Genomic DNA, 139,907 nt, shown 5'->3' on the forward strand with positions numbered 1-139,907 from the left:
TGCTGGCCCTTGGACACCAGGCCCTCAGTGTGGGACACACATGTGCCAAGGTCAGGGGGCCGCATGGGGTCAGGGGGTGGGCACCGACCCGGCCCTTCTTTATGTCATCATTTCCCCCATGGCCTCTCCCCTGGCGCTGGTGAAATACGTGGACAGAGCCACAGAGCAGCAGCCAACGAGCGGCGGCCACATCACCGGCAGGGCAGAGGCTCCTCGCTCACGTCACACCCGAGGGCTCTGGTCCCCTTGGCTGCACATTCCAGGGCCCCAGCTGAGGACACAGCCCCACCTTGATCCTGTGGCGGCAGGACAGCGGCGCCCAGGCAGGGTCCTGGCTGAGGACAGGGCCACCAGCCCCCAGGGACCAGCGCTACAGCCGTCCTCGTGTGGCCAGTGGAAGTAGCTGTGTTTGCATCATGCAGAAGACCCATCCCTTCCTCTGCAGGGTGCGAACCCCCGAGGGGAAGCTCTGGAGGGCCGGGCTGCCCCACACGGCAGGTCCTCCCTTCGCGTTCGAGCCACCCAGCGTCTCGGCCCCAGGAACCACTCGCAGAGGCTGGGTTCAGTCCTTTACTGAAACTCTTACGTGGAAAACAGAGCCCAACAGTGCTGCTCGTCTAGGAACCGACGTGTCTCCCTCCAGGGGCGTCCCCAGGGACGTCAGCCAGAAACTCTTCCCAGGGCACCCCTGCAGCTGAAGGCTCGTGGGAGGGGGGCACCCCTCATCCTGGCCTCCGGGATAGGCACACCCCCATGAGGGTTCAGGGTCCAGGCAGCGTGGGTTGGCCCCCACCCCGCGCACCTGCCAAGCCCCTCCCGATGCCCTCCTCCTGTGCCACGAGGGTCCCGCGCACAGAGGTGCCGACAGCAGGCAGGCCCCCCGGGAGGAACCTGGATGGTGGTGGAGGAGGCAGGTGGCACCCTGGGGGGGGGGATGCAGCCCAGCAGGAGGCCACTGGAGGAGGAGGGTCCAGGCTGGGTGTGTCCGGGACGAGAGGATCACGCGATGACCTGGTTCGGCAGCCCATACAGGACCAGGTTGAGGCTGAAGGAGAGCTGCTCAGGGCCCCGAAGCTGTGGCCGGAGCATCAGCCTGTTCTTGGAGGTCCCTGGAGACTCGTCTGAGGGGAGAGGGGCAGGAGCTTCACCAGGGCAGGAGTCCGGGGCCCCGGCCAAGGGCCACATGCCTGGCGAACGGGGAGGAAGGTGCTCCTTGCTCTGCCCCCAGACACAGCCCCGGGCGTGGACGCTGCTGTGTGTCCTTCACAGACAGGACACCGCGGGGACACCGAGGCCGAAGGCTTCTGTGGCTCAGGGCCTCCTCGCCCCGCCTGGCAGCTGCCCCTCTCAGCCCCGGCAGAGCCGCGGCTTCTGTTTCTGTCCTGTCCGCCGTCCCTCTCCTGTGGCCCTGGGACCTCCGCCGCTGGGACACACGCGTCGCGCATCCATCACCTGCTCAGTCACTCATTTCTCCTTTCACTCATTCACGCGTTCTTCCCTCACTCGCTCAGCCCCGGGCCCCCCTGCAGGACACACACGCGGTGCCTTCAGAACGTGTGCGACCTGAACAGCCTTAAAGACAAACCAGCAGGTCTGACGACCAGTGTGTCCGCCGAGGGGCTCAGACGCCAGGCCCCTGCGAGCCCCGTTTACAGGAGGCTGACGGTCTGGCCGGCAGAGGCTGTGTAGGAGCAGAGGTGGGGACGCTGCAGGGCTGTAGGACAGGGGTGCAAGGGCAGCCACGTGGCCTGAGGGGGTGGACAGTGAGGTGAACGGTCTCTACTTACCGTGGCTGACCATGTCATCGACATCCATCTTCTGAAGGAGACGAACCACTCTCCCGGTTGACTTGCCAACTGTCAGCAGGTCTAGGGAAGAAACCCCGCCTCAGATGGGCACGGACCCCGGGGGCGCAGGGAGGGGTGGGGCCGGCTGGGGCACTCACTCTCCCACAGGAGGCTGGCCCGCAGCGCGTTGTCCTGCAGGGGTGTCAGCCACTGGTTTGCCAGGATGCTCCTGACTCCCACCAGGCTCAGCAGGATGGCCGTTTCAACGGGCTCCTCCAAGGACAGCTGGGGTGCACTGCAGGGGACCGAGCTCCCGTGGGACGGAGCCCACCCCACTCTCAACCCGAACAGCACCAAGGGCTGGAACTCAGTTTGGACCGACAGCTCTTACAGCTCCCCACCCCAAACTTAGATGCCACTCAGATCCCTCTGCACTGCACCCACTGTGAGAGGGAGGAGCCCTGCTCAGCCAAGCGGGCGGTCCGGAGGCCCTGGGGTGCCGCCTGTGGGGCACCCTTCCAGCTCCGGCCATCTGTCTCCTGGCTTAGCGGGCCTGTGGTCAGCGGCTGGAGCCTTCAGAGACTTTGCGGAGGGTTTGGGAGTCGATCAGAGAGGTCTCTGCTCACAGTGTGCAGGGACACTCCATCCCCCACTCTCCCTAGAGACATGTCCATGCCCCCAGGCACCCCCATCAGCCATCTACAAGCCGGCTGCCAGCCAAGTGGTGCAGGGGGACACCAGGCACCTCTTGTGCTCCAAGGACTCCATCATCCGCCGCATGCTCTCGTAGGACCGGCTCAGGCCCAGCAGGACCATCAGCTGGCAGTCTGCAGTGCAGGGTTGGGGTGCAGGCTGGCATCTCCGGGGTACAGAGCAGGGGTGGGGGTGCAGGGCAGGGGTGGGGTGCAGGCTGGCATCTCCGGGGTACAGGGCAGGGGTGGGGGTGCAGGGCAGGGTTGGGGTGCAGGCTGGCATCTCCGGGGTGCAGGGCAGGGGTGGAGGTGCAGGCTGGTATCTCTGGGGTGCAGGGCAAGGGTGGGGGATGCAGGCTGGCATCTCCGGGGTACAGGGCAGGGGTGGGGGGTGCAGGCTGGCATCTCCGGGGTGCAGGGCAGGGGTGGGGGGTGCAGGCTGGCATCTCCGGGTTGCAGGGCAGGGGTGGGGGTGCAGGGCAGGGGTGGGGTACAGGCTGGCATCTCCGGGGTGCAGGCAGGGGTGGGGTGCAGGCAGGGGTGGGGTGCAGGCTGGCATCTCCAGGGTGCAGGGCAGGGGGTGGAGGGTGCAGGCTGGCATCTCCAGGGTGCAGGGCAAGGGGTGGGGGGTTCAGGGCAGGGGTGGGGTACAGGCTGGCATCTCCGAGGTGCAGGGCAGGGGTGGGGTACAGGCTGGCATCTCCGGGGTGCAGGGCAAGGGGTGGGGTGCAGGCTGGCATCTCCGGGGTGCAGGGCAGGGGTGGGGTGCAGGCTGGCATCTCCGGGGTGCAGGGCAGGGTGTGGGGTGCAGGCTGGCATCTCCAGGGTGCAGGGGACCCCAGACACACAGCCCAGTCTGCCTGAGGCCCTTCTCGGGACGCCACTGGCTGCGCGGGCGTGGGGGACGCTGTTTGCTTCCGGAGCTCCACAGCCTCGCAGCCTCCCTGTGCGCCGGGCCCAGCGCTCCCTGCCCTGTGGGGCTCCCAGCTCCCAGCATGCCTCCCGGACCAGGCACCTGGCTTGCCTGGGGCACCCTGGCCCCTGGCGCCCACTGAAAGGGAGGCCAGTGTCCAGGACGCACCCAGGCGTGGGCGTGGGCAGTCCCACTAAACAGACCCCAGCCCCGCTCCCCTCCCCCACTCCTCACAGTGGCCTAGCTGGGCTGGGTTGTGGGCGCCCCAGGGGCAGGCTGCACACAGGCCTTGGCAGGAGCAGTGGGGCCTGGGATGCTGGCACCGCAGGTGCCTTTGGCCTTCACATCCTTGGGCCTCGCTGGCCCTCCCATCCGAGAAGGCCTGGATCCGTGTCCAAGAGGCCTTGTTTCGACCCCCCAGTTGACTGGCTTACAGGGTGGGTGGGGTCCTGTCCTGCTTGGCCCCACCATGGGGGTGGGGGGCTGGAAAGGAGACTGGGCAGCAGGCGATGGTGGGTTCAGGTGCCCTGACCACAGGATACGCATCCACGTGCTGCCATCAGGGGGGACATGCATTTCGAAGAGGAGGGGCGTCCTTGAGGGAACCCTGAAAGTGCTGCCCGCCGCCATGGTGTCCCGGGCAGAGGCCCTGGCGGCCTCCCCTAGGGCAGGGACTCAGACAGAGGGCCTGGGGCAGGGCGGTGACCGGCACGCTGCGGCAATGCCCCCAGCCTCCCTGGCCTCTGTAGGGCAACCCGACTCCACCCCCCGGCTGGTCTGGCAGGCCTGGAAGTCTACATTAGGGCATCTGAGAGATTGGGGGGCCAGGGGCTGCCGAGGCCCCGGGCACCCTGTCAGAGTCCCCTGAGGAAGACAGTCCTGCTCTGTCCTGTGCAGACTCACCTGGCGCCCACGGCCCTGTTGGAGAGCTGGGGTCAGGGAAGGGGGTGCACTCAGAAGACCTGCTCACCTTCCAAGTTCATGGCCGCCAACCTCTCCACTGACACATGCAGCAGGAAGCTCTCCATCCCGTAGAAGAAGCAGCCTTCACAGCTGCCCAGGAGCTGCTCCCAAGCGGCCTGGCTGGGGACAGAGGCTGGGTGGGCGGCGGCCGGCCAGGGACAGGCAGGTGTCTGCCCACAGGAGGACTGCGCCTGCCCCGGGGCCCCCAGGGGGACACCCGCCTGCCTCGCCTTGTCCAGGCAAAGGCGTCCTACTCTGTCTCCCCTGCACCCCGCCCTCCCCAGACCACGAGGCCTCTCCTGTGCCTGACTTCGGGGTCCCTGGACACCTGGAGCAAGCAGCTCTCCTGGAAGGGACCCCCTCTCACTGGGCGTGGCTCTGGAAGGTGCTTGAGGGACACTTCCCTGACCCCAAGCACACCTGGTCCCCGAGGGCACCCACAGGGCACACCCCACTGGACTGGCCACAGGACCCTGTGCAGGGCCCTCCTGGGTGCCGGCCTCATCTGTAAAACGGGCCTGAGGACAGTGGTGCCCTGCCCCCAGGAGCCCAGTGTGTGATGGAGAAAAACGAGAGGTCCCCAGCAGAATGGGGGTTCGGGCGGGGAAGAGGCCTGGTGGAGACCGAGGGCGGCGGCCCTCCTGTCAAGAGCACCCGCCCTGGAGCACGTCGCTCCCTGTGGGACGATGCCCTGGGAACCCGGACCAAACCTTGGGAAGGGCTTCTTCCCCAGATGCCCCACCCAGCGCGCGGTGAAGGTTTCTTTGAATTTATCCAGAATCTCCTGGGTCACGGCGATAGGAGTCAGCATTTCTGCAACGAGAACGGGACGGTGGGAGACCCAGCAGCTTCGCCACCCGAGTGGCGCGTGCAGGGCCGCGGCGGGGGCTGGGCGCGGCCGAGGCCTCCAGGGCAAGGAAGAACCCCCGAATTGAACACTGAGCGCCTGGGGCACACTCCTGGCATCTGGGGGCCCCAAGAGGAGTCACTGTCACATCACTGTGGTCTGACCTGGCTGCAGGTGGGGAGGGAGGGCCCAGGCCCCCCTCCAACACCCCACAGTAGGCAGCGGCCACACCCTCCGCACATGCTGTCCCGTGGGGGACCCAGGCCACACCCGGTGTCGTGGGTGGGGTGTGGAAGCGCTCACCTGGGCCCTGGGCCTCCTCATAGGGGTCCACAATGACTGGGCTTCGGTTAAGGAGAACCAGGACCGGGGGCTCTGTCCCAGGGCAGGGGCCAGCAAAGGATACACTTGAAGTTATCCGAGTCGATGATGATGCAGTCGGGGGGGATGACCCGGGGTGCGCTGCGCTGTGACACAGACAGGAGTCAGGGGGCCTCGCTCCAGCAGCCCCAGGCCCTCCGCCAGCGGGCCGCGCCCACCTACCTTCCGGCCCCTCCTCCCTGGGCCCTTCTTCTTGGACTCCTTGCCTTTGGTGTCCCTTTTTGTGGCCCCATCTGCTGGAGACAGACAGGAAGGGGTGATGCCGCGGAAGGAGACGGGCGGCGTGCAGCCCGTGACACACTGAGGCCACTCTGCGCCCTCGGGAGGGTTAGTCTGACGTTATGTGAATGTCACAGCAACAAAGCAAGAAGTAGGGAGAACCGTTCATTGTAAGTTTTCTGAAGCCGAGTGGCAGCAATCGCTCAAACGCCACGTCTCACAGGGGCGGGAAAGGCCTGGGCCAGGCCCACCGCTGACCACTCACAGCCACGCGGGCGCCCACCCGTGTGCCGGCGGCGGCCCTCCTGGTCCTCGGCCCCCGCCCAGGACTCACAGCTGCCACAGAGTCGCTGGGCTCAGGTCAGGGTCAGGTCCCTCCTCCCTGCTCCACGTCTGCGCCGTCTGCCCCCCGCCCCCGTACCTGCCGTAGCCCATCCTCTGCTCTAACTTCTTAAATTAGATGCTAATGTGAAGTTCATACCCATCTCCTTTTCTGACATGAGCATTTAAAGTCGAAAGGTCTTCTAGAGAGACGAGGGGCCCCCTTCACTGGGGACTTGCGCACGGAGGCGGGCTTTTCCCTTAATAGTTTGAAGACCTTGGTCGCTGTTTTCGTCGTTCTGCCGACAAGTCTTGTCCCTCCAGCCTGTGTTCGCACTGCACAATCTCCTTTTCCTTTCGACCCACCTGCTGCCCGCCGGTGACCCGTGACCGCGGACGGGTGCTCATCCCTCCGACCGTGCCGTCCTGGCTCAGCCTTCTTTGTCGTTGTGTTTGGGGTCAGCGAGCCTCTTAGGTTAGGTGGGGTTGGTGTCATCAAATGTGGAAAACGGACCATTATTGCCCCAGATCCCCGCCCAGGACGGTCCTGGGGGAGCTGGCACCTGGTCGCCGCTGCTCTGCTTCTGCTGACTGCCTTTCCCCCGTGGGGTCAGCCTCCACGTCTCTGCATGCCGGGCCACTTGTCACTGCGTGTCTAACACGGTCTCCCCTTGCTGGGGGCTGAGACTGCTGTCCCACCTGCCCCTCGAGCTGTCTCTGGGATGCAGTTCGGTCGTCTGGGAACAGGTGGTCTCTCCAGCACAGGGCAATGCCCTCCAGTCGCCACCGGAAACCTCTGTCTCCCCTCGGGCTGGTGGACCTCTGAGCCACCTGCCAGTCCTGAGCCCCAGGACGGTGCCCACTGCTGTGGCAGCTCTGTCCCTGGCCATGGTGGTTTCTTCACACCCTGTACTGACCAGCCGTCAACTGAAGACGCGGGGACCCTCTGCAGACCCCAGGACCTGCCGTGCAGGCTCCTGTCACTGTGGGTCCCCTGACCCCCGGCCTGGGGAATGTGAGGCTCTGCCTGGCCCCTCCTTGGGGGATCACAGTCCCCACGGGCTGGTCTCCAATGTCTGAAAACTACTGTTTCATGCGTCTCGTCTGAATTTTTCCTTGGTTCAGTTGGAAGGGCAAATTTGCTCCTTGTGTTTTCATCTTAGATGGCAGCAAAAGTCCGACGCATTTCTTTGTAGTTTGATTTGATATTTATGGATGTGCAGCGCTCGTGCAGAAATCTGCACGGTGCCCAGTGTGGAGAACCCCCACCTGCCACCCTCCACACACCAGCCCCGCAGCGGAGCCTCTCCGCCCCGTCCCCACCCCCACGACACAAGTTTGCGAGGCAAGAACCGTCCTGACAGAACACGGGGCACAGACAGGTGCTCTGTGTCTTTCTGATAACTTTTCTTGACAGGAGTTAACGGTCTCATGTACTAAACGTCAACAGTTCCACTTCAAAGTGAACTATCGGTCGGCCGAGGGCGGCTCTCACCTGCCTCCTCCTGGTGCAGACGATTGAACAGCATCTGGAGGGAGAAATCCCGAGACACCGAGGAGACGGTCCCTCCCGTGAACACTGACAGGCCTTCCAGGGGCAGCTCCAGGAGTTGCCTGTCCACGATGAGGACCACGCTGTCGGCAGCCTCGGGCTCCACTGTGGCGGGAGAAGGCCAGCAGCTGGACGCGGGAGCAAGGCCTGGCTCGGCCGCCTGCATCCCCCCGCCTGAGGCCACCGTCTGGCCGCAGAGGCCCCTCTCGCACTGGTTTTGATGGTGCGGCCAGGCCGGGTCACAGCTCGGAGGACCTGCCCGAGCGTGGGAGCCCATCCCGGAGGCAGGCCCGGGATGACGTGGCTCCTTCCAACCAGGGAGCCCCTTTCAAAGACTGCCATTTGCACAACCCCTCCTGCCTCCGGAGACCAGAGAGGGGTCACGGCCTCTAGACCGCCCCCCAGAGGACCCTTTGGGGGCAGGGCTTTTCCAGGGGACCCGGGGCCCCCAGAGGAGCCGCTGGTCCTGTCTGCTGCTAGAAAAAACCGGCCTTTCCAACGGGCACGGCCGGTGAAGGACAAGGCCACCGTCAGCCTCCAACTTAGAGTGAGGACGCGCCCTCACCCGAGCTCGGCTGAGCTCGTCTGGATCCAGGGGCCCTGGGGCAGAATCTCGTGCACAAAAGTGGCCTTGGGAGGTCGAGCCCTGGCTTCGGCGCTGGCGTGTGAAAACGTAACTTAGCTTCCGGAACCCTCCACGTCAGTCTGGCGGATGGGCACCCTGCCGGCACGCAGCACCCTCAGCTCTGAGCGGCCACCTCGGTGCTGTGGCAGCTCAGCACCCAGACAGGGCACCACCCAGCGCCTTTGGAAGCCAAACACTTGACAAAGTAACTGCCCATTCTCTCTGCTCAACAGGTCTTTGTGGGGGGAGAAAAACAGATGATGAGATGCTTTTAAAAAGAGCAAGTTATAGCCCTGGCCAGTTTGGCTCAGGGTGCAGGTTTGATTGCAGGCCTGGTCGGGTCGTATGGAAGGCATCCCGTCGATGTATCTCTCTCATACCAATGTTTCTCTCTCTTCCCTCCTCTCCCCTCCACTCTACCTAAAAATCAGTGGGAAAGTGTCCTCGGGTGAGGATTAACAACAACAAAAAAGGAGCAATTTATAAAATCAGGCACCAGGTGAGGGATCAGCCCCTCGCGCACCCCTAACCCCAGCAGTGACAGCGAGGCCCCGCTGCCGCACAGTGCTCCCGGCCACGAGGCCCGGCACCCGCTGCCCTGGAGCTGACCCTGCAGTCAGGTTAGGAAACAGGCGGTGGGCACACGACCTGAGCCCTTCCCAGCCGCCTGTGCTGCTGGGCGCCCTGGGAGACCCTGGGGGGGGGGGGGGCAGCAGGCCCGTCTGGCGGTTGCCATCCCCTTCGGCTCTCATGGGGGGGGGGGGACTCAACGCAGGTTCTTCTTCACCAACGGCCGTGGGAGGCTCCTGAGGTCCAATGGCTGGGGCAGGCGCCCCCCTGCCTCTGCACTCGCACTCACCGGGGGCCAGGGACAGCTTCCTTTCCTTGTCTTTCCCCTTCGGTTTCCCCACATCTGCCAGCACCGAGGACATCTGGGTTCTGAAAGTGAAAGGCGCGTGTTTGGGTGTGAAGATACATGAAAACCACACACACTGAGAACGGCAGGCGTGTGACTGGACCGTCGCTCGTTGACCGTGAGCCGCAGACACCGTCCCCAGCTGGCTCTCGGAGAGGGTCCCCCGAACGGGGCACAGGCCAGCCGCACGCAGGCGCCAGCAAGCGGGCTCAAGACACTTGCTGACCTACTGGCCAGTCCAGGACGTCCCAGGCCCCACCCCTCCGCCTGCTTTCCCACCAGAAATACGTCCAAGGGCCAGCCCCTGGCTCTGCTGTCCCTGCCCCACACCTTCCCGCACAGGACGTGAGAGGTGGGTTTAGGGAGATTGTAGGCAGAACCAGGGCATCTCCCGACGGCTGACAGAACAGAGCAGGGCGTTCTGGCGACAAAGGGGCCTCTTCAAGGGCAGAGACGCCATGAAACACAGGGTCCTGATGGGAGCAGCGCGTCCCCGTGTGAACAGGACGCCAGTCGCTCGGCTGCACTGTGCAGAGCTCAGGCCCCGGAACCCAGGGAGGAGCCGCACGAGGACCTGGGCTCAGAGCGGTGAAGCAGCGTGAGCATCGGGCGCAGGTACTCCTCCGCGGCCTTCAGGACGTCACTGAGTCTCGGGAGAGGGTGCCCCTGCTTTTCAGGGCGCCCGCCTTCTGATTCCTGTCCAAGCCAGACAGCCCACGATCAGACGGTGTCAGGGCACCTCATGGGATGCACCTGGTTAGGGCAGAGGGGCACAACCCCGCTGTGTGGGACCCCCCGGGGAAAAGCCACTCCCAGAAACAGCCTGGTGGCCAGGGCCCCGCCCAGCAGACAGGAAGCTCCTTGCTCCCACCTGCCTGCCTTGGGCGTCAGGGTCCTTAGGCCCCTGCAGACCATGCTCCCTGCTGGCCAATGTCACCCTCCACCCCTCTGAGAGCCCCCTGGCACCCCCAGCTTCACGGGGATCCTCTGCTCACATCATAGAGGCGTCTGCATCAGACTCACTCAGAGATTCCAAGACAAGTTGGCTCCTGTCCAGCAGGGAGGCCGACCTAGGTGTCCCACAGTGCCTGGGGTCCTGATGGCTAGTGCCCCTTACCCGCTGGGGGGGACCCAGCCCAGCTCTGCCCACCCCCCTTACTGCAGCTGGGCTGGGGTCCTGGTCCCCTGACAGCTGGGCTTGGGGCCGGGCCTCACCAGGCCTGGGCTCAGGGCCGGGCCCTCGCCGCACACCTCTGCCTGGGTCTGCTCCCGGAACTGCTGGGTGCTGATCAACAGGCCGGAGAAGGCAGCCGGGTTCACGGCCACCCGCGCCACCCTGCAGGAGTCTGTGGAGACCAACACCACCCCGTCCCACACAGGGCCTCGCAGACCCGCCCTCGTGTGTGGACACCGGGAGGCTGGCCCCGCAGACAGCCCTGGAGCCCAGCCAGCACGGGGTCAGGGGACCAGCCCCATCGGGTGGAGCACAGGCCAGGAGGGCCAGGGTCCTGGAAGGTCGAGGAAAGACAGGGAGGCAGACACCAGGCATCTGAAACGGGCCGAGGCTGCAGACCCTGCCAGGGGCGAGCTCAGCGATTAGGACCCGGGGAGGCTGCCCAAGGGTCTGGTCCTGGCCGTGGCAGAGCTCGTGGTCACTCGGGATGAATTTCAGAGATGGCATGCATGCTCAGGGCGGAGCAAACAGCCGGAAGTGCTGCGGAAACAGCAGTTCTAACGTTCTGGGGCCTTCCGCACCGCCAGTGAAACGCAAGCAGAACCAGGGGCCTACACACGAGGGAGAGGCAGGGAGCAGAGAGGCTGGAGGGCAGGTGATTCCTCCTCTGGTGTGACAGGCTCCCAAGTAGCGGGGGCGGGGGGGCGTGTGAGGGCATGACTGTGGCTAGAGCTGGTGTCACCGCACTGGTGGCTGCGATGCCCCTGGTCAGACTTTGTGGAACCTGCCCAACCCCGGTGAGGGGGGAGCGCATGCGTGGGGGGAGGGCTGGGGTCACGGAGCCCAGGAAGAGACTTGTGTCTGGAGGCCACAGGTGCGCCTAGCACCAAGGATGGGCTGGAGAAACACCTGCTCCCGGAACTCACCCCCCACTTGGACGGGCTTCCCTTTGGCTGTGGGGATGAACTTGGGTCTCTCGTAGACAGCACCATACAGATGGGTCCTATGGGCAGGAGGGCACGATGCAGGATGGCGTCAAAGACCAGCCCATGGGGTCCCAGAGCAGCCCCAAAGACACCGATTCTGTGAGCCACGCACACCCCCACAGGGGCACCCTCCCCACCGGCGCCTCGGCCAAGTCAAGACACAGAATTCAAACAGGCCCACGGAGGCACAGCTGTGAACAGTGAACAGTCTTGGGCCCTGCCGGAGGCTGAGCAGCAAACAGGTTCTGCCCACGTCAGGTAAGACACTCAGAGGTGACACCGCGGCTCCCCCCCCCCCCCCCCCCCGCTGTGGACGGGAAGCAGGCACAAGAACAGGAACAGGCCTCACCTGTCAGGTGAGTGGTGCAGAAGGAGGATCCGGAAACTGGGCGGAATCTCATTCAAGAGGTTAAAATGTTGTTCAGTGACCCAGAGATTCTGCCAAGCCTGTGTGACCGACAGAGAGCAGCGAGCCCGTGTGGGGTGTGGGGCGGGTTGCTGGCTGTGTCCTCATCTCTATTCAGGAGATGTCCCAGCAGGTGTCTGAGCAGGGTGGTGGGCCCACCCGCCTGGCTGGGGCTGAGGCAGGAGCCCTGCAGAGCATGTGGCCACCACAAGGGGCAGCAGATGCATGAGGAAGTCCAGGCTCTTCACTAATATCAGAAACCTGATTTGCATACCCAAAGCTCACATGCACCCAAACCAGAATAGCACAGTCTCGTCCCTCAGCCCTCCTCCTGTCTCCAACCACACATGCAAGCCTCTACACGCACGTGCCCACACAAGGGTACCCATGCACACAGCCTCATGTGCACACACCACCCTGTCCCCTCTCCCTGTGGCCTCCCAGTGGCTGTGGTCAGTCCTGAGTCCCTTCTCCCCAAGGCCCCTGCAATGGCCCCTGTGAATGCCAGAGGGTTCCAGCTGCCCAGTCTCCTGCACGCCTCTCCCCTCCCCAGTGAGCTGACCGCGCAGAAGCATGGCTCCTGCTTTCTGATGAAATGAGCTTTAAACTTGCAAAAGCTGGCCAGAGTTAGAGACTGTCCCCAGCTCGATCACCTTGGAGATGGCAGCCAGCCTCTGCTCCACGGTGGCAAACAGGCTGGTGGGGTTCCGCTCCGAGTGCCTCAGCCTGTTCTGGAGCTGCAGCAGGGCCGCCAGCTGGGAGCTGCTGGTGTTGGCCGTGGCTGCAAGGAGGACGCCCCGCATCGTCTCTGAGACTGCACAGCTCTGCAACAGACCACGGGCGGCTGAGGGCCACGCCCAGCGAGGCTTATGGGCCCACAGGACATGGGTGAGAGGGGCCTGGGCTCAGGAAAACCTCAGGAGGATGGCCCCCCACTTTCTTCCAGGGACCTGCCGCCTCTCCTCGAAGGAGTGCCATCCTCCACACGGGCCCCAGGTGCAGTCCGGCTGGCGGGGCCACCAGCAGGAGGGAGCAGCAGGTGCTGGGGCCCTCCCTCCCTCGCCGAGGCGGCCCAGAGGGTGCACGGAGCAGAGCTCACCTGAGACAGCGCCAGGAACTGGCAGGTGGCCACGGGGTCCAGGATGCCAATGCACTCGACCATCTCCAGGCTGGCAGCCTCCGCAACCTTCAGGAGGCTGTTGCCCAGGGCGACCTGCAGGCACTGCAGCAGCACCTCGGATGCCTGGGCCAGGTACTGCTGGGCCAGCGCCTTCCTCCTCTGTGGGCACAAGCCCAGGCTCAGTCTGGCTCCACGGGAGGGGCAGGCATGGGTGGGCAGATGGCAGCAGCTGTACCTTCAGGTCTAAGCCTTTCCTTCTGCGCTCCTCGGAGGCTGCCTTGGAGGCCAGCTGGCTGCTGCTGTGGCCCTCACTGTCCTCGTCCTCGGGGATCACCTCCAGACACTTGAGGCTGCTCAGCTCTGCTCCCACCTGGGGGACATGCCACCCGTCATCCGGCATTTGTCAGACCACACCCAGCCCCAGGAGTGCCTGTGGGACAGGTGTCTGCAGGAACCCCAGGCGGGGGCACGACGGCAGGTGCAGCCGGGTGGGGAGCAGCTCTGGAGAAGCGAGCCCGGGTGGCACAGGCCTCGGTCAGTCACACGCCGTGCTCTCTCCTCCAGGCCTGGGGATGCAGGCTCCTCGGGCCTCTGCACCCAGCAGCTCTGTGCAGCTGGAACCGAGTCGGGTGCCCGCCTGCCCTGGGGACTAGGGCACCACGGGGCCTGTGCCAGCCCGTCTGCAGGATGAGCCACCCTGGTGGGATCCTTTGGGATGCAGTGGGCCCAGGGTTGAGGGGGAACCCTGAGGGGTGGGGTCATGGCAGGAAGGGGTAGGAGGAGGAAACCGGACAGGAAACTAGCTGGGTCTGGGTGGGCGCATTTCTTGAAAGGCCCTGCCAGGGGGGTACTGTTAGTGCCACTTTATGGACAAGGCCCTGACGGGACAGGAGGGACATGCGTCTACCTCTACCTGACTCAGGCCACCTGTGCAGGTGCTCATCGAATACTGGTTGAACAAGGGGCCAAACTTCACCAATTCACCCGAACATGAGTCCTGCCCTGGGTCCTGGGGACCCAGGACAGAACCCATTGGGGCTGCCCTCAGGGCCTGCACACTGGGCTGGACGGGGAGGCGGGGCCAACGGCTCCAAATCACACTGGGGTGCGGAGCCGCCTGCTCGGGTCAGGGTTCTCCCTAAAGAAACGGGCTTGGGGCCCAGTCTGGTAGCTCTGTGGGGCAGGCGCCTTCCAGGGAAAGAAGGGCATCTTCGGGGGCGTTTACGATGGTGACCAATAGCAGCAGCTGTCACCAGTTTCTGCTTAGGAGCAGGTGTCCCCAAGGGGGCGTCCAGGGCTGTTGGGCAGTCTCACTGGGAGCTTGGGAGAGGGTGGGGGCCTGCGTGCACCATATGGCCAGTGGGTGGGTGTTCAGCACTCACTTTGGCTTCACTGGACTATGTGGGGTGCAGGGCCCTCTGCTGCACATTAGCATCTGTGCTGAGGCACCCCCAGACTCCTGCGCAAAGAGCTGCTGACGCGGGGGAGACACGAGGAGCTGAGACCACGTTTGGGGCTGGGACCCCCACGTGCACCCCTGTCTCAAAGGGACAGAGAGCCCTCTGTCCAGTCTGTCCTCAGAGACCTGCCTCTCTCCTGCCCCAGGGGCCCCACTGGCAACACTGCTCCCTGCCTTCTCCCCTTGTCCAGCCTTACCACCCGTCTTAACTGAGGACAACCTGGGGCCTATTTCCTAGTCTAGTTCTGAGATCAGATGAGTTTGAGATGCTCTGTTTCCACTGTTCGAGCATAGGTGACGGGCTTGTGCCCAGCTACAAGCAGGAGCACCCACCAGGAGGCTCTCCTCCCAGTAGAAAGCAGGGCGCACAGGGTCCACCCGCACAGCCAGCAGGTGCAAGGCCTTCCCCACCAGGCCCAGGAGCTGAGCACGGATCTCCACGCAGCTGGTGCTCAGCGGCTGCAGGCTCTCCAGCTGTGCCAGCGCAACGTGGGCCAGGGTCCGCTTCAGGGTGAACCGTTTCTTCAACACAAAGCACATTAGTTACGGCCCCTCCCACCCAGACAATGCAATAGGCCCATCCTTTAGTGCCTCCAGGCCCGCCCTAATGCCCCTAGGCCCGCCCCAATGCCCCCAGGCCCGCCCCTAATGCCCCCAGGCCCGCCCTAAATGCTCCCAAGCCCACCCCTAATGCCCCCAGGTCCACCCCTAATGCCCCCAGGCCCGCCCTAATGCCCCTGGGAATGGGGACATCAGAGCAGTCTGAGAAACACCCCTTCATGTTGGGGAGCGTCCCCAGGGCTCAGGTTATAGGAGTGTCACTAAAGTTTGCTTATATAACCTCAATTTAGGGCTCAAGGACATCCATGAGTTTGTGTAAAGTTCAATTTTAAGGCAATCTTTGATTCATTTATAGTTATGTCAAATTAATTTGATTCATAAATCATGAAATCTAAGAAAATGTCTAGAATGGCAAAATGTTTCCTTTGAAACAAATACGTTAAAATTTTAACGTTTTTTTAAACAAAATGTAATTCATCTTACAGACTTTTTTGACACGATTGTCAGAGTAAACTCAGAACGTGGGAGGAAGTTCATGTGTTTGGGAAACATCCCCCATGTGACCTGGTTTCATTAGCCAATTAAGTCCCCTCAGATGATCAGGTGAGGCCCTTCCTCAGCAAGGCTGGAGACCCCGCAGGCTGTGGGGACACCGGGGGGCAGTGGGGCACCGGGGACAGAGGTCTCAGGAGGTGTGCACTGTGAACTCCGCCCTCACCCCTCTGGTCAGTCCTGTGCCCACAGTGGCAGAGCCCCCGTCCCAGCATGACGACCCACGTGGATCCGAGCGCCTCTGGCGCGGTTACCAAGCCGACGGCGGTGAAGTCGCTGGTGCTTTGCAGGTATCTGGCCAGCAGCTTGTCCGTGGAGCTGTGCCTGAGCTCCTGCTCCAGGTCCTCCTCCCAGATGAGCTGCATCATGTCCAGGGACACCTCCACCAGGTTCAGTTTGAGGCGCGCCAGCTTCCTCATTAGAGGCGTGTTGACGTTCTGTAGCTGACACGTTTGGGGGCGAGGTCAGAGCACCAGAAGCTGCTCCGGGGCTCGGCGTCCGTTTGAATCGCTCTGATGAGGCGTCGCTGACATATTGCTGTGCTTGGATGTATGAATGCACCCACAAAGCCTCCACCACCATGAAAAACATGGAGGTACCCCTCACACCCCACATTCCCTGAGGGCCCTTTATTATCCCTCCCTCCCTCAGGCAGCCGCCAGCCTCACCTGGGTGCCTTCCCCCCAGGAGCAACAAGGAGCCGGACAGGGCAGGGCCACCCGTTCCGGGGTGACAAGGTGCCTTTGCTGACCGCGCTGTGTGCCAGGTCCAGGACACGTACTTACATCCTGCAGGGAAAGGAGGCTCTGGACCTGGCGGAACAGCTCCTCCTCCTCAGCCACGGCTCGCTGGGCCAGGCCGTGGGCCTCCAGGTAGTAGGCGGTCCTTTGCTCCTCGTCTGGCTCACTCTGGGCACACAACCTTCCCAGGATGAAGGGCGGACGCACAGCCGATGTCAGAGCCGCGCCGTCGGCAGTGACAACGCGCCGTGTGTGATCTCTGCGTAACTGCACTGTGTATTTTATTAGTACTTAAAATGTGACGACTCCCTGTTTTGCATGTATAGACATTTTCAACATATCTGAACACGACCCTGAGTGCGCTCAACATCCTGTCTCATGAGACTGGCACCGTGTCCTGCCAAGACCCAGACAGAGCCACAGTGTTAGCAGCCTCAATCCCCTCCTTGTCCTGGGGCTGCTGTCTGCAGCTCTGAATTCCTACAGTGACCCTCCTCGTCTGTCATCATGAGATGACTAAATGACGTTTCATATGTGTCCAGGTCACTTCCCTCATAAAAGGTGTTTTAACACCTTACATGTGATCAGCATGTCACCAAGCATGTGGGTAGCTCAGGGCGGGAAGGGGAGGTGTCCTGAGGCCGTGCTCCTCTCTGTGCGGAGTCTCGTGCGTGTGGCTGTGTGAACACGTGTCCGTGGGCGAGGGTAGTGTGCATACATGCGACACGTGTCTGTACGTGAGAGATGTGGCTGGATGACGCGTGCATGTGTGTGTGCCCGCGTGTGGGCACTGCGAGGGATGGCGATGCCCGTGGAGTGGGGGTGCTGGGAAGTGCTGTGCCTGGGGTGGGCTGATGGGCTGCGAGGCGTGTCTGTGTTTGCAGAGGCTGAGCAGGTGGGCACCGAGGTGGCAGGACAGGAGTGAGGACACCTGTGACGAGCTTCACTTGAGGAATACCCCAAGTGGCTGCAGACCCCAGTGTGGGGTCCCCAGGGGAGATGGAGGTGGCACAGGGCTGGGGCCAGGAGGAGGCCCTGAGGGACTGACGACAGGGTGACAGAGAGAAAAACTGACCACATGGGGGGCAGGGCAGAGGGCGGGGGGCGGAGGGCCGAGGGCGGAGGGCGGGGGACGGGAGCAGGGACCCCGCGGGCCTCGTGGGGCGGCGGGGCGGCACCCCGTCCCCGCGCAGCCTGCGTGATGCGCTCACCTCTTTATCTTCGCCCGCTGGAGTTTCACGTCCACGCACTTCTCTCTGTAGCCACAGCCGGTAAACTTCCCCTCGACCTCCTGCAAGCAGCCATCCAGCTCGCTCAGCAAAGACGGGAACTGAGAAGGTTCACTGCCAACTGTCTCCTGGGCCACTTGTGTCCGGAGGTTCAAGCACCTGCCGGGGAGGGAGGGACAGCCGCGTTCGGGTCTGATGACAGGTGCCCACATCACAGGGCCCGAGGCGACACGGCCCGCAGCTCTGGGACATGACCGTCCACGTGGAACCACGAGGCCGGAGGAGCCTCCCGAGTTCTCGCCAAACCTGGAAATCGAACGGCCACACTCTTCAGTCCCCACAGAGCAGCGAGAGGGACCACCCGCCCCAGGCGTCCGTTTGGAAGTTCAAAACCACTGTCCCAGACGACTTCAGGGCAGAGAAGGGCCGGGAATGTCCTGGTCCCGCTGGGGCCTCGGGCTGCCCTGGACGTCGACGTGTGTTTGCTGGGACAGGGGCAGGCAGCCTGTGCATGAGTGACGGACTCGGGCGGGGGGACTGCAGAGCCACACCCCTCACCGACACAGACAGGGAACCCGACAAAGCAGCCGCAGAACACGGAGAAAGCCAAAATGAGATGAAACCCTGTTGCTCTGGCCAATAATGCAAAAGCGGCTCTTTAACCCAGATGAATGGATCCTGCAATTCTGACCTCACGGAGGGGCAGACCCCACACGCGGCCTCCGCAGAGGCTGCAAGGAAGAGGCCGCGAGGGTCTACGCAGCCCACACCCAGAGGGAGCGGTTTTCTAGAAGACAGATCGCCAGAAAAATGGCTCAAAGATAAGCTGAGACTCCGAAGACTCACAGCCATGGAAGTAATAGCGCTGCTGGTCTAAGTTCCGTCCCCAGAACATTGGCCGCAGCCCAGACGGGAGAAACCCCGGCACTGTCTCCCGGGGGACACGTGGCTCTGAAAACCAGCCAGAGCAGAGGGGAGACGGCTGGGCGCCTGGCCCCTCAGCCCTGCAGGACGGAGGGGGCACCCCACCCCAGCGGCCAGCGCCCCGCCTGGCCGTGCCTGTCTCACCCCACAGGAGGCCCACAGGAAGCCCGTGCTGTGCTTGGTGGGAACTGAGGGCCGTTTCCTGAGGACTCAGGAACATGACAAGGCCACCTGCATCTTTGGAAGAAAAGACATGCTGCCCCCGGGGGCCCACAGCCCGAGGGGGGTCCTCTGACCACCCGAAGCCACCGTCCTGAGTGGCCACTGTCCTGAGGGGCCACCATCCTGAGTGGCCACCATCCTGAGTGGCCGTGACAGACAGACTGTTTCTCAGAGAAGGTCCGAGGGACGCACGGGCCCCTGGGAAGGGTGTGCCTGCACCGCCCCCTTGTGTGGTTCTGAACTTCCCACGCAATCCGCAGTGCTTCAAAGTACCTGGCTTCCAGGTCTGTGGTCATGAACTCCAGCAAGGGCGCTCGGTTCGGTCTTTCTCTCCTGAGCACCTTGAAGACCTCGATGAGCTTCTGAAACAGCTGGCAGACCTGGGGAGCGCACCACGCCGGGTTGGCAGGGCCCCAGCCCGCAGCCCTCCCGGCGGGGCACAGCACCTGGCTGCTCCTCACCAGCATCTCTCTCCCTTCCTTCTCCATGGACAGGAGCGTGTCCGCCAGGGTCAGCGTGGACCGGTACCAGAACTCCTCCCCGCCGCCCAGGCTCTGCGCGCGCTCCACCATCTTCTTGGCCTGGCTGAAGTTTTTCTCCTTATTAGCCAACTGTGCCAGGAGGTGCAGGCAGTTGGATTCTGCACAAGGATCACCAAGTTCCTAATGAAAAAGACAGACATATATGGGGACAGGATGGGGGAGGGAACAAGAGGGACAGAGACGGTGAGAGAGGGACAGACAGACAGACAGACAAACGGGGACAGACAAGAGCGCAGCAGGTCTTTCCCCACCTGCGTCCGAGGAGTGAGAACGAGCGCAGGGTGGGGACGGGGGACGGGTGCACCGTCGGCCTCTGGAGGAAGGAGCCCCGGGGTCTCCCGGGTCCTCACCCCCCCACCCCACACACACCAAGAGGCCTGCAAAGAAACAGAACAGGATCCTGCAATGCAAAAAACGAGCCCACAGCAGCCGTGGGAACAGGCGCTGTAGCAGACTCTGGGCAATGAGCTCAGGGCCACGGAGGGAAAGCAGGCAGAGGACGCGAACAGCATTTTGCACAGAGAACCAGTTGCTAAAGGAGAATCGGACAGGGGTTCTAGACCTGGGGGATTCCAAACTCGCTTCCGGACCGCCAGGCCCGTCGGGCTGCGCGCGGGGCGGTGCAGGAGTGGCCCGGGCAGGCCCCTACCTGGAAGGCCTGGCAGGCCTCCGACAGCAGCAGCCTCGCGGGCTGGTACAGGTCCATCTCCAGCAGCACTTCTGCCTTGAGGGCCCACAGCTGGGGGAAGGACGTGCCGTCCAGGCCTCTGCCGGTCTCTGCATCCATCTTCAGGATCTGTAACACCCGAGCCAGCTCCACCTCTGATGCTCGTGTGCGCCCAGGCCCACAGCCCGCTTTCCTCCTGGGCACATGTCTTCTCACCCAGCCAGGCCTCCATCGCTGCGCCAGAGCTGGTTCCTGCACCGCCCCTCCCCCTCCCATGCTCCATGCTCTGCACCCCGTCCCGGACCAGGCAGCACCCCGAGTGGTGTGGGGCGTCGCTGGGCTCAATTCAGCAAGAGCACGAGGGACCCTCCGCTCTCCTGGTGCAGATCACGACAAAGCCTGTCCCAAGCAGGAGCCGCACACCCCGGGGCCTGGCTGGCATCTTCCCACCAAGTCTCCAGAGCACTGACTGTGGGGCTCACCGCGGAGCCTCAAGTGGCTCTCCCATGGGGACACACACGCTCTGACTGCAGAGCAGAGGCTGGGCGGGTGCTTTCCTGAGAAGCCAGCCCACGGCGGGGAGCCAGGGAGTGGAGGGGAGCGCATGTCCTCAGGCTGCGAGGGCCTCGCCCTGCCCAGCAGCGTGGTCTGCACCCTTCTGTCCTCTCTGAATCGCTGCTCGGGCCCTGGGGAGCCCTGTCTAGGGTGGTCTGTAGTCTCGTCTCCCCGGGGAACTTCAGGGCCCATGCAGGGGACACACGTGATCCGTCCCTGGCGCTCCCAGGACACCGCACAGGGCTTCAGGCGCAGCACGGGGGAGACACGTCCTGAGTCAGGTGGCAGCTGCCGCTGTCACCACCCCGCCATGCGGGGAAGCGGCAGCTCTGGCTGAGCCAGGTTACCTGGTCCTTCGCCACGAGGGGCCTCGTCTCTGCCGGCGTCACAGCAGCCTGGGGCTCACTCGGTGTCTGCAGACTTTCTTTCAACAGTGGTTCCCTGTTTTTCTCCTTTCTCAAGGCAATTTCTTTTCTGCAGCTAACATACATAAAATAGGCAGTATGCTGAAGAGACACAAAGGCCAAGAAATACCTGGAAATAGTCTGTTTCACCAGCAACCCAAGAACTACAAAGTAACATGTCGACAAGAGGCCACTCTTCACTCCGTTTACAAAGATTTTAAAAATCCCACGATTTAGCAGCACACAGGACTCCCAGATTCACGCTGGTTGCCCATTCTCTGCCGGGGTCCAGACTCATGCAGCCAGTTGTGGATTTGCCCCCCTGCCCGGGACGCCCAGACGGGGCTCCATCCCACCGCCGGACAAGCGGAGGTTTCCGGTCCCATCCGCCTCCCCCAGGGTCCTCCACTTCCCTCACCTTTGCCGCTCTGCCCAGACGCCTGAAAGTTCTCTGTCCCGTCTCCCCTCCCCTCCCCTGGCATGGTCCCAGCCCAGGAGATGCCCGCCCACAGGAGGTCAGTAAGTAATACGCTGCGCCCCCTGCACAGCCCCCTAGACCCTGACTCCCTGAGCACTGTAGCCCTGGGTCCTCCCGACACCCACTGGCCGGCCATGCTGAGCAGCGGGTGCCTGGGGCTGGGACGGGAGGCAGCCGAGAGGAAGACATCAGCCCCTTCGTCCCTGGGAGCCCTAAGCTCCGCGCAGAGTCCCACTGACGCAGCAGCAGGACACCGCCCGCAGCGGGGGATGGACGCACCTGGCCTGCTCCATGTCCCCGATGTAGACCTGCCCCACCGCGTCCTCGTGGGCAGCCGCTGCTCCCCTCAACTTCAGGTCGGAGCAGACCAGGACAAGTCTGGGAGGCGACAGGGGCGCGAGGCGGTTACACGGGACCCAGCAGGCCTAGCAGGCCGCCCTGCGCTCCGTGCACTTGACAAAGATTAGTGAACAAAGAAAGAAATGGATGAGTGGATGATATCTTCGATAATTTTTCAAGCTAAGCAAAATTGCTGAGACAAAATAGGAGGTGGCTCTATCAAATTTCAGGTAGAAAAATGCGTTCGTCCATGTATATGACTCAACACACGTTCACAGTCTCAGGATCACCTCCCAAAGTCTGAGCAAGGCCCACGGGGCGGCGCCCTGGCCACCCACGCTGCAGTGCTCTGCTTCCATTCCGGCAAAAAACAATTGAAACATGTTTTTTATTGAAGTGCAGCTGACATGCAATATTGTGTTAGTTTCAGGTGTGCGACGTGGTGACTGGACACTGACGCACCTTACGATGTGATCGCCTCACTCGGTCACATAACAGCCGTCTAGCACTGTGCAGAGATGCTATTTATTCAGAAAGGATTTGAAGCCTACAGAAAAGTCACACAATCCCTCAGAAATCTCCTGAAAACACAGCAGGCATACTGACCGAAGGTGGTAGAGGTCTTTGAGGCTCTTGCTGTCCACCACGCAAGCCGAGATCAGGGCGCCCAACTGCAGGACCGGTATCGTGAGCTCATGAAGGGACATCTTCTGCAGGGCCTTGACCAACTGGTCCAGATAATATAAAGTGTACATCTGCACAAATACACAACAACATGCAAGGGAAGGAGAGGAAAGTGAGCCGCTAGTTCACAAGGTCCTTCTTCAGAGAACCCTGTCCTTCCCCGTGCCGAGCACAGTGCTGGCTCAGAGCAGGTGTTCAGGAAGTGAGCACTGAATGAATGAATGAGTGAATCCATGAATGACGTACTCTCTTTCTTCCTTCATGAGTGGCTTTTATTTTGTCATGTGCAATTACTTATAATCTCCAGCACTCACGTATAGTTAGAGGTTCTCACAAGAAACAATCCATTTACAAATGTAGTCAAAGTAATGTTTTTGTTTAATTTTTCCACTAAAACCTACCAATCCATTAGAAGCAGAATTTCTTTATGTGCACACACAACCTAATACTTCCTGTAATGTTGCACTAGGTTTAATAAAAATAATCCTCAGTGAAAAATTAGGAAAGTTGGATGAACTATTTAAAAAATCTACTTAAAAGCACTGAAGAGTGAAGCATGCTAAGAAAACTTACTGGCCAAGACCTACAAGAAGACAGGTATTGGGGGACCCCGGCGTATCGGGTGAGTCTGTCATGGTCTGTCTGCCGATGGAAGAGGCAGCCAAGAGGCTGAATGGTACTTCCAACTTCGTGGGCTTGAGGGTCCCCAAGAGCTCAATGTCCAGGTGGGGTCCCTGCAGGGCTGAACCTCAGGGTGAGGGCTGTGAGGACCCTCTCGGGGACGCCACCCCAGCCTGTGGCATTTGAGTGGCCCGGAGAGACTAATGGTGGCCGACTCCTGGTGGCTGATCAACAAAGAGACTGGGAGACACGGCCGACTCTGCAGACCCCACACTGAGAGATCATAGAAGGGCATTAAGAACAACACTCTGCCAACACTGTAAAAGTTTGTATTAAATGGAAACATCCAAGAAAAACACAACCCACCACAATCATCCCAAGAATAGACCTCTGAAGACTTCCTCTGTAACTATTGAATTCGTTGGCTCCATGATTTTAAATCTTCCCAAATAGAAGACCCAGGTCCGGGCCTGTCGGGCAGTCCATCCGACACTTAAGGAAGAAGCAACCGATCTTGTGCCGATTCCCCCCAAGAGAGTGGAAAAGGGAAGAGTTCCCGGCGGCCACTGCCTTACCCAGCTGTGCCTGCAGGATGGAACTTACATAAAGACCCTAAACAAAGAGCGTCCAGGCTGCTGATCACATCTGCCTGCCAGGAGGGCGGTGCACCCCAGCCCCACGGGGACAGAAGCTCCTGTGCTGGGGACCCTGCCAGACCTCACCCCACAGACCTCTTCACGGGCTGTTCATCTTCTATCATATCCTTTATCAGCTCCTTTGTAATAAGCCAGTAATCTAGTTGTAAAGTGTTTCCCTGAGTTCTGTGAGCCGCTCCAGCAAATTACTGAACCTGAGGAGGGGTCATGGGAATCCCCGATTTGTAGTCAACTTGGTAGCCTGGGGACCCCATATGCGTGGCTGACATCTGAGGTGGGACAGTCTTGAGGGACTGAGCCCTTAACCTGTGGGGCCTGTGCTGCGTCCGGGCAGTGTCAGGACTGAGTTAGATTGTAGGACACCCAGCTGGTGCCCACAGACAACTGGAACCGGGGTGTCGGTGCAGAAACTCACGCACTCCTGGTGTCAGAAGCGTTGGGAGCAGAAAACAGTTCAGAGTCGCTACGACTCTTTACCAAATCCTGCCCAGTGCACCGTGTGCAGAAGAGGGAGCCCCACCTGCTCATGGCCACAGAGGCAAATACCCAAAACAAAACATGACCGGGGAACCCCGTGACATATAACGTGAATATCCACCTCAACCGAAGTTGACTTCATTCTGATAACCGTTAGAAAAAAATCAATGTAACTAATTAAAAGAATGGAAGAGAAAAAAAAAATTGAATAGACGGAGAGATTACTTGATTAAAATCTACACCATTTGTGATTTAAACCGCTAGCAAATAGAAATAAAGGGCCTTCCTTAACCAGTGACGAATGTGCGTAAGAAGCCACGGCCAACAGCAGCTGCTCGGCAGCCACATGCTGACATCCGTCGGGGGCGGGCGAGGTGAGACCCTCGCCATCACCTCCCCTGCAGTTGGGCTGAGGTCCACGCCAGCAGGGTTAAGCGAGGTGCGACCGTAACACGTGCGACTGTTAGAAATTAGAAAATCAGAAGTGTTTGCAGATGAAACGGGGGTAAACCCACGGAATCCTGAAGAACCTATCAGTAAATTACCAAAATTATTGAGGTTAACAAAACTACAGATGCAAAGTCAGGGTGAAGACGATCGGATTTCTACACTTCCTCTGGAGTTCTAATGGAACAAAAAAGGTAACGTATAAGAGGACCACAAATATTAACTACCTAGAAATACATCTCCCTGTGCCTACCGACGCTCCATGCGGGAAGCTCCCATCTGTCACCCGGAGAAGCCAGAGGAGGCGGAACTGGTGGGAAGGCATCTCGTGGGAGACAACAAGGCAAAGATGCCAGCTCTGCCCTAAATCTGAGACTCCACGAGATCACGCCAGAACGCGGGGTTTCAGCGGAATCTGAGCAGCCGACCGGAGACGCACAGCGAAGGGGACACGCCCTCCACCGGCAAGTGGGGTCTGAGCTCATCACCCAAACCCCGAGACTGCGGCACGTCGGTCGGCCGGTCACTCGCCCCGTGACCACCGTGGCGTGTTCCTCCGTAGACACATACACACCAGCCTCAGGTGGGCTGCAGGTCTACATCTGACATGAGAACTACAAAGCTTTTGGGAAAATACTGTAAGAGAACATCTTCATGACTTTTGGAGAGGAAAGCGTTTTTTTTACACAGAGCACTAAAAAGCACTAGTCACAAAGGAACAAGATTAAGAATTTTTATTACATGAAAACTAGGAACCCCTGGACAGGGAAGACACAGTGGATGGCAGTCTACTATCCATAAATTGTCGGTGCTTTTTCCAGAACAGGTAAAGAGCCCTTCACATCAACAAGGAAAAGGCAGGAAGCGCAGTAAACTGTGGGCAGTGGACTGGACCGGCAGTCACGCAGGACCCCCGGCGACCACAGGCATTGAGAGACGTCTGACCTCGCTGGAGCCACCTCAGCAGCCACCACATGTCCACAAAGGGCCACCGTAGGGAAGGGGAGCCACGGGAGTCTGGCGAGGGTGCGACAGCGGGGGCTCTGCCCACTGCGGGGTGTCACTGAGCCGCTGTGGAAGGAACCTGGCCCCGCGCACCGTAGCTGACGGACACGTCCTCTGCGACCCACGAGCCCTGCTGGGTGTCTCCAGACATGGGCACACACTCCACACTGCCCTCATCAGTGGAGGCCACCCCCCGGCAGCCTCCCAGATGCCCAGCAGTGGAAAGGACACACAGACTGATCCGGATGTGCCCCAGGATGCCCACGGCGGTGACGGCGGACACACCGCAGAGCCCGAGGCAGCCCCGAGGACTGCCACCACCTGACCCGAAGGTCACACGCTGAGTGACTCCACCTTGCTGCTAATCCTCACCCCGGGGTATGTTTCCACTGATATTTAGGGAGAGTGGAAGGGAGGGAGGGAGAGGGAGAGAAAGAAACGTCAGTGTGAAACAAACACATCGAATGGTTGCCTCCCGCACAGCCGCCAACCAGGGCCAGGGACCTAACCTGCAACCCAGGTACGTGCCCTTGACCGGAAATCAAACCCACGACCCTTCAGTCCGAGGGCCAACACTCTGACCACTGAGCCGCAGCGGCCGGGGCATGACTCCACTATTGAAAGCACCAGAGACAGGCAGAATCATGTGGGCTAATGAGGCCCCCAACGTCCCCAGGTGCTGCCCTGGGGACCTGCACATGTCCCGTGGCCAAAGGCCTGTGCGCGCTGACTGGACACGGATGGCGATGTGGGGTGTCCGAGGCAGTCACCCGGGCCCTCAGCAGCAGGAGGCTGGGACGCGACACCTCCCCGAGACAACCGTTCGCGCTTCTCTCCCCGGACACATTTCACAGCAGAAACCGCCGCTGGGCTACGAGTCAGGACCATGACCGCGGCGGCAGCGGGCGGCGTCCCCCGCTGAGGCCCTTCCTTTCGTCAACTCACCGGCCTCTGGATGCTGCACACGTTCACGGTGAAGTCACTCTTGTCCTGTCTGAACATGGATGTCACCTCCTCCGGGCAGAAATAGGAGGCCCAGGCCTCCACACTTGATGGGACATCTTCCGGCTCTTTGCTGGACACGGAGGCCTGACCCTGCGGAGCAGAAACACAGGGTCTGCTCTAAAAAGTGGGGCTGAAACAAAGGAGTGTCTGAGTGGCTGAAAGGCGGTGAGTCTGAGCAGGCAGTTCAGAGCCCGGGAGGCAGCCTTTCTGTGCCCGGGGTGGGCGCACAGACCCCCCCTCCCTGGGGCCAGGCCCAGAGCCGCATCTGACTTCACACCCAAAGCTCGCTCAGACGTCACTCCTGGGACAGCGTGACGACCTTCAGCCCTGTGCGCCACGGAGTCCTCCGGAGTCCCCAGGCACGGCCCCACCCGCACGTCGCACTCAGCAGATGCTGGGCACCCGGGCGCAGGCGCAGGCCCAGCTCCGCGCGGCTCTGCAGCCGGACGGCGGGCAGATAGGCCGCAGGAGCACACCGTGTGGACGTGCCGGTGCTCAGGTGAGAGGTCGGGTGTGCAGGGCAGGACCCGTGTGATGGGGAAATTCACTGCCGCAGAGGTGCCCCCTGCCCCCACACCCAGGGCCGCAGGAGCACACCGTGTGGACGTGCCGGTGCTCAGGTGAGAGGTCGGGTGTGCAGGGCAGGACCCGTGTGATGGGGAAATTCACTGCCGCAGAGGTGCCCCCTGCCCCCACACCCAGGGCCGCAGGAGCACACCGTGTGGACGTGCCGGTGCTCAGGTGAGAGGTCGGGTGTGCAGGGCAGGACCCACGTGATGGGGAAATTCACTGCTGCAGAGGTGCCCCCTGCCCCCACACCCATGTGCCGGGGGGGTCACCGTGCAGGGCTTTGATCCGTGACTTACTCTGGTGTGGGATAAACTCCAGAGAGAAGCCAGACATCCCCCCATCTCCCATTACTGTCCGAGCACCCCTGGGTGTGTGAGAGGGAGGGAGGGAGAAATCACTGCCTCATTTCACAGAGGGGGAAACTGAGGCATGGACCGGGTCCTCGGGCCCCAGCCCGGGGTGCCCTCCGCCGCCCGCCTGCACCTCCAGGAGGGGCGCGCTACCTGCTTCGGGTCTTTGCTCTTCTCTCTGTCCTTGTCCCTGACCTTCTCCTTGTCCTTTTTCAACAATAAATGCGAACTGGCTGATGCTAGGATTTTACTTTCCGAAATGTATTTTCCTGCTGTTAATAAAGAAACCTGGGAACATGAAATAAAATTGGCAGCATTGAGGACGCACGTCACCACCTTTCTCCCAGACACTCAGACCCGAGGGCGGGGGGGGGGTGTCCTGAGGCTGAGCGGCAGCCTCGTGCCCATTGTCTGCGTGGCCAGACCCGTGGTTGGGGCACCTGGCGGCCCTCCCTGCACGAGGGGCTTCCCCTTCCGGACTCTGCACTGATGGGGACACAGGGGGGGTGGCCCTCAGGAGGGCAGTGCAGGGAGTGAGTCTCCTGTCCTGAATCAGAGAGGCAGCTGAGCCCCACCCAGCAGACCTCCTGAGGGGTCTCACAGATCCTGGCAGGAATGGGGTGACCTCTCTGTCCTAGAGCAGGACAGGGTCTGGAGGCACGCTGCCCTCAGAAACAAGGCCTGTCCTGAAAGCTGTCCAGCTGGGGGCGCTCCCGAGGAGGTCCCCAAGAACAACAGGCCACCAAGAGCTGCTGGGAAGGGGGGCTATAAAGGGGTGCTGGAAGGGGGCAGCGAGGAAGCCATGCGGGGTTGGGGGTGACAGAAGATTCTAGAAGCCCAGCAGGGCTGCTGATGGTCAGGAAGACACAGGGTTTGGCCAACTATCCAGTGGACACGCAGCAGCACGGGCGACCCCGGTGGGTGGGTTTCAGAGAGGAGGACCGACTGGAGGAAGGGTGCTGATGGGGGTCGAGTGGACAGGGACACAGGGCCATTGAGTGCACAGGGACACAAGGCCATCGAGTGCACAGGGACACAGGGCCATCGAGTGCACAGGGACACAGGGTCATCGAGTGGACAGGGACACAGGGAATTGAATGGACAGGACACAGGGCCATCGAGTGGACAGGGACACGTGGCTGCCCTGAGAGACTCTGCACACATCTCAGAGTCATCAGAGAATCTTTGGAAGCGACGGGACTGAGCCAGTCTGGCCCGGGAAGAGCGGAGCCCCTGCCCCGGTGGCCACACGGCCCCACCTGCCAGATCCGCCGGAGGAAGGCGAAGGCCATGAGGCAGTGGTCCTGGTAGCTGGCGGCACTTGGGGACGCCATCAGGGCCAGCAGGATGTGGGCACGGGCCAGCGCCTCCAACTGCCTCACGTTCCACAGCTTCTCCAAGGAGACGGTCTCCGTGTCCTCCGAGCCCGGACTCTCTGGGGCTGCCTGCGTGGGCGCCTGCTCTCCTGAAAGACGGGGGCCACAGTGGTGGGCGCCTCGGACTCCGCCATCTCCTCTGCCCGTCTCCCAGGCCCTTGGGGTCAGGGGGCAGCCACCAGTGCGGTGCCCCTGCCTGTCACAGGGGCTGCAGGCGCCAGGCCTAACTCCTGGGGTGCTGTGGCCGCGGCCAGGCTGTGAGGAGATGCCTGTCCCAGGCTCAGGGTGGCACCTGCAGCTCTGGGGTCGCTTTTGGGGTTGGGGGCAATGGAACCTCCCCTCGGCATGTCACCCTGGTTGGTCTGAGCTCGCCCATGTAGGGCTGGACATTGACTGGACGAGTCCACGTGCCTCTAGGACATGCAGGCGGGGCTTGCCTGCTCCGGCCCTGAATCTGCAGGCCGGGACGGAGGCCGCCTCGGTGCTGGGCTTGGGGGTCGGCCCGCTCTCGGTGTGAGCGTGCTCCCTTGCTGGAGGCAGGCCCCGTGCGGGAGCCCGGCGGCCACACCCCCTCCTCGGCCTGCTCCCCGTGGCGTGGCATCCGTGTGTCCCGACCGCCGGCTCCCACACCACCTTCCCTTCTGCAGGGTGCTTGTGGGGGCCCTGGATATCCACTCTCCCCTACCCGAGGGCCTGGGTCCTAAGAAGGCCCTCAGCAGGGTCTCAGGACCAGCCCCCATGGGGAGAGGAGGCCCTGACCTGGCCAGCATCCCATGAGGTCAGGCAACGAGGGGTCTGTAGGCAGCCTGCTGAGTCCCCCAAAGCCTCATCTCCTCTCTCCTCGTGCCTGGTGGGCTCCTGGCACACTTCTGTCCTGCACACAGCAGGCTCGTGTGCTTGGGTCACCTCTCAGCCCCCCACGAAGCCCCGGAGAGGTCCATCTCCCCACTGAGGGCGACTGGTTTCCTCTGAAATGCTGCTCCCTCCGGGCTGGGCCCTTGGTCTGCTGCCCGTCAGCATCTCCGGGGAGTTCTGCCGTCCCTGGCCTCCCCCTGACCCGACACGCAAAGCACCCACAGTTTGTCAACTCCCCCAAGATTGTGGCCACAGTGAGGCTGCCCAGGCTCCCCCACTCACCAGCACCTGCTCAGCAAACCCCTCTTCTGAGCCCAAAGCGGACACCTCTGCGGCCTCCACACACAGCTGTGGCCGAGCACCCTGGGGTGCCTGGGCTGGCTGCAGGCCGATCTGTGAGCACGCCTCCCTCTTACCGCCGAAATGCCTGCGGTCGGAGCCAGAGCAGACCGCTGAAGAGACGCTGTGCCCGGCAGCCCAGCCCTGGCCCGTCCTCACCTGCGGGCTCAGGGGCGTCCCGGGCAGGTTTCATCCCCAGAAGGATGTCGATCGCCCAGCTCAGGTGGAAGGCCACGTCGTCGATGGGGAACTGCTTGTAGTACAGCCACTCGCCGAACTCCATGATGTAGTCCACTTTGTGCCACTCGCTCTCTGGTTTCTGTGGGGCCAGAAAGAAAGGGGGGCGGGGTAAAGAGGGTGCACGCCTCCCTCGGCCCCTGGGGCCAGCCCGGGACTCGGTCCAGATCACCGACAGTTTCACTACTTCCCTGTCTAGAAGCAAATGGTCCATCCCCACTCTGTGTTCCCCGAGGCGACACCCCTTCCCTGGGGCGCATCTGGCCCTGGAGGCTCGTCGTGACCTCCCAGTGGATGGAGGGTTTGTGTTCGCCCGCGACGTGTGGTGAGACCAAAGCTTGGCAAAGCCTCGGCGGGCCTTCTGCCCCCTGGGGACCCCGCCAGCCCTGCTCAGTCCCTCCCAGACCCTGAGTATCCCGCCTGCCCCGGAGCAGGCCCCCCGCCCACCCGGCTTCCCGGCTTCCCCTGGCTCCCTGACATCAGCCCCGCAGCCCCGTTTCCTCCGACACACGCTGAGAGGCGTCGTGAGGCTTCGCCTGGGTGGTTCTGTGGTTAACTGAGCTTTGGGGCAGGGAAGATGCGGCTTTGTCCAACGTGCAGCCCCAGGGTCCGGTCCAAGGCCCGGCCGTGCACAGACGGTCAGTCATAGCTACGTGGCGTAATGAAGCCACCGGACAGCAGGTGGCAGCTCAGCCTCCCACTTGCCCAGCCCCACCCCCCACGCAGTTCACCCCCAGCTCCCAAGTGGTTCTGCCTTGGCCCCGAAGGGCAGGAAGGAGGGGGTGTAGAGCAGTGGGGGTCTGACTGGGGAATTTGGGGTTAATGCAGGTGAGATGGAAGGAGGAGTGGAGGGGGGCTGGGCGGGAGACACAGCTGTGAGCCCAGGACACTAGCTGGGGTCACCGGTGGGGGCGGAGAGCAGCAGGAATGTCCCTTGAGGTGGGGGGCAGCCCAGGGAAGGGGGTGGTCAGGCTGGAGGGCGATCCTATGCCCCTTTGGCAGTGAGGAGGGGGCCCCCGGCCCACTGACTGTGGCGGCGGCGGTGGCTTGGACCAGAGGTTGCAGGAGGGGAGATGGGGCGAGCGCCTCACTGGGGGGTTTGGAGAACGACCACCTTCCAGCAGACGGTGCTGGGAACCCTGGCAGCCACGTGCTTGGACGGAGCTGGGCCCGGCCTCACACCGAGTACAGATCTAACTCCTCAGGGACCGAAGACCTCCGCTAGGAGCTGGACTGTGAGTCGTGGGAGAAACAGCAGCTAACCTCTGCGAGCACGGGCCACATCAGCCGCGTCCCGGGGACAGCCGCCTGCACGCAGCTGCGCTTCGCCAGGACTGGGAGCTGTCGCCCTGGCGGGTCTGACTCAGCGGTTAGAGCGTCTGCCCGCCGACCAGAGAGTCCCGGGTTCGATTCCCGCTAGGGCTGCAGTTTGGCCCTGGCCCTGGTGGGGTGGTGTGGGTGGCAGCCACTCAGTGTGTCTCTCTCACATTGCTGTTTCTCTCTCTCTCTTCGTCCCTCTCTCCCTCCCGCTCTATCTGAAGGTAAATGCAAAAATGTCCTCGGGTGAAGATAAAAAAAAAAAAAAAGACTGTGAGCTGTCGAGCTCCTAACGCCTCCAACGAGAAAACAAAAACCCACAGAACGAGGGGAAATGTAACCAGGCTCGTGTGTGAGGAGAGACTAGTGCCAGATACACGATGAACTCAGCAACACAGCGCGAATGACCACACTTAGAAATGAGTGAAATATGTCCAGCCGGTGTGGCTCAGTGGCTGAGCATCGACCCAGGCACCAAGAGGTGGCCAGTTCGATTCCTGGTCAGGGCACATGCCCAGGTTGTGGGCCTGATCCCCAGTGGGGGGCATGCAGGAGGCGGCCAATCGATGTTCTCTCTCATCAATGTTTCTCTCTCTCTCCCTCTCCCTCCCTCTCTCTCTAAAGTCAATGAAGAAAAAAAAAATTTTTTTAATGAGCGAAATCTGAACAGACGTCTCTCGCAACAGTATATATAAGTGGCTATTAGCACACAGAGAGACACTCACCATTACTCACGGGGACAGCAAGCCGCCAGGAGGAGGCAGCACCGTGCCGCCACCGGGAAGGCTGTCCCCAGAAAGCCGGTGACGGTGGCGCTGGCGGTGACCTGGAGAAGCCGGAGCCCGTGCGCTGACAGAATGGTGCAGCCGCTGCGGGACGGCCCGGGTTCCTCAGGGTTAACAGAGTCACCGTATGATCCAGCAACTCCACCCCTAGCAATGGTCCCAAAAGACTGTCAACACGTGTCCGTGAAAAAACGCACGCAGTCAGGGTGCATAATGACGTCTGGCCCCCAGCGGGCCGCACACATGATGGTGGTCCCACCAGATTACAATAGAGTGGAAAACCGTCGCCCAGTGACATCGCAGCTGATGACGTGGTCCCAGCACGTCGTGTAAAGTGCAGGCCCTACACAGATGAACAGGAGGCGGGACAAGATGATGGCAATAAAGGACCATGTTACAGGTTTATGCAGTCACCACACCTTTCGTCGTCGTTTTAGAGTGCACCCTTTCATTTATTAAAAAAAACTCTGCTCTCAAACGGTGCCCCTCACATCCGTCCCGTGTGCACCACGCCCCTTGATGGCATCATTTACTCTGGATTTACCGGCGTGCTATTCTGGGCTGTACCGTGCTGTGCAGGCTGGTAGCCCAGGTGTGCAGGGCTGTGCCATCCAGGGGTGTAAGTGGCCTATAATGTTCACAAGACAAAATTGCTTAATGACGCGTTTCTCAGAACGTGTCCCTGTGGGTGAGCGACACGTGACTGTGACAAACGCTCACAGCAACTGGAGAAAAGGAAATGACGCAAGTGCCCGTCCACTGAACATGTCTCCAGCCGCACGGTGGGGTGTCACCCAGCCATGAAAAGGAAGGAAGCACTGGGGCTTGGGGCAGCAGGGACAGAGAGCCTCTGCAAACCATCCAGGTGGCCGGCCTTTCTCCACAGAGGACGCCCTGCATCAGCCTGCTGCTTTCTGTGGTGGGGGCTGGGCCACACTGCCCGGTCCCAGAGAGCCCAGCAGGGCCATCGCCAAGGGAGGACTTGGTCTCTGGTTCCAGGTCCCAGGAGCAAGGCACAGGGGTGCCCTCAGCCCCTTGTCGGGGACCCGGCCACTGCACTGACCACTGGCGTTAACCACACAGCAAATAGCAGACTGTGTTTGGACCCAGAGCGTCCTGACCAGTCCCAGGCCTGGCCTGCGGAGCACCCTACGCCTCGTGCGGGATCTGCTCAACAAAGGAAACACAGTCCGCTCAGCAGAGGACCTGCAGGCTTTTCTGCGGTGCCCGTCTTTGGGACGCCTTTGGTCCCCACGATCCAGGGCTTTCTTTGTCCTGGGGCAAGTCCCACATGCTCCTGCCTCAATCAAGATGCACACTTTCCCCTCAACCTCCCCCACCTCACTCCAAGTGCATCCAGAGGAATGTCCGTCTTGGCTTCTTGGGGTGAACAATGTCCTCAGACCCTGAAACCCAGAGGCTGCAGAGCCGCTTCCGCCACGGCCCACCAGGGCCTGGGCTCCCCCGTCCCCATGCAGTGCCTGTCTCCTACACAAGCCCCTCATCGCTCCGCAGGGTGACACAGGGGCCTGTCTGCTGCCCTTGCTGTGTGGGCGGAGAAACGCTGTCGCCACCCCCATCACCTCTGTGGCCGAGCAGGTGCGCACCTGCAAGGCTTGGATTGCGTTCTGGTAGCAGGTCAGCTCCCCGTAGACATTCTTTGAGTTCAAGGCCAGGCGGTGCCACATGTGTGCCAGGTATTCCTCACTCTCGTCTTTGAATTTCTGTATCTCCATTGTGAAGTTCTGGCCAAGTTTGGCCTTCACAATGACCATGTGCTTGAAAATTAAGCTGAAGGAAAAGAGAAATCAATCCTTAAGTCGAATGACAAAAATCGTGATACGTATAATTCACCCCAAACTGAAGTACTTGCCCATCTTCCTACTTACAAAGATAAAAGAAAATGGAACCTGGTTAGTTCGGTTTTTGTGTTGTGTATTTTCTGAATATATTGTTTAATGTATTCTGTGTGGGCTGCAAATCCCCACCCTTCCTGGGTTGGAGTCTTCGTGGGCAAGTGGGTAAGGCCCTACGGTGCACCCCGCGAAGGCACTGGGAGGTGCAAGAGGGGCTCCTGGTGGGGGCCCCAGAGGATTGAGGGCCCTGGAGTGGTGGGGCCCAGGCAGGGTGGGGATCCCGGGTGGGTGGGGGCCCAGGCAGGGTGGGGGCCCCAAAGTGGTAGGGGCCCTGGAGTGGTGGGGGCCCAGAGGGGTGGGGGCCCCAGGGGGTGGGGGCCCAGGTGGGGTGGGGGCCCGGGTGGAGTGGGGGCCCTGGGAGGTGGGGGCCCGGGTAGGGTGGGGGCCCCGGGGGGTGGGGGCCCAGGTGGGGTGGGGGTCCTGCAGTGGTGGGGGCCCGGGTGGATGGGGGTCCTGGGGGGTGGGGGCCCAGAGGGGTGGGGGCCCCGGGGGGTGGGGGCCCAGGTGGGGCGGGGGCCCCGGGCGGGGGGGGGGCCCGGGCAGGGTAGAGGCCCAGGGGGTGGGGGTCCTGCAGTGGTGGGGGCCCGGGGGGGGGGGGCCGGGCACTCACAGGCGGTGCGCCGTCCGAGGCAGCACCTGCACAGCCTCGTCCAGCACCTTCAGGCCGCCCTCCCAGTCGTCCTGGTCGGCGTGGCAGTGGAACAGCATCCCATAGAGCGCGGCTCGCAGGGACAGGTCGTCCTCGGCCTCTGCGGGGACCAGGTTCAGCGCTGCAGGGGCCTGTGCGGGGACGGGGGCCTCCCCCACCGCCTCCCCTGAGGGCCACGGTGCAGATGGAGCCCCCGGAGGGAGGAGCAGAGCACGCAGACCTGACCAGCGCACCTCTGGACGGGGTACGGAAGCTCCTTGCTTAGCTGCCTGATCGGATACACCTTTCCCCAGGGCTTACTGGGTAACTGTGCATTTCTCTGCATTTTCATTATTGAAATTTTCACGTATTTGAAATTGTGCCTCTTTGATCATGTTAACATTCAGAAAATGATCTTTCCACAAAATCTCTGCTATGCTCGATGCCACTTTCTGATTTTTCCCCTAGAATTTGAATTTTAAAACTACGACACCATTCAACCTATGTGATGTTTTTTCAGCGCAGAGCAGTTGGACGTTGACTTGCACTGTCCCTCGGGTGCCACAAGGGCCACGCAGGCAGGCTCTGCACTGGGTCCTCGGGTGGCGGGATGCCCGCTGCCTCCTGACGGCTGTCACCCACATCTCTCTCTGTAGCGCCACCAGCTATTTAACTGCTGGTGTTTGGTACTCAACTTGGGTTTAACTACACGTAGTCATCTTTGGTTTAAGTCGAGCTTATGTCTCTACCAGGGCTGTGCTGCACTCGGAGGGACTCGGCGCTGACCCCAGTTCCCACCCGAGCACACACCGGGACTCTTACTTGAACAGGGGCGGTGAGTTAGCAGATAATCGTCATTTTTTTTCTTTAAACATGGATTCTAAAATATGGTTTTCATTGTTCTAAGATCAGTATTTTTTTTTTCGGAGTATGTCTCCACATTTTTATGGAAGTAGAATATGATTTAGCCATCAGAATAACCCAGAGGCTAGATTTCAAAGCAGCGCGGGCGGCCTGGGAGGACCACGTGGCCCTGGGCAAGGGGACAATCGGGCCTTGGCTCCTTGTGCACAACGGCTTCCCGAGGCCCATTCACGAACAGCACTCGCGTGCCTGTCACCCCTGCACGCTGAGATGTCACCTGGGGTTCTGTCAGGGCACAGGGACTGACAGCACAGGGTGCCCCCGCCCCCCAGTGCGGTGCGCTGTGGCCCTGTCGCTGCGTCCACAAACCTGGGAGGAAGCTGCCCTCGGAGGCCCCTCCGCTCTGGAAGTCCGCAGTCGGCCACTGGTGCAGAAGCTGCACTTCCTTTTCCTGAAGTAGAAACAGACCAAATACGTCCTTACAAGTTATGGGTTTTCCTTTTGTTTTGTTTTTGGTTAATCCTAACTAGAGGATATTTTCCCATCGACTTTTAGAGTGGAAGGGAGGGAGAGAGAGAGAAAAACATCTATGTGGGGGAGATACAGCGATTGGTTGCCTCCTACACGACCGACAGGGGCCTAGGATTGAACCTGCAATGCAGATACGTGCCCTTGACCGGGAATCGAACCCTCAACCCTTCAGTCCTCAGGCTGATGCTCTAACCACTGAGCTAAACCGGCCAGGGTGAAAGTTGTAGCTTATTCTTTCACCATTCTGTGTGCCACTTGGCTCAGTATCTAATCACAGAAATGTCACCCCTGAGAAAGGCCGTCCAGGGCAAGGTCAGCTGCGTCAGAGGACACGCAGACGTCCAGCTCCCTCAGTGACAGAGCATCCGAGTCACTTCCGGTGCACATTGGGAAAAACGACGGGACAGTGAAAGCAGAGCTCAGAGGGAAGTTTATACCTCCAAGCGTCTGCACTAGGAACTAGAAGAAGAGCAAACTGAACCCAACGGCAGAGAGAAGGAAATCATAGAGATTAGAGCAGAGATAAAGGCAACACAGAATAGAGACACAAAGAAAATCAATGCAACCAAAAGCTGGCTCTTTGAAAGATCAACGAAACTGACAAACTTGTAGCTAGACTGTCAAGGAGAAAAAGAAAAGACACTCTGGCTGGTTTGGCTCAGTGGTTAGAGCATCGGCCCCCAGACCAGAGAGTCTCAGATTTGATTCTGGTCAAGGGCACGGACCTCAGTTTGGTCCACAGCCCTGGTCAGAGTCGTGCAGGAGGCAACCGGTCGATGTTTTTCTCTTGCATCGATGTTTCTGTCTCTCTCTCTCTCTGTCTCTCTCTGTCTCCGTCTCTGTCTCTGTCTCTCTGTCTCTGTCTCTCTCTGTCGGTCTCTCTGTCTCTCTCTCCCTCCCTTCCTCCTTCCCACTCTATCTGAAGATAAATGAAAAAATATCCTCAGGTGAGAATTAAAAAAAAAAAATTCTCCAGTGGCTTCTCATTACCAAAAGGATAACACTGAAGTTCCTTATCCTGGTACACAAGGCCCTTCAGGATGGAACCTCTGCTTACCTTTCTAATCTCATTTTAAAAAAGAAGAGACTCAAACAACTAAAATTGGGAACGAAAGTGGAACATTCCTATCAAACCCAGACAGATAAAAAGGATTACAAGAGAATCCTATTACCAGTTGTATGCCAACAAAGTAAGTAACCTAGAAGAAATGGAAAAATCCTGGAAAACACAGAAGTCACCTAAACTGACTCAAGAAGAAATAGAAAATTTCAACAAACTTCTAACAAGTATGGATTGAATCAGTAATACGAAACCTCCCAATAAAGAAAAGTCCTGGGCCAAATGGCTTCACAGGTGAATTCCACCAAACATTTATATATTTAACATCGATCCTCCACAAAACTCGAAAAAATTGAAAAAACGAGAAATATTTCCTGACTCATTAATTCTATGACACTAGGATTATTTTTTATAGCAAACCCGGATAAAGAATCACAAGAAAATTATAGACCAATATTCTTTACAAACATAGACGCAAATAAAATCCAAGAGCATAATAAAAATATTATGCAACCATATCCAAACAGGATTGATCCCAGCAGTACAAGGCGGTTTAACATAAGAAGAACAGGCAATGTGATACATCACAGTAACAGAATGAAGGAGAAAACCACATGATCATCTCAATTGATGGACAAAGGCATTTGACATCATCCAAACTCTCATCACAAAATCTCTCAGAGAAGTAGGAGTAGTGGGAAACTCCCCGACACAATGAAAGGCATTTGTAACAAACCCACAGTAAACATCATACTCAGTGGTGACAGACTGAAACTTTGCCTCTGAGATCAAGAACAAGACAGATGCCTATTCTCACCACTGCTACTTAACTTTGTTCTAGAAGTTATAGCCAGAGCTATTAGACAAGAAAAAGAATTAAGCACAAGAAAGATGCTCAATATCATTAGTCATTGAAGAAATCAAAATCAAAACCACAATGAGATACCACTTCACATCTACTAGAATGATTAAATTTTTAAAAATGGAAAATAACAAGTGTTGCCTAGGACGTGGAGAAACTGCAGCACTTATACATTGCTGATGGGAATGTAAAATGGTACAGCCACTGTGGAAAACAGCCCAGCAGTTCTTCCAAAGGTTAAACACAGATATACCATAGAACACAGCAGTTCCATTCCTAGGTATAGATGCCAAGGAGCTTTCTGGGTAGGGGTCAGGGTTCTCTTGGAGGGGAGAGATGAGGGAGAGAAGGGCAGTGGAGAAGGGAGGTCAGAACTAAGCACTGAGCTCTGCCAGGAGCACCCCCACCCTGTAGGCCACCATGTCCATCCCTCGTTTGAGCCGTTCGAAGGGGTCTCTTTCCTTGGGAACCTCATCTGCCCTTTCTGGAGAAGAAGCTGAGAGGTAGCCATGGGACCCAGGGAGCCGGGCCTGGGGTACCTGCTTTTTGGCCTCTGTCTTGTTGATGATGGTGATGATGTTCTGAATGGTGCCCTTGGATTTCTTCCTGTTGGCTGCTGAGGACAGTAGTGGGAGCTCAGTGTTCCAGTAGTGCCGCGTGGCCAGCATCACCAGGGCGCTGTTCTTCGAGATGCCCCCAAACCTGAAAGGGAGGTCCCAACCAAGTGAGCTGTAGACACCCAGACACCTAAAGCTCCGGATCTTCAAGGGGCCGAGTACCTCACCTGGAGCCTGTGCCCCGCTCTGCACGACGTGCCCCTGGGGGTCCCTGCTGTGAATTTCCTGTGCCACAGCCCCCCTGCCTTGGCTCCCCCACATTGCCATGGGGTCTCTGAGGGAGGGCTGGCCTCTGTGACAGTCCCTACTGCGTGTCATGCCCTTCATTCCCGGGCACTGCAGCTGCCATGTATCCCCATACACAACATACACCCCAGGCGCACAACACGATCCGTTCAGCCAGAGCAGCATGGCGCACCTCACGCCCTCTATGAAGGCCTTGGTGGCCGCCAGGCGCAGCTGCTTCTGCCCCTTCAGGTTCTCCATGATGCTCCTGCCCTGGATGCAGGCACTGGTGCTCAGCATTTCCGCCGCCAGCTGAGCCTGGACCCTGCAGACAGAGACACTCTGAGCACACGGGAGGGCCGTCGTGGGGTGCGTGTGCAGAAGACAAATGAGCCCGGGATGCTTGGAGCAGCCTCCTGACAGTCCCCAAGCCAGAACTAACGGGCTGAGTGCAGTCAACCCGCAGAACCACGAGATGGCACCAAATGATGTCTTCTTTTTTATTTTGAGAGTACGTTTACTAAAGTTGGGGAAGTGATACAGGGGAGGGCCTAGGAGAGAAGCAGCAACCGGAGAGAGCCTAGGCAGGGCTGCTTTAGTCCTCTCGAAATGTTACAGGACAGAGGTGAGCCTAGGCAGGGCTGCTTTAGTCCTCTCGAAATGTTACAGGACAGGGGTGAGCCTAGGCAGGGCTGCTTTAGTCCTCTCGAAATGTTACAGGACAGGGGTGAGCCTAGGCAGGGCTGCTTTAGTCCTCTCGAAATGTTACAGGACAGAGGTGAGCCTAGGCGGGGATGCTTTGGCTCACAGAGAAATCAGAGAAGAGGGGCCTTGGAGGCAGGTTCAGGGGTTCAGCCCAGGATGCGCTGCCACTGCCCATTGCTCCCCTAGTTGCAAGTCCCGTGGGGACCCTTAGAGTTCAGGAGATGCACACGTGCGGGGGAAGCAGGGGACAAGGGAAAGGAATGGGTGTGCTCCTAGGAAGGAGAGAACACCAGCATCAACTGATGTCTTAAATGGCTAATTTGTCGGGTGCTGTGCACAGCACTGGGTGCACAGAACGAGCCCTCTGGGAGCCCTGGTGCACACGAGGGCTCAGTCCTGGGCAGCTCCCACTCAGTGAGAAATCAAGAACACCATGTGATCCCTGCTCCCTAGGCGTTTACGAGGACACCGCACACTAGGACATCACCCCCTGTCCAGCGCTGGACAGATCACACGCTCAGGGGACACTGACTTTATTTTGAGAGAAATACACTGGCCCCTGGGTATACTCCCTGCGTGGGCCCAGGGCTCTGAAGCCAAGGGAAAGCTGCTGCCCCTCATCCTGCAGGGTCTGCCGTGCACAGTCAGGTCTCTGCTCTGGAGAGGACTCCAGGGGTGGCAGCGTGGCCCTGCCTGGGCACCAGCATCCCAGACACTGTGATCTTTCCACTACAGTCACTAGAGACAACGTGTGGCCAAGGCCAGCATCACTCACATCATCGATAAACTCGCCGATTCTTTTTGCTTACTTTGTTCTCTCGGTTACTCAGAGAGGAATGCCGAAATCTACAGCTATAATTGTGCATGTACTTAATTTTTGCTTCTTGAATTTTGAAGCACTGCATTAAGTGTACACACTTTGAGGGTGCTTGCTTTCTTGCTGATTGAACCCGCTGTCATTTTGAAATGCCTCTCCTTGTCTCTGGTAATACATCTCAGTTGTTTTAACATCACCCACCAGTGAGCTGTGAGGAGCGTTTGCAGAGTACATCTTTGTCCACCCTTTCACTTTTTACCTGTGTCTTTATATTTGAAGAGTGTCTCTTGCAAACAGCTTCAGCTTTGGGTTGGGTCTTCGTCTCTGTCTTCAGTGGGACCGATTGCTTCCTGATCCCTTTACGTTCAACACAGGTATTGACATGATTTTGCTGCTCGCCTTCCTTTTGTCCTGTGTGCCCCTTGTTGCATCCCCCCCCCCTTTTGGATTGAGTATTTTTCAGTATCGCATTTCATCTCCTCCATTGGGGTTTCAGTTATACCTTCTTGTTTCATTCTTTTTAGCGTTGCTCTGGAAATTACAGCATCTACCCTGAACAAATCATGGCTGCCTTGAATTCATTTACTTCATTTCACAGGTGATGTAAGAACTCTCAACGACAGACTTCTATTTATCTCGTTTCCATCCTTCATGTTATCGTTTTCCTGCATTTTCCTTCTACTTTCGTTAATAATCCACAATACCGTGTATTTTTGTTTTAAACGGGCAAATGTCTTTTAGAATTTGAGCACTGAAGGGAAACCCCTTTTATGTTTATGTTCTTGCTTCTTGAACCGCGTGTCCCCCTGGAATCGCCTCCCTCAGCCCCAAGAACTTCCTTCCTTGTTTCCTGTGCTGTGGGTCTTCTGGAAAGGGCTTCGCTTAGCTTCCGTTGCTCTTAAAATGTCTTGATTTTTCCTTCATTTTTTGAAGGCTATTTTTGGTGGGTAGAGAATTCTCAATTGACAGGGTTTTTCTTTTTGCATTGTTTCTGTTGAGCAGCCAGTGGTCCTGTCCTCCTTTTCCTACATTAAATGTGTCTTTTTCCCCTTCTAACTTATTTCCCAGGTTTTTCCCCACCCTTGGTCCTCAGTAATTTGACTACCATGAAAATAGGTGCGGTTTTCTTTGTGTTTATCCTGCCTGCAGTTCACTGAAAATGCTGTATCTCTGGGTTACTTTTCATTCCATTTGAAAACATTTTAGCTGCTACCTTTTCTTTTTTAATTGATTGATTGACTGACTGATTTTGAGAGAGAGAGAGAGAGAGAGGAAGGGAGAGAGACAGAGAAGGAAACATCAATTTGTTGCTCCATTTATTAATGTCTTCACTGGTTGCTTCTTGTATGTGCCCTGACTGGATTCCTCCGAAACCTCGGCACATCAGAAGAATGTTCTCACCAACTGACCTACCTGGCGAGGGCTCAGCTGCTACAATTCAAGAGCACGCATCTCTGCCTCCCTCTCCTGCCTCTGTCCCCCGGAGCTTTGGTTGTGTTTGATTCTCCAGGCTTCCATTTCAACAGCCTGCTGACCTGCATTCAAAGTGACGTATCACTTCTCCAGTGTTACTTCCATGGTGGGTGTTGCATTTTTCAGTTCTAGAATTTCCACTTAATTCTTTATTATAGTTTTCATTTCTTTGTTGAAATTCCCTACCTGTACTTCAATTTGGCCTTTAAAAATCCAAAAATCTAATTGTATTTTAGAGTAGCTATTTTAAATGCACTGTGTCGTGTTGGGTTCTGTTGATTGTTTTTCCTATTCTACTGATCATTTTGCTCCTGGAATGGACCAGCTCCAATCCCAGCTCTGACACCCGCCAGCTGGGTGATTTAGCCTCTGCCTCGGTTTCCCCATTTGCGGTGTAGGAACAGCTGCTGTGAGGAATAAGTGAGGTGATGCATGCAGAGCCCTGGAGGGCCCCTGTTTTGGCCTTAAGCATGTCTAAGGCCCAGACCACATGGGTCAGTGATTCCGATTTTCAGGAAATAGATTCAGAAAGTAAGCGGAAGAGAAGAACCTTGAGAAAAACAGTGTTTACTGCAGAAATATTTGTATTAGCAACACATGTTTTTAAAGCCTCACCCTCAGAAATAGAGGAAAACTTCAGTACAACAAGAGCTCATCAGCTGAATGGAACCTGAGCCGTGAGGAACCGTAAGGACACGAAGCACCTGTGGCCGCGCGGGGCTGTCCTGGGAACTGGGTGGCAGCAGCCTGGGGGCACGGGCAGCTGGCAGCCCTCGGGCAGAGAGGGGTGGGGAGAGGACGACTTCCTTTCCCTGAAATTGCCCTTGATTACTTTCTAATGTATTTAGGGTGCCTTGCTGCCTATTCAAAACCATGGCAAACAAAGCCATGTGTCTGCTGGGAAGGGCAGGGGGAGCCGAGCCCTTTCCCCCTCTGTGTCCACCACGGGGGCAGCGGGTGAGGCTTGGGTGGCCTCGGAACCCTCCGGGCGCAGCCCTCCAGGGCCCAGCTGGCAGTGCGGTCCTGGCCGGCGGAGCTGCACGGGCACCAGATGGGGCTGCTGGGGACGCAGTGGTGAGTGGGGTCTGGCGAAGGGCTGGGCTCCCCCACCCTGGGACCTCTACCAGAGCCGCGCCTGGTCACCAAGAGTGCCCCTCCACAATGGCCGTGGTTACGAGCATTCTCCGTGTCCCTCCTGCTCCTAGGGGACACAGGGAGACAGCCGCATCACCGGGACATCAGACGTCAGGGCCAGGGCGGCGACTTACGGATCTAACGTCTTCAGGTACTTGACGCCCGTCTGGACGGCCTTGTGCGAGCACGCCATGGTGAGCTCATGGTCGCGGGCTGTGCAGGCAAAGTGGCTGAGGCGGGTGAGTGTCTGCAGCTCCACCAGGGGGTCCGCCCAGGTGCACTCGGAGGCCATCGCCAGCAGCTACTCAAAGGTGGGGAGGCGTTCAGGGTGGGGAGTCTCTGACCCCTCGGCCCGCAGTGCTGGGTGCTGTCAGCGGGGGGCTACCTCAGTTGCTAAACCCTTAAGCTTGGATGTGGATTATCAAGTTATTGCAGACAGACCGGGATGGGTAAAGGACCATCCCCACTACGGCAAATGCTACGAAGGCCGGGGTACCACGTCACTCATCATAAACTGAGGCCCCGTCACTCAGGCAGGCTCCGATTCTGGGCACCCCGGCAAGGCCTTCTGACCCGGTTCTGCCTCCAAGCGGCAGCATTTGAACAGCGGCCTCAGGTCAGGGGCTCCGTCTGTGCACAGCCCCTTTGCTTGCCAACCAGGGCACTTGGTGACACCCACCTGGGCCAACGGGGGCACGGTGAAGTCCATGAGGCCCAGCCCGTTGCAGGAGTACATCTCCAGGGCGACAAGGACTCTGGTCACGGAGTTGATGTCTTCATTGGTGCTCTGGTGGAAGGAAACACAGAGTCCATGAGTCCCAGGGCCCCAGGGAGGGTCTAGAGCACTTGAGACCTTAACCCTCTGAAATGCCAGCTCAGTGGCAGTAATCGGAGCTATTTGTACAAAAGTTTATTTCCAAGTGACCTTCTCACACCATCAAGAGGCAGAAAGCGGTGCCTCGGTTTCCCGAGTGGTCTGACAAGTAGGCTGACCGGCCGCAGGTGGAGGGACCGGGGGCAGCCCACCATGCAGGGAAGCACCCGTGCAGAAGGGCACCGCCCTCCAGGCTGGCGAGCCCAGGGGAGGGGGGAGGGAGAGGCAGCACCCTGCAGCCGCACCTGCTCCTCCGTGCCCAGCCTCGACCCGATCTGGTGCTGCAGCAGCTGTTTGGCCTTCACCCAGGTGGCGATGAGCTGCTGCCGGGCCTTGGTGGGCACGGCCTCCTCCGGCACCGATCCATTGGTCAGGTTCAGGGCAAACTCACAGACCTGAAACGGATGTGTCCTCGTTCATACAACTAGAATTCTAAGCAGAGAAACCTGAGCCAAGACCCAAACCATTAACCGCAGTGCCCCCCCCCCCCCCGGCTCTTGGTCCTGACCGCAGCAGCAGCGAAAACATGTGCCAAGCCTGGCCCGTCTGGCGGGCGGGGAGTGGACGGTGCAGCGTGTGGCTCACCCCCCACAAGCCCTCACCCCTCACGCACACCCGGGCAGCCACAGGCCTGGCAGCAGCACAGGGGCTCCTCATGCCCTTTCTTCCCGAGGGCACCTGCCGACCCCCCGGCAGGGCAGTGGGACGGTCTGACCCCGACCTCACCGCTCAGGGCAGCCGCAGCTTCTGGCCAGCTCCCTTCTACTCAGTAAGGCACTGGCTCCCTTCCCTGTTTGCTAGGATTCTTCTGAACTAGAAATGGGTGATGGATTAGCCAGTGCTTTTCAGAGTCCATCAAGACCACGATTTTCCCTCCTTTTCATTGATGACTACAGTCAAGTCCACATTTATCGGGACGTAAATTTCGTGGGCTAAGGGTTCGGCTCGCTCGCAGCGTCTGTCCATAGACACGGCTCGGGGATACGGTGCCGGCACTGGTCTGCATTGTTCTAGCTTCACGCCCCCCTTTCCCTCTGTCCTGGAGTGACCAGCACTGGGCCCTGCAGGGATGTCTGCTCTCGGCGCCCATTTCCCAGCAGCTGGACAGGCTACAGTGGCACCCCTACCGCTGCCAGTTCTCCCCCCACAACCCCGACCACGGGAAGGTCCGCTCACACGCGCAGCAGCCTGTACCTCCACCGCGGTTCTGACTTCAGAGGTGGCCCCCGCGTCCAGTGGTGTGTGCAACGGGTTTGGTTTCACGAGTTTTCTAGCTTTTTCTGGCGTCTGGGTTGGGATCCAGCTGATGATCAGGCCGCGAGCCAGCGCATTGCAGAGCATCACCAGCATGACAGAGTCACTGGAACACGGGCAGCAGCCGGCGGAGCACAGGTTCGAGGCCTGAGTCCCCCGAGTGCGCGGCCGCTGCGTTTACTGGGCCCCCAGCTGGGGTTACACAGAAAAGTGGCCGCCCACCGTCCCAGCACCTGCCTAAGGAGCCGTTCTCGAGCCTCGAGGGAGGACGCTGGCTGTGACAGCCTGCTCTTGTGATGCGCTGTCCCTGACGCGGGCGCCTGCACACCGAGCGCGTGACACCGGGGCCACGGGGCTGGGACAGAAAGGCCCGCCGGCCACTGTGCCCCACGGGGGTGTCCAGCAGGCCCCGGGTAGTGGCCTGAGGGTTTCCGTCAGTTACAAGAGCAAATACACGTTTACCCAAGCTTCGTTCTCTCCCTGGGGACGCCATGGTACTAAAGCGTTCAAAGTGGCCACAGATGATCTCCATGTGCTAAAAGTCGGGGACTCAAAGTCTGACCCCTGTCTGCAACAGAGATGAGCAGCACGACGGCCGGGAGGAGGCTCCGTCCGTGTCCAGGCCCCAGGTCCCTGTAGCCGCACCAGGGCAGAGGTCAGAGGCCGCGCCAGCCTCAGCCACTGGAGCGGGGGGGCCGCTGGGCACGTCCTCATTTCATGGCCCATTTTCTTTATTATTCGTAACTTTAAAAAATCATCGCACCCTGACCGGTTTGGCTCAGAAGTTAGAGCGTCAGCCTGTGGACCAAAGAGTCGCAGGTTCGATTCCAGTCAAGGGTACGTACCTCAGTTGCAGTTGGGTCCCCAGCCCTGGTCCGGGTCATGCAGGAGGCAACCAATCGATGTCTCTCTCACTGGAATTTCTCTCTCTCTCTCTCTCTCTCTCTCTCTCTCTCTCTCTCTCTCTCTCTCTCCCTCCCTCCCTCCCTCCCTCACACTGCATCTGAAGATAAATAGAAAAATATCCTCAGGTGAGGATTTTTTTAAAAAAAAATCATCACATCTTACGTTGCCACATTCTGACTCATTCTTGAATTTCTACCTTAGCATCTGATGAAAATATTTAAACCTTATTGTTCTGACTAAAACCCAAACCAACAGAAAACGCACAAGGAGAGTTTTATAAGTTCATCCTAGTTAGATAAAACCTGACCCAACTTGATGTTTTCAGAGTTCTATTTTAGCTCGTGAGGACTTGGTTTTCCCGAGCTCCCATCTGGATAAGAAAACTCACAGACCGATTCCGACCTCCCGCCCCCGAGAGAGCCGCTCAGAGGCGCCCTCCCCACTCCATCTCCCCGGTGACGCGGCCTCAGCAAACCTTCCCCACGGCCGTTCCGTTTGGAACAGACAGGTGGCTCCCACACTGGGCGTTGCTGCGGGCCCCGGGCAGGCGTGCGGGCTCCCGGAGCCTCAGCAGTCCCCACCCCCCACCCCGAGGCCCCGAGAGAGCGAGCGTCTGGCTCAGGGGTGCACAGCTAGTGACGGAGACCCGGGACTGCGCGAGCAGCCCTCCCAGTGTCCCCCAGGCTTATCCTGGGCCCGTCGTCTCCTCGTCTCCAGGCACAGGCAGTAGCGGCCCCACCCCCCCTAGAAAGATGGCACTATGGAAGGGGTACACACGCCTGACCCCACAGCTCTAGGGCCAGGACCCACCCGTTGTGGCCAGTGGTCTTGACGATGCTCAGGAGGTGGTACAGGGCGTCCACCAGCTCCTTCTGCCTCCCAGCCATGATGAGATGGTGGTTGTGGTTCAGGACGTAGACCACGGCGTTCTGCACGATCCAGGCTTCCTGAATCTCCTGTCCGATCTCGGCAGACCGCAGCCAGTTGTGCATGGCGTACTGCGACAGACTCTCGATCCAGGTCCTGCAGGACGAGCATGCCAGGCTCTCCTCCGCAACAAGACCCTTCCCAACCCGGCAGCACGGACGCCGGCGTGACGTCTGCCCGCGACCCCACCCTGGCTGCGGAGCAGGGTCAGAGAGGTGCCTGCCGGGCTGCCTGCCACGTTCCCTCTACAGGACCCCAGCCCTGCCCAGCTCCCCAGCTGCCCCCAGGACCTCCCTTGGTCACGCACTCCAATCAGACCCTCTCTCTGTACCTGGTCTACAAACTTCCCAGCCCTCCCCGTCTGAGGACAGGGTCCTCAAGGCCAGCCTGGCTGCCTGTCCACCTCTGCGGCCGCCCCTCACACGAGGCCACTCTCCTCAGGATGCTCGGGTCCCACTCAGCACTGGGCGACGACTGTCCCCCTGGGGACTGGGAATGGAAAACCTTTTCTGTGAAGGGCCAGGTGTCCAGGCTTTGCAGCTCCGTGTGGTTTCGCTTATTTTCATTTTATTTGACAAATTTTTTAAATGCCAAACCACTCAGCTTGTGGTCTGCACAAACCTAGCACCCCGCTCTCCTTCCCGGAACAGGAGACGCCCCCCCCCCCCCCTTGGTGGGCGAGAACAGTTGGATGGAGCTCAGCTCCCCGGACGTGATAATACAGTCAATCACCCACTTTCAAAAATACTGAAACTTAGATTTAGAAACAACAAGCCCTCATAGTTAACACAGCACCCCGTTTCGGGAGTGTCCTGCTCGAGGCATCTCACGTGGGCGGGTCCCCTGGATCTGCCGAAGGAAATGCTGCGTCATTCACACAGGGAGCCGTTGAGGTGTATCCCCCGCACACCTGGACAGGTGCAGCTTCCCCGCTGAGCAAACTAAAGAGCCGCCCCCTCTGCATTTCCACCGTGACTGTGAGCTCCTACCTCTCACTCGGACTACGAGGAGGATCAGAGGAACACAAGCCAGTCCCGTGGCTGTTCTCACGCAGGACGCCAATCACGCTCCTGGTCTGGGCGCAGCCCCTGCCTCTCGTCCATCCTTCCCCGGGCGGCCGTGCAGCCCGTGCTCCAGGGACAGACGGTGCCACCGGTGCAGAGGACACGGGGCCCGCCAGTCACGCGGCCCCTACCTGTACGTGATCCACTCCGAGTTGTCCTCGGGGGCCTCGAGAATGTAGCCTGCTGGGTGCTGGCTCGAGTCCTCGGGGGGGTTGGGACAGTTGTTCAGCTCCACACCTTCTGACTGCAGCAAGTGGACGGTGGCCTGCACAGGAGGCGTGCAGCGGGGGCGGTCACAGAGCCAGCCCTCGCGCCAGCCACCGTGCGGAAACTACTTCTAAGGAAATTTGTATCCACACATGCCACATTTGATTTCTGCTTTCCCCCAGAACCCAGGAAACTCCCGAACCCATAGTGTCACCTCAGGAGCAGAGATGGGGGATCAGGGTAAACGTCGGCGGGGTCCATGCCTCTGGATGCCAAGCGGCCACCACAGAGGACTGAGGGGACCCCGGGGGACCCGCTCCCGCAGCTGACCTGTCCACAGGACACACCTCGGCACTGATGAAGCCCACCTCCGCGAACTTCCGCAGCAGGCTGGGGGACCCGGGCCGCGGCAGCAAGACCTGCGAATGGGCCTTGCTGTCCGACCCCCAGCTCTCCCCGGCCCGCTTCTTCCTTCCTGGGGGACCAGCAGCACTTCAGGACTTCATGCCAGCAGCCTGGCACGCTCGTCCACACTGCTGCCCACCCGCCTGCTGGAGTTCCTCCTCAGCCCTGGGGGGGCCGGCATCTCTGAGGGGTGTGCCCAGGAAAGGGGGAAGGAAACCTCCCCAAGCGTGTGGGCCTCCGTGGGGTGGCAAATGTGTCCCCTCTCTAGCTGACGTTCCTGACAGCGTGTGCTTGGTTCTGCTGTGCAGGTCTGCCCGCCGAGCCTGTCACACTGCCTCCTGGGCCTTCTCGCGCCAAGTCCCTGTGTCCTGACTGCCCGCTAGACCAGCACTCCGCCTGGGACCTGCACCCTGGACTCGTCCCCAGACCAGTGATGACGTGAGGAGCCAGCACTCCTGAGAAGCACACCTGCACACTCAGCCTCTGCCCTCTGCCCTCTGCCCGCGGCTCCCACCACGGTGGCCTCGGTTCCCTCACTCACAGCCGGTCCCTTCCCTTTTCTCGCCCCCTGACGACCCCAAAGTGACTGTGCAGGTCAGACAAGATGGACTAGGAAGCCAGCCTGGCACAGAGCCAGATGCACAAAGGAGGCCCCTGGTCGGCAACATCGACCCTGTGGTCACCCTCACTCTCACGGGGGACCCTGCCATCACTGTCACCCCGTCAGGAACGGTCTCGGCAGTCAGCTGCCAGCATCTGTAAAACACTGTTTGCCCTCGAAGGCCCCTGGACGCAGTCCTGATACACTGCCCGTCCTCACTTCAGCACCAAACCCCGGCCTCGGCCAGGCTCTGGCGGGCCCTGCGGGGCGCTGACGGGTGGCCTTGTGCATACCTCTCTTCCCCCGGGACAGCTTCTTCACCTTGACGCTGTCGTACAGGAGGCAGAAGCGGCTGGCCGTCCGGCAAACGTCCCACACGCCTTGCTTCCGGGCCACCTTGGCGAGCTCTGCCCAAATCTGTACTCTGCTCACCAAAACCCACGGGAAGGAAGGCGTGAACTCGGACGCGGCTGGTACAACCAGGCACCACTAGAGCGACTGCTCGTGAGAAAGAGGCGCCGGTGGATCCAGTGTCAAGGTGCAGAGAGCAGCCATGAGACAGCCGTGCCCACTGCCAGGGCTCGAGGCAGCAGGGCGGCCGTGGCCGGGAGGCTTCCCCGGGGTCAGGGGTGGGGGAGGCCGCTGTCTGTCCCCGAGCCAAGGGTCTGGCCGCTGCACCCTTGTCACTCTGACGACTGAGAAGCGCCCACATGTCTTTCCCCGGGACAGGCTCTGAGTCCCAAAGTGAGCGACTCCAGTGGCTGTGTCCTAACCACACGCAGAGCCTGGTGCTGGGCACCTGCCGAGTCAGGACAGTCTCTGCGGAGTGAGAACAGCCCCTCCCCACCCCGGCTGTGGTCGGCTGTCTCAAGGGCAGTGGGGGGCTGCGCCTGCCAGGCCCCCCAGCCGTGCACCTCCTCCTGCCGGCCTCCAGGACCACATGGGCCCCAGGGAGGCCATCAGCTCAGCCACGGCAGAGGGTCGCTCTCGCTCTCCAGTGACAGAGTCTCCCAGCTGGCTCGGGGCTTTGCTGTGTCCTTCTCCAGGTCCCCACTCACCGTTCCTTGTCATTATTGTTCCCCAGACGCCGCAGATGCCCGGCAGCCTTGTCCACACTGATGGTGTGGTGCCGTGCCTTCGAGAACAGGGCGGTGAACCGGCCCCGGATTCTCCCGGTGGAAACTGAGGACAGAAACGAGATGCACACACGGCTGACAGCATGCGAGGGGTGGCGTGACGAGGAGGGGCTGCACCTCCATTCGAGGGACGCCCCGTGCCATCAGCATGCAGCCAGCCGCCGGGCAGCAGCTCCGGGGCTCTGGGCTCAGAGGTGTGCAGAGTGACCCCTCCCTGCGCGGTTTTGTTCTGTTGATGGGAGTCCGGTCCAGCTGACTGTGCCTCTGCGTGGGGAGCTGCCAGGCCCCCGGCACAGCGTGTTGCAGGGCTGGCCTGGCCACCCTGCCCTACCCTGTCCTGTGGCAGCACCACCCCTTCCCCATCCACCAGGGCCGGAGCTGGCTCTCCCTCTTGCCGCCCCTCCCTGGCACCTGCCATCCCCACTGCCCAGGCCGAGCAGCTCATCAGCCTGGTTGGAGCTGCTCCTGCTAGCAATAGGCATGGACGCGGAGAGCTCAGTGTCACCCCGGGGCCTGAGGGCCTGGGAGGAGGCCCCCTGTCCGCGCTGGGCCACGGGCGTGGCACCCACTGCCACCAGGCCAGCCGCTCGCCCTCTCGGTGCCGAGGCACGTCTCATGTGACAGGGACAGAGCCTGTGCTCCCCAGACAGCTCAGGACAGCATGAGGACTCAGGCCGCAGTATGACCAAGGGAGGCGCCAACCATCACAGCCACAGAGGGGGTGCACGGTCGCCGGGCCACTCAGGGTCATGTCCCAGAGCCATCCCTCCCACCACTGGGGTGTGTCCCCACCCTGCCTTCCACGCGTGGGGGCGCATTCTCGTCTCTGTTTACTGAAAAGTGGCTGAGAGTGTCCACGGGAGGGAGGCCCGGCTGGTGGGAGGGCACCGAAAGGAGGTCCGCTCACGCTGGCCTTGTCCACACACACGCAGAGCAGCCGGGCCCCACCCTGGCTTTGGGCGCTGCCCCCAGAGTTCTGGTGAGGCCTGCGCCCGGCTCAGAGTGCGAGCCCACCCGTCCACTGTGACGGATGTCCTCCAGAGGGAGACTTGGGCACAGAGCGCAGCGGGAGGACCGTGTGAGGACGCGGGAGAAGCTGGCCGTCTGCAGGCCGGGGGGCCTGGAGCGAGCTCCCCTCACGGCCCAGAAGGAACAGCCCTGCCGACACCAGGATCCTGCCCTCCAGCCTCCAGACCCCCAGACAGCGCGTCTGCCGAGGGAGCAGCCCCTGGCACTCCGCTGGGGCTGCCGCTGACTGGCCGAGAGCCAGCACCTACCTTTGGCCTCGTTCTCGCTGTCGAGCACTATCTGGAAGGTGTCGGGGGCCAGGGCCAGGCCTGCATTCACCAGGAGGGCCCGCTTCTTCCGGACACTGTCCTTGGGGATAGCTTTCTTAGCCTGCAAAAGGCAGAGATGGGAGGGATCCAGTCTTTTCTGAGCACTCCTGGACAGTGAAGGGCACCAGTGGGCCCCTAGTGGGCCCCAAGCCTGAGCCGCACCTGCTCGATGGCCATGATGGCCTTGTCCTCCGCACGGCGGGGGGACTGGTACAGCATGGAGCAGAGGTGCAGCCGGTTGAAGGCCATCTTGAGCTTCTCCTGGTAGAGGCCCTGGCTGTCCAGCAGCAGAGCCTTCTGCAGGTGCTCCATGGCGGGCTCTAGCCGATCCTCATCCTCCTCGATGCAGGCCATCTCCATGTGCACTTGGCAGCGGAGCAGGACCATGAGGCTGCGGAGCACAGCGCAGCGTCATGGCTGCGGGGCACGCTGGCTGCTGCGAGACCCTCCCAGGAACCGTGCAGGGCCTTGCGTATCCTGCAGGTCCCACCCTGCCTCGCCTTGAGGACTCACCCGGGGGACAAAGAGAGGATGTCCCTGCAGGCCACAGGAGGACTGAGCCACAGCAGCTCAGCACACCAGGGTCCTGCTAGTGGGAGCTGCGGTGAGCAAGGGGCACATGGCGCTGGGGGGCTCGCCACCTCCGTCCAGTGGTGCTGTCTACCCCTCACCCTGCACGGCTCTCACTGATGCAACACGCTCCCCTCTGTCCACTGCAGCCCTGTCCCTGATCCTCGGGGCTGAGGCACGTACACTCACCACGGCACCATGCCCCATGGCCCTGGCCCTGCCTGGCGTTTGTTCCTGCTGCCGCCTGTGCTGGGATCACAGGCAGCCGGGCAGGGCTGGGGGCTGCCCTGTCTCGGCAGGAAGATAAAGGGTCCTCAGAGCCTTCTCCTTCCACAGCACACGAGACCCAGCATCATGGCCCTGCCCGGGACGTAAGCATTAGCAATCCCACAAATCTATGAAGAGAAGTTCTACAGGACCGTGAACTGGCGCAGTATGGTAGAAGCATACACCTCACAGAGCCCTGTAACATTGGGGAGAGGCAGGGAAAGCCCGAGGCACCAAGGGGCTGGTTCTGCTGCCCGAGGGAGCTGGCATTAGGGCCAGGAGCGGGCACTGCCAACCCCCAGCACCCCAGCTACGCCATGGCAAGGCCCACGCCCCCATCAGGAGACTGGGACACAGACTGCAGCCACAGTGCGCCACTCCTCAGGCCTGGGGCAGGGACAGAGGGGGCAACAGAACAGCAAGCCAGCACCAAGCAGGACTCTGGGCATAAACCCAGAGCTCCGTCACGCGAGGCTCCTCGGACAGATGAGCTGAGGAGCCGGCAGGCTAACGTACACACACAGCCAAGAGGTCTGCACGGCAGAACAGCCCAAGTCAGGGACAAACTGGCAACTGCTCTCTGGAGGGGACCTCTGTGATGATGGTGGTGAGCAGAGCAGGTTCAGATCACAGAATCCATGCCGCCAAAACAGGATGAACGGGACCAGCTGGAAAGAACTCAGAGTGATGTTCAGAGTCACGTCTGCTCCCAGCCGTGCTGCCAACTGCTCAGCTGGACCAATACACGGAGGCAGCTGCTCCCAGCACCCGCCCGGGCAGCAGTGGGGCAGGCCCTGGAGAAGAAAACTCGGGACTGAGCCTGCGACTGCGGCCCTGGCTGGGGCAGCTTCCTGCGGCGCAGTGGGCAGAGCGCAGGCCCGCGGCACGGACGACCCGGAGTCCGCAGGCAGGGACTCAGCCAGGGGCCAGACTCAGGTTAGCAGCTCAATCTTTCAATGCAGATATTACAATACAAACATAAATATGCTTAAATAATGGAAGGAAAACAATACTGAGAAAACAGAGAATCACATCAGAGAAATAGAAACAGCAAAAAATGGAATTATTGGAGCTGAAAACTGTGATAACCAAAATGAAAAATTCCTGAGCGAGCTTAACGGCAGATTAGAGAAGGCACAGAAAAATGAGTCAGTGACCTGAAAACAGGGAAACAGAAAATGATCTCATCAGAAAAACAGATTGAAAAAAAAAAGATTTTTAAAAACTAAGCAGAGCCTTGGGGGCCTGTGGGACAGTATCCAATGTCCAGCACATGGGAAGCTGGGGTCCCAGAAGGACAAGAGCAGGACTGAGGCAGAAACGTATTTGAAGAAATAAGAGCCAACAATTCCCCAAATCTGAAAATTATCGTCTTACATGTCTGGGTACCTCAGCAAACCCCAAGCAGGATTATCTCTTAAGTCTCCAAGGAAGACCATAACCAAAATGCTGAGAACAAGAGTTAGAGTCACAAACCCAGAAACAGAGAAGAAGGAAAAGACACATCACACACAGGAGAACCACGTTTAAAATAACTCCTGACATGTTGTCAGAAATGACGAAGGGCACAGTGTTCACAGAAGAAAAATATCTAAACCCAGAGTCCAGTAAGAAGTGAAAACATTCTTCAGAGATGAGGGGTGAGGCGAAGTCATTTTCAGATCAACAAAAGCAGAGAGAATTCACCGTCAACGGTCGTGCCTTACAAGAGAAAAATGAAGGCAGCCCTTCAGGATGAAAGAATACCAGGTGGAAACTTGGCTTTGGGGGAACGAAAGAAGAGCCAGTGGGACTGGCAAACAAATAAATGATTGTTTTGCTCTGTAATTTACTGTAAAAACCACTGGCTGTTCAAAGCAAAAAAAACAATGTTAGAGGAGGTTTATAATCTATTTAAAAGTCAAAGCTATGGCAACAGTAGCATAAAAAAGCGGGGTGGGGTGACCAAAGTGCAGTGTTACAAGGTTGTGTATTATCAGCCCTAGAGCATCACCCCCCAGAGGTTTGGCTAAGAAGTAAAGATACCGGTGGAGGAGATAAAATAGAACAGGGTTGAAGCAGCCGGAGAACAGAGAGAAGAAGTGGAAACAAATAATGAGATCCTGGACAAGTTCAAAATTACACTAAGTACAAAGAGGCTAAATACGCCAATTAAAAGACAGAGACTGTCACCTAGATAAAAAAAAAAAAAAAGAAAGATGGGCTGTGGACAAGACATGCATTTACAAGCTGTGTTTTACACTTTAAAGATACACAGAGGTGGAAACAAAAATGCAGCACAATGGTGAGCAGAGTAGCTGGAGATGCTGTGTCAACATCAGACGCAAGAGCCTTCAGGACCAGGGAGTCACCAGAGACAAAGAGGGCACAAGAAGACAGCCATCCCGAATGTGTGTGACTCAGTATTTCCAATCACATGAGCAAAGCTGAGAGCTACAGGGAGTGGGAGATGCTGATGGTTAGAGCTGGAGTTTCACACTCCTCTCGGGAATGGCTGGAACCAGAAGACAAGAAATCGGGAGCCAGAAGACCTGAGCACAGGATCGGCAAATGTGGGGACACTGACAAGAGCCACTGAGATACCTTCAACAGGGACAACAATGCCTTCAGCTGCTGGCAGGATTTCCTTAGCATTCGACACCTACAGGGAGCGTGTCAGCTCGAAAACCTTCCCACAGAAACCTGACCGTGCAGCACAGCCCCCAGACACAGAGTTTCATTGGATTCTATAAAACATTCAAGGAAGAAAACACCAATAGTACACAAACTCCTCCACTAAGCAAAGGAGAAAAAAATACTTCCCCACTTCCCAATTCATTTTGTAAAGTCAGCATGGCCTTGATGTCAAAACCTGACAGAAACATTACAAAGGAATAAATTCATAGACCAACATCCTCATGAACATACACACAGAGAGCTTCAGCCAAACACCAGAAAATCAGACCTGAAATAGCTAACAAAGCGGATACTCAGGACCATGTAGAGAATGCAAGGTTGGTTCGACACCCAAAACCCAATCAGTATAATTCTCCACATTAAAGAACGAAAGAGAAAAGTCACATGATTATATTAATAGATGCAGAAAAAAACATTCTACGATATACAACACCCATCCATGATTTTTTAAAAACAACTCAGCAAGCCAGACATTTTAAATGTGTGCAGTCTTTTGTATGCTATTATATCTCAATAAAGTTGATTAGGAAAAGAATGATCAGAGAAAAAGAAGGCAACTGGAAGTTATTTTTTAAATCAGGCAAATATGAAAATAAACTACAAAGATGTTGTAAATAAGAAATAAAATCATTTTTTAAAAGACAAGCTAAAGAGAAGACTGACTTAGAGAATTTGTAAAACAAGAGAACTTATGGACTGAAGAAAATCTGAGCTTGGGATGCTTCACACCGGGAGGAGGAGAACTCGAAGAGGAGGGACAGGAAGTGAGGGCCCTGGGCCTCCTCTGCCCCGTGTGCCAGGGCCCTCATCCAGGTGGCAAAGCCTGCCCTTAATCAGTCACAGGACCCAACGAGGCACGGCAGCTCCCCCCATGGCCCCGCCCTGCAGTCTGTGTCCAAATCCCATGGCCCTCCTTGCTGTTGGCACTCATCCTCCTGGGTGACCCTCTACACCGTCCCTTCTCTGCTCACACTCCAAATCCCCATCTTTCGGCCTCCCTTTCGCTCATTTCTCTCCAAAACCAGAGCAATAGGAAGCCCCTCTCATACACCTGCTCCCCCTGCAAGAGTGAGCCCCCTTGTCTGCTGGGTCATTCTGCAGCATCCCAAAGCTATGATACCTCCTGCTGAGAGCAAAACAAACCCGGAACACAGTCGTGGGCTCTACCACTCATGGCCCTCTCGCCAGCACAGGGCTTCCCAGGCCATCCCCCCCCCCCGTCCCTGCTCTTCTACACCTGCTTCAACAGGCCCTGTGCCCACCTGGCATCACCCCCAGCTGCTGCAGCCAGGACCCCCCGGATAAAGCACTTTCCCAGCTGGCTTGGACCCGCGTCCGCCTACCGAGGCCCTGCCTGTTCCTTCCCAGATCCCCAACCTCAAAGGGGGTGTTGCCTTGGGTTTCCTCTCTTTCTGGAGTCCCAGAAGACCTCCAGGCTCTTCCCTGCAGGGCTGCCCCTAAGTCCCACAGCCCGCTGCCTTCCAAGGATGGCTCCAGGTCTCTCCAGCTAGGGACGTCAGGGAGGGGTTGTGAGCCCCTGACACCCTCATGCCCATGCCCGCTCTGCCCAGCTTCCTCCATTCGGTCCCCCGAGACTCTCACGTGGCACCTGCCCACCTCTGCTCCATCATCTCTTGCCTGGACTCCCGCCACCAGCTTTGTCCACAGACCATTCTCAACGGCAGCAGAGCCATCGTGGGACAACTGAAGCCCCCTCCTCTGTGCTCTGATGCCCACCCCCTCGTTCAGGATAACACACAGCCCCGGGGCCTTGACAAGCTCTGGATCCAGCCTTCTGTGGGGCTCTGCTCCTGGCCTTCATCCTCCTCAGTGCCCAGTCCCCTCCCCTCTGCCTCGTCTCTGAGTGAGGTCAGCGGCTCAGCAGCCAAAGGGGACCACCCTGCCTAAGGCTGCATCCCTTTACCCCTTCCCAACTACCTGCTGTGAGGGCCTTCCTACACTTAATTCACCTGGCCTATTAACAGCGTGGTGATACGTGGGTGTAGAAGTAGATGTACATATAGGTGTAAGTGAGGAGTAGACAGAGATGTATGGGTAGGTGTAGATGAAGTATAACTATAGGTGTAGGTGTAGATATTGGTGTAGGTGCAGATGTAAGTGTAGGTGTAGATGTAGGTATAGGTGTGGATGTAAGTATAGGTGTAGAAGTAGGTATAGGTATAGGTGTAGGTATAGGTGTAGAAGTGGGTATAGTACAGGTGTAGAAGTAGGTGTAGGTATAGGTGTTGATATAAGTATAGGTGTAGAAGTAGGTGTAGGTGTAGGTATAGGTATAGAAGTAGGTGTAGGTATAGGTGTGTATGTAAGTACAGGTGTAGAGGTAAATGTAGGTGTAGATGTAGGTGTGGGTATAGGTGTGGATATAACTATAGGTATAGAAGTATGGGTGTGATGTAAGTGTAGGTATAGATGTAGAGGTGAGTGTAGGTGTGATGTAGGTGTAGGTATAGGTGTAGAGGTGGGTGTAGGTGTGATGTAGGTGTAGGTATAGGTATAGAGGTGAGTGTAGGTGTGAAGTAGGTGTAGGTATAGGTGTAGGTATAGGTGTAGAGGTGGGTGTAGGTGTGATGTAGGTGTAGGTATAGGTATAGAGGTGAGTGTAGGTGTGAAGTAGGTGTAGGTATAGGTGTAGGTATAGGTGTAGAGGTGGGTGTAGGTGTGATGTAGGTGTAGGTATAGAGGTGGGTGTAGGTGTGATGTAGGTGTAGGTATAGGTGTAGAGGTGAGTGTAGGTGTGATGTAGGTGTAGGTATAGAGGTGGGTGTAGGTGTGATGTAGGTGTAGGTATAGGTGTAGAGGTGAGTGTAGGTGTAGGTGTTAGGCGAATGTAGGTATAGGTATCAGTGTAGCTGTGGTTGTAGATAGAAGCACAGATGGAGGTGCAGGTGTAGATGTTCAGGGAAGTGCTTTGGCCGCATCCCTGCACTGTGCATCTCTGGGGCCTGGCATGGTACCTGGCCCCAGACCAGTGCTCAGTCCTGTGTGATGAACGACTCAACCCTGAGGGCAGAAGGACGTGGCCCTGGTCATCACACTGCTTGGGGAACCCCAGTGCCCACCTGGCCTGTGAGCATTCCAGACACCAGGTGAGTACACACTGGCTCACGGCCAACAGCGGGCCACGCCTGGGCCATGGCAGGTCCTGCCATCGGAGCTCGTGGAGCACAGGGCATGTGCTGGCGTGGGCTTTCGGGAGTCTGACCGAAACCTGGTTGTCTGTCTGTCCCCGAGGTCGTGGGCCCACACTGGCCGTTGGTTGATGTGAGCAGGTGTTGAGGGCAGCCTGACCCTGCTTGGGACCAACTGTGGGCCTTATGGCTCCACAGCCACTCCAGCCCTCTTTTTTTTTTTTATCCTCACCCGAGGGCATTTTTTTCGATATTTTGTTCAGATAGAGTGGGAGGGAGAGAGAAAGAGAGAGAGAGACATCGACGTGAAAGGGACACATCAAGTGGTTGCCACCCACACGACCCAACCAGGGCCGGGGACAAACTGCAACCGAGGTACATGCCCTTAGCGGGAACCGAACCCGGGTCTCTCCGGACCGCAGGCCGACACTCTAACCGCTGAGCCAAACTGGCCAGGGCCACTCCAGCCCTCTTTAAAGCCAGGCGCATCCTCCCTGCGGCACTTTGGGGGAAATGAGCTGGATTTCATCTTCATCCCTGGTGTGGAAGGATTCTGCCCACACCCTCTCTCTCCAACGTGTTGCTCCTCTCTGAGGGGACAGCCCGGGACACAGTCACAGCTACCTGTCCACCTTCTCCAGGATGTCCGCGATGCTGGTCAGCGGCTTCCGCAGGTGGTGCCGCAGGTTGTGCTGCAGCAGAGGGAGACACAGGTTCCACTGGGTGGTGCACACCACCTGGATGATCTGGGGGTCGCCCAGGCGGATGGCTCGCTGCAGCACAATGTCCAGCCTCTGTATTAAATTCAGCTGGGTCTGCACAAAAGACATTGCCCAGTTTGGGAGCTTGGAAGACGAGTACCAGACATCTGCTTCAGGTGGACCTTGGGTGGACCCCTAGCCTGGGAAGTTTGAGGGTCAGGAGGCAGCAAGTGGGGCCCATGGTCAGTCTGTGGAGATGGCCTATGAGATCTTTTCTAGAAGGAACTGCTTGCCTTAAAGGCACCTTTGTAAATGGCTTAGAATGAGCTCCGCACACCTGTGGCTGCACTTGTCTGTGAACTGACTGAAGTCTGCTGATTTCCTGGTCTTGCATATTTAATGGGCCTGTGCCCCATTATCTGTGTTACCCAGAGTCCACGTCCTCTGCTCTGCGCTACATGTGCACTGCCCAGCAGACAGGTCTGGTGGCGGCATTTTGGAACCTGTGCTGCTGGCCTCACCACTTCATGCCCTCCCCAGGGCCCTCAGGGCTCCCCTCAGCTACTCCCGGGCCAGGGGGTTCAGCCCACACTTGGAACTCCTGACCCCATGCCACCTGGTTGCTAGGGCAGGTCATCAAAGCCTCACAAACCCAAAAGCTCCCAGCTTGAGGCCCCAGCAGGCAGGGGAGGGGACCCAGTGCAGCCTGAGGCCCCAGCAGACAGATGAGAGGGACCGGGTGCGGCCTGAGGCCCCAGCAGACAGATGAGAGGGACCGGGTGCAGCCTGAGGCCCCAGCAGGTGGAGGGACCAGGTGCAGTCACCCTTTAGCCAGCACCACGCACACACCCGCCTCTGCTGCGGATCATGATCAGACAACGTGTCCAGGGCCACCAGGTGCCAGGCACTAAGCCACAACAGCCATCAGGGCTCCACAACCTCCCTGGAGAAGGTCATCACAGTTGGCACATTCAGCGCCACCTGGCGGATCGTCATGCTCCGTTTGGGCTTGCTCACGTGGCTGTCACCACCTCTCCACCTCTGGGGTCTCCGGCTCTCCTCCCCGGGGTCCCCACCTGCCCTGTCCTTTGCAATGACCTTATCCCTGGAGCCCCCAGGTTTCTAGGCCCAAGGAGCCTGACAAGCCCACACTACGGCAGGGAGTGACTTTGGCCTTCCTGGACACGAGTCAAGATGGCAAAGAGTTCTCATGGGGACACGGGGACCTTCACCAAGGGCAAGTGTTATCAGTGTGCATGGGGGTGGGGCAGGAGGCTCCACACAGGCCACAGCAGGGCTCAGCCAGAGGAGAGTCTCATTCCAGCCCCCAGCCCCTTGCCCCAAACACGCCTTCCAGGCCGAGGTGGCCCTGGGAGCCAGGGAGGACCGTGCTCAGAGCTGTAAGTATGGTGACTCAGGTGCCAACCCAGCCCCCGCGGTTCCTACCAGAGAGGCCATGTTCACAGGTGAGAAACGGAGGCCCCGTGGGCTGGCCTCATGCCTGTCACACAGGAGCCGATGGCAGAGCCAGGGTGAGACCAAGCGGGACACAGACGCAGCTCTCGCGACCTGCAGGAGGCCCAAACGCAGCCCGCGCCTCCTGCCCGGGGCTCACCTCCACAGCTGCGCGGACGTAGATTTTCATTTTATTCTCGAGTCTCAAAGCTTCTAATTCGTACTCCAGGCATTCGATTTCGATCAGCTTCCCAGGATCCTGCAGAACACAAATGGGGAGATTTTTACAAAAGCAACCGTGCGCATTCTTTACTCCAGAGGCCATTTAAATGACAATTTAATGTACCAGGTAGGGATTCAACAAACAGAAATCATAACACAAAAATAGACTTAAAGTGTTTACAAAGGAGGCAAAGATTTAAGTGAGAAAGGGAAAAAACATTTTTTACCTCCTTAATAGAGTGGGAAATACAGTTCATGTCTATGGATATTGAAATACAGTTCATGTCTATGGATATTGAATTTTTCCCCCTAAATGTGCATATCTTTTTATTATTGTTGTTTTATTGTTGACAGTATTACAGGTGTCTCCATTTTTTCCCATTGCCCCCTCCTTCCCATTCCTACCCCCTCCTGCCTTCCCCAGCCTAGTGGGGACACTGAGTTTTTGAATGAACTCTGTTGAGTTTGGGCAGGTGACCCTCGGTGGCTTGCTCCCTGCGGGCCAGGGTCCCGCCTGCTGGGGGAGGCCGTGAAACCACTTTGTACAAAGCTGCGGGTGTTCCCCAAGGGACGCGCATCCCCGGCATCCTGCGCATGCCAGGCCTTCCTCCGTCCGCCCCAGCCCACAGGAGAGCAGTCGCGAGATAACATACACGGAGGTCTCCCCTGGCCCCCACACGGGCTCCTAAAACCCCGTACACCCCAAGGAACAGGAGCACTTGGGATATGAGGCAACTGTGGGCGGGGCCCTGGGTGGCTCCTGGAGGGGCTGGTTCTGGGAAGAACAGGCCTTGGTCAGAAGCTGGCCCCTTTCAGCTGGGAGGGTTCTCTCGAGGGGGGCCCGGGCCGGGCACGGGGTGGATCATGGACGGCGCCTGCGTGATGAAGCCTCCGTGAACATCCCGCCAGTTTCCAGGCCGGCGAACCCCCATACCGGGAGGGCGGCACACCCCAGCTCCGCCGGACAGTCCTGTGTCCAGGACCCTCCCAGGCCTCATCTGGGGTGCCCTTCATCTGGCTGATCCTCTGGGTCCTTCACCGTGTCCTATATAATAAACCGTAAGCGTGTTTCTCCGAGTTCTCTGAGCCCCCTCAGCCAATTACTCGAACTTGAGGAGAGGGTCATGGGAAAGCCCAATCCGTAGCCACATCTGGCAGAAACTGTGGGTCTCCTGGGGACTGAGCACTTAGAACTGCGTCTGAGAGGGGGCAGCCTCGTGGACTGAGCCTTCACCTGTGGGTCTGTCACTCTCCCAGGGACACAGTGGCCGAGCGAGTGCAGTTGCAGGAGACGCAGCTGGGGTTGGAGAATTCCTGGTGCGGGAAAAACCTCCGCACATTGGGTGACCAGGAGTGTCCAGGAGTGACGTGTGCGGTGTGAAAACAAGGGAGAAAACACACGGGAGAAGAAAACGAGGTTTCCCCAAACACAGCAGTGAGCACTGCAACTCGTGGTGGTCAGCGTCTGTCTTTCCTGCACCTCATGTTCAGCGGGGACGTCTGCTCAGATCCTCTGCATTTGTCAGGCTGGTTTGTTTTCCTGAGTATGTGGCGTTCTCTATATATTCCGGACACTGTCCTTTATCAGACAGGAGATGTGAAAAACCTTCTTTCAGGATCTGCCTTATATCTTCCTTTTCTTAAGTTTCATTCAAAGGGCCAAGTTCTTCATTTTAATCCAGTTTATCTGCTGAAACAAGCCTTCGCGCTGTGGGAGAGACTTTTCACAGCTTCTTAAGTTAAAAACAAATAAACCTGAAGCATGCCTTCTCAGGAACTTTTTCTTTGGAGGGCAATGCTATGGGGTGTGTTATAAAATCTTAAAAGTGAGGACTGCCTAGTGACTTCGTGTCAGTAAACTCGGGGGGAACCCTAAGTGCACAGGAGCGCTCAGGCGCGAAGTGCTCCCCACAGAGCTCTCTGTAACGGGCAGAAAAGAACCGAATTTGAATGTCCAGTAACAGGCCGGAGAGGAAGCTGTGGACTGTGAACACGACAAAACACTGGAGCGCGTTGCAGAGACACCTGGTGGCAACTGGGCCAGCGCTTCTGAAGACAGAACAAGGGAAGGGGCACGGGGGACTCATGCCTCCCCACCTAAGGGGCACACAGCAAAGACAGAGGGAAACGTGCCCCCTGGGGTCCCAAGCCCTTCCCTTCCCTCCCCTTTCTGTGCAGATCACAGTGGGCAGGGGCCGGCCACCCTCGGTCACGGGCCACTTACTTTGCTGTCCATTTTCTTCAAGTCTGCGAGGCAGCTGGAGGAAATGTTCTCACATTTCAAGGTCAAAGCAAGATAAGCTAATTCAAAAAGCAGGACGATTCTGCAACCAGAAGCAGAGAAGCAATGCGTCAACAGGGTGCTGGGAAGATGCCCGCGTGGGAGGACGGGCATCCGGTCGTCACTCGTCGAGGAAGGAGGGAGACGAGAACACACAGCCCTGGCCGGGCAGCTCAGTTGGTTAGAGCGTCATCCCAATGTGCCAAGGGTGAGGGTTTGATCCCCGGTCAGGGCACATACAAGAATCAACCAATGAATGCATAGATAAATGGAACAACAAACTGACGTTTCTCTCTCTCTCTCTCTCCTCTACCCCCTACCTCTCTCTTTCTAAAATCAATCAATAAATTTTGTTTTTTAATGTTTTTATTGATTTTTTTAAGGAGGAGAGAAAGAGAGAAACATTGATGTGAAAAAGAAACATTGAGCCCTGGCCAGTTTGGCTCAGCGGTTAGAGCGTTGGCCTGCGGTCCGGAGAGACCCGGGTTCGGTTCCCGCTAAGGGCACGTACTTCGGTTGCAGTTTGTCCCCGGCCCTGGTTGGTCGTGCGGGTGGCAGCCACTCGATGTGTCCCTTCACGTCGATGTTTCTCTCTCTCTCTCTCTCCCTTCCTCTCTCTCCCTCCCACTCTATCTGTACAAAAAATGGAAAAATATCCTCGGGTGAGGATTAAAAAAAAAAAAAAAAAAACATTGATCGGCTGCCTCCTGCACGCCTCCTACTGGGGATCAAGCCCACAACCCAGGCCTGTGCCCTGACCAGAAATCGAACCAGACCTCTCCGTCCATGAGACGATGCTCAATCCACTGAGCCACACTGGCCGGGCAATAAATTTTGTTTTTTAAAAAGAATAGAACGCATAGCGACCCTGCAGCCAGGGCCCCCAAGCCCAGCCTCCTGGGGCCCTGGCGCAGGATTTGACAGGCATCACAGGGCTGCACCTCTGGCGACCTGCTCTCTTCCTCGGCCTCTGGGCAGGTGCAAGGTGGTCTGGGGGAGGCCGAGGACAGACACCGCGTGCAGCAGCTCAGCCGCCATGTCCCTGGCAGAACCATCACAGGAGTGGTGGCGACATGGGGATAGGCATGCATCTCCTGACTCGAAGCTCTGCAGCGAGCATCTGGGGGTGTCGCCAAGAGCATCTGCGTCACCAGTCAGGGTCTTTGCAGGAACCGGCAGGCTGTTGCTAGAAGTTAACTTGGTTAGAGAGTCTTTCTGATACACCGAGCTTTCGTGTTCGATCCCTGGTCAGGGCACATGTAAGAACCAACCAATGAACGCATAGGTAAGTGCGTTCTCCCTCTCTCTTCCTTCCTCTCTCGCTCTAAAATCAATAAATAAAATTTTAAAATAAAAAACATATTTAAAATAAAATAAAAATTTACATGAAAATGCCGAGGACCTATGATGGTCTGAGCAACTTGAAAAGGGACAAAGTCGGGGGACTCAACTACCTGACAGTAGGACAATGCAAAGTTGTCAGACTGCAGGTAGTGGCCTGGTATAAGACAGGCTAGGTTTCTCGGCTCTGACGTCTGGACCAGGTCATTCTTGTTGGGCGGGGGACCTGTCCTGTGACGGCAGGATGCTGAGAGTCCCCGGGAGGCCAGCCAGAGCTGTCCCATACGGCCACCAGCAGCAGTGTTCCCAGACCCAGCCAATGCCCCTGGGGCTAAGCCCACACCCTTCCTGCCCTTTCCTAACACCTGGCACTGTCGTAACAGGAATACAAATGTCCCAGCCTTGGGTAGGGGTGTGGTCCCAGGGTCCCCACCGTCCTTGCCCACCCCGCCCCTGGACTGACCTCTGCCCTCCCAGAGCTCTGGCCACACGGGCCTGTGGCACAGGTGAGAAGGAAGAACCCACAAAGGTAGGAATTGCTGGTTTTAGTTCTTCCTGGTTTTAACCGAATGATTTTCCCCCACCCGAGGTGGCAGCAGGGACCCTAGGGTCGGGCACAGGAAGAATCTGAAGCCCACAGCAGGCGGCTGAGCCCGTGTCCCCAGCAAGCAGAGGACACACCTTCTCTTCCGGGCCAAGGAGCAGCCGCGAGATGCTGACCGCACTGAACCGCCAAGGAGACTTAAATGTCACAGCTGCTGTGGACATCCTCTAGGGCGGAGCTGCAAGTCCCCACGTCGAGGCCAGGAGGGAGGGACCGTCTCAAGTCTGGAGGGGCCTCACAGGCCCACGAGGAGAGGCTGCACCGCAGGGTAGGTGGGAACAGCGCCCTGGTGCGTGTTTTGCCAAGTTCCCAGCCACTCCGGGGACAGCGAGGCCCCCAGGGGGTGCCCGGTGGGGACAGAGGATGCCCCTTTCAGAAAACGCACACACCAACACGTGCATGTAACACTGACCTCCCGGAGGAGCTGCGACCCCCTGTGAAGTCCTACTTCTGGGAACTCCAATCAGGATCACCCTAAACTCTGAACAGGCTGGGGGGATTCGGGAGGGAGGGCTGCACAGAGCTAAGAAGTTAACATGTGGGGGGGGGGGGCTCCCACCTGCAGAAATGGCTCACAGAGAGTCAGGAAGGTGTGAGATCTTTTAAGAACTTGAAAAGTACTTTTGCCAGAGTTAAACTTGATTTTCTTTTTTATCCTCACCTGAGGACATTTTCCCATTTTTTTGTTCAGATAGAGTTGGAGGGAGAGAGAGAGAGAAACATCAATGTGAAAGGGACACATCGAGTGGCTGCCACCCACATGACCAACCAGGGCCGGGGACAAACTGCAACCGGGGTACGTGCCCTTAGCGGGAACCGAACCCGGGTCTCTCTGGACCACAGGCCGACGCTCTAACCGCTGAGCCAAACCGGCCAGGGCTAGACTTGATTTTCAAAAGTACAACGTGAAGTTACATATCCCAGTGCTCCCCCAACGGTACAGACCTCGGGACAAACAGACCCAGAGGAGACAGACAGACGGAAACTGCCGCGTGGCTGGCGCTTGGTGGGAAGTCGGGGTGCCTTCGGATCCTCCCGGCCTCCCGTGCTCGCCACACGCGCCCTGTCCGGCGCAGCTGTGAAACTGCGACCCTCGGCCACTTACTTCTCCTCTCGGATGGAAGGGAAGCGCTGGTGATTATAGTGACTCAGCTGCTTATAGGTGTTCTTCAGAACTTTGTTGGCGTCTTCAGGTATATGATGTTTATCCAATTTTCTAGAATTAATTCAAACATTAAATAACCAAACTCCTGCCAGGTGTATTCAAATTAGCTTAAAGAACTCTAAGTCCATGAACCTGTTTTTCCCATGGAGCCTACGATGAACCCGCCTCCCTTCCCCCGTTGGCTCCCGCACACTCTGCGCTCGTCCTGCCCTCACTGCAGGCCCAGCTCTTCCTACGTCACTGGAAAGGCCACCACCAGGGCCACTGCGCACCAGCCCTTCCGCCAGGCCAGCCGCACTCACAGGGCCCACGTCCGGGATGCCAGGACCTTCCCACTGGCTGCGCCAGGCCCCAGGCCCCTCCCTCCCCTGCATCTTGCACACGCCGGCCTCTCCCCCACCCTCCACTGCAGCGGGGCTCTGCCTGGGCACCGGTCCTCCCTCGGACCTCCAGCTCACTCCAGCAGGGCTTCACCCACAAGCTCCTCTAGTCCTGCTCAATTTCCTGGCCAAGTCTGAAGCCTCACGTGGTGTGGAAGCCTCCCTGAAGGGCTGTCCTGTAGCTCCATCCCCAGGGGCACAGCCACCACCCCTGCAGAGAGGGCACTGCAGATCCTGCTCCTGTGCTCCCTCCCTGAACTTGCAGAGGGCGCTGCAGATCCTGCTCCTGTTCTCCTCCCTGAACTTGCAGAGAGGGCACTGCAGATCCTGCTCCTGTGCTCCCTCCCTGAACTTGCAGAGGGCACTGCAGATCCTGCTGCTGTGCTCCCTCCCTGAACTTGCAGAGGGCACTGCAGATCCTGCTGCTGTGCTCCCTCCCTGAACTTGCAGAGGGCGCTGCAGATCCTGCTCCTGTGCTCCCTCCCTGAACTTGCAGAGGGCGCTGCAGATCCTGCTCCTGTTCTCCTCCCTGAACTTGCAGAGAGGGCGCTGCAGATCCTGCTCCTGTGCTCCTCCCTGAACTTGCAGAGGGCACTGCAGATCCTGCTGCTGTGCTCCCTCCCTGAACTTGCAGAGAGGGCGCTGCAGATCCTGCTCCTGTTCTCCCTCCCTGAACTTGCAGAGAGGGCACTGCAGATCCTGCTCCTGTGCTCCCTCCCTGAACTTGCAGAGAGTGCACTGCAGATCCTGCTGCTGTGCTCCCTCCCTGAACTTGCAGAGAGGGCGCTGCAGATCCTGCTGCTGTGCTCCCTCCCTGAACTTGCAGAGAGTGCACTGCAGATCCTACTGCTGTGCTCCCTCCCTGAACTTGCAGAGAGGGCGCTGCAGATCCTGCTCCTGTGCTCCCTCCCTGAACTTGCAGAGAGGGCACTGCAGATCCTGCTCCTGTGCTCCCTCCCTGAACTTGCAGAGGGCACTGCAGATCCTGCTCCTGTGCTCCCTCCCTGAACTTGCAGAGGGCACTGCAGATCCTGCTGCTGTGCTCCCTCCCTGAACTTGCAGAGAGTGCACTGCAGATCCTGCTGCTGTGCTCCCTCCCTGAACTTGCAGAGGGCACTGCAGATCCTGCTGCTGTTCTCCCTCCCTGAACTTGCAGAGGGCACTGCAGATCCTGCTGCTGTGCTCCCTCCCTGAACTTGCAGAGGGCACTGCAGATCCTGCTCCTGTGCTCCCTCCCTGAACTTGCAGAGGGCGCTGCAGATCCTGCTCCTGTGCTCCCTCCCTGAACTTGCAGAGGGCGCTGCAGATCCTGCTCCTGTTCTCCTCCCTGAACTTGCAGAGAGGGCGCTGCAGATCCTGCTCCTGTGCTCCTCCCTGAACTTGCAGAGGGCACTGCAGATCCTGCTGCTGTGCTCCCTCCCTGAACTTGCAGAGAGGGCGCTGCAGATCCTGCTCCTGTTCTCCCTCCCTGAACTTGCAGAGAGGGCACTGCAGATCCTGCTCCTGTGCTCCCTCCCTGAACTTGCAGAGAGTGCACTGCAGATCCTGCTGCTGTGCTCCCTCCCTGAACTTGCAGAGAGGGCGCTGCAGATCCTGCTGCTGTGCTCCCTCCCTGAACTTGCAGAGAGTGCACTGCAGATCCTACTGCTGTGCTCCCTCCCTGAACTTGCAGAGAGGGCGCTGCAGATCCTGCTCCTGTGCTCCCTCCCTGAACTTGCAGAGAGGGCACTGCAGATCCTGCTCCTGTGCTCCCTCCCTGAACTTGCAGAGGGCACTGCAGATCCTGCTCCTGTGCTCCCTCCCTGAACTTGCAGAGGGCACTGCAGATCCTGCTGCTGTGCTCCCTCCCTGAACTTGCAGAGAGTGCACTGCAGATCCTGCTGCTGTGCTCCCTCCCTGAACTTGCAGAGGGCACTGCAGATCCTGCTGCTGTTCTCCCTCCCTGAACTTGCAGAGGGCACTGCAGATCCTGCTGCTGTGCTCCCTCCCTGAACTTGCAGAGGGCACTGCAGATCCTGCTGCTGTTCTCCCTCCCTGAACTTGCAGAGAGTGCACTGCAGATCCTGCTCCTGTGCTCCCTCCCTGAACTTGCAGAGGGCGCTGCAGATCCTGCTCCTGTGCTCCCTCCCTGAACTTGCAGAGGGCGCTGCAGATCCTGCTCCTGTTCTCCTCCCTGAACTTGCAGAGAGTGCACTGCAGATCCTGCTGCTGTGCTCCCTCCCTGAACTTGCAGAGAGTGCACTGCAGATCCTACTGCTGTGCTCCCTCCCTGAACTTGCAGAGGGCGCTGCAGATCCTGCTCCTGTTCTCCTCCCTGAACTTGCAGAGAGGGCGCTGCAGATCCTGCTCCTGTGCTCCTCCCTGAACTTGCAGAGGGCACTGCAGATCCTGCTGCTGTGCTCCCTCCCTGAACTTGCAGAGAGTGCACTGCAGATCCTGCTGCTGTGCTCCCTCCCTGAACTTGCAGAGGGCACTGCAGATCCTGCTGCTGTGCTCCCTCCCTGAACTTGCAGAGGGCACTGCAGATCCTGCTGCTGTGCTCCCTCCCTGAACTTGCAGAGGGCGCTGCAGATCCTGCTCCTGTGCTCCCTCCCTGAACTTGCAGAGGGCACTGCAGATCCTACTGCTGTGCTCCCTCCCTGAACTTGCAGAGAGTGCACTGCAGATCCTGCTGCTGTGCTCCCTCCCTGAACTTGCAGAGGGCACTGCAGATCCTGCTCCTGTGCTCCCTCCCTGAACTTGCAGAGAGGGCACTGCAGATCCTGCTGCTGTGCTCCCTCCCTGAACTTGCAGAGAGTGCACTGCAGATCCTGCTGCTGTGCTCCCTCCCTGAACTTGCAGAGAGGGCACTGCAGATCCTGCTCCTGTGCTCCCTCCCTGAACTTGCAGAGAGTGCACTGCAGATCCTGCTGCTGTGCTCCCTCCCTGAACTTGCAGAGGGCACTGCAGATCCTGCTCCTGTGCTCCCTCCCTGAACTTGCAGAGAGGGCGCTGCAGATCCTGCTCCTGTGCTCCCTCCCTGAACTTGCAGAGAGTGCACTGCAGATCCTGCTCCTGTGCTCCCTCCCTGAACTTGCAGAGGGCACTGCAGATCCTACTGCTGTGCTCCCTCCCTGAACTTGCAGAGGGCACTGCAGATCCTGCTCCTGTGCTCCCTCCCTGAACTTGCAGAGAGGGCGCTGCAGATCCTGCTGCTGTGCTCCCTCCCTGAACTTGCAGAGAGGGCACTGCAGATCCTGCTCCTGTGCTCCCTCCCTGAACTTGCAGAGAGGGCGCTGCAGATCCTGCTGCTGTGCTCCCTCCCTGAACTTGCAGAGAGGGCGCTGCAGATCCTGCTCCTGTGCTCCCTCCCTGAACTTGCAGAGAGGGCGCTGCAGATCCTGCTGCTGTGCTCCCTCCCTGAACTTGCAGAGAGTGCACTGCAGATCCTGCTGCTGTGCTCCCTCCCTGAACTTGCAGAGGGCACTGCAGATCCTGCTGCTGTGCTCCCTCCCTGAACTTGCAGAGGGCACTGCAGATCCTGCTGCTGTGCTCCCTCCCTGAACTTGCAGAGGGCGCTGCAGATCCTGCTCCTGTGCTCCCTCCCTGAACTTGCAGAGGGCACTGCAGATCCTACTGCTGTGCTCCCTCCCTGAACTTGCAGAGAGTGCACTGCAGATCCTGCTGCTGTGCTCCCTCCCTGAACTTGCAGAGGGCACTGCAGATCCTGCTCCTGTGCTCCCTCCCTGAACTTGCAGAGAGGGCGCTGCAGATCCTGCTCCTGTGCTCCCTCCCTGAACTTGCAGAGAGTGCACTGCAGATCCTGCTCCTGTGCTCCCTCCCTGAACTTGCAGAGGGCACTGCAGATCCTACTGCTGTGCTCCCTCCCTGAACTTGCAGAGGGCACTGCAGATCCTGCTCCTGTGCTCCCTCCCTGAACTTGCAGAGAGGGCGCTGCAGATCCTGCTGCTGTGCTCCCTCCCTGAACTTGCAGAGAGGGCACTGCAGATCCTGCTCCTGTGCTCCCTCCCTGAACTTGCAGAGAGGGCGCTGCAGATCCTGCTGCTGTGCTCCCTCCCTGAACTTGCAGAGAGGGCGCTGCAGATCCTGCTCCTGTGCTCCCTCCCTGAACTTGCAGAGAGGGCGCTGCAGATCCTGCTGCTGTGCTCCCTCCCTGAACTTGCAGAGAGGGCGCTGCAGATCCTGCTGCTGTGCTCCCTCCCTGAACTTGCAGAGAGGGCGCTGCAGATCCTGCTGCTGTGCTCCCTCCCTGAACTTGCAGAGGGCGCTGCAGATCCTGCTCCTGTGCTCCTCCCTGAACTTGTAGAGAGTGCACTGCAGATCCTGCTCCTGTGCTCCTCCCTGAACTTGCAGAGAGTGCACTGCAGATCCTGCTCCTGTTCTCCTCCCTGAACTTGCAGAGAGTGCACTGCAGATCCTGCTCCTGTTCTCCTCCCTGAACTTGTAGAGAGTGCACTGCAGATCCTGCTCCTGTGCTCCTCCCTGAACTTGCAGAGAGTGCACTGCAGATCCTGCTCCTGTGCTCCCTCCCTGAACTTGCAGAGAGGGCGCTGCAGATCCTGCTCCTGTGCTCCCTCCCTGAACTTGCAGAGGGCGCTGCAGATCCTGCTCCTGTTCTCCTCCCTGAACTTGCAGAGAGGGCGCTGCAGGTCCTGCTCCTGTGCTCCCTCCCTGAACTTGCAGAGAGGGCGCTGCAGATCCTGCTCCTGTGCTCCCTCCCTGAACTTGCAGAGGGCGCTGCAGATCCTGCTGCTGTGCTCCCTCCCTGAACTTGCAGAGAGTGCACTGCAGATCCTGCTCCTGTGCTCCCTCCCTGAACTTGCAGAGGGCGCTGCAGATCCTGCTGCTGTGCTCCCTCCCTGAACTTGCAGAGAGGGCGCTGCAGATCCTGCTGCTGTGCTCCCTCCCTGAACACTTGCCCTTTCAGCTTGTTAATGTGGAAAGTGACGGACAGGCTGACGGAAGTCTTCTTTTCTTCCACTAAGTGAAGCTCGTCCATCAGTTCATGTCGTACCTGTTATAAAACAGAACAGGGTATCAGTTCGGGTCTCAACAAATAATAAGCAGAGGTCCGATATTGTATTTAGCTATTCCTTTGCAAATATTCCTTCTGTAACATTAACATTTGTAATTAGCAAGTATCTTTTCATTATGTTTATTATTTAGCTTTTCATATATAACTTGATTTCATATACACAAAATTTAAAAGATTACGAATGCCCTTCATGCATGCCGTTACGGTAATTACTCATCTTTACAAATCTCCTGCTGTTTATAAAAAGCAATGTTGTTACACCCGGCCTGTGTGGCTCAGTGGTTGAGTGTCAGCCCATGCTCCAAGAGGTTGCCAGTTCGATTCCCGGTCAGGGTACATGCCCAGTTGTGGGCCAAATCCCCAGTGGGGGGCATGTCCTCTCTCATCAATATGTCTCTCTCTCTCTCTCCCTCTCCCTTCCTCCCTCTCTAAAAAAATCAATAAAAAAAATATTTTTAAATAAATAAAAGTCAATGCTGTTACAAAGAAAACATTCAGAGTCACAATGAAGAAAAGCTGTTTTGCTGTGTTTTATCTGCATGTTTGGTGTCCTCAGTGGACGGACCTGCAGGCTGCCTTTACAGTTTTCTGAACAGTGACACTGAACAAAACGACTCCTGTCTCCACGTTGAACCTGCCGACTCACCATCACAGAAAACATCTGTCGGTATCTGTGCGGCGCGTGAGCTTTTATGAACGGCGCTGTGGTGACACAAAACTTCGCGGCCTCCTCTCTTCTCCCAGCTTGTAGGTAACACTCCAGAAGCTCCCTGGATCGCATAACAGTAGTGGAGAGAAAGCCCTGACGAAACCATTTCCTGTTGCAAATTTCGAATAAGCAGGCTATTATAATTTTAGTTTCATGTTTCACCGACTTTGGGAAGGAACACACTAGGCCAGCTCCTACCCCAGCCACAGCCTGGCTCAGCAGCAATGGGCCGGCAGGGACGGGGAAAAGAGATTGTTCAAAGTGCGGTCACACGGGACACTTGAAAAGATCACATGTCGATGCCTTTTCTGTCCAGGGCTCTGCCAATGGCCATGAGCAGACCCGGGGTTCCAGCTTCAGGGCAGACCCTCTGGGCCCTGCAGACGCTCACCCAGTCGCTGGCTTACAGTGGCACTGCCTGAACACAGGAACACGTGACACCCCACCCCCCGCCCCCCTGAAGCACAAGCACCGCTTGCTGACAGGCTCACTGTGGCGTCTCAGGCCACCTTGTGGCCATGCTCTGCGCGCGCTTCCTGCTCTGGCTGAGTTTTACGCTAAACCGCCTACGACATTCACAATGTACTGAGCTAACTTTTTAAAATCATGAGCCAGGACGATGGCACAGGCTCACGTTTCCTGTTTTTGAGTCAAAAACACACGTCCAGTTGTAACACCCACATGATGTCATCTACAGTTTGGAAACATCTCCAGACAAGTCACACAAAACCACGACTCTAACTACAGAGTCGGAGCAGTGACCTGCACCTACACTGTGAATGAGCAACCCCCTGGGTGCGCGCAGGGCAGGCCAGGGAGCGCAGGGCGGGCCGCCTCCACTCACAGCATCAGCTCTGCCTGCCAGTCCTTGTCCTCCTCCTCGGTCTGATTTAACACGCTCACGATTTGGGAGAGGCTGGAGATCAGGTAGTGGTAATAGCCAGGCTTGAGAAAGGGCCTCAGCATTCTCCAGTAGAGGACCGATGCATTATAGACCAAGAAGTAATACCTGGGGCACAAGAAGAGGAAGTCTGAGACGTGGCCCGAGCACAGCCTGCCCCCAGCCCTGTTCTGGAGGAATCCTGGATCCCTCTGTCCCCAGCAGAGGGCAGCAGTCCCATCTGAGACATATGGCCCACAAGGCATGAGCAAACATACACAGCCCTCCCTGGGGGCAGCTGTGGTGCCCTGCTCAGACAGCACCCTGGCTCCAGCTCAGCCCCAGCCACAATTACCCGGCCACAGGCTCCTGATGCCAGACTAGGGAGTGCCTCACTCATTCAGTCACTCCACAAAGTGACTAGCTCCCCATGAAAACATACCACTGAGCAAGGCCACCTTTGGCTCCCAAGGGATAGACAAGAATAGGCAAGAGCAGGGGAAATCAAGGAAGGCTTCCTGAAGTAGGTGACATCCTGCTGAGACCCAAAAAGTGACCAGGAATCAGCCAGGAGAGCAGAGTAGGAAAAGAGTTGGGCAGGTTGAGGAAGGAGAGCAGAGCCTTTGGGGAGCAATCTCTGTGTTTGTACAAAAATGAGGAATGTGGGGGGTCAGGGCACCCCTTAGAATCTGGGCTTCTCCCTGAGGGCTCCAGGGAGCCACCAAGGGGGTTGAGTTCGGGATCACAGCGGCTGATTCGCCTCTCTTACTGCTAGCCTCTCCGGAGGGGCTGCCTTGTGGGACCCCAGGTGCCTGGCAGTCTTCTACGCTGGCCCTTAGATGTGCAAGTGATGCTAATCACCACCATTACCCAGGAAGAAGACAGACCCAGGGCACTGGCAGTACGACAAAGCCGCTCTTCCTTCCTGGTCCCCCATCAGGTATTCTGCAAGTGTCCCCAAAACCCCTGGCATGTAGCAGTGACTAGGGCCCTTCCCAACTACGCCACCACTCCTGCTTCATGGCTCCAGGGCATGGTCCCCTTGAAACAACAACTGTCCTTAGAAGCTCTAGCTTGAGGCCACTGGGCTTCCCTGTCTGCAGGTCCGTGCTGAAGGAGAGTTGTGGGGCTGGGCCCTGCACCCCCCGTACCTATTACAGAAGTCACCCAGAGGAAGCCATCAATGGCAGGTAGTGGGACAGTGAGTGAACAAGCCCAGGACTTATGCTGAAATTCCCTTTAAATGGTGTGTCTTGTCTAAATAGGCTGTGTGGAAGCTTAGCTGTTTCAATAATATTTACTTGTGATGGAGCAAGTATTAATTAAGCAAAGATTTATGCTAGAGTCTCAGCCAAATCACCTCCACAGACATGAGGCCTTGGTCCAGGTAGTGGCCAGGGGAGGACAGGCCAGTGGGGGCAGTGCAGGGAGGGACCCGAGATGCTGAACCCCTGAGAGACCCCGGGGGCTGGTGAAAGCCCTGTAGAGGAAGCTGGCACGAGGCACCTGCAGGGCCCAGAAATCGCCAACCAGAGAGGCTGCAGCTACGGGACTGTGCCCGCGGCCCAGCTCTACGTTAGAGGCATGTGTGAGGCTCTAGGTGCATTAAAACCCAGAGCAAGGACTATACCCTGCAATCTGAACAGAGAGGACCACTTGGTAGATTCTGGTCTAAACCTTTACACAGTCCCCGCTGGGAAGGACAGAACCATAATCCACCTGGGTTCTCCTTTTGCAAAGTTGATCACCTTCATGTACTGAGTCACACAATTTTCAAACTCCTCCTAAGACATAAAAAAACACACAATTAAATCCAACTCGCCACTGATACATCAGTCATCGCCCATGGTCACTCCGTGAACACCGGGCCTCGCTAGAGACTGGCTGGGCAGCCGTGCCCAGCGGAGTGGGTCCCAACCAGAGGCCGCAGCTGCGTGTGCTCTGGGGCAGCCTCCACCTCTCCCCAGAAAGCTCCCCACTGCCTGGCTCAGGTGCACACCATGGCACCAGGGTACACAGGTCAAATGTCCACCAGGAGGCGAGTCAGCGTCCAGTGCTTGGGGAGAAAACAAACAGGAGCCCTCACTGAAAAGGATTCTAGTCACTTACCTCTCAATATAACACACTAGGATTTGTGTAGCCCAACACAATGTTGGAAGCGGTGGGGGAGTGAAATATTAACTGCGGTGATTCAAGACATGGAACTTGGAGGAGAATCGAAGCAACCTCGCGGGAGAAGTACCGTAGGACAGACGCGCATCATTTCAGGACGGCGGGCACCTCCCCGCCCTGACAGCGTGGAGGCTGCACAGGAGGACTCGCGGTTCACGAGAACTAAACGGACACGCAGGGCGCTGGCTCCAGGGACTGGCTCTCACCAGATTTTCCGTGGACGTGGGGGCGCACAGCTGGGCCCTGCACAGGTGCGCCCGGCCCATGAACTGGGTGACTGGCCCCTTCACCTTGAAGTACATCTGGATGCAGTCCTCGCTGACCTCGGGCAGCCCCATCTGCAAGAGAACGCCCAGGTGCTGCCTCCTTCCCACAGCAGGGCGGAGCTGGAGGAGCCCGGGACAGGCAGTCCAGCAGTGTCTGCCGTGGGCACCCACAGGCGCTGTGCAGTGTCTCCCGTGGGCACCCACAGGCGCTGTGCAGTGTCTGCCGTGGGCACCCACAGGCGCTGTGCAGTGTCTGCCGTGGGCACCCACAGGCGCTGTGCAGTGTCTCCCGTGGGCACCCACAGGCGCTGTGCAGTGTATCCCGTGGGCACCCACAGGCGCTGTGCAGTGTCTCCCGTGGGCACCCACAGGCGCTGTGCAGTGTCTCCCGTGGGCACCCACAGGCGCTGTGCAGTGTCTCCCGTGGGCACCCACAGGCGCTGTGCAGTGTCTCCCGTGGGCACCCACAGGCGCTGTGCAGTGTCTCCCGTGGGCACCCACAGGCGCTGTGCAGTGTCTCCCGTGGGCACCCACAGGCGCTGTGCAGTGTCTGCCGTGGGCACCCACAGGCGCTGTGCAGTGTCTCCCGTGGGCACCCACAGGCGCTGCGCCCGCCCCAGTCCGTCGGCTTCCAGCAGAAACCCAGGACTCGCCCCGGGACAATGACCTTCAGGGCCTGTTCGGCGCACAGGACGAACAGGTCGGGGCTGAAGCTCTCCGTGGGGTCAAACTCGGATTTCCCCAAGTTGGCGGACTTAATCAACTCGTAGGCCCTCTTCAGGGAGGCGGCGTCTGTGGGGACAGTCGTTGAGAAAGGCTGGTGAGTACAGGGGGTCCAAGAGGGCCTGGGTCAGGCTGGCAGCCCGTGGCCGCGCCCCTGGGTGGCTGCGCAGCCTGGTCACCCCAACGCCAGGACCCCCCCCTCCCCCGCAGGGCCCCGCCCAGCGGCGCGGCGGCCGGTGCAGCCTCGGTGGGAGACCACAGCCTCCGTTCCCGCGCCCAGGCCCAGCACACCCCGATCAGGAGGGGTCCCCAGGGTGCAGGAGGGTCTCAGCGCCCCGGCCCCGCCCACCCTGCTGGCTCTCCGCGCGGGCCAGCTCCTGCGTGATGAGCAGGTCCATGGCGCCCCGCCGCCCTCAATCCCTCTGGGCGCCAGCCGTTGCCTAGCGACAGAGGGACGCGGCTTGGTCTTACGAGTCCGCGGCGGGGTCACATTAGTCCGGAAGCGAACTCCCCAGAGTCCGCCCCGCGCAGGCTCCCCAGCCCCTGGGAGCTAGGAGGTGGGGCGGCAGAGGGAGTGGGGGCAGGAGGGGGAAGGGAGGACGTTGTGGGGAGCAGAGCGGTACTGAAAACCGCCAGACACACCGCTTATGAAAAGGTGTCGCTGCTTATCAGAGTGACAAACAGTGGCAGGTGTGAACAAGTGAGTGAAAGAAGAGTTAACCTGGAACCCTACCTCACTTTTACACCAAACAGCTCGGGAGAGGGGTCAACAAGTTTAATAGAAAATAAAATGAGACCCAGAAATTCCCCCCCAAAAAGCAGATAATTATAAAAATTCTTGGTCTGGGAATGGGTACGTAGGGTACAAAACCCAGAGACTATAAAAGAAAGACTGATGGCACCCATAAAAACTTCTGAATAATAAAACCTCTTTGAGTAACCGATGAAACGTTGGCAACACTGGTCCAGGGGGAGGGCTGCTCTCCTTAGTGACCCTACAAGTCTGCAGGGACTGACCCCAGCCCAACAGACCACTCCCAGGAAGGCAAACACGAGCTGTCTCGTAATAAAGAAAATGTGGATCCAAAGAACAAGATAGCATCCTTCATCTATCGATTTGGGGAAGGAAAAAGTTCGACAAGACCCTGGTTTGGGGAGAATGGGAAAACAGAAAGTCATATGCTTGGTGGGAGGATAAACTGGTGCCAGCTCTGAGGAGGGCAACTTGGAAACATAGGGAGATTCCCAGGGCACACCCCCTCTGCCCTAGAATTCCACTCCCACAGCCTCCGTGCGTGACTCAGAGTCAGCAGCAACTCCCTGCTTCTCTCCGACCTGCCACCTGCCCATTGGGGGACCCCAGGCAGCCCTTGGAAGGCTCCAGGCAGCAGCTCCGGGAGGTGGGGGGGTAGGCTGTGGGCAAGTGAGGGTGTCAAGGTGTCACTGGAATCAAGGAACTTGGGGGGAGAGGGCACAAGGGGAGACTTGCCTTTCAGAGTGATGCTCTGACTCTACTCAAGGGCTCAAGAACATAAATGCTATTTTGTAAGACTGTGGCCAGCGCTGACTGCCCCTCACCTGTGGTTAGGGCACACATGTAAGGAGAAATGCATAATGGGCTGTAAGAAGCACTGGAGAAACAAAGGGACAGAGGAAGGGAGGCCAGGCCAGGCCGCAGGGCTGGAGCCAGGCTGGGCCTGCAGGTCAGAGAGGTACAGAGCAGACAGTGCACCCGCACCAAAGGCCAGGGTGGGTCTGAGGGCCTGGTCATGTCCTACAATCCCAGGAGGCCAGGCTGTCTTCATTCATTCCAGGGACAGGGCACAGGTAGCATCCTGCCTCAGGGCTCCGAGGGTCCATGCCGAGTGGGGGTGGGGGACGGGCTCTGGAATTAGACCCAGAGGTTCAGGCCTCACTCAGTTAATTCCCTGACCAGCAGCTGCAGGCCTCGGTGGTAAGTCAGGGACCCGCCCGTGTCTGGGGCCTGAGGCAAAGGCTGTGCTGAGTGGGGAGCATGAGGCTGGTGCATAGGGGTGCTTGGGGAATGGTACCAGGTGGCTTTAGGATATTTTACTGCCCAGACTTCTGAGTTTGCCTCCTAGGTTCTGACAAGGAGGGGACACTCCTCCGTGGAGACGCTGCACTTGGGGAAGAAGGAGCCTGCACCTCTGGGCCAGTAGCTCTGCTCCCTGAGGACGGGCTGGTATTTTTAGCCGCCCATTCAGGAGGGCCCCCCTCCCCCCTGCTAATGGCCGCAGCGTGAACACACCTCCTATTATTCTCCCAGCAATGACATGAAGCAGGCAGCGAGCTACTGAAATGGAAGATCAGTCAGCTCTGATGGGCTGCACAATGATTTGATAGAAGTAGAAAATTTCACCCTGGCTGGTTTGGCTCCAGGCTTAGAGCATCAGCCTACGGACCAAAGGGTTGCAGGTTCGATTCTAGTCAAGGGCATGGACCTGGGTGGCAGGTTCGATCCCCGATCAGGATTGTGCAGGAGGCAGCCAATGTGTCTCTTTCACCTCCCTCTCTGCCACCCCGACTCCTCCCCTCCATTCTCTCTAAAAAGTCAATGGAAAAATATCCTTGGGTGAGGATTAACAAAACAAAACAAAAGAAACAGAAAATTTCACAATCTACCCATCCAAGTTGGCAACCAAGTTGGGATGTCAGCTGTGACTCCGCCACCTTTGCACACTGAGCCGCTGCCCTGCCCTCCAAGTGCCCGCTGTCCCAGGGGCACCTGGCACAGTCCCTGGAGAAATGGCTGCCCTTCTGTTCCGTGATGTCCTGGCACTGAGCAGCCTTTCAGTGGATGCTGTGGGGCCCTGCAGGGTCTGGGTTCTTCAGTTGAGCCCCCTGTGGGCTTATGGTCTCCACAGTCCCCCCACCAGGCATCGTGGTTGCCCAGGGATCCCGTCTTTTCTTGGGGCAGTGCTGTGACTCCTGAGCATTCTGGAGCTAACACCCTGGGTGATGGACGGGGCAGCGATGCGCAGGGGCAGCCATGGACGGGCATCGTTGGGGGATCCGGGGCTGCAGCACAGACCTGCCTGAGGAGACCATGGTCAAGGAGCGAGCAGATGGTCAAGCTAGCCAAGGCCCAGAGCCAGAGCCCTGAGCCTCCAAATCCTGGGGAGCAGCCAGAGCCAGAGGCTTCTCAGCCTCAGACCGAAAGTGCAGTGACGCCAAGGCCGCTGGCTGGTGACGTGGTGATGCGTGTCCCACGGCTGGGCAAGGCTCCGGGCTGCGGCTTTCTCGCACAGTCTGCCTCCGTATCTGAGGCTTCTGCATCCACAAATTCAACCAACTGAGGACGGAAAATGTTTTTATAAGTCCAGAAAGTTGATTCCTAAGCAACACAGTATAACAACTATCTACATTGTGTTGGGTGTTACAGGTGATCGAGAGATGATTTATAGGAGACCGGGATGTGCACAGGTTACATTCAAATCCAACGCCATGTTCTGTAGGGTCTTGAGCATCCGTGGATTTGGGTATACTCGGGGGTCCTGGAACCAACCCCCCCGCGGAGACTGAGGGGTGGCTGTAATCACAGAAGAGGCGGCCACTTGTGTGAAGATTAGTGACCGTCCACGAGGGTCCCAACCTGGGAAGTGAGTTGGGAAGGATCCTGCTGTAAGTGTCACCACCAAACAGGTCAAATGCATCCAGCCAGCAACCTGGTCCTTCAGTCCCTCTGGACAGCTGACTGACTCAGAGCAAGGATCCTGGTGGCCCTGGGTGGCACTCTGCTTCTCCAGAGGCTGGGAGTTGGGTCGCACAGGGCCTGACACATGGAGACCCCATTAATGAGACAAACTGGTTCTGGGCTGTCACCTCTGGGCCTCTGGAGGGCACTTACTGTCTGGAGAGCTGCGACCTCCATGGGGGAGGGGCATTTTGGATTTGTGTGTCTATTCCTAGCGTTTGGTCTCACCTGCTTCTGGGGCGGGGCTGTCTCGGTTGTGCTCAGAAATACACGTATCGAAACCACGTGGGCTCTCCCAGACCTTCCAGGCAGCTCCCACCCCTCCCTCCTCACCAGGCCGCTGTAGTTGCCTCACCCACCGCCTGATGGAGCCACTGGGAGTCAGGGGCTCCCGCACTGGACAAAGTAGAACCGGAGACTCTCCATGTGCCCTGGGTCCCAGCAGGACTGAGCTCCAGGCTCTAGCATGACTGCTCCCAACACGCCAGTCCTGTCCTGCCGTCCTGCCCAGTCTCCTCGCCACGCCCCGTGGTGCTCCCTGAGACGCCTCCCAGTAAACTCGCACTCAGACCCTTATCTCAGCCTGGCGTTGGGGCAGGCCCACGACAAAGCCAAGCTCCCTCCTGGAGACGGGTGCTGCCTTGGGGCTGAGCCGGCTCCGTATCCAGTGGCCTCAGCACCAGTGTCCGTGTGTGACCAGCGGGGATGACCACACCATCTGCCCACCTGACGAGGCAGCAGAGCAGGTGACCAGGGGCCTGAACAGGATGGTGGACAGAACGTGAAGATCACGAGGCAGCGATGCCTCTGGGGACTCAGCTGTCCACACCCTCAGCCTGGACGGGTCACCAGCCTAGTCCCCAAACTTGCTTCCAGATTCCTTTAGAGAGGATACACTCCCACCACCACCCCTGCCAGGAAAGTGCTCCTCCTGCGCTGAGCCTGAAGCCACCGCCATGTGTTAGCCCCGAGGTCCCAGCCCCAGCCGTGAGGCGGCACAGATGGTCCCTGTGTGAGAAGAGCATGCGTGACTCCAGACTGTCCCGCTCAGGCCTCAGGGTGGGTGAGTGACAGCCTGGGACACACTGTCTGCGTCCGCGTGTTACCAAAGTGAGCCTGACAGGGGGCGCAGGGGCGGCGGGGCGTCCAGCACCCCTGCTCCTGCCTCGGAGAGGCGGGTTCCCTGAAGCCGTGAGAGGCTGGCAAGGAGCTGTCACCTGTCAGTGGTGCCAGGAGCTGTCTTGGGAATCTGGAAGTGTTGTGACTGAGGCTGGCTTTAATTATAATCCTAAAGACTGGAGCCTGAATAAGAGTGGAGGTTGCAGAAGGCAAGCGAAAATGTTAACATTTCTGTGCAAATGAAAACTGTGGGCCCCCAACCGGTGTCCTGGGGGCCCCTGGGAGAAGGCAGTCCATGTTGGCACAGGAGGCCTTTCTCCAACACCCTGAGGACGGTGGGCTGTATGAGCATGCATGCGTGTGAACTTGAGCATGTGTGAGTGTATGAGCATGTATAGTGTGTGAGCCTGAGCATGTGTGATCGTGTGAGCATGTATAGTGTATGAGCCTGAGCATGTATGAATGTGTGTGCATAAGTATGCATGAGTGTGTGAGAACATGTATATGTGAGCATGTGTGTGTAAGCCTGAGCATGTGTGAGCATGAGCATGAGCATGTGTGTGTGTGAGCATGTACATGTGTGAGCCTGAGCATGTATGAGTGTGTATGTGTGTGTGAGCATGTGTGTGAGTGTGAGTGAGTGTGTGAGCATGAGCACATGTACGACAAACTTCTCCACATACATTCCCCAGCAGGCAGGCAAGCCCCCTGCCTGCCCTCCTCATTGAGTGATGCTCCTCTTCCCCATGGAACAGCAGCCAGAACAGAATCTTGCTGAACTGACAAGTGTCTTCTGGGAGCAGAACCCAGACACCATGTTTTGGGAGGTGTCACTGTAACCGGAACCAAGGTTCAGCTGCCTGTCGCCATGGAAGCCAAACTCATGAGACAGATGTTGGTGAAAAAGGAAAGGGGTTTATTCAAGTACTGGTCACCTGAGAAGATGAAGGACTCTTGTCACAAAGCCCATCTCCACATCTCAGTGCAGGCAGAAATTTTTGTAAGGAGAGAGAGGGAAAGAATAGCAAAGAAATCAAGGGGAGAAGGTTCAACGTTCTCTGCATGCAGGCCAGCACAGTCCATTCCAATAAGTCTCAAAACTGGTCAAGCCCTGGCCGGTTTGGCTCAGCGGCTGGAGCATCGGCCTGCAGACCAGAGTCCCAGGTTCCGTTCCCGCTAGGGGCACATACCAAAAAAAAAAAAAACTGGTCAAGTGATGGTCTGGCATGTGTCATCCTGGTCTTTTTCATCCTGGTTCTACGTCATCCTGGTTTTACAGTTGGAGGTTAACAAATCTCCCAGAACTTGGATGACTGAAGGTCAGAGTCTGTTTCTTCTGAAGTTAGTTCTTAGGATTCTTATACAAACCTGTTGTTTAGCTACAAACTACATATTAGTCAGAATCGGCATTTACAGAAACAATGTCAAAAGAATGGTGGGGTGGGTTACAATTGCCACTGTTAATCATCTTGAATATAAATGTCTTCAAAATGTCTTCAATGAATTGGAAAATGAAACTAACTCTTGCCTCAATTTTAAACAAATGACATCAAAAGTCAGGAAGACCCCTCTGCCCTTCATCGGTGGCCTCCTGGTGGTCTTGTTATTGCAACCTAAGGAGCCTCCTATTATTTGTTGAAATATTCATAGAACTATGAAAAATTAAGCATTAGTAGTTTGCCTGTGTTTCATTATTTATTAAGCTAGTGACTTATTCTTCTTTTGGCAAGGAGCTCCTGATCTCTCCCAAGGGGGAAAAGTGGACAAGAATAACGGCCCTGTTTTGAGTTATTGAAATTAAAATTTAAATAACCTCCCACTCCAAATGAAAACGAAATAAAGATGTTTATAAATGCAGATTGATTGAAAATGGGAAGTGTAAAAGCTTCCACATTTGTTGTATGAACATCAATTTTGTTGAAATAACTCTGACGTTGCCTCAGAGCCCCACTCCCTCTGCCATTTCCTCTCCACAGCGACACCCCAGCTTGTCCAAGGGTCACGCCTCCTCCCTCTGTTCGTCCACCCACCTTTCCCGTACCTTCCCTGTCAGTGGGGTACCCACACCCTCGGGAGGGGGCAGCCTGTGCCAGCTCCACACTGAAGGTGCAGGGAGAGGCGGGGCTGCGACTTCCAGGGGAGCCAAGACACTCCATGGTGGACATGGCCCCCGGGCTCCTGCCCCCCTCTGCAGGCTCCCTCCCCCCGACTGCGGATGAGAGCATCCCCAACGCCACGGGTCAGGCGGAGGGAGAGGCTGGCGACCACCGGACATGGGTTTCCGAAGGCTGCTGCACACATGAGCACAAACTGAGGCTCAGACAACAGAAATTACCCCTTACAGTGCTGGAGGAAGAAGTCCAACCTCCAGTCTAGATTCCCTCCAGGAGCTCTAGGGGCCCCTTCCTGCCTCTTCCAGCTCCTAGGGTCCTCGGCGTCACCCCAGTCTCTGCCTCCAGCTGCCCCTGTGTCTCTGTCTCAAGCCTCCCTCTTTGTTTCATAAGGACACCAGCGATGGGAGTCGGGGCCCACCCTAAATCCAGAATGACCTCATCTTGAGACCCTTCATCGCGTCTGCAGAGACCTATCTCCAGACAAAGTGGAGCTTCTTTTTGAGGCCAGATACATCTATGTGTATTATAAATCACAATACCACAAAGGGAAACAGAAATATTTAAAAGTCGCTGGTGTGAGAAGGCATTCTGCTAACGAGGGAGGAGGCCAAGGCCCTTCAGTGCGGGCGGCTGTTCCCTGGGCTCCGGGTGCAGGTGGCATAGGTGGCCACCAGAGGGCACCCTCCTCCCTGCAGCTGGGCTGGCTGTGCTCAGCGGGTCACCCTCTCACTAAAGTGGGAGCCCTGGCTTCAGGCTCCATTCCACATCACCTCCACCCTTGCATCCCCTAAGAACCCCCTACTCCTGCCTCCCCACCTCCTCCGGGCAGGCAGGACACCAGGGCTCAGACAACTTGGGGATAAAATGCTGGGGGGTGGGGGTGGGATCCAGAGGGTGTGATACATGAAACAATCACCACGCAAATCATTATTAATTGTTAGTCAAGAACACCTGTGGGTTCACCTTCCGGGCCTTAGACCTGGATCTCGCCCTGCGATGACGGCATGCCCCCTGTCCCAAGTGCAGACACCTCTCCAGCGCCCCTTCTTCCTGTCCCTCCCCATTGTAAAGGGTCCTGGGTGAGTCCTGGCCCCTCAGGCTGCTTTCGGGGGGGGGGGGGGCACTTGGCAGAGCTCCAGGCCAGTTCTGTCTCTGTGTGTCAGGAACATGATGACTCCTGGCCTTTCTTATGATGAAGATGTCTTAGGAAGGTCACTGCACAGGTCATTAAAGACCCAACTGCAGCTTCTGAGAAGAATTCCAGCTCAGAAAGGCACATACATGATTTACCGAAGTTTTATTACTCATTTTCATTGAGCCTTTCCTTGGATTTTCGAAGGCAGATTTGATCATCGGTGGCAGAAACTGTGGAGCAAGAAGAGAAGAACCCACCTCTGTCCTTCTATAAAAAGTTCAGGCGATTCCGTTAAAAATAGTCTGAGCGCCCCTCGCAGTGACCTAGAAATCTCAACATGCATTTTCCTCTGTCAAGAGTGAGCTGTGAAGGAGAAGGAGGCGCCTGCCGACTGGGCATCTGTCTTGCTCCCTGCTGGGGCCCTGGGCAGCCAGGCTAGCTCTGAGAGGGTCCCCAGGGGAGGCCCCGACAGCTGCAGGAGGGGGCAGGCAGGAGGGAGGCTGGCATCCTCGCCCCGGGAAGTGATTTCCTCCCGATTCAGAACCAGCCACTGGGAGACTCCAGACGTCTGCCTGTGGTCCATAGAGGCCCTTGGGTCAAACTGCACCATCTTCCGCGGACTCCTCAGGCCGGGGCTAGTGCTGCTCTGTTTTCAGTTCAATCACAAAGGACACCTCTTCTTGGTGTGATGTTTGTCACAGGCTTGAACCTGCTTCTCAACACTGCTCCACGTCACGCGGGGCCTGTCTTCTGACGGAGTAACAGCAGGACGTCCACAGTGCGGGGAAGTACCCCTAGGGCGCTGGCTTGGAGGTGCCCTAAGCCCTGGAGGGACCGTCTTACGTCTTCTTTATTAAGACATCGAACGCTTTATCACTGGAGGTTTTGGAAGGTTACCTATGGTCACGGAAAGACAAACTGAGAGTCCTCTGAAGGGCACAGACCGCGGGCTGAGCTACGCAGCTCTGCCCTCTGGGAGCCCGCCAGGTGCAGCAGCAGCAGCGTTCCAAAGCTGCGCGAACAGGGGAAGACCTACATCCGTGGGGAGTGGACGGTCCAAGACATGGAGGCCGAGCTCTGAGAACGGCCTGGACTCATCCGCAGGGTGCTGGCTGGACAGGAGTGGCCAGCTCACTGCTGGTATCCCTGAGCTGCGAGGGATGTCTGCTCCAGGTCCGGGCAGCACCAGGTAAAACCGTCCTGGCAAAGGTGACTTCCTCCTGCCCCCTGCAGGGTGCAGGCTGCCCCCGGGGGCAGAGGTCTGCATGACTCTCCTGGGTCATCTTCTTGGGTGTCCCCAGCCCACTGCAGACACTGCTGGGATCCTCAGGACTCTTGTCTGAACTCAGCGGCTGGGGGTGGGGGGCAGGAAGAAATCCTCTGTGACTCAGCAGCTCGTTCCCCTCCTGTTAAGGCGGCATTTGGTATTGCTCCTAACAGAGCTCCATTTCCCAGCTGCCGACAGCTGGGTGGGAACAGACGGCCTGTGTGCAGGGAAACACAGCGCCTCAGAGCTGTGGGGTGGCGGGAGCAGGGCGCTGCTTCAGGCCCAGTGTGGAGCCCCACCACACGCTGTGGCTGCTTCTGGGAACCTGGAGAGGCCGAGCTTCAGGCCGCGTGTGGCGTGTGGGGAGGGACAGGATGGACGTGGCCCTCACAGCTGGGACCTCTGGCAGTCCCTGCGCTTCCTGGGAATTCTTCAGCCCGTGGACAGAGCTGGACCCAAGTCCAGAACAACTGCACCAGAGAGAGCTGGGTGGGCTGGCAGCTCTCCGCGCGCCACCAGCGTCCCCACTCGGTGCTCTGCAGACAGGTGCCCCCTCACGCATCTTGATTTCTTAGGCGGAACCATGAACTAGTGCTTTAACACGCTGTAAAAGGAAGTGGAGACGCAGGGTAATGGGCGGGGCTAAAGTTGGTATCAATTACTTTGAAGACAACAAGGCTGACGGAGGAAGGATCTTTGCGCATCTGCCGAGTCAGAGGGTTCACAAGGGCTGGGAGCGCCCACCCCTCGCCTGGGCCGTGGTCCCCCTGCCGCGGAGGGAGCTGCATCCTGAGACATCCCTTGAGGACCTCGGCCCGTGGGGGTGAAGGGGAGAAGGCAGCACCGGCCCCTATCCTGACCCAGTCCCCAAGGCCGGATGCGCTGGACCCCTCTGGAGCAGCCCCGTGGCTCTGCCCGCACAGCAGCTCCCACCTCACCCGGGCTCCCGCCAGCCTTTGCGTGCCCGCTCTTCAGTGTGAGGGCCACCACCGGCCACCAGGGACACAAGCCTCCCACACCAGAGCAGCCCGAAGCAGCCCCCGTGCAGGGAGCAGAAACCTAGTCGGAACATTAAGATGAAGGAAGGACGGGGCAGGCCGAGCCACGTGGTGAAAGCCCCCTCAGCATGGCTGAGGGAATCGCCTGGGAACCAAAGCCGAATAAGGAAGACAGAGGTGGGTACAACAGAGGCCACGAGCAAACCAGAGCGTCTGACCAGGAGTTTCGTAAAGGGACGCAGAGAAAACATGGGGAGGGGTCTCAGAGGCAACAGAAGCCCCACAGCCGTGTCCCCAGCCGGCCGCCAGGTGGTGGCCCACGGGAATGAGATCCTACGCTGTGCCACTCGAGTCTGGCTCTCTCGGTGAGGTGCTGAGGGTCAATGGAATGGGGGGATCAGTTACCAACCACAGGAGGACAGTGAGGGGACCCCCAAAGCAGCCACCTGGTCCCCTGGCTGCCCCTCCAATGCCAGCCATACATTGCAGGGACTGCTCTAAAGAGAGGTGACTGCTCCTGCTCCCCCTTTCATTTGAAGGGGACTGGTGACAAACCTCAGCTGTGTCCATGGACACCCACGTCCCGAGGCAGCACAGGCCACAGGAACCTGCTGAGTGCACAGTTTGGCAACGTAGGCATTTGTCATTAAGTATCACCCCTGTGTTCTCTTTGCACCTTTTATAGTTTTAGTTCTTTCATTTAGGCCTCTGATCCATTTTCACAGAATTCATCTTTTTATATAAATTCCTCTTCATGCACGTGGATGTCCTATTGTCCCAGCATCATGTGTTGGGATGGCCGACCTAAGCTGAGAACCAATTGACCATGTGAGTGTCTATTTCTGGACTCCCAGTTTTGTTCCGTGGACTTTTGTGTCTGTCCTTTGCCAGAACCAGCGTCCTGAAGCTGTGGCTTTGTGGGAAGTTCTGAAACGAGGTCGTCCTCCGGCCTCGGTGTTTCTCAAGCCCTTTGTGTTTCCATACAGTCGGACTCATCGGTTAGTTTCTGCAGGCTCTCACGTCCTTCCCAAGTGCCCTTGCAGGTCCCTCCCCCAGAACCCCGTCTCTGGTCTCCAGGTCCACAGCTATAATGCACAGTTTTAGCTCCCTGGTGGTCGCCTGTGCCACAGTCTGGCCTGTGTCCTCCTGGTTTGGTCACCGGGTGTCTGTCGTCCTCTAGCAAGGGCACTTTGGGAGCTGATGATCCTAAATAATCAGATCATGTAGTTAAATGCCAGTGGGGTCGGTCCTCATGCAGAATAGTTGAGCAACCCTGACTTGTATAACGGGGTGAGTTTTATTTTCCAAATAGCCTCAAAAACAGAATACAGAAGCTCCAAGAGTCCCTCTATTTTGCTTTCCCGTCCAAACTGGGACCAAAATAGACAGAAGCTTTGGTTTCAGGACAAGTCCCGTGCTCCTGCGTCAAGCCTCAGCCAAGACACAGAGTTTGTCCCGGACAGTGGAGCTGATGCCACCAGGATGTTCACCATCCTAGTCATGTGGCATGACTGGGGGCACTGGCGTCAGTGTCCAGGTTCCTCCTCCAGAGAAGCAAGTGACCTCACCAAAGGCCACCAAAGGACAGCTCAGCTAACCAGCATGGCCACCTAGCTGCCGGCTGCCCAACGCCATCCGCCCACATGCTTGCCATCAACCCCAGTCACTGTTCCTTGTCTGCCAGCCTCTGACTCTTCCCAAACCAAAGCCATTAGTCCAAGTCCAGCCTGGTTTGCCAAGTGCATGCAGGTTAACCCAAAGGAAAAAAATGTGTTCCTCATAATAGCACTAAATATGAAAATATTGTGCCCTATTTTTCCATTGCTTTAGGGAATTTAGTACCTTCCGTGGTTTAATCTCTGCAGCCCGAAGCCAACAATGAGGTCGCTGTGTGTGGCTCTCTGTGAACTGACCACCGATGCTGTTCTCCTCTCCAGAGGTCTGCACCGTGCAGCCGGAGCCCCGCTCAGCCCTTCAGCATCGAAGGGTCTGTGAGTATTCATTCCATCTGAATTGCCCGAGAAGCTGTGTTCCTAACGACAGGAAGAACCTGGTGTCGCTGAGCACACACGTCAGCACTTCTGGGAAGCAGCCCATGCTGCTCGGGTGGCACATCCTTTACTTCTCTTGGTGGTTTTCTCCAGATTCATATTCTGCATACTCTACTTTCGAAATATGTTTAAGGGAGGTTTTAAAAGTTGCCTTGGAGTGGAAACAAAGAAACCTCCGGTTGAAAGGTGCCAATCAGCCCTGGCCGGTTTGGCTCAGCGGTTAGAGCGTCGGCCCGCGGACCAGAGAGTCCCGGGTTCAGTTCCCGCTAAGGGCACGTACCTCGGTTGCTGTTTGTCCCCGACCCTGGTTGGGTTGCGTGGGTGGCAGCCACTCGATGTGTCTCTCTTGCATCAATGTTTCTCTCTCTCTTCCTTCCTCTCTCCCTTCCACTCTATCTGAAGATAAATGCAAAAGTGTCCTCGGGTGAGGCTAGGGGGAAAAAAAAGTGCCAATAAAATAGATGTACTGATGAGCATAGAGAATTTTCCGCCCTTGATAGGTTTTAAGAACCTTGATGTAAGAACCATTGCTGATGATTAGGTCTAACCTACCTGTTTAATGTGAAAAGATGCTCCACTTCCCTAACTGGGGAAATGCAAACCACAGCCAGCGCAGTGCTCACAGGAGGGACACCAGCATCGGAGCAGTGGGGATGTCAGTCCCCAAGGAGGGAGCGCAAATGGTGCAGCCACTTTAGAAAACAATCCAGTTAAATGTTTGCTTCCCATAGCAACCAGCATTCAGGAGTTCACTCAAGAGAAATGAAGACCTACAGCACAGAAAGACCCGTGCACGAATGTTCAGTGGACTTATCTGTAAAAGCCCCGAGTGGGAGCAACCCAAATGTCCATCTATCAGTAAATGGATAAAAATATAAAGAAATGAACATCATTCTATGTTTCTCAAAACCCGTTAAACTGTATGCTGAAGTGATGCGTTTTATTGCAAGTTAATTTATACCTTAAAATGTGTAAAAAGAAGCTCAGGTAGTAAAACTTTGACTAAAACACAATCTAGTTGTTTCCTCCCTAAATGATGACTGTCACACCTGGACTTTATTTATGTGACTAGAGATCAGAAAACAAATGTCTCCCAACACCCTGGCACTTTGCTTCACAGAGTAAAAGGGTTTCACAGTGTCACTTGTGTCCTGTTCATCCAGTACCTTTTCATTCTTTTTTTAGATTTTTTTTTTTTTTTTTTTTTTGAGAGAGAGGTAGAAACATTGATGAAAGAGAACATCGACTGATCACCTCCTGCATGCACCCCCACTGGGGATTTGGCCCACACCCTGGGCATGTGCCCTGACCAGAATTGAACCAGTGACCTCTCAGTGCATGGGTCAACGCTCAACCACTGAGCCACACCGGCTGGGCTGAACCAGCACCTTTGCCTGCAGTTTCATCCACCCCACACAGCAAATTCATACATGTGCACCCACACACATGTATACACTCACATGTATGCATGCTATGTCCAGGACCTGCCATCTGATGAAGTAGGCTGGGCCTCCTCCTCGCCCACCCAGACCCCCACAAGTGCCTTGGCTGTGCGTGGAAGACACCGGGAAGGCACACGTCTGAAAACCTGCAACTGGAGCGCATCCAGGGTGGATGATTACAGTGAAATCCCCATGAAATCCTCTCCAGGTTCTTTCTTAGAAGGATTCCAAGGTTAACATTCTGAGACAAGCTTCTGAACTCTCTAAAACAGATCCCCAACTGCCTCCAAAACAAGAAACATGCCCAGTAGGTGGTGTGAGGCCTTCCTGCGCTTCTGTGAACAGAGAGCATGATTTAGGAGGAGGAGGCTGGCCAGTCTAGTGTGTCATTCTCTATGGGGGCTCTGGTCAGCATGACTGTAGATTTGAAGGAAATAAAATGTCCCAATTATGACTGCATGGTTCAAATTGGGCTGCTGTGGCCCCTGCAGAGCTCACCAGATGGCAAGAGCATGTGGGTTGGCCAAAGGCCAAGTTCATTGCAGACCAGCAGCTCCTGCTGAGCTCCACACAAGGATGCCCGTGCGTGTCCAGGGAACCTGCCTCCCTGGTACCAGGTGCTTGGACTCATGGCTTTAGTCCACATGACACCTCTGCTCCTTCAGTCAAGCTTTCTGTGATGGGTTTGAGGTGGGGTCTTCCCTCTCTGGGACTTTAGGCTGAAAAGGCTGGAAGGCAGAGGGGACCAGGCGGCCCGGGCCAGACCTGTTTACAATTTGAAGAGAACACCCAAATGTCTGTGATTTGGAAACTTCATGCAGAGACTCCTGAAAGAGGCCTGGCCGGTTTGGCTCAGCGGCTGGAGCGTTGGCCTACAGACCAGAGAGTGCTGGGTTCAGTTCCCGCTAGGGGCACGTACCAAAAAAAAAAAAAAAAGACTCCTGAAAGAATCCATCATTTTCCACCCCAATGCCCACTGTGTCTCCCCTCCATGGTAAACATCCCGGCTGTCACTGTCACCATCCCTTCCTGATTTTGGTCCCATGCTGGGGCGTCACCTCCATGAAACTTAGACCTAAAGCATCAAGTACCGCGGTCACCTCAGGGCCTGGTGTTCTGGGACACCGGGCAGAGTCCCGCAGAGGCGGGGTAACACTGTGGGCGGGTGAAGAGGACCCCCGTCGCTCATAGGGCTCGGATGGCTCAGACATGAAGACATTCCCCTCCAGGTCCCCAGGGACCACAGGCCCCAGTTCCTTCAGATCGGGGCAGAAAAAATCACTGCTTTCTCCTTTATTCGTTGCATGTGGCAGGTCTCACGGGGTAGGCTCAGAACTGCCCCACTAGCCACCTCCATCCTTCCCCAGCTTCCCAGGCTCCTTCTCCAGGTGCACCGGCAGCACCTGGCTGCACGGAAGCGCTCGCTCCCAGAGAGCCATGGACACCCGAGCCTCGGGACCGGCCTGCTCCGGCCGCTGAGGGGAAGGTCTCTGTGCAGGGGGGCAGCACAGCGTGAGAAGCAGGAAAGGGAATACGGACACGGAGGCGGCCAGGGCAGGGTCAGTCTCAACTCCCTCGGGGCCTGGAAGGGGGCGCCATGAGGCGGGGCGCATCCGCGGTCCACCACCTTCTTCCACAGCACGTGTGAAGTGTCCGGTGACGGCACATCGATGGGCCGGAGCTGCTGCTTTCCGGAGAAGGGGCACCAGTGGTGGCGCCGAGTTCAGGGACACGCCGTGCAGGCCTGAAGGTGCAGAGCATGCCGGGAAGATTCGGAGAAGGTGGGGCGGATGCTGGAAATGTGCAGGCACAGAGGATGCTGGGAAGCTATGGAGGAAGCTGGGCAGGTGTGGAGGATGTTGGGCAGGTGTGGAGGATGCTGGGAAGGTATGAAGAATGCTGGGAAGGTACAGAGGATGCTGGGAAGTTATGAAGGATTCTGGGAAGGTACAGAGGATGCTGGGAATGTATGGAGGGTGCTGAGAATCTCTGAGGATGCTGGGAAGGTACGGAAGATGCTGGGAGGGTATGAAGGATGCCGGGAAGGAATGAAGAATGCTGGGAAGGTACCGAGGATGCTGGGAAGGTATGAAGGATGCTGGGAAGGTACGGAGGATGCTGGGAAGGTATGAATGACGCTGGGCAGGTGCGGAGGATGCCGGGAAGATGGGAAGGATGCCGGGAACGCGCGCTGATGGAAGAACATGCGGAGCAGAGGTTTAGGAAGTTTAGGAAAATAAGAGAAAGCTGCCATTAGAGGCGACTTGTGTACCTGAGTCACACCCGCCTCTTGGGAAGCTGGTGTACACAGCAGGGCACTGCCCAGAGCTCCATAATACCCTCCAGTGGTGTGTGGTATCTGCCTAGAGACCACCCAAACTGCTGGTTCTGGGAGGCCCAGCAGGCAGAGGTGGCCTGGGGTCCTGTGGACATGGAACACACGCCAGACCCCGGCCGTCCATCCTTCTATCACCATCCATCCAAGAGGGGCACCAGCCCCTGGCCATCACTAGGACACAGCTCTCAAGGCTGATGGCCAGTCTGCTAGGCGGCCTGTCCAGGGGGGAAGCAAGGTTGAGTGAGTGGTCAGCACGGGCCGTGAACCTACCTTTGCCCAGTGTGAGGCTGCTGGGCACAGGGATGGCAAAGGGGAGGCTCAGAGCTCATGCCTGGCTGGTCCTGAGTCACTGGGGTGGAGGGTCAGCAGGACAGATCTGGGAGCTGACCCCCTGAAGAGGCATGACAGCAGCTCCGGATGGGGAAGGGGGTAGTGGTTGGATCCAGAGGTCCAGACTGGCGGGACAGCGCCTGTAATGGAGCCCGTGCTCTTTGGGTTGGCCCTCAAGCCACACAGGGATGGGAGAGAGCTGGCATCGAACTCCCCAGCCATATCCATGCCCCACCTGGTGTGAAGGTGCTCCTTACATGGCATCCACATGGCCCAGGTCAGCGGTGCATGAGGAAGTCCTGCCCCCCACAGCTGGGTCTAATGGAGGTCCGGGCATATCTCTTGTGGCCAAGACCTCACCTCTGCATCTGTCACTGGTGCCCTCGGGCAAGAACTGAGGGTGACCAGCCTGCAAGCAGGTCCTTGCCAGATTATTTTTCCTGCAGCCCAGATGTAACAGCTGTGCTGGCGGAGGGCAAAGCCTGTGACATCGCCTCCAGATGAGCAGCGCGCCCCGTGGAGGCACTTCAGTAATGCCCCCAGGAGTAAGGAGCATATCGATGCGAAGGACTATCGCTCTTGTCACTAATAAATGTTTCCCGAAAAGCCAAACAGGACTTTTTTCCAGTTAATTAAAATAGTGTATCTTACTAGCAGAAATGCTCAAGTTTATATGAGTAGGTGCCCCCCATGACACGGTGGGAACAGACACAGTGGACAGGTGACCTGAGGCTCCCACATGGGAAGGTACCCACAGTCCACACAAGTGTTTTTCAGAGCAAGCAGAATAAGAGAGACTTTAAAAATTGATTGTGCAAAGCGAAATGTTCCCATGACAACCTGGGGTCCTGGACAGCATTCTGTGACTAGAACTCGGATCTACAGAGTCTGGTTGGAGGGAACATTCTAGAATGGCTGGTGTGAGAGATTCTGAAAGCAAACACATTCCTGTCCCTGACTGGGCGGCTGAGTATCACACAGAAGCCATGTCCCAGGAGACGCCCTGGGCAGGGGAAGCCACATACGTCCCAGCAACTTTGTGCAGACGAGATGCCTATGTCTGGCTTGCATGGTTATTTCATCAGTTAGAGGTCAAGAAGCCTGGCTGCGAATCTTATGGATTCTTTGCAATCAAGGCACTCCACTGAGATAACAGGGAAGAGCTAAAAATAGACAAGGAAGCTGCCACTCTTCCTAGCTACGCCCTACTTGTCCTTCATCACCCAGCACCAGCCTGGCCACCCACTCAGTGCTGATGGGGCTCAGGGTCCCATCCCTCCTGGCCTCTCCTGAGGCTCAAAGAGGCTGGGAACCTGACCCTGGTCACAGGTGGGTCTCTGTCCTCCACATGGTGCCTCTCTCAGTCACATTTGTCCCCAGGACCCAGCTGAGGGTGAATGCCATGGTCCTTTTCTTCCAGAAACTGTACATAATGGAAGCAGGCGTGTTTGAAGCCGTGCTGTGTCTTCCATGCTTTTGCAGCAGCATCAATGGTAAAGGATGCGGCTGACTTTTCTTTGGAACACAGTTTGCACAACTTTAGCTGGAACTTCCAGGCCTCAGAGACACTGCCATGTGGGAGAGGCTTCAGGCAGCCCCCAAAGCCAGCCGAAGCCAGGGTAGCCCATGGACCACCACGTGGGCCACAACAAGCCACAGCCAGCCAAGCCCAGGTGAGGAGCTGCCACTCTGAGCTAGGTGCTGGGTGGCCACACGGCCACCTCTCTGCTGGGCCACCTCAGGGAGAAGGGCTGGCTGATGCTTCTGTGTCCAGTCACCAGCCAGTGTCCCCAGAGCTCAGCTGCCACTGCAGATGGTTAATGAACTCAAGGGTAGCCCAGAGTCCTCAGGCAAACCTGCTTGCTCCAAATGTCAAAGACAGATGGCCCAGGGACACACATGCACATATACAAGGACATGGCACAGGTACACGCACACTCATGCACATGTGTACAAGCACATTTATGCATGCGCACAAACAAGCACGCATGCACATTCAGCACTGTGAGCACGTATATAGATGTGCATACATGCATGCACACAGATGTGTGTGTGTGTACACATGCACATATGTGCACACACATGCACAGTCACCATTGTGAACATGTGTGCACATGCCCACGTACATGCTCACCATCCCCAGGAGTCAGGAAGTCCTTTGCTGCCAGCACCAGCCCTGTGAGTGGAAGTTTGGGCTGAAAGCTTTGGGCAGCTCCTCCTGGAGTCTGCATTCACCTGCCGGCAGCGCAGTGCAGGCGGAGCAGGGAGGTGGCCTGTCTGGGGACACCTGGCAGTGTCCCAGCACGCTCACTGGTGGCTCTTGTTTGGGGAGAAAAGACTTTCTTGGCCTGCCGAGCACTCTTCTCCAATTAAAACTCAGACTGTTGATCTGGTTTTTAACACCACGATTTTATACAGCATTTTTCTTAAAAAAAAAAAAAATATATATATATATATTTTTTTTTTTTTTTTTTTTTCTACTCTGAAGAAACATGATTTGCTCTTGTGAAATCTATAGAAGAGCCCCTGTGATTTCCTTGTTGTTCTGTGCGGTTTGTTGAGCTACGAGGCTGGTGCTTCATTCTGACAGTTTAATATTTAATGACAGTTAAGGCTGCCCCAGTGAGACACTTTTTCTGAACAAGTGAAAAAAGAAGTTTTTACAGATGTGGGTAAAAGGTGAAGGTTGTTCTGTTCCATGTGGTACGAGCTGCATCGCACACACCAGGAGTCCTTGCCAGCACCTTGCAGGCTGACTTTGATGCAAGGGAGGCCCGCACACTGGTTTGCAGGTGGAGACCCCTTCCTGCCACCCCTGTGCTCTGTCCTGCCGGTGGTGTCCTGGGCTCAGGAATCCAGCGTCAGCACCTTTGCAGGAACAGGATGGCTGCGGCCCAGGGCTTCCTGCTGAAGAGATGAAAAATCCTGCTGCCCGAGGCTCTGCTGCCCATACACCCACCTCACACGGCGCAGCTGGAGAGACGGACGAGAGAGACGTGAGCCCCTGCGGCAGCCCCAGCCCCCAGAGTCTGTGCAAGGGAACTGCGTGAACACATCCTCCCCCTCAGAAGGGCTGTGCTCACTCGGGGTCTGTACGCCCTCAGTACAGTACACGCATCCTGCCTTGTGTTTGGGTTGGGAATTCAAGCTCGTGAGTGTCTGCTTGTGTGGAGCACGGGCCACCTGGTACCATCTTCAGGCAGCACCCTCTTTGGCACCACCAGCTGGAGAAATGGCCTTTCGAGAAGATGACACATCTAAGACTGCAGCTGTGACCCCAGCCTCCAGCCATGCCCAGGCTGTGTCCTCCAAAGAGTGCCAATCCCTGTCTACATGTCATTCCGCATCACTGGTCCTCCAGGCAGGGCACCATGCCAGGAGCAGAAGTGCCCAGACTCCAACCTGCACTGGCCCCCAAGGAGCTGAGTGGCATTGAGGCTGCCAGGCAGGCTGCTGTGGCGCCCTGTGCAGGGTTCAGCGTGATGGCACAGGAACCAGTGAGAGGACAGGCATGTCTGGAGCCTTCCAGAACATAACATAACATCTCCGTCTGCAATAGGAGCTAAGCTGGGGCCGCCCACATCCCATCCAGCTCTGGTATCTGAGGTCCGAGTTCTGGACAGAGCCTATCTGGGGGTTCAGGGGCCCCACATTTGCCCTCCCCGCCCCCCTGGACCAGAATCTGCAGAGGCAAAGCCAGGATCTGTCCCGTGACATCGACCCTGGTGCTCACATAGCTGCTGGAGGCCCCTGTGGTGCCAGCACCACCAGGCCCCCGCTCGGGCCATCGGCTGCTCTGCCCACAGGATGGCTGCCCCTGGGCTGCACACGACACCAGAGGGTGAGGAGAGTTGGACCGTGCCCAGCAGGAGGGCAGAGGACAGCAGCACAGCCCCTGTGGGCTCCTGCTCAGGCCGGAGACACTAAGTCTCGAGAGCGCCCAGCCCAGGCCTGGTAGAGAGCATGCCCGCCGTGAGCAAAATGAGTTGCAGCAGCATCACAAAGCAGGCGAGGAAGCCAGGGTCTGCCCCACGTCACAGGTGTTTCCAGGCTGCCGTCCAGCTCTTATAAACCTGCCCTGGATCCCTGCAGACACTGGGCAGCCAGCGCATCTGGTTGGCACAGGGTGCACACCTGGAACCAGGTGGCTCTCAGCGACCTTAACTTTGGGAAGAGCAAGACGTATGAGAGCCACTTAAAGAGGCGGCTGTGGTCCCCTACAGGCCTCACTGTCCTCAAGACCGGCTCAGCCTCGGTCGCGTCTGAGGCGAGCAGTCCCAGAGGGGCTCATTACCTGTGTCCCCAGGTCACAGCTGCAGGGTCAGGTGAGTTCTTCGAGGAACAGACGGCAGGTTTGGCCATCTACCCCGACTGCTGGGACAGCCTAAGGGCCACCACACACCACTGTCTTCACTGCGCTCCTCTGAGGGACAAGGGCCTGATCTGGCCCCAGGGTTCCCGTGTCCCCCAGGAACACAATGGCACCCAGCCTGTCTCCCTTGGCTGGAGAAGGAGGGATGGGCTGGGAGACGCCCTTGGCCCCCAAGAATGAAGGCCCAGGGACACACCTCATCAGACTGGACCCCTTGGGTCACAGATGCCCGCGCACTTGGGTCCGTCACAGTGTCTAGGACAGGCGGCAGAAGCGAGGGGTCGTCTCCACGGGGCGAGGTTGTGCACTGCCTCTGCACTCCTCCATGGTGTCCCTTTGGCACGACCCCTGAGCACACAGCAGCCATCTTGGAGTCTGGAGGCCACCTGCCGCCCTCCACCCACAGGCCTGACGGACCCACACCAGCCAGCTGTGGCCTTCACTGCCCACCCGCCCCTGCAGAGCTCTTTTTAGGATCAAATCCTGAGCTTGTGCAAATCAAACTCTAAGCCACTTTGATAAGCAGGCCCATGGGGAGAAGCAAGTGTTTTGTTGGCAGTAAAAAAACATGTGTTTCTGAACAAGGAACCAACAGATGGGAGCCGCCTGGCGGCTGCCTTTCCACCAGGAGGGGCAGGAAGGGAGGGCACCTGAGTGGAGCAGGGGCAGAGTCTAGGCTGGAGCCCCGCCACCCCCCGGGACTCCTCTGCACACTAGGCCCCATGGCTCAGCTCCCATCGGTGAAGTCCCAGGGCCTCAGTGAATAATTAAGCTTCCTAAATAAACGATTAGAAAGTCCAGATGAACCAGCAGACCAGGTTTATCTTTTTCTTCCGTGAAAACTGCTGAAAAGACAGAGCACGGCTACAGCCCGAGTACCACCAGGCCTGTTCCTGTGACCACACGCACGCTCTGGTAATTAAGACACTGCCTCCCCTTGCCTCTGACCCAGAGGCTGCAAACCAGCCAGGCCACTGGCCACTTGGCTGCACCTGAGCTGTTCTGTGTCCCAAGGGCAGAGACTTGTGCCCAGACAAGCACAAGGGCGCTGGAGGCGAGGGACTGTCCCATCCTCCTCCAGGACACACGCAGGCACACCTGCCCACAGTGCAGCTGAGCCTCGGTCCTGAGGTTGGGTGTTCACATGACATCAGAGTCCCCCTTCCGGGGCTGTTTGTGTCAGGCCAGTGGTTTTCAACCTCCCAGTTTTTTGCAGAACCGCAAAGATCCTCTGAACCCAGCGGTCAGCCCAGCGGAAGGCTGTTCACCGATCAGGAGCTGCGCGGCCCCACCCCAGTCCTTGGTGTCTGAGAGCTGGGCTTGGAGAGCTGCGCCCTCGGCTCACGAGACAGCGCTCAGCCCTGGGCAGGTCCGCTGATGCTCGCGAAGGCAGCCGACAGCCAGACTTGACACCTGTCATTTCAACACCAAGACGTCTCTCTTGTCCTGGCCCCAATCACGGGCTGATGTTCCAGTTAAAAATAAAACTAAAAGCGCAGCGGCTGCGCTGGCATCGGGGCAGCGTGATAGACGCTCTCGCACAGAAACCCCAGGACCTGGGAGCCGGCGCGGCAAACCCCTTGTTTCTCGAGCACAAGGCTTGTTAAAACTCCCTGCACTTTCTAGCAGACGCCAAGGGCGCCCTGTCATTGTGCGCCAAGCAGAGGACCGTGGGGCGCCTCCTTTTATTGATCATGCCTCACAAAGTCCCCACGTTTATTTTTGAAACGCATATCAAAGCCCACTGATTATTCCAGCATTTGAAGGCGTTCGGAGTTACGGAGACATTTCCTGGGAAGCCGGCCCCAGGACTCGCCTTGAGGACCCCTCTGCAGGCCGGTCTGCTGCAGGGGGCCTTTGGGTCTGATCTCATGGCCATAGGTGGGTGGACAGAGCAGCCACTGGGTGCAAGGAAGGCGGAGGCTGGCCCAGGTGCAGCCTGTCGGGAACGGCGGGGCGAGATTAACAGGCCAGTGTCCCCACACAGGGTCACCTGGTTATGCCTTGACTTGGCCTTCAGGATGTGCCCCTGAGCACTGGCTGAGCGTGCTGGCCCTGGCCCTGGCATCTGCTTACTGAGGGTGCAGGAGGGTAACCTCGGGCTTCCCGTGAGGACGCAGGGGGCGCCCCGCTGTGCTGCTGGGGTCGCTCTGCACTAGCTTCCATCACGCGGGGCCTGTGTCCTGCTCTCCGCTGTGCCTACTGAGGTCGGCCACGGGTTGAAGGGGCGTTTTCCTCCTCACCACTTGCTGGGAATGGAGGGCCTCACACTGCAGAAGGCGTGGAGGAGCGCCCCAGCGACAAGGCCCCCCCTCTCCAGGTGGCCCCGCCCCTGCGTGTTCACTCTGAGACCTTGGCCTTCCTGCCCAGCCTCATCCCTCTTTCCCTCCGTCAGTGCTGGACACAGCACGGGAGGCCCACCTGCCCTCAGACATCCTGCGGCAGGTGCTCCTTGCTCACAGAGGCCGGGAGGGCACCCCCGCAGGTGTGGGGGGTGGGGACCCATAGGCCAGGACTTCTGAGTGGCCAGGCTCAGGGTGATGGCTGGCCAGTCCCCGCGCCCCTCCCTCCTCGTGGGGATGTGGGGAGGAAAGAGGAGCCAGTGCGACCTCTGGCAGCTCTGGTGGAAGGTCTGGCCTCGATGGGCCCTGACCTGGACCCACGAGCGGCACCTGCGGGAGTGCAGAGAGGGGGAGGCTGTGTTTACAGCACCTGCTCACCATCAGCCTGACCAGTGGGGGCGGAGGACTCGGGTGGCCTGGGGTCCTCAAACCCGACCCCACCTGGCACTTTAACTGCTTGCCACCCCTCAGCACTGACAGCCCCAGGACCCAGGTAGAGGGACAGGCAGCCTGGACCCCAGGTTTGCCCAGAGATGCGGCCCTGGGAGCTGGTCATCCAACCACATCCCCTTGGATGGGCAGGGTAGCTGGACCGGTCAACTGTGCCCACCACACGGCACCCTGCTCCCAGCATCCGTCTCCTCCCGAGTGCGTCCCCAGAGGAATCCTCCTGCCAGGCCGGCAGCGCTCTGGGCGCTTTCAAAGGCTCTGATGCCAAATGTACCGCAGCCCCGCGGTCAGGGTCTCGCCGCGCTGGGGTCATCCCCAGGTTCTGGGCGTAGCCCGGTGCCAGCTGTCGGGGCCATCACCTCTCGTAGGACAGGAATGTGTATTGAGTATCGGTTCCACCAGGTCCATTTCAACTGACTTCTTTGGTTGATTTCAAGTAAAATTAATCATGTATGTTTTATTAAAATACCATGTCTATATTATCCCAACTCTCAAAAATAACTTCTGTCTTTCTAGCTATAAATATGTGCAAAGAAGTATGTGCATTGAGCGGTTAGATTTTGGATAAGATTTTCACTTTCCCTGTGGTTGTGTAGCTTGAATTTTTCTTAATAAGGAATATGTATCATATTTTACAAAACCAATTAAGCTTTTACTCTTAAAAGAAAAATACCACGCACTGAAATGCCCAAGTGAACGCAGAGAGAAGGTGGGCGCACTCCTGGGTCTGGATGCTCAGGGGTGGGGGGACATGTGGCCTGGTCGTCCCACCCCCTTTCCTTCTCCGACGGGGGAGGCCACTGGGGACACCTGCCCTCTGCCCACCCTTCCCAATCGTTCTTCCCGCTCTGAGATGATGACGCTGTAAGGGATTCGCAGACCCGACGCGCACGGCGGCTCCGTGGCAGCCACTCCGTGAGCAGGAAGCGAATGCGTTAATCCAGCAAGCCCTGAGGATGGGGGAAGGACTAATATCCAAGAAGAAGGTTTTAAAAGTTACTGAGGATATAAATTTTTTAAAGACTAAACATGTTTGTTTTGTAGAGAAAATACACTGTTTGAAGAAACGCATTAATGTTTAAAATGTATGTAGATGAGGAAGGAGGCTCTTACCCAATCTAAGAGAGGCTTAAAGTATGAGTTTCAAATAAAAGCTAATACATTTTTAATCAATTTAGTCTCAAGTAAATGCAGTTTCAGAGCATTTTAGGAAAACCTTTTATAATAAACTTTCCACTTAAAGTTATATTTAGTGTACAAAGATGTTATATCACAGGATTTAATCTGGAAGGTTGGTAAAAAAAAAAATCTTGAAGTAACTTGAATAAGAAGGAGCATTTTCTTTTCCCAAGAAAAATCTCAAATCCTCAGGTTCAAATTGAATTCCAAATAAATAGTGAAGACATGACCACGTGAATTATGCCAGAAATATTGAACGCAGCCATTCGGGGGTGGGACAGGGGCCCTGGGGCTCCAGGCACTTTGCCTGTTCCCCGTGCTGGGAGCCCATGCCTGTTCCCCACCTGTCACAGTGTCCAGGAACATGAGTCCCCTGGTCCCCACAGACAGGCTCAGCCATGAGCACCAAGATGGGGTCCAACAGTTCCCACCGTAGGACAGAGCATCACGGCATCAGTGATATTGGGGGTCCCCCTCTGACAGCCCTGTGCCTGGAGCTCTCGGGGGAGCCCCTCAGCCGGGGTCAGTCACGCCCAAGTTTTTAGTGACATGTAGATGAAGTGTCTTCCTGGAGCCACTGGCGTCCCAGAGCCGGCTTCCGAGACTAGACGGCCGCTCCAGGTGTCCCGGCAGAGACTCCTCTCCTCGGGTGGAGAGGACTAGGTGACGTGGTGACGGCGAGGTGGCCTGAGTCCCAGGCAAGACGTTCCATTGATTCGGCTCCCGGATGTGGAGCAGCAGGTGTGCTGGGCACTGTGGGGTCCTGGGGAAGCTTGGCAGCCCCAGCACCTTCCCAGGTTCCTTCAGGAGAATTGTGACAGGTTCCCTGGAGCAGGGGCACGAGAGGGCAGGAGATCGAGTTGAGCCGACCCGGGGTCGCCCTGAACGTCTGGTCTTCAGTTTGAAGCTCAGTGGACCCCCTGCCCCCAGCGGGCTGTGGCTGGCGCCTCCTGTGAGCCATCCCTGCACACCAGCTGCCCAGACCCGGTTAAGGCTGTTTCTATGAAACAGGAATCTTAATTAAATTTTCAGCATTCGTGTTAATTATAGCATGACACTGACCTTAAAAGAGAATTGGCAGCCCTGGCCGGTTTGGCTCAGCGGTTGGAGCGTTGGCCTGCGGTCCAGAGAGACCCGGGTTCGGTTCCCGCTAAGGGCATGTACCTCGGTTGCAGTTTGTCCCTGGCCCTGGTTGGTTGTGTGGATGGCAGCCACTCGATGTGTCCCTTCACATTGATCTTTCTCTCTCTCTATCTTCCTCTCTCTCCTTCCCGCTCTATCTAAAACAAAAAAATGGAAAAATGTCCTCGGGTGAGGATAAAAAAAAGTGAGAGAGAGAATTGGCAGCAGGATGTCAGAGAAACGAGACCACGAAGGATGAGCATCCTCTCACTTAACCTCGGCTGCTACTCTCAGGAAACCCTGGACGGTCAGCCCCGGACACAGCCACCTGCTGCCTCCCGGAGGCCCACCGCCTGCACCTGCTGACAGCAGAGCCGATGCTCCCTGGGCCTCTCTCTTGCCCTAGACTCACTCGCTTCCTTGGGATCCCCGGGCTGTGGCCCCAGACGGACTGGGAGAGAACTGCCATCACTTCCCCCAGCCTGTCCCTGGCCCCACGTGTTCACCAGGCGGAAGGTCACGGGGGCTGTCGTCCTGCCCCGCTGCCACCACACATCACCTGTTCCCTCGGCCCAGCGACCCCGTCCACCTCCTCCTGCGACGGTCTGAGCTGTGGGTCCCCAGGAATGGAGAGTGCAATGGCCCCAAAATAACACGTCCATGTCTTAACCCAAAACCTGTGAGTCTGGACTTTGGAAAAGGGTCTTTGACAGGTGCCAATTAAACATCTTCAGATGCAGTCACCCTGCTTGTCCAGGTGGATGCTAAACCCACTGACAGTGTGCTCATAAAACCAATGGTTCACGGGTTCGATTCTGGTCAAGGGCATGTACTTCGGTGGCAGTTCGTCCCCGGCCCTGGTTGGAGTCATGCGGAAGGCAACGGGTCGATGTGTCCCTGGAGGGTTGGCTCCCTCCAATCAGAGTCCTGGCTCCAGCGACTGCTATTGGCGAAGGCTGCAGAAAGTTCTATGTTTTATGGGAAAACTGCAGGCGTAGGGGGCATAGGCCCCGTCCCCGTGCCGGTCTGCTGCAAGGCTGAGCCTGTCTATACAAGGTCTCCCAGGGGCCCAGTCTGCCATCCAAGGAGGTGCCAGCAGACCAAGTCACCACCGCATCCGTGTACTCATGAGGGCCATGGACGGGCTTGCACAGAGCTAAAGGATGCAGCTGGGAGGCGCCACCACCCTCTGTCCTGGCACAGCGGGTCTGCAGCCTGATCCTCTACCCGGTGGTCCTGCACCCACTGGAAGGAGCCCCCCTTCATCTGATGCTGACCGCCCAGCAGGGACATGGCTTTAGAACCACTGTGAGCAGTTCAGGGCTACTTAAACATGCGCTAATTAAATCCGCCATTGACGCAAACGCAAGACTGTGCTGAGACCTCCCACAATGGCAAAAGAGCTTGGGTCTCCTCAGCGGGTGCAGCGCCTCTGCCGGCCAGCATCCCCCCATCCCTGCCCCCCCTCCCCCCCCACCGCTGGGACACCGGCCTCTTTCCACATGTCATGTCGCACAAAATTTTTTTTTCTTTCTTTCTTTCTTTCTTTCTTTCTTTCTTTCTTTCTTTCTTTCTTTCTTTCTTTTTCAATGAGGAAACAGCATCATCAAATGAAAATGGTTTTAGCAAATTAAGTCCAAATCAAGGAAGGAAACTTGAAATTAATTCTTTAAAACTCTTTTGTGTAGCACTGTTCAATACCCAAACTCATGGGGTTTGCACAACGCAGTCAAGACCACGGGCCTGAGCCCACGGACAGACAGGGTGCTGCTGGCCTAGCTCACCTGAGACCCGCCTCTGAAGCCAAGGGGTTGGACCAAGGACACACAGTTTCCATGGAGATCCAATGATGTTATGTGTCAAAAGCACAGAGGTGGTTTCTCTTTTGGATGTTGATTCATAAGGGTCTGACCGGAGTCCTCTGGCAGAATTGGGCAGTTCTTGGAGACAGCAGACCACCCCCGGAGTGCCCCTCCAGGTCTCTTCCATGTGTCCCCCAGGTGTTCCCCCAGGGAGCTCCCTCCAAGTCCCCTCCAGGTATCCCCTCTGTGTGTCTTCCGATATCCCCAGATGTCCCCCCATCCAGGAGCATAGTTCCCACCGGGCTCGGAGCCCTCGGCTTCTCAGAATCTCCACTCAGTGGTGCACTCCTGTGGCCTGAGAACCTTGACAAGACGCCCTCTGGCCAGCCCCCGCCCAGGCTCCCGCAGGGCCGCACGAGCTTCCTTCAAAGGCAGAGCCAGCCCTGTGGACACTGCTCTGGGTGCCCCACCATCCACTGTGGGAGGTGGGGCTACACCCCTGCTCCAGGGGCTGGACACCTGTGGTCCCAAGAGGAGGACAGCAGGGACCCACAATGCTCTGTGTGATGCTCCCACTTCATTGTAGACTTTATGCACAGGCGACAAACCGCCTCCACGTGTCCAAAATCACTTCCTTCATATGCCAACCTGATTGTCCCTTCCAGCCGGCTCTCCACGGGACCTTGGTGGGACCGGCCCCCACTCAGTCACACATCACATTTTTGTCACCGTTCATCGTGCCTTTTTGTCTGCTGTGTCAGAGGCTTGCCTGGTGCCAGCATCTCCCTTTCAGTAAACACAGTTCAGAGATATTGGGACAAGACTGCCGATCTTTATTGACAGAGCCGTTTATCAGTAACATCTTGTCATTTGCAGGCACGGCATGGTGCTGGCTCACAGGGTCGCCCCTGGTTGGCACCGCACCCCGGCCTGCTCCTGTCCCGACACTCCATCGGCTGGCGAGGCCACCGGTGACTCCCGTTCTGTCCAGATTTCTCTAATTTCGGGTAAGTGATCTGGAGGCCACTGGGGGAAGGTCGACAGGAGGAGAGAGCTGTCCCCAGGCCAGAGCTGGGCCTTCCCTCACCTGAGTCTCGTGAACCGTCCCACAGTAGCACTCACACCTCAGCTGAGACGCACCTGCCCCTCGCTCCTATGGCTGAGCCCAGGCTGAGCCCAGCCTCACACCAAAGCCCATCCAGACCCCAGGGGTCCCTGGCAGCGCCCCACACCCCACGTCTCCCACCATGCATCCCTGTGTCCCCAGAAAATGGCTCGTGGTGGCCTCTGTGGTTTCTGGGCTGTGGGTCGGGGTCCAGCCCAGGCTCTGCCGCCCAGAGCACAGCCCCTCCAGGGAGTGTGGGTGCTGGTCCTGCTCCCCACCACTGCAGATGGGGCCTGCTGAGGCTCTGTCCTGACCATGTCACTGGCGTGTGCGCCCGCCTCCTCCGCAGCGCCGCCCTGAGAGGGTCACGTGTCCTTTCCAGCCCTCGCTGAGGCGGGCTCTCGTCTGGAAGGCCAGGGAGGGCCTCCTGGGCGTCCTTCCCCTCCCATCCTGCCGGCAGGCCTGACCCCGAGGGGCCCCGAACCTGCGGGGCGTGTGCACCAAGGCTGGAGGGCTGGGGCGGCCAGGTCCTGAGGGGCCATGCCGTCACTGCAATGGGTCAGCCCCGGGGAAATGGCCGCCAGGAGGCCAGGCCTGGCCACTCTCCCCTCGGCTCTGCCCAGGGACCCTGCTGGCCAGCGTTGGACTTTCTGCAGCCTCCCTGCTCCTTGCTGGTGCCCCCAAGGACCCAGGAAGCCTGCCCCTGGGGCTCAGCCCCCAGGACCCGACGACAGAAGGAAAACGTCCCCATGTCCCCTGCCATCCCCGGCTATGAACACCTGTGGCAAGTAGTTGGTGTGCCTCCAGCAGAAGCAGCGAGGAGAACAGGTACCGACCCTCGAGAGGACAAAGTGGCCGGAGGCTCAGGACGGCTCCTGACCCGAGCCCCATCTGTGCAGCTGGCCAGTGGGCCTGTCTAAGGGCCCAGCTGGAGGTGGGTGTGGCCCAGGCAGGGCTTCCAGTGCGAGCCCCTCATCCTGGACACCCAGCGCCCCGCAGCCCGACGGGATTCAATCAGAACGCACCGTCTTGACTGCCCAGCTAAGACTCTGCCGGCGGTAGCTGTGAATCATGGGTGGACGAGGAAGATGGTGTTCTGTCCAAATCACGTCTTAGCCCCTGAAGAGCAGGTTTGATGAACTGGAGTGTGTGGGGACGGTCGCTGTGGGTGGGGCCGGAGTGTCGGATGTGGGGGGAGTGGGGATGCCCCAGATCCTCGAGGACCCCGATCATGAAAGGCTGGACTTCTGATGACTGTGCCCCTAGAAGTTGGCGGGAGGACAGGGTGTCCCCACGGACTCCACTGAAATGCACCTGCATGGGTCCCGTGGCCCCGTGGCTCCGTGGCCATGGTGGGCACAGGCTTCTCATTCGGGGCACACTGGGACAGGCACCCCTGTGTTCACTCTACCTTGTAAGCCCTGAGGCACAGACAGGACCAGGCTCAGACGCGGCTCCCACCCCGGTGGCCCCCAGGATTACTGACTCCAGCACTGAGGCCGACTGAGTCACATCTTCGCTGAGAGGCAGGTTTGGATGGGAACCAAGTCATGTTGCTCCCCCGGGGTTGCTGGCACATCTACATGATAGCGACACTATTCCAAGCCGCTCGGGATCCCTGTCGCCCTCACAGCAGGGCCGTGGCCCACAGATGCGCCCATCGGTCCCAGGAGAGACGTCAAGGTGGTGTCCTTGGGGGCCCCTCTTCGCGGCCCCTCCACCTGGCCCTGTCCATGTGGGTCTGAGCCTGGACCATTTCCCTGTGTTCAGAGACTCGGGGTTTCCCAGGCGATTTAATCTTTTAGTTACACCCGTGACTGGAACCTGCCACGGCTCTGAGGCCGACGGAGCTGCCTCCCCAACGGCAGCGGCCACCTCGGCCACTTTGTAATTGGCGCAGAGGCCTTGGTGCCTCCTCATCTGCTGCAAACTGAAGTCAGTGAACACGTCTGTTTACCGGGAGCGATGCCAGTTCTTGTGCGGAGAAGGCGTGACCGCTGCCCTCGGGCCTGGGACCCGTTCCTCCTCCCGCCAGCTGCATTCGGTCGGCCCCTCGGCCCCTGGGACTCGCAGCCTGCAAGGGGGGCCGTGAGGCCGGCCAGTGGGCTGTCCCAGGAGGTCTGAGCAGGGACTCTGGCATGTCCACACTGAGCCACGACTAACCCACCGCCTGCCACATACGCCCTCAACAGATGTTTGCTGAACCAAGGATAGTGAGAACCATCTTTGAGAGGTTTGCTGCACCAGGAAGAGTGAGAAACGTATCTGATTAAGTTGCATTTGCCAGAGCACATTTAAACCACCCAGAAGAATGAAATAATCTGCCCCCATCAGTTTAGGATCACGGGTAAAGGGACCAGCAGCGGTGAGTGTGGTCCTGGAGCAGAGGCAGAAAGCCACACTCTAGAGTCTAGACCCTCCTCCCCTCACCACTGTCAGCCTGGGGCAAGTCACTCACTGTCCCTGTGCCTAGTGCCCTGCTCAGCACCCTGCACAGGAGCCCAGTGAGCAGGGAAGGGGTGGTGGGTCCCGCCAGGGCACACCTTCCGGAGAGGACCGACAGTCAATAGTCCCGGCTCTGTGGGACCCAGGCTCCTTCTGGACAGCACCTGCCCAAACAGCAGAGGACCTACCTCTCTGGGTGTCTGTGGCCAGTTGGGGGACATCTTGGCTGAGGTCAGCCAACATCAGGACCCCAGTGCTCCAGAAGGTCAGGGGCTGAGCATGGGTGGAAGTCTGGCCTCGAGGCCTGGAGACTTCTCCCGGGGAGGGGCAGGGGCTGCTAGAATCTCAGAGGCTTTCTCTCGGCCCAACACCCCGCTGGACTGAAGCCAGGCCTCCTGAGGCCCAGCCCCACACCACCTCACCCAGCCCGTCCAGCGTCCCCATGGCCTCGCGCCTTCCCAGCCACTCCTCTGTCTGAGACGGGGAGCAGTTTCCCGCCGCACCTGCGGAAATGCCCCCCCACTGGCCTTTGAGGGGTCCAGCAAGCCGGCCTGAGCTGCTCTGCTGTCGTCGCTCACACCCTCGTCCCTCTGCAAACACCAGCCCCACCTGTCCACCACACAGTCTCTCCCTACTCGGTGGACTCCTACTTACCCTTCAAGGCACAGCTCAAAGACTGCCTCCTCCAGGAAGGCTGCCTGCCTGCCCCTCCCCTTCATAATGGATGGCCCTTTGCCTCTGTCGCACTGCTGTCCCACATACCTTAAACCACAGTCATCTCACTGTCTCTGTTCCCAGAGCCGGGGCCTCCCCACGAGCAGGGCCTTCCCCACCCGGCCTGCACCATCCCTGCCCCCAACGGGACTTCGCATGTCCTGGCAGGTGCGGGATGAGCCTCAGCTCCCATCACGAGGACAGTGCTGGCCCTCAGAGAGATTTTGGAGAACATCGGTTCCTCCCTTTGCTCTGTGCCGTCCAGACCCAAGCAGAGATACCTCCCTAGTCTCTCAAGGAGGCCCAACCTTCTGGACAAAGGGGGGGGGGGTGCCTGCTGGGATGAATGCATCACCATGGAAACCACTTACAGTAAAATCCAGATGTTTGTTTTGGTGGCATCCATCATCGCTAGGCAGGCGAATCACACCCGAGCTCCTGTCACCAAGGACATGTGACTTGACAGTCACCCGGACAGCTGGGGTCACCAAGGACAGATGGATGGGCCACCCCCTCCCAAGGGCCACTCAACCAAGAGCAGTAAGTCAGCTCCCCCAGAGCAAATGTTTCTGAGACCCTGCAACCAGGCCGCTCAGCTTCCAGCGACAGGTTCCTTCCCCATGAGGCCTCCCAGCCCAGCCCAGGGCTTCCTCCTCGCTCTCTCATGCTGCTGCTCCCTCTGAGTACCCCCTTGGTCTGGGTGTGACAGTGGGACTCACAGGTCAGAAGTGGGGAGAGAATGGCGGCCTGGGGCTGACCCCAAGGCTCCTGAACTCAGAGGTCCAAGAGAGGGCTTGGCCCTCCAGGGGCAGAACCGCCAGCGACACAGGGAGCCTGAGGGTCAGTGGTGACGGACTGTGTGTGAGTAAAACCAGCCCCAGACCAGGTGTCTGCAGACATGACGGGGGCCCGGCAGCTCTGACGAGGCAGCGTGGGAGGAGTGGCCCGTGCGGAGCAGCTGGTCAGGATGGTGTGCGTGGGCCCAGGCGAGAACCCACCAGGCTGTTGTCCTGACAAGTTACCTGTCCCTAGAGGCAGGGCTCCTCCCGTGTCCAAGCCTGGGTTAGTTACTGCCTGAGATGTCGGGGCCGGCGTCCTCCTGAGGGAATGCCTGCCCAAGGTGAGGTTGTCCAGGTGAGGTGGGTCAGGGCTCAGGGGACGTCCAGGTGAGGTGGGTCAGGGCTCAGGGGACGTCCAGGTGAGGTGGGTCAGGGCTCAGGGGACGTCCAGGTGAGGTGGGTCAGGGCTCAGGGGACATCCAGGTGAGGTGGGTCAGGGCTCAGGGGACGTCCAGGTGAGGTGGGTCAGGGCTCAGGGGACATCCAGGTGAGGTGGGTCAGGGCTCAGGGGACGTCCAGGTGAGGTGGGTCAGGGCTCAGGGGACGTCCAGGTGAGCTGGGTCAGGGCTCAGGGGACATCCAGGTGAGGTGGGTCAGGGCTCAGGGGACGTCCAGGTGAGGTGGGTCAGGGCTCAGGGGACATCCAGGTGAGGTGGGTCAGGGCTCAGGGGACGTCCAGGTGAGGTGGGTCAGGGCTCAGGAGAAGTCCAGGTGAGCTGGGTCAGGGCTCAGGGGACGTCCAGGTGAGGTGGGTCAGGGTTCAGGAGGACGTCCAGGTGAGGTGGGCCAGGGCTCAGGGGATGTCCAGGTGAGGTGGGTCAGGGCTCAGGGGACGTCCAGGTGAGGTGGGCCAGGGCTCAGGGGACGTCCAGGTGAGGTAGGTCAGGGTTCAGGGGACGTCCAGGTGAGGTGGGTCAGGGCTCAGGGGACGTCCAGGTGAGGTGGGTCAGGGCTCAGGAGGACGTCCAGGTGAGGTGGGTCAGGGCTCAGGAGGACGTCCAGGTGAGGTGGGTCAGGGCTCAGGAGGACGTCCAGGTGAGGTGGGTCAGGGCTCAGGGGACGTCCAGGTGAGGTGGGTCAGGGCTCAGGAGGACGTCCAGGTGAGGTGGGTCAGGGCTCAGGGGACGTCCAGGTGAGGTGGGTCAGGACTCAGGGGACGTCCAGGTGAGGTAGGTCAGGGTTCAGGGGACGTCCAGGTGAGGTGGGTCAGGGCTCAGGAGGACGTCCAGGTGAGGTGGGTCAGGGCTCAGGGGACGTCCAGGTGAGGTGGGTCAGGGCTCAGGGGACGTCCAGGTGAGGTGGGTCAGGGCTCAGGGGACGTCCAGGTGAGGTGGGTCAGGGCTCAGGGGACGTCCAGGTGAGGTAGGTCAGGGTTCAGGGGACGTCCAGGTGAGGTGGGTCAGGGCTCAGGGGACGTCCAGGTGAGCTGGGTCAGGGCTCAGGAGGACGTCCAGGTGAGGTGGGTCAGGGCTCAGGGGACGTCCAGGTGAGGTAGGTCAGGGCTCAGGGGACGTCCAGGTGAGGTGGGTCAGGGCTCAGGGGACGTCCAGGTGAGGTAGGTCAGGGCTCAGGGGACGTCCAGGTGAGGTGGGTCAGGGCTCAGGAGGACGTCCAGGTGAGGTGGGTCAGGGCTCAGGGGATGTCCAGGTGAGGTGGGTCAGGGCTCAGGGGACGTCCAGGTGAGGTGGGTCAGGGCTCAGGGGACGTCCAGGTGAGGTGGGTCAGGGCTCAGGAGGACGTCCAGGTGAGGTGGGTCAGGGCTCAGAAGGAGTTTCAGGTGAGCTGGGTCATGTCTCAGGAGGACGTCCAGGTGAGGTGGGTCAGGGCTCAGGGGACGTCCAGGTGAGGTGGGTCAGGATTCAGGGGGTGCCCAGGAGAGGTGGGTCAGGATTCAGAAGACGTTCAGGTGAGGTGGGTCAGGTTTCTGGGGGCGTCCAGGTGAGGTGGGTCAGGGCTCAGGGGACGTCCAGGTGAGGTGGGTCAGGGCTCAGGGGACGTCCAGGTGAGGTGGGTCAGGGCTCAGGGGACGTCCAGGTGAGGTGGGTCAGGATTCAGGGGGTGCCCAGGTGAGGTGGGTCAGGATTCAGGGGATGTCCAGGTGAGGTGGGTCAGGATTCAGAAGACGTTCAGGTGAGGTGGGTCAGGTTTCTGGGGGCGTCCAGGTGAGCTGGGCCAGGGCTCAGGAGGACGTCCAGGTGAGGTGGGTCAGGGCTCAGGGGACGTCCAGGTGAGGTGGGTCAGGATTCAGGGGGTGCCCAGGTGAGGTGGGTCAGGATTCAGAGGACATCCAGGTGAGGTGGGTCAGGTTTCTGGGGGCGTCCAGGTGAGGTGCTAAGTTTGAGACCTGCTGATGAGGCCATTCCTGTGGAGGCTGGAGACAAATTCTTGGTGAATAAATGTCAAGAGAGGGGTCATAGAATGTTGCTTGCCGATGGGCATTGTCACGTTCAGTGACCTAGTGACAGAGGACATATGTGAGCCTCTCGCTGGAGGGAAGCTGGTCCCTGTGAGTTGTTTGGGGAACAATGGACCATGCTGGCCAGGCCATCATCCCGGAATGAAGAATGCCCCGGGGAGCTGGCAGCCGAGCCCCAGGCAGCCCCAGGGGCTGTGAACAGCGGCCAGGAGCCCGTCGTTGGTGATGCTGACGGCCAAGGACATGGGGGACAGGGAGAGACACTGAACCTCATCATTGCCTTCAATGCATAGTCTCGAATTTACGTGTGTTTATTGTACGTCATTGAGAAGTTGAAAACCCCAAGAATCTCATTTACAGAATTCAAGCTTCTCAGTTTCATTTCCAACTTAATATTGTCTAATCTGAAGTGTTTCTCCTCAAACGCAGTCTTTAAAGTTCAGCCAGAAGGTTCCAGGAACCCCGAGCGGGGCACCCATTACGGAGCACCTGGGGCCTTGGGGACTCGGGACGGGGACTTGCTAACCCTCAGATGGCGGCCCAGCTGCTGTGCGGCTGGTCAGAAACAGGCGCCTTTATTTCCCAACCTTCCCAGGCTGCCAACCTGCTTAGGGAAGCTGGTCTGGGAACAGTGTCACTGCGGCCTCTGTGAACTTCCTCTCGCACACGCTGGCCCTGGCGACAAGCGCATCACTCCGTCAGGGCCACAAGCACACACGTCCGAGACAGCAGCCAGGGCCGGGCCCCTGGGGCTGTGGGAAGCCAGGGAGGACCCGAGGGCAGGCTGTGAGTGTGGCTGCCCTCAGGGAGAGGTACAGGCTGGCAAGGACCCGGGCAGCAGAGACTCAGGTGCACCCCTGGGACCAGGACTGAAGCTGCAGGACCAGCGGCCAGAGGCCGGTCCAGCTGCGGACTGTGCAGCCGGAGGCTTCGTCCAGTGAGGGGGACAATCCCTCCGTCTCATCAGGTGGCTTCCAGGAGAAGTGGGGTTGGAGTCTGGGTCTCCCTGGAGCCCAGTTACAAAGCAGGTATCTAAGAAAAGTTCTTTATTTCATGAACTATTTAGACCGGATCCACCTTTCTAGACTGTCTTGTAATTTTTAGTTTATTTTTTTAAATCAGGATCAAGAAAGGGCCCTGCGTTGTGACTGGTTCGTGTGACACCTTTTCTCTTTGTGCGTTTTGCTGAGAAACGCAGTCAGTGGTGTTTCCCCGTATCTGGACTTTGTGGGCAGAGCCTGCAGTCCTGTGGCCCCCGCGTGTCTTGAAAGGTGGCGGTTGTCTCGAGGCCTCTCGGGTCCAGGTGTGTGGGGCTCAGGGCACAGGCGAGGCGTGTCCTGCCTCGGAGGCAGGTGGCTCCCTTCCTGAGAGTCGAGCCTCCGTCGGCTACCTCACTAGGGCGCCGTCATCTCTGCTTCCTTTCTGCTGGGACCCTAGAAAGAGAACTTTCGCCACATCACCCCCGTGCGGCAGGAGAGAGGCTTGATCGCTCTCCCTTTATTGACCCATTTTTAAAATAAGTTTGTTTTGCGGGCTCCTCCGAAAGTGACCCGTGTGTCTGGTCCTAAACGTGTGACCCGAGCTAGAGAGGATCCCTCAGTCCGATGCTCGCACTGTCCGCTCTGTGGCTGGGCTCTGCTGCTCCTGAGTCCTCTGCAGCGGCTGCCGGGCCTGCGGTCTGGTGTCACGGTCTCTCCCAGGAGCCCCGGCCCCTGTGGCAGGAAGTGGTGTTTGGAGACCAGAGTGAGCCCTGGGGTGTTTTCTATAACAGCTGGTCATAGTCTCCTGGCGTTTTTTACTGGTCAAGTGAGGAGACTCAAGGCCATTGAGGTCTGGGGGTTCACCAAGTGGGTGAGGAGGTCCTCGAGGACCACAGGGGTGGGTGCAGGGGTCAGGGTGGCGCGTGTGGCTGGGCCACGGAGAGCGTGGCGGCCTGTGGGCGCACGGGGGGCACTGCCCGGGCCCCTCCTGAGGGCGTGAGAGGCCGAAGGCCACAGAGCTGGCGGTGAATGTGCCCCAGGCAGGACCCCTGGGATCCCGCCAGAGAGTGGCCCGGAAGATGAGGCCAGGCCCGGGAAGCAGGGTCTGAGCTGGCCGGGCCTGTCTCCTTGGGAGGCTCTGTGTGGTGGCAATGGATGGGCACTGCCCCATCACTGGGAGCCTGGGGTGTCAGGCGGCCGTCAGTCAACACAAGTCCTAATTGAAAGTCATTTCGGAACATTTCGCCCAGAGCAGGAGACAGGCCTCCGGGGCTGTGTGCTGACGGGCCTCGTGCACCGCAGGATTCGCCGCAGTTCAGACTGGAAATGTGTGTCAGTCCGCGGACAACCAGCCTCAGGGGCCTGCCGGCATCTAGGGCAGGAGCCCCTTGGCTCAGTCTGCAAAGGGGGGCCTTCAGGGGTGTGTGCTCGAGCTCAGCCAAGGGGCAGAGTGGGGGGACACCTGTCCTTCTAGGGGCTCAAGGGCCCGGGGACCCAGGCCTGCGGTCGCAGCTGGGACAGACAAGCCCACAGCTGCCCTTTGCTCCCGAGGCTTTGCCCACAGCATCGAGTCCTGCTCGGCCAAGGATGTGGCCATTTTTCACCCATCTGTGCCTCCCAGATGGAAGCCAGCACTCTGGGCATAAACTGAACCAACCCCTCTGAGGGCCCTGGGCCCAGTGTCCCCGGCACAGCCAAGAAAACCAGGCCGGGGAGCCCCAAATCCTCGACCTCATGGCCACCCCTCCCCCAGCAGGAGCACCCGGCTTGCTGTCATCAGTGACCTCGCAGGCCAGCAGGAGAGTCCAGGAGCTGTCCCAGGACTGACCACAGGCTCCAGGGCAGTGTGGAGAAGTTCAGAGGGAGCCACCCAGGCTGGGAGCTGCCCTTCGAGGCAAGACAGGGTCCCGTTGGATCCCCGGGGAGGCCCTGCTCTGGAAACACCTACAGCCCCATGAGCAGCGTCCCGGGCGCCGAGCCCTTCCCGGAGCGAGGACCTGGGAAGCCTGGCAGGATCCGGTCCAGGAGTTGTGGCAGCTCCGAGAGACACTGTCCGTGGGGCTGCCAGTCCCTTGTCTGGACCCACGCGCCACACCCCTGAAAGCAGCTCCCGGGCCCCGCAGGTGTGGGAGGCACCTGTGAGCTCACAGCAGCTCCAGGACCCGCTGCCGGCAGGAATGAGAAGTGGGTGGACGCGTGAGGAACGTCAGTTTGAAAGCTCGACTTGATGATCCGCTGCATCCAAATTGCATTTGGAGAAAATTGCCTAATTAAGGATCTTTTATCAAGCCGGGGATTAGGAAGGCCTGTCTTCTCAGGGGGTGAGAGGTGACTACGGACTCATCCACCTGAGGGAGGGACTCAAGTAGGAAGCGATTCCCTCTGCAACGCTGGCCCCTCACGTCCCAGGACCACAGGTTCCCTTTGGGTCAAGTGTGGCCTCAGCACCCATGGGACCGTTCTCCACCCTCAGTCCAAAGCTATACTTGACCATTGTCCCCTCGTGTCACTAGCCGGATGGCGGGTGTGTTGCGGTCAGGCAGCAAGGACACACTGCTGGGACGTGGGTCCCAGGTTCCAACATGTCCCCAAGCCAAGCCCTCCTCCCTCACACTCCGTCCCCACAGCCAGGTACCCTGGCTCCAGGCCAGGATGAGTAGGGCTGCCCTGCAGGTGGCCAGGGGCCAGGCCACACAAGGACCTCAGGCGTCCCCCCCTCCCGACCCATGTGCACAGTGGGGCTCTGCCCTGTGAGCAGGGGGCGCGAGCGGCCCAGCTGGGCCTGCAATGTGGACAGCCCGCCGCCTGGGAGAGGGTGGACCGAGCGGAGCCGACGGCAGCCTGGTCACTGGGGCATCTCTCAGGAGCCTGGGTTGGGGGAGAAGGTGTGAGCCCCCCCAGACACCCTGGGTGGGGGGCCCAGGGACCATGGGTGATGACTGGTGGGTCTGGGGCTGAAACAGGTTGAGGCCAATTGTCAGGGACAGGGGAGCCCCAGTGAGCGTGGGTGAGGGGTGAGGAGGGAGAAGGCACAGGCTGGATCTCTGGGCCCCACCTGGGGGTGGTCAAAGGGCAGGGAGGACATTGGGGGCTGGGTCAGATCTCAGTGTCCCCAAGAGGGAAGTGTGAGCTCAGCACCCAAGGCAGCTCTGAAGGGGTGGGTGTGTCAGGGGCACCGGGTGACAAGCTGGGCTGGGATGATGGTGGTGCTGGGCATTGGCTGAAGAGCTGGGTGCTCCCTGGGTGGAGCAGGGTCCTCTAGCCCCAACGTGGGCCAAGATCTCCACTCCCTGCCCCAGCCACACACGCCCCAAGAGGTGCAGAGAGGGCTAGCTTTGTGTTCCCCCGCTGCCTCCGGCCCCCGTGCACCCCCACCCCACCCCCCACTCCATCCCACATCTGCGCTTCCTTCCTGCAAACGTCCGCTCTGCCTGCTGCTCCACTGAGAAAATGGCCATATGGACGCACCGGTCAAATATTTGGAGTTTGTGAACCGCACTGTGGAATTAATGAGGATCTTAGCTTTCAAACACTTCCAAACAAGATCAACACGCTGAATGGGGAGAGAAGGACTCGAAGTTTCCCGTGGAACCAACTGCTCTTCTCCCGGAGTTGTCACAGCCACGGGGACCCCTGGCTCTCGAGTCTGGGTGTCTATTCTGTCCTTTACGCTTTGAATCAGCCTCGGGGACAGCGTGTCCCCAGGAAGCTCTGTGTGTATGACGAAGGCCCTGTCCTCCTGGGATGGCGCCTTAGCCCTGCCCCTGTCCTCAAGGCGCTGTTGTCCCCGAAGATGCAATTGTCCATATGCTCACAGACTGACTCAGGAGCAGGCTTGTCATCACCAAGTCTCCACCCAGCCCGGCCCCCAGACACGAGGGCAATCCGGGGATGTTCACGCACTGCTCTTTCTAGGACTGAGTTTGGGTAAAGGGGGATTTGGAAAATGTTTGCTTATAGTCCCAAGTTGTGATCCTATTTCAGAATTCAAGGTTTTTTTCTCCTTTAGTTTCTGCTTTTCAAAATGTTTTACTTTTTCCGTGTTTCTTTATTTTTTGGATTGTAATTACGGTGATTTTTCCTGTCCTGCTTTTTAACGTAGGCAAACAGTGCAGCAAACCAAATAACCACAACTAATAAACATTTCATATTGTTTGTTATTTTTTAAACTGACTTTACTGGGGCTTTTCTCTACAAGGAAACAATACTTAGAAACAAGGAAGTGAGATATGAAAATATGGATATAAAAAAATAAGGTGACCATCCCGCCCAGGTTAGGCACCAACCCAACTCCCTCATCCTCTGAGGTGGTCTCAGCGCACACGTGCACATGCATACACACACATGCACACACGCACGCAGTCACACATACGTGCATACACGTGCACTATTGCCCACTGTCACACTCTCACACTCACATGCCCACGCAAAGGGCTTGCACGAGTGTCTGCTGGCCAACTTGCTGTGAGTGTGGACCAGTCCCCAGGAGAAGGGGGGAGCTCCCCCAATTACCCTACTGCTGGAGGGTTACAGTGTTGCCTGTACTGTTCCAACAGCACCAAGCTAGACAACAGGGAGACACATGGTTAGAAATGTACAATGCGGACGTTTTAGGCGTAAGGCTATTTTGAAAGGGGAGAGACATCCCACGATGTGAAGTGCGCTATGCCAGAGGGGCTGACACTAGAAAACCAGCGACTCAGGAATACTGATTTTCTTTTTTGTTTTTACTTATTTTAGAGAGAGAGGAAGGGAGAAAGAGATAGAAACATCAATCAGCTGCCTCCTGCATGCCCCATCCTGGGGATCGAGACCGAAACCCGGGCATGTGCCCTGACCGGGAATGGAACCGGGACCTCTCAGTCCATGGATGACGCTCAGTCCACTGAGCCACACCAGCTGGGCAGGGAATACTAATTTTCAAACAAATCATTATCTTAACAAAACTGCCAGGTGGAGCCACTTGCTTTGGACCACATCTAATTTGGTAAAATTGCTTTGGCCCAAATGCCAGAAGCTTTGGCAGGAGCCAGGCAGGAGGCAACCAACCAGCAGCGGCAAGGTCAGCGGGAGCCGACGAGGCCAGTCGGAGCCGAGCCGGTCGGAGCCGGGCCGAGTCTGATGGGCCAGCCCAGGCAGGGCCACATGGGTGGTCAGGGTCAGATTGTGGAGCCAAGAGGCCCCCGCTGGATGGAAGGCGTGTCTGGCAGGTGGGTGAGGGCAGCAGGGTGCTGATGAGGAAGCTGGTGGCCCAAGGTCCCTGCCCCCCCCCACAGGATGGGCCCTTCTCACACCAGCCCCCATCATCTGCCCTGGTCCCTCACTCGCTGCCCCTCACCATTCCCTGATATTCATGTAACGCCTTCCCTGTGGTATGGGGCTGAGGATCTGGGCTCTAGGACTAAGAAAAAAGAGAAAATGTGATTTGTGGGAGGAAGCGGATATAAATGGAGTAACCAGCCCTGGCCGGTTTGGCTCAGCGGTTAGAGCATCGGCCTGCAAACCAGAGAGTCCAGGGCTCGGTCCCTGCTTAGGGCACGTACCTCAGTAGCAGTTTGTCCCTGGCCCAGGTGGGTGGTGACCACTCGATGTGTCTCTCTCACATCGATGTTTCTCTCTCTCTCCCTCCTGCTCTATCTGAAGATAAATGCAAAAATGTCCTCAAGTGAGGATGAAAAAAAGGAGTAACCATGTGGGAGAGGCCAGAAAGAACAAAGCAGAAATGGGGACTTTCCTAACTTTCAGGGTGTATTCCTGTGTGTCCCCCTTTCATCCTCTCTCTTCAAGTATCTGCTCAGAGTCACCACTCCACCCCTCCCCCAGCCTGACCCCGGGGCCTGCAGAGCCCATGCCCCCGACCCCTGCGCCAGGACGTGTCTGGAGAGCCGGCAGGGACAGCTGTGCACACAGGCCCCGGGCAAAACCTTTCAGGTGAGACACACCTGAGACCCTCATTCTGCAAAGGGCCCCAGAACACCTTCAAGTTGTCCGTTTGTTGCAAATGGTCAGCGAGAAGCTGCACAAAATACCTCAGTGACCTCCCATGGCCTTGGACAGTGTCTGGCGTCTCCTGGGGTCCAACAAGCATTTTACAAAAGGAAGAGCCGCATCGGAACATTCTAAGTTTTGTTAATTTTATTATTTGGTTCTCCAACTAGGCTTCACCTCAGGGCTGAATGAATTTGTTGGCATAAATCTTTGTTAGCAATGGTCTACACAAATTCAAATTGATGCCATGGGGGAGGAGACACACACACACACACACACACACACACACACACACAGAGCTAGTTGCCATGGCAACCGGAGACCAGGCTGTAATTCCACTCTGTGAACCATGAGCGCAGACTCAAGTCCCGTGCCCTCCAGAGCCAGCCACACACACGCGTGAATGTCACCTCCAACATCAGGGGTCTCCTTCTGATGTCAGGTCTTCAGAATCCCGCACAATGGCTGGAAATGAGGCAACTCCAAAGTGCTCTAAAATGCTCAGAAAAGAGGCAAGTCCGGCCTGAGATGTCAGCAGCCGCGCAGAGGCCATTCTCGTTCCAGAGACATATTTTTAGCGAACTCTGCATGCGCAGGATGGGGCCCACACGCTCTGCTGGGAGACGGGAGATGTCACCCAGCTTCCCTGAGCCACGCTGTGACAGCTGAGCACCCCCAGACCCTTACTCTGACCTTTGACTCCACCCACAGAGAGGCTAGCACCCTCCCCCGACGTCTCCTACTCCACAAGCAGCCTGGGGTTTCCGAAGCCAGAAGGTGCCGGGAGCAACTGGGCTCCTGAGCACCTGTCCTGGACGTAGGAACCAGGGCTCTGGCCCTCCAGCTGTGCAGGGGCAGCCGGCCTGCTCTGTCCCCTGACCGGGTGGGGCCCAGAGGGGAAGCAGAGGCCGGGGCACCAAGAGGGGTCAGGAGGCTGCGGGCAGCTGGAGACACTTTTCCTGGGATAAAGTGAGTCTTTTACTCGGATCGCACTGCAGGCTTGTCGCACACACATTTCAGGTCAGAGTTCTCAACACGACTTTTTCTCTCAGAAGATGAGTCTGTGTATCAGGAAACGGGAGGGCAGGGAGGATGCTGAAACTTCTGTGGCTGACTCCAAATTCTAGAAAGTAGAGGCTTCATTGATTAACTGCAGAGAGCAGGTTCAGGGGCCCTGCCCCCCCGCAATTCCACAGCCGCGCAACGCTGACGAAGGCACCTGACCAGGGCGTGTTCCCAGCACAAAACACAGGAACACTGAGTGGGGCCCTTGTGAGGACAGAGATTGCAGGCTCGCTGTCGTGATAGCTGTCCAGGCTGTTGCTCTGAGTGCACAGGCAGCCACCGTGCCCTGGACTTGCTGTCCCTGGACAGGACCCACCAGACCAGACCAGGTGGGCTTCACAGAGCAGCAGCAAAGGGCGGCATGGGCCTCATCCGGCTGAGACTCTAACCAGGTAGCCGGCAAGACATCTGACTGCTCTGTGCCTCAGTGTGCCCATCTCACAGGTGTGCTACCCTCTGCTGGGTACCTGCCCTGTGAGACTGTGCAAGAAGATTAAACACCCCGGTCCCCACACCAGCCCCGGAGACTAGGGTTGGAGCAGACGCCCCTCTGTGGAAGTTCCAAAGCCCGCACACCCAGGAGCCATGACCAAGGAGAGGTTGGTGAGACAGCTATGAGTGGGCAGGGGCCACCCAGCTGGTACCCCACCCCTCACAGAGCCAGAGGCTGCGGATGTGGTTCCTGGGACAGCCCTCAGTGTACCACAGCACACAGACACCCCTACCTTCACCCAGGTTACCACTGGAATTCAGGGTGCCAGCCTTCAGCCTCCACTGCGTCCAGCCCACAAGGTGCAGGATTCGGATGTGAGCAGCCAGCCAGGCCTGTCTACCTAAAGGGGCCCCCGGAAGCTTCCCCAAAGACCCATCAGATCCCAGAGTTCCACAAAGCACCCAGGACCCTCTGTGCACCCCACCAGGCCCCAAGTGAGTCAGGAACTTAGTCTTTGCCTTTGGAGCCTGTGGATCCAGCACAAGGTGAACTGGGTGGGACCGAGGCACAGGCTGGGAGGGACTTTCCCAGGGCCCCCCAGGCCAGGCTGCCCTCCTCACTGTCCCAACAGCTTCTCCTGTACTTCTCCCAGAGCTGCCTCTGTGGGATCTGGGAAGGCCCGGTTCTCGTCCCAGACCCCTGCTGGGAGGCCAGGCTGGATCAGGACTCCCGGAGAGACACGGGGATAACACACGAGGCTGTGCACAGGGCAAGGGAACAGCTGGTGATGGCAGAGGCCAGGGCAGCCACCCAGCAACGTCCCCTCCTCCACGCGATCCTGCTGTCCTGGGGAGCCTGGACCCCGGTGGACGGTCTTTCTGCCATCTCCCGGCTGGGAGCCCCTGAGGGCGGTGAGGGGTTGACCCGAGTTCACTTTGCACCCCGTACCAGGGCAGTCTTGGTGGAGGGGGCTACAGGGGGCATGACATCGGGCAGAGTGCCATGAGTACCACCCCAGCCTGGGGGAGTCTGGGCAGAATCCTCCGGTTCAGAGTGGTCTCCGCCTCCCTCCCTGCCCCTCTGTCAGCTGGCCCCGGCTCCCAGGGGAGCAAGCCCAGGAGGCAAGTGCATCTAGACCAGCTCTGACACCCACTCCCTGGGCACCTGGAAAGTCACTTCACCCTGGGGTTCACGCCTTCATTTGCGGTTCAGGACTCATCGCAGAGTCCCACAGAGAAGCACTGGAGCACCTCACTCAGAGGCAGGGGGCCAGAGTGTAGAACCCCTCTAATTCCTTTATACTAATGACACCATAAAATCAGGCCCCTCAGCAGGGTCACAGCCTTCGAGACTGAAGGGAAGGGTGATGGGCTCCCCTCAACCAGGTTCCCAAGAGCTGAACCCAGACCCCTGGAAGCTCAGGCAGGACCCACCTCTTCCCTCCACGAGGCTGGGGCCTGGGACCTGGGGAGGCAGGGGCGTGGGGTTCGGGGTTCTTTCTGCCTGGCCGTCGTGTACCCCGGCAGGATCGCCCTGCTGACTCACGCTGGGAGGACTCTTTGTGGGTTCACCTCTGTCTGTACATTTGGATTCATGATGTTTTAACACAAGGACTATGAAAATTCCTCCCAAATCGATTTCCTGTTCACATTTCTGTTTTTGGAGTTCTCCTTTAAAAATAAAATCACCGGTCCTCCTGCCTCCTTGCAGGGAGACATTTTCAGTGAGTCGTGGGACTCTGCTGGGAGTGAAGGCAGAGCCTGGCCGGTTGTCTCTTTAAATCAGCTCTGCAGTGTGATGGGCGCGGGAAGAACCATTCCCAGCCTGCGGCAGGGAGCCGGCCACAGCGCCGCCATCCGCCTCCCCCATCCCCATGGTTACGGCTCCTGCTTCCCGCCGGTCCTGTCCCTGGCTGTCGCCCGCGGAAGCAGGCACAGCGGCGGCTGGTGTTCCTCGCCCGAGTGCTGGAAGCTGCGTGCTGAGGATCTCACTGCATGTCTGCCCGTCCTGGCTCTGACTCACGTCTCCCGGCTGCAGTCCTGCAATCTGTTGATAACTCCCCTCGCGAGCCCGGGCGCACGGGCCCGCCGAATGGAGACCTGCTCCCCAGCACCGAGAGCTCACTGTGGCTCCCCGGCAACAGGCTCGGCGCTCCTGCCGCCCCAGCTGCTTCTGCCAAAATAGGTGAGAAGTTGGGCTTCGCGTCTCGCCTCTCGGGGTCTGAGCGGCGGGTGGGCCGGGGGCCGGGAAGTGGCAGGATGTGGGGGAGGCAAGGTCGGAACCCGCCGGCTGAAGAGTCCATTCACCACCATTTCTCGGGCATCACTGCCAACCGGGGGAGGTGACTCCTGCTCCTGGAACTGCAGATTCCGAGTAACTTTGGGGTAAGCCGAGGGCACGAGGCCACAGCCGGAATCTGTCTGTGTGGGGAGAACGCCAGCCCCCGAGTCCAGCCACATCCACCTGCCCGGGGCTGGCTGTTCTTTGGGAGATTAATTCAAGGTTTACTGGATCCTCCTGACTTCAGCTGACAGGCGTGTGGTACAGCTGAGTTTAGTTTCCTGTGCTGGGTGCTGAGCATGGGCTGGTTTTCAAATGTGCAGGAGGAAGTGCTCCCTGGAGGGCAGTCTGCCTGCCGGTGCGTTTGGCCAGGGCCCCTGAGGCTCCTGAGCCCAGGTCGTCCCCAAAACCTCTGCGCGCCCCTGACAGACGGAGCCCAGAGTCAGAGTCCACAGCTGACCAGGCTGAGGGCAGCCGAGATGGGGCAACTCCGGGAGGTGCTGGGCCTGCCGTGATGGGGGGTGCGGAGGACCATCCCCGGCCCTGACCAGGCCCTGTCTTCACAGGTGGGTGCAGCCTCTCCACCCTCACCCGCCCCACCAGAGTTGCCCTGAGGCCCGTGGCCCGGGGCTCGACCCTGTTGCCGCTCTTTGGGACCTTGACCTTCTGGACGGCCATGGAGGCTGGCGGGGAGAAAGGCGCGACATAGTCGGCTGGCGGCAACGCCATCTGCATCCGCGGCGCCCACCCTTCAGTAACTTCACGTGCTCATGGTGAGTCCACGCTCTGGGGCCAGGCCAGGGCCGTGCCCAGGGCGCCCCCCCCCCACACACACACAGGGAGGCCTGGGCAGGAAAAGTGAGCTGTCAGGTGGTCAGCAGGCACAGGCTGATCCTGTGCCCAGGTGTCCTGGGGGGCGGGGGGCGGCCGCTCTTTTGCAGGCCGCCTGCCTGGCTGCTCGGTGAGGATCATACTAATTAGTTGATGGCATGCCGCAATGTTGAATCACTTCAGCCGCGAGGAGACGGCTGCCTCGCGCCCCCACCCCCGGCAGATCCAGGGTCTGGGAGCACCTTCCCTGGCCCTGGCCTGGGCCCCTCCCACTGCAGCCCTGCCCCTCCCTTCCCTGCAGAAAGTTGGCCGGACCACAGGGGGACGTGGGTGGGCTTCAGCGGCACGTACAGCAGACACGGGGGTGTTTCTCTCGCCGGCACAGGGGGCGGCTGCCGTGAGCAGCGCGGGGCTGAGGGCTTGTCCTGCGGACTTGTGTGTGCCTCGCTGTGGCGGCTGCTGGCTCGGACTCCGGAAGGTTGATGGCTGAGTGAATAATGCATTGTGTGTGTGTGAGGGACAGCCGGCAGAGCGCGTGCGGGGAATGCTGATAGCCAGGGGACAGTGCAGCGAGCGGCGGCCAGGGCAGGGACCCCAGCAGCGGGTCCCACAGGCAGACCTGTGTGTCTGCTGCGTGAGGAGTGGTCGGTCTATGCCACTTGTTCGTTTTCTCTTGATTAGAAATGTCCAAACAGGAGAGATGCTTTTGGCCAGAACTCAGCGTCATTCACAGGCTGCCCCCTGCCTCGGGGGCTGGAAGGACGCCAGGCACTCACTCGCCTTTCAGACAGCTGAGAGGTTGCGTGTTTTGGGCACAGGCTGATCCTCAAAGAGGCTGGCGTCCTGGCCCAGCCCCCAGCCTCTTTACAGCTCACTTCGCCCGAAGGTGCCACACCCAGCATAGCTGTGGCCGCCAGGGTGGCAGAGGTCCAGCTTTCCTCCTTCAAATGTAGGTCCCCATGTGCAAATGGCACCTGTCACTGGCAGAGGACAGGTGAGCTGGGAGGTGCTCCAGGAGGCAGGGCCCAGCACCGCCCTTCAAGGCCACCACGGGTGACCGCGGCCTGTCTTTGCCGCATCTCGGACCCGTCGGCCCTTCCACACACTCTCGCTGTCTCGGGGATGGGGTCTGCACACGATGTCCTGGCCCCAGCCAGCATGCGGGCTAGTCCAACATCGAAAACCGCCCGGTTAGCCTTGCCTGAAGAGATTGGATTTCAGCAGTTTTGTCTGAATAAATAACATTTACCGTGGAGGGTTTCTGGAAGGAATGGAGACTGCCCAGCCTCATGTGCAGGGTCACCGTGCAGGGGTGAGCACTTTTCTGTGCGTGTCTGAGTCTGTGGTGCAGATGCCTGGGCCGGTGCACCCCAGGGGCTCAGGGGCAGCGGAGGGAAGCCTGGAGGCCCAGCCCGCAGGGTGGCCTGCCCCTCCTGCCACGGGCTGCCCTCCTCTGGCCACATGTGCAGCTCCTGCGGCCTGGGCCTTCCTGGCACCTGTGGCTGCCAGGCCACCTCCTAGACCCCACGTTTCCGTGGCCACACACTGAAGTTCGATTGTGCCGAGTTCCAAGCGTTTCTGGCAGGCTCACTGGGCCCAACAACTCCTTTCAGAAGGTGCCGCTGTCTGTCCAGCACTCAGACAGGGTCTAGACGCCCAGCTGCTACCCCGGGAAGCCTGTGGCTGGCCCCTGAGGCCAAGTCCACCACCTCCTTCATCTTCATCACCGCTATCAGTACACGAAGCAGACATGGGCTGGCCTGTCCCTGGCTGCTGCAGTTGGGCTTCAGATGCAAGGGGGTTCCGGGTGCTCGTTACTTGGTGTCCTATAATCTTCAGTGACCCTCACACTGAGCTAGGGCACCCTCACCTCTCCTCAGGGAACAGTGACAGGCACTTTGGAAATGGAGCAAAAGTCTGTCCAAACCTCTGCACTTTCTCTGTCCCCTTTCAGAGGAGCAGCGTTGGTGGCCCAGCTGGGGGCTCTGCTGTCTCAGCCCCGGGGCCGGGAGTGTCTGCAGAGAGGTCTGGTGTGGGCGGTGCGCTGGCCGCTCTCCTGAGGGTGACTCCCTGTCACCGACCTGCAGGCTCTGGTGGCAAAAGGCCACTCGGTCCGTTTGGGGTGGTCCTGGCCCGGGAGGTGCTGGGGCTCTCGTGCAGACGCCAGCAGAGCCCCTGGGCGCTTTGAATTCAGGGCTGGGCTCGGGGTCGGCGGGGCGTCGGGCACATCCCGAAGGGCTCTGAAGCCAGGACAGGTGGAGAGGCCAGTGGAGACACTCGGCACGCTCAGGATGCCCTCTTTCCCCACAGAGGTACCCCACATTCGAAAAAGGGGCTTAAAACCCCCAAAGAGACTGGGGTAGACCCTGGGCAGGGCATTCAGGAGGCCAACAGGGAGGGAACAGCCGGTCGTCTGAACCGAGTCAGGACCTGGCCCAGAGCCTCGGGGGATGCTCCCAGCGCTCAGTCGCCCTAAGTCGGGGGGCAGCATGTGCAGTGGGTGGCTCCCTCTCCAAACCTGCCCTCCAGGCTGAGCCCAGAGCCCCTGTGCCCACAGGCCAGACCTCCAGCCTCATCTAGAAGACCGTCCTGGATGGGGCAGACACTTGAGGATTTCCGTGAGTTCTTTCGAGTTGTGCATTTAATTCTGTCCAATATTTACACTTCTAAACACTCATAAAACCACCCTTCATCCCACAACTGGAGAGCGTCATCCACTAACGAGTCATGTGGACAATTTCGAGCAAGTGCCGCCCCTGTAGAAGGAACGTCCCCACGATCCTTGGTGTTCTCTCCGAGGCTCTACGAAGCCCACATGCGTCTGAAAGGAAGCGCAGCGAACATGTAAATGCAATGTCCAATTAGGGTAATTTGTGCCCCGAATGAATAAATTACTTATCTTTTTCCTCTGCCTTTCCCCTGGGAACACTTTGATGAAAGGTTGACAGATCAATAAGATGCAATTATCATTAAAAAGGCGACAAGGGACACCAGACGCTAATGAAATCAGTCTCGGTTGGTACAGGAGCCCGAGGAAGGACGTCCAGCGAGCCCCCGGCCTGTGGACGCCTCGCTGCGGGGACGGGCGCACACACCGTCTGTGCGCTCACGCACCTGCGTCCCTGGCTAGCACCGTCCCCTGTGCCACGTTGACTCTCAGCTAAAGGGTGTGTTTGGAGCAGACAAGCGACACGTGACCTGACTCCCCCCTCCTTTCCTCTTGTTCTTAACATCCTGATTTATTTGGTTTGCAGAACATACCAAAAGGATACATGCAACTAAAAGAATAATATAATGTAAAAGGAAATGATGCCTCAAGAAATAGGAAACGCAAACAAACCCCCACTCCAGGCCGGTGCGCGGGCTGTGCTCAGGCCTCGGCTCCACGGAGGAGAGAGGCCCCTGGGGGGACTGAAGCCCGGTCTCCCAGGAGGAGGACGTGGCTTCACAGTCCTGCAGGCCCAGGAGTGAGCAGGAATCCAAGCTCCAGCCTCCGTGGGGGTGAGAGGGTGGAGTTCCTCATCTCCCCTGGAGGCTCCCCGGCCTTTCTGCTGTGAAGTCCGGGCTCTGCCCATGGTTACTGGTCCGAAGGGCTCTGCTGGGGCCGCGGCCTAGAGGGACTTGTCCAGAGACGTCGGCTCAGCTCTGTTGACCACATACCAACAATCACGAGGATTGGCGCACGGAACGGCTGCAAAGTAGACTCTTCCAAGAGGAACTCGTACATGTGTGAACTTTAAAATACAAAATATATCTCCGTTTTGCGTTGCCTACTTTGAATTTTAAATGTCACCTCTAAAAATGTAGAAAGGCACTGTTGATAACTCTGATTTGGAGAAAGAAAAAAAAAATAGGAGGCCAAAGGGAAGTGAATGTTTCTGATGAAACATCCACTGTGGATGCAGCGGCCCCGGGACAGAGGCCCCTTGCTGCCCAGCACCACCCGCACAGCCTCAAACCTGGGCCCTCAGAGGAGGAGGCGCCTGGAGGCAGGGTGACCCCCCAGCCTGTGAACCCAGCCTGGCACCTCCCCATGAAATGCCTCTGCGTCTTGGACTGATGCCCTGCGATGTCTGAGCGATGCAGGGAACCCCCTTCTGATTTCTTATGTGGCTTAATATGGGGGTTTATATATGTGAATAAAAAACAACGGACAAGATGCATTTGAACAGCCCTGATCGGTTTGGCTCAGCAGTTAGAGCGTCAGCTCGTGGACCGAAGAGTCTCGGGTTCAATTCCTGGTCAAGGGCACATACCTGGGTTGCAGGTTCGATCCCCAGCCCCGAGAGGCAACCAATCGATGTGTCTCTCTCACATCGATGTTTCCCTCTCTTTCTCTCTCCCTTCCTCCCTCCCACTCTAGCTAAGAAAAATCAATGGAAAAATATCCGAGGGTGAGAGTTTTTTAAAAGATGCGTTTGAGCAGAAGCTCTCTCGTGTGGGTCCTGCGGATGGGCGTGCTGTGACGCAGAGCAGGGACACGGGGCACCAGGGTGTCACTGCGGATGGCGCTGCCTGATGACACGCGTGCTCGCCGTCCTGTCCGTGCCCTTCCCTGCGCCGTTCCTCAGGTCTGACATCAGCACGAAGCCGCAGGTCTCTAGGGCTACCGTGCGGGTCCCCAGCATGCACACCACAGTGACAGTGCCCCCCAAGAAAGGCTGAGAGGGACGTGAGTCCTCAGAGGGATGGACCTCTTCCTTCCAGCACAAGGATGAGGACGCTGGTGCTCAGAGCCAGGGACAGAGCCAGACGCGGAGGGACAGCAGGAGCCTGTCCCCTGTGTGAAGTCTGCTGGGGCTCTTTCTACCCTGAGTGGTCGGCATGGAAGGGAGGAACCACGGACTCCCAGGAAGAGGATAACAGGCCAAGAATTACCCGGAGATTCCTCAGCCTGTCAGCATCCCCCCCTGCCAGCAACAGGCAAGTCGAGAAGAAGTGGCGAGCGACAGACAACTCGATGTCAGGGTTTGACCAAGAGAAGTGGCTTTTCCTTGACCTTCGCCGTAACTTGCGTCCGGCGGGCAGCTGGCACCTGCTGCCCCCTGACAAGAGTAAGACAACCTTAGAACTCTTGGGCCACCAGCCCCCCTTCCTGCCGTTGTTCAGTGCTGAGCGAGAGTGTGTGAGTTGCAGCCGGCCAGGGCGTCAGCGAGCAGGTCTCCGGAACCATGATGTTCCGTGACGTCCCTGCTTGGCGCTCTCGTGCCTATGACACTCTTCTTCACCAGCAGGCAATTCTGTCCCTTGTCACAGAAGTCTGTCCTCACACAGGCAAAGGGTCCTTGTTGCAGGATAGAAGGCCCAGCGGGTGTGAGACCAGGGTGTCCAGGCCTGGCTGCGAGGATGCGGGTCACAGACCCTCCCTTGCTGCCCTCCGGTCTGCTGGAGCCGGCAGGACCTCCAGGTCTCCCGTGCAGGTGCAGCAGCCATGGTGTCCCCGTCACCCTGAGGCTGGCACCTCTTGGCCATCTTTCCCCTGAGCTCATGATTTAGTGGGCATTCGGGCTGGTGCACAGCGTGTGTCCTGGCGCCTCGTGTCATCCTGATGGGGGTCGTTGCTGATCTGTGCATGTGCACACCTGCCCTTCAGATGTCCTAGTCCGCGAACAGGCCAGAATGAAGTGTGGGCGCCACTGCGATGTCCGGCCTGCAGTCTGTAGTGTCACAGTGCCGGGCCCCCCTCACGTCTGGGCATCTTCTTATTCCGGACCAGGGCGCTATTTCTGGCCTCAGTTGTCACCCAGGTCCCTCAGTGGTCATACCGTGAGGAGTCCCCTTGGCATCCAGTGACTTTTTTTAAATCCTCACCCAAAAATATTTTTCCATTTATCTGCAGATAGAGTGGGCAGGAGGGAGGGGAAGAGAGAGAGAGAAAGACGTCGACATGAAAGAGGCACATTGACTGGTTGCCTCCTGCACAACCCCGACCAGGGCCTGGGACGAACCGCAACTAAGGTACGTGCCCTTGACCGGAATCAAACACGCGATTCTTTGATCTGCTGGCTGACTCTCTAACCGCTGAGCCAAACCGGCCAGGGCTACATCCAGTGACTGTCATGCGAGGTCTCTCTGCTGTCACAGCAGCAGCTGATGGAGGCGGGTCACCAGGGAAACCCCCCAAGGGCTGTCAGAGTCCCATAAAGATATCCAGCTGAGCCGCCCCTGGAGGGTAAAGCCCACATGAGGGTGGCCCGTGAGGCGGTGGCATCGCCTGCGTGAGCACTCACCCGAGTAGGGTCTTCCCTGGGCCTGGCAGGGTGTCTGCTTCTGCTGAGACCCAGCAAAGGTCCCAATTCAGATAATGCCTGAGCGACTCGCAGGCGGGGCTGGGCCTCAGGGCCACCCACAGTTCTCAGCCGTGTCACTCATACGGGTCTGCTGTGTTCTTTCCAGGATTTGAAGACTGTCCTCTCCCTGCCCCAGCACCCAGGGGAGTTCCTGCACCCCGTGGTGTACGCCTGCACAGCTGTCATGCTGCTCTGCCTCCTCGCCTCCGTCATCACCTACCTCATGCACCAGAGGTGAGGCCCTGCTCTGCCCCGAAGCTTCCTGCTTCCCCGCCAAATGCAAACCCCAAAGTGAGCTCTGCCTCCCCCACAGGGCGAGAAGCCCCTGGAAGGTGCTTCACAGGTCGCCAGCCAGCTGGAGCCTGCCCTGCCCGGGTGGCCCTGGGGTGGCCAAGGGTGGCTGAGTGTCAGGGACAGTCATGCCCCTCCATTCCGGGTGTCCACGTTCTTATCAAATTCGGTGAAGTATGTTCTCCCTCCAACGGCACAGAGTCTGCTCAGGCACGCCAGGGTCCCCATCCTCAGGAGGCCGGAGCAGCCAGCAGACCCTAAGACACGTCTACATTTCTTTCTAGAAAGGGAAGTCTAGTCTCCTCGGTTCTCTGCTAAGCTGGTTTCCTGGCACCTGTGCCTGGGAGTGGGAAGGTGATCTGACTGTGTCCCTGTCACTTGATGATGCCCTGAGGAATGTGAGGAGGGGTCCTGGCTGTGGTCAGGGCCGAGCCCACAATGCAAGCCAGGGGCAAAGCCCGGGCCGTGGCATAACCACTAACCACGGTCGTGGGAAGAGCCGTGGGTGGATGCATGGCCACGGAGAGGCTGTGATCATAGGCGCCGCTGTCAACGTAGGTGGGGCAACCTCAGTCGTGGCCATAGCCAAGGGTGAGGCGTGGCTACAGCCACAGGCAGCGTCGGAGTCCAGGTGCGGCTTGGTGACCGGGGTCACCACGTAGTCAGTCACTGTCCTCTCAAGGGACCAGACATCCGCTCAGAGAGGGAAACAGAAGACCCACCCCCATCTCCGTGACTGGGCAGGTGTCTTCCTGTCAATGGCCGGGTTGTTCGAGATTTCTCGAAACACTTCCAGTCCTCGTGTTCCAGGGGGACCTAAAACCAAATGCGCACTGAGGGTGGATTCTGCCAGCTCTGTGTTTCCCTCGAGCTGGTCCTCGGGGTGCGTTTCTCTGCCCGGAGGTCTTCGCCCGGTTCCCTCTGCCGAGGGGCGGGGTCCTGACGCCACCCCTGTGTTTCTCCAGCGCCATCCGGATCAGCCGCAAGGGCAGGCACACGCTCCTGAACTTCTGCATGCACGCTGCCCTGACCTTCACGGTGTTCGCCGGCGGCATCAACCGCACCAAGTACCCTGTCCTGTGCCAGGCGGTGAGTGCTGCTCGCTCGCGTCTTCTTTCCGCTACAGATTTTAAAGGGCTTATCGACTCCCTTGCCCAGGGGGAAATTTGCGATAATGGTCTCGTTTACGACATCACATTTGCTTATCTGTTCAGGTGATTCTCGTGAAAGGGGTGGTTAGGCATCCAGTGTGTCCGTGTTGCAGACCCAAATGAGTCTGGTTACTTTGCTCAACATTCGATCATGTAAATCATTTACTTTTCACTTGGACCAACTTGCTCCAAGGCCTAGGGTGATGTGCTGACTAGAAGTTTGCTGTCCCACAAACGGTGCAGGACACGCCCTGCGGAGACTGGTGGGATCAGCCACCTGCCCCCCACCCCCCACCCCAGGTAAGAATCCCAGGACCCCGATGCCCAGACTCAGAATCAGGAGCAGAAACACCAGCAGGCTCCAGGGGCCAGGCCACAGAGACTGTGCAGAGGCCACGGAGGGGTGCGTCCCACCCCCTCGGGGGGAAAGGGAGAAATGTAAACTACCCTTCAGCTCCACAGCCACAGAGATCACCCAAGGACTCACTCATGGAGGGCTGTGCCGCCCCCCGCCCGGGACCGCGTGTCCTGGCGCTGACCTCAGCGGCTGTCTGTCCACATGAGGTGACCTGTCCACCTGCACTGGCAGCAGCCCCCGGGGACTGGTCGGCGAGAGGCTGTTCCCGCAGAGGTGCCCCGCGCCCCACACCTGCCCACCACAGGCGAGGCATCAGACCCAGAAGACAGCTCCCTTGTCTGCGACTCCGTGTCAGGACCAGCCATCCAGTGCAGACTGGAAACCACGATGAGGGGCAGACCCCCCTCACGCCTTTCCACGGGCCTGGAGACCCCGGAGGCGAGCGCCCCGGAAACACGGTGAAGCCCCACCTGTGATGCCGCCGAGGCGCGGAGACCCGGACACACGACCGTCTATCAGCTTTCCGTCCGCACTCCTCCACAAGAGGCCCCCGAGCTGGGCCCAGCAGGAAGGCCCCCAGAATCTCAGCGGTGCGGCCACTCTCCCTGCCCCTCAGAGACCCGGTACTCATGGCACTGGGGATCCCACGCCCCCCGGAAACCTGGCAGCTGTCCGTGTCTGCCAGAAGTCCTCATGACACCCCAGGCCTGGCCGGTTCGGCAGGGCGGGTGACGAGGGTGCACAGTGAGGAAGGGGCAGACAAGACCTAGAAGCATCCTTGGAGGTAAGATCTGTAGAGATCGTGTTCGTGTAGGAAACACTCGATTCTCGTGTGGTGACAACCTCAGCACCCGGCGGAGGCAGCCAGCCCTGAGCTCTGCAGCAGACACTGTCCTGACCTCCCCGCGACCTTTCCAGAAGGTCGCAGGGTGCCGTTCACGCATTCACTCATTTATTCACAAAAATGCACTGGGGGGCTGTGACTTCTGTGGGTGCAGCTGAGAGCAAACCCACCGGTGCCCCCGCGGTGGACCTGCCTCCAGAGGGGAGGTGTGGAGGGCAGTAACCTGCCCAGCACCTCATGGAGAACCAGCCACAGAGCGGAGGTGAAGCCGGGTTCGCCTGGCTCAGTCCCTCCTCCACTCACTGCAGGAGACCAGGAGGCACAGAGTGGGGTGGTGGCCACTCCGTGAGTCCCTTTGACGGGATCTTGGGGCGCCCAGGCATGTCGAACATGGTTCCGGATGCGTCTACGACTGTTTGGGCTGAGATGAATGGATGGAGGCCCTCATCCAGTCTGGGGTAAAGGTCTAAGTGGGAAGAACTCGTCTGTCTCGGGCTGCGACATCCATCTCCTGCCTTCGGATGCAGACACGGACTGGAATCCCATCGTCATTCTCCTGGGTCTCCAGCTCGCCGACTGCAGCTCCGGGGCTTCTTCAGCTCCCGAATTACATGAGCCGATTCACTGTAGGCAGCCAGGCTGGCCCCGCCTTGACCAGGGACACCTGTGCACGGCCTTGGTGCCCGATACAGGCCCCTCTGGCCAGCCTCCGCTGTCCAGTGTCACTCTGGGTGACGGTGAGTGATATATGAGAAGTGGTCCAAGCTCCGGATGGCAGAGAGAACAGACTGTTGTCACGGCAACCAAAAATGACCGTGAGCCTCATTAAAGTACAAAGTGACATCATGAACACAGGCAGCCAGCGCTGTCCTCACATAATACACGTGCGTCAGCGCCGCCTGGGCCCGGAAGCGCGGGGTGGCAGCAGAACGCTGTCTGCCAGCCAGGGCGGGGTCTCTGTGACCTCTCCTGTGTTCAGCCTGAGTCAGTGTTTGGGAGACAGAGGTCTGCTGTTGACATGCTCTCGAAATCCCACACATGCAGCTGGGACGAGGCTCAGCCCTGCCCCTCCCCCAGCTCTCCTCCCCGCTGTGGGTGCTCCCTGCTCTCCTCACCTCTGAGGACATGTCTCGACTGCTTTATTTGTACATGAGGACAGCCACACTACTGCCCCCCCAAAAGAAAGTCAGATCGTCCTTCAGTTGAGGGCCAGGCAACACGATCCCCCATCCTCGTTCTTCTCCTGGTGCCGGGAGTTCGCCCCTGTGTGGCCAGAGCCTCCCCCGTCGGCCGGGGGGTGACGCCATGGATATGGGCTGGAGCTCAAGCCGAAGGAGGCTGAGGAAAAGGCTGGCAGCCCACGTGCGGGAGCCCGTCCAAAACCCTAAATACAATTCTGGGATTTTTCCACCCTTTCCCCAAGTTCTCATCAATTATTACAGTTTTCTCATAAGTGAAAACTGAACTCTGCACTTGATAAATCATCACAATGGTGCAATGCTAGCTTTATTCAGAGCATCTCTGTGTTCCTTAAACATTTACGTCCTTTCCAATTATAGCCATATTTTACTTGTCATTGTGAAATGTCAAGTTATTGCTTCAAAGGTAACCTCATTCTCTAGCACCGCGCGGAGACGGAGCGTGGAGCATGTGATTAGCTAATGCAGTAAGTGCTGGTGATGGGATGGACCTGGCGCTGTTTCCATAGTAACAAGCAACTCCGACTCGCAGGGAGCGGACTTGCACGTCTGATCCGGAAGGTGCTGGTCTCACAGGCAGGGTCTCACAGGCCCTGGGAGGCAGCGCTGCACCCCACCCCACCTTCCCCTGGTGGGCACCTGTGTGGGGAGGGCCCAGCACTCATGTTCATGCTCCCTGGAGCTTTCCAGGGCCGGGCCTCGGCCACACCCACCACAGGGACCCGTGCACACAGGCCCACACGCAGGATGGTGTGCACGCTGCCCAGCGACGCCCATGCAGCCAGCCCCTCGGAGACCACAGCAGGGGTGCGTTCGCACAGGCCCACGGGCCCTGGCCCAGCGCTCTGCAGGAGAGCAAAGCTGCTGAGTTATGACACCTGCAAAGCTTCTTTGCAGCCCAGGCATCTCCCTTGAGCTCAGAGGCCCCTGTGAAGTGTTGGTGTTACTGGAGCCAAGAACCCTGGTACCTCCCGCCACCTCACGTCTGTCACTGCTGAGCTTCCTTCTGAGGACCCAGGGGAGCGGGAGGGCTGGACGACTCTGGGACTGCCATGCGGAGGTCAGTGTCCTGGCGGGCAGTGGCCACTGACCTCCCTCTCCCCCTAGGTGGGCATCGTGCTGCATTACTGCACGCTCTGCACCATGCTGTGGATCGCCGTGACCGCCAGGAACATCTACAAGCAGGTGACCAAGAAGGCTCTGCCGTGCCCAGGCGCAGACCAGCCGCCATACTCCCAGCAGCCCCTGCTCAGGTACCCGGGCTCATGCGTGTCCCCCGGCCCCCAGGAGCCAGGAGCCCTGCACCTGCTGTACGGGTCTAGGCAAAGGGGCTCCCAGGGAAACTCGGGACCGGAGAACGAGGCGACCAGGATTCAGGGGGTCCTAAGGGGCGTTGGAGGTGGGCAGTGAGCTGGAGCTAGAGCCTGGCCGGTGGGTCTGGGGGCCAGTGTATCTGCCCAGTGCTGTGAGCTCCATGCCATGGGCGGGCTGTGGTGCAGACGGCTCACGTGGGGGTCAGTGAGTGGCGTCAGTTATTCATGGGTCTCTGAGTTAAGACACCTGTTCGTGGGCTGAGGAAACCAAGGCAGCTCAGTTGCTGGTTTCAAGGTGACTGTGGACTGGACCTTTGTCTGGGGCTCACAGGGGCTTTGGAAAGGGGCCCCAGCTTTAGATAATCACCCTGTTATTTCCTCAGGCTGGGAGGCTTCAGGGTGCACAGGTGATCCCGTGAGGGGCTGTGGCTTGTGGGGGGTCTCCGTGACAACCCCGCCCAGGTGGTCCAATGAGAGGCAGCTGCTGTCGCTGTGAGGTTGTAGCCCATGTGTGGGGGCCATGGATGCTCAGCCCCTAAGGCTGAGCTCCGTCTGGCTCTGAATTCGAAGGGCGGTTCAGCAACACCTCCCTTGGTCTCCAGTGTGCACACCCCTCCAGCAGGCACAGACTCGGAAGACGGGGTGCGTCAGCTCAGGTCTCCACCAAGGGCCTCCCCTCCAGCCCCTGTCTGCTCCCCCCCCCCAGCCTCAGGGGTCCTGGGGTTGAAGGCAAACATTCTGGGTCTGGGATATCCCCAAAGAGACCAGAGGCTGATTATAAGGGAGGAGGAGGTGGCACCCCACTGGCTAGGTAGACAGACTTTCCCATGCCTTCCGTTGCCTCCACTAGTGTCGTAGTTTGGACTGAAACAAAATACCACGAACTAGGGACTTCTAAAGAGCAGACATTTATTTCCCACAGTCCTGGAGGCTGGAAGTCTGAGATCAGGGCCCCAGCCCGGCTGGGTCAGGACCCTCCTCCGGGTTTCACCCTTGTCACTCTGTCCTCACACGGTGGAGGGGCAGGGAGCTCTCGGTGTCTCTTATACAGGCACTGATCCCATCATGGGTCTCCACCTCGTGACCTGACCACCTCCCAAAGGCCTCATTTCCTACCACCCTCACCTTTGGAGTTAAAGCTTCACCCTATGAATTTGGGGGGTGGGGGGCACACACATTCAGACCACAGCCACTGGGCAGAATCAAACAGACCTTCCTGCTGTGGTTTTATAGGTGTTCAGGGGCCAATTCCCAATTTAGCTACATGTAATTATATCCTAATTTTGCAATCTGTTTTGCCCTTTCCGACAAGTGCCCCTAAGTAGTTCCCAGTGTTTAAAGTCTGCTGGTGGCCTTTCCTTCGGAAAATGCACTGGCATTAGCGCCGAGGTGCTTACATGAGCCCAGCGCGACCTCATGGTGAAGGGCGCCTGCTGCCTCTTCATTCAACCTGCCAGGTGGGAGGAGGCTCCCTGGGGCGCCCTCTGCAGGAACCCTTCTCCAGCTGCAGCACAAATTCTGACGAGAAGCCCAGGCTGGCGCCCACCGCCACACGCCGGGCCGGGAGGCACCCAGGGGCACAGCTGCCCCGCGCAAGGGCACAGGGCTCCAGGGCCGCCGCTGGACCAGGCAGGACACACCGAGGCTGATGCCCATGTCCTCCAGTGGTCCCATGAGACCACGCTTGGGGGCAGACATCCTGGTTCACAGTCTAGGCCCCAGAACACAGAGCTCTTCCTAAAGTAAACGTGATCACGCAGCCCCACGTGTTGGCACCTGTCCCTGAATGAGCATGGCAAACGGTGCTGGGTCATGAAGGGTCCTGTTATATTTTAAATGCCAGGACTCAGTTCTGGACAGGACCCCACCTTGCAGCCTCCTGCGCGTCACTGTGGGCACGCAGGACTTCTCTGTGGGAATCCTGAGGACGTGGTCACCAGCTCTTCTCCAGGCACCAAACCCCCGAGAACCGCCACCTTCACCTACTGCGGTCAGGTACCCTGGAGAAGGGAGGTCACCAGTGCAGCTGAGCCAGCTGTGCCTCTCAGAGGCCCAGGTGACCGTCCAGGCTGTGTGCTCCTGTTCCACATGGTATAAATGGCTCTCTGACAGAATCATCAGCCTGATTTCCTGAAATTCATCGGTGCTGGTCACACAGAGAAGCCGCTGGGCCAGGAGACAGACACCCTCAGGCAGGTCCTGGGTGCAAGGGACAGCGGGGTGGGCACACTTGCCAGGCCCCTCATCAGCATGTAGGTTGTCGTGGTTCCTTGGGCCCCACTGCACTCTGTCCACACCTGGATGGGCCGTCTCTCCTGAATAACGGTCCCCACATGTCGTCGTGCTCCAGGGGCTTTGTCTCGTCCGTGGGGGGTGCCCGTGTGCAGGAGGGCAGAGCGGTCAAAGAGGTGCCTTCCAGACAGCGGGTGGCTTGATTGAGAGGTCCCCGAAGGCCACGTTTGACGCATTGCCTTCAGGCGGCAGTCTCATTGTCGCGCTCCCCACACCGTCCAGGGCCCTCCACACCCTCTGCCTCCCCTGGCCTGACTGAACGTCACCCGGCAGGGCGGTCACACACAGGGTCCGGCTGGGTCCTCAGCAGCAGATGCAGGATGGACTCCAGAGCGGAGAGAAGGGCCCAGGGCTTTGCGTCTGCGGGAGCCAGGCCTTGGTCCGGCTCCACTGGGTGGCTCGGTCCCTTGAAGACATTCGGATGAGGGCGGCCATAGCTGGCCAGTGCTGAGGCTGAAGGACATGCAGCTTCCTGCACGAAGACGCATCACCAATCCAGGCGGGGACTGTCACCATGCGCCATCCAGGGACGTGCGGTGAAGATGTCAGAGTGAGGCCACCATGGCGGGATGGCTTCAAAGCCGAGGTGAAAGGCTCGTCACAGGGCGTCTACAGACCGCAAGGGACAGCGGCAGTCATGGCAGGGACCGATTCTACATTCTCACTCACGAGTATCACCCCACCCCACTTACTGATCAGACCCCCACGTCCCGAGACCAAGAGTCCCTGTGTCGGGGCCGTCCTGGCTCCCATGCTGCCCCTCGGTGACCCCACCGTCGGCAAGTACCCCTTGCTCTCCCTCCCTCCCCAGTGGCTGCATGCCCTCGCCCTGTGTGTCCGAGGACAGTGTCGGGCAGTAGCTGGGGTTTCACTGAGATTCAGATTCATGTTCATAAACTATCGCCTGAGGAGGAGGCTGCTCTGACCCCATGGCCAGGTGAGCTCCTGGCTGGATCGTGCAGGGGGTGACACGGGAGCGCAAGGAGCATGTGGTCCTAGTGGGTGTGGAGTCTGCTAGGGGCTGTCAGGAGAACAAAGCAGAAACTCCACCACCTTACAGGGCTCCCACGTCCTCTGCAACAGGAGAGGGGCTGTGACATGGGAGCCCCCACGGCTGATTCAGACATCCCTGCAGAGGACGTGACTGAAGCCATGGGCGAGGGAGCCTGGCGCAGAGAGGCTGCCTCGGACCGGCCAGCGATCACTGCCCTCGCAGGGCTCCAGGCCGCTGACCGCCCAGCAGCTGCAGCAAGAATAGTGGCCCAGGCCTCCACTGCCCTCTACTGACCGAGCCTCCACGTGCCAGGAGCCGTGCCAGGAGCCGTGCCCAGCCGCTCTCCTGGAGGCTCAGTCTGACTTGGAGCTGGAACGCTCGGGGGAAGGCAGAGGAAAAGGCATGAGGGGACCTGGCCGCTTCGCCCTGCAGGTTGCACAGCCCAGGAAGGCTTGGGCCACAGGGCCGGTCAGCACCTCTCCAGCATCCGGTGGGCAGCGACCAGCTGGACCACTCTGCCCACAACAGGAGGGGCGGGGCCTGCCCAGGGGCCTGACAGTCTCCTGCGCTCACTGGAGGACTTGCTGGTCCCACAGGGACAGTCTGCAGCCATCCAGGAAGGGAGAGGCCAGGGTACACTGTCCCCCAATGGCCACAACTTAGCAAAGTGGCCCTCTCTTCCTCCCCCAGGAGTGCCAGAGGGACATTTGTGGGCTGGCCTGGGCCATGGGGCCTGTGGGGATCCCAAGTGTGAGCAGAGTGAGCCCTGTCTTGTCACATCTCTCCAGGGCCACCTGCCACCACCCCTCTCCATACATTAGAGGGGACAGGACCTGATGGAACAGAGGACCCTTCCCTCCGTGGTGGCCGCAGCTCCAGGAAAGTGGCTTTCTGAGCCCCCTCGACCATGGGAGCAGAGGCATGGTGGGTGATGGTACGTGTCACAGCTGGATGGGGACCCCTCACACGCTCCCTGTGAAATGTCCCTTGAGTCATCAGAAGCAGCAGGCACATTTTCGCGGAAGCACTGACCGCTCGGCCCGGCCCTGACCCACGTGCTGGCATCACTGGAGGCTCGTTCGGTTCCTGCCTTTACATCCAGAGGACAAGCCTGCAAACACGGTTTGCTTCCCACAAGCCGCCACATCTGGACAGCTGCCCCAGCATCTGGCCCTCAGATGGCCACTGGGCCTGGCTCACCTGGGACAGTGTCTGTGTCCTTGGCCAGTGGCCTCGCTCCCTTCCGTTCTCCGCTGGCTTGTGGGCTGCAAGTTCGTGGCCGTGGAGTGCTCAAGGCAAGTGAAGATGTGCCCCACGTGCCAGCCGTGCCTGCCCGTGGTGAGCATCCTATGAAAATAGAAATCTGGCCCCCGGCACCCAGTGAATGAGCCGTGTGCCTGCGACGTGCTCCAAGCTGTCCGAGCTCTGGGCAGGAGAGGTCCCCACCTCCATGGAGCAGGTGACCTCAGGTGTGCAGGGAATAAAACATGGTGAGACAGGCATGGAGCTGCAAGAGGGACAAAAGGGGTCCCGGCAGAGGGACCCCCAGGCAGGACCCAGCACGGGGTCTGGGGACTGGGGCTGGAGAGGCTTCAGGTGGAAAATTGGCATCTGGCCCAAGGAGGTGCTTGGAGGAGCATGGTCATCAGTCACTGTGGTTTTCATTAGGGTCGAGTGTTTCCTGCTTCCCAAAAAGAGCCCTGACACTTTCTGGTCAAGCGAGCAGCCCCCAGCCTCACTCCAGAACGAGCTGGCCCCGTGGAGGGAAGGCGGTGTCCAGGGCCCTCTCCTGGGGACCAAATGCCGGTCTTTCCTCAAGGACAACACTGTCCTGATTACTGTGGTTTCGCACTCAGTCTTGATGTC

The 139,907-nt window shown here is 58.5% G+C and overlaps 2 protein-coding genes across 2 annotated transcripts in view; one reads left to right on the forward strand and one right to left on the reverse strand.

Annotated features, from left to right (window-relative positions):
* Window positions 1-999: 999 nt before the first annotated feature.
* CFAP46 (cilia and flagella associated protein 46) lies at window positions 1,000-76,835 on the reverse strand. Its single transcript, XM_036265912.1, has 59 exons — window positions 76,787-76,835; window positions 76,382-76,506; window positions 75,655-75,786; window positions 74,996-75,060; window positions 73,241-73,405; window positions 72,334-72,457; window positions 71,572-71,666; window positions 66,213-66,323; window positions 63,106-63,205; window positions 60,820-60,918; window positions 59,128-59,318; window positions 52,004-52,232; window positions 51,782-51,902; window positions 50,427-50,550; window positions 49,662-49,792; window positions 48,710-48,837; window positions 48,287-48,420; window positions 46,975-47,187; window positions 45,199-45,364; window positions 44,250-44,399; window positions 43,810-43,917; window positions 43,265-43,431; window positions 39,195-39,326; window positions 38,699-38,861; window positions 36,076-36,157; window positions 34,825-34,963; window positions 33,906-34,089; window positions 30,119-30,278; window positions 28,649-28,884; window positions 27,543-27,677; window positions 26,410-26,559; window positions 22,181-22,329; window positions 21,515-21,613; window positions 20,701-20,833; window positions 19,781-19,927; window positions 19,051-19,251; window positions 18,863-18,969; window positions 17,426-17,602; window positions 16,260-16,395; window positions 15,729-15,917; window positions 14,695-14,883; window positions 13,138-13,272; window positions 12,882-13,061; window positions 12,436-12,606; window positions 11,726-11,823; window positions 11,317-11,393; window positions 10,432-10,562; window positions 9,791-9,912; window positions 9,174-9,239; window positions 7,619-7,803; window positions 5,746-5,819; window positions 5,609-5,669; window positions 5,506-5,541; window positions 5,066-5,168; window positions 4,363-4,475; window positions 2,533-2,614; window positions 1,946-2,082; window positions 1,788-1,868; window positions 1,000-1,121 (listed from the first exon to the last, which is right to left on the reverse strand). The coding sequence occupies exons 1-59, from the start codon at window positions 76,833-76,835 to the stop codon at window positions 1,000-1,002; spliced, it is 7,809 nt and encodes a 2,602-aa protein (XP_036121805.1).
* A 57,735-nt stretch (window positions 76,836-134,570) lies between these two features.
* Window positions 134,571-139,907, forward strand: part of ADGRA1 (adhesion G protein-coupled receptor A1) — a 12,816-nt gene continuing 7,479 nt past the window's right edge. Inside the window, exon 1 of the mRNA XM_036265993.1 lies at window positions 134,571-134,695. Within this exon, the coding sequence (XP_036121886.1) occupies window positions 134,586-134,695 (110 nt within the window). The 5' untranslated portion in view covers window positions 134,571-134,585. The remainder of the gene's footprint in view (window positions 134,696-139,907) is intronic.

Source organism: Molossus molossus, unplaced genomic scaffold (assembly GCF_014108415.1).
Source record: "Molossus molossus isolate mMolMol1 unplaced genomic scaffold, mMolMol1.p scaffold_m16_p_17, whole genome shotgun sequence".
Taxonomy (NCBI): Eukaryota; Metazoa; Chordata; class Mammalia; order Chiroptera; family Molossidae; genus Molossus; species Molossus molossus.

What these genes read in the sequence shown, in the direction of transcription:
- CFAP46 (XM_036265912.1), bottom strand. Translation starts at nt 76,835, where the DNA reads ATGGACCTGCTCATCACGCAGGAGCTGGCCCGCGCGGAGAGCCAGCAG. An exon ending in TTTGCAAAAGGAGAACCCAG is followed by an intron (nt 73,406 to 74,995) that starts GTGGATTATGGT and finishes CTTGTGCCCCAG; the next exon opens with GTATTACTTCTTGGTCTATA. An exon ending in AGACAGAGGCCAAAAAGCAG is followed by an intron (nt 36,158 to 38,698) that starts GTACCCCAGGCC and finishes TTTCTACTTCAG; the next exon opens with GAAAAGGAAGTGCAGCTTCT.